General features: G+C 47.3%; 1 protein-coding gene, 1 long non-coding RNA gene and 1 pseudogene across 2 annotated transcripts; all 3 read right to left on the bottom strand.

The window, feature by feature from the left end:
- Nucleotides 1-5,401: 5,401 nt before the first annotated feature.
- Nucleotides 5,402-6,780, bottom strand: LOC126523382 (uncharacterized; annotated as a pseudogene).
- A 24,285-nt stretch (nucleotides 6,781-31,065) lies between these two features.
- LOC129382666 (uncharacterized) lies at nucleotides 31,066-35,819 on the bottom strand. Its single transcript, XR_008610705.1, has 2 exons — nucleotides 35,787-35,819; nucleotides 31,066-31,228 (listed from the first exon to the last, which is right to left on the bottom strand). It is a non-coding gene; the product is annotated as an uncharacterized lncRNA (long non-coding RNA).
- Nucleotides 35,820-39,533: 3,714 nt separating this feature from the next.
- Nucleotides 39,534-109,274, bottom strand: LOC126523602 (uncharacterized). The gene is made up of 11 exons (XM_050172197.2): nucleotides 109,159-109,274; nucleotides 105,246-105,477; nucleotides 83,121-83,231; nucleotides 74,359-74,439; nucleotides 69,590-69,708; nucleotides 61,212-61,264; nucleotides 59,373-59,424; nucleotides 52,142-52,209; nucleotides 45,507-45,616; nucleotides 41,200-41,259; nucleotides 39,534-39,860 (listed from the first exon to the last, which is right to left on the bottom strand). The coding sequence occupies exons 1-11, from the start codon at nucleotides 109,269-109,271 to the stop codon at nucleotides 39,552-39,554; spliced, it is 1,308 nt and encodes a 435-aa protein (XP_050028154.2). The 5' UTR covers nucleotides 109,272-109,274; the 3' UTR covers nucleotides 39,534-39,551.
- Nucleotides 109,275-144,179: the final 34,905 nt, after the last annotated feature.

Below are 144,179 nucleotides of genomic sequence, written 5' to 3'. Positions count from 1 at the left end.
AATCATCAGCAAATAATCTGATTCAGACATCCTTTGGTATTACCCCCGTTACATAATTTATATAAACGAAGAACAACAAGGGCCCTAACACACTCCCCTGTGGAACCCCCGAGGTAACTGGCAGCACACTGGAAGAAAAATCCTGCACTTGTACAAACTGTTGCCTATGATTAAGGTACGCGGAAATCCACCTAACAACAATGAGTGGAAGTCCAATGCTCTCCAACCTAAACAATAATTTATCATGCAGTACCTTGTCAAACGCCTTGCAAAAGTCTATAAATAATACATCTACTTGGCCAGTCATGTCAAGAACACTAAACAAATTATGCAATGTCGATACCAGCTGTGTAACTGTAGACATACCTCTTCTAAACCCGTGCTGATGAACCGACAAAACTTTATGTTCGGAGAGGAAGCCTTGTATGTGCTTAGCAATCACATGCTCTAACATCTTACAGCACTGATTGGTCATTGAGACAGGGCGGTAGTTAGAAGGCAGAAGACGGCTGCCCTTTTTGTGCATGGGAACTACTCGCGCCAGACGCCAATCATCAGGTATTTCGCCCATTTCCAGTGAAAAGTTAAAGAGCTCTGTTAGATACCAACAAATTTGGTCGGCATATCGCCTCAAAAATAGGTTCGGGATACCGTCCGGCCCAGTAGCTTTACGCGTATCCACATTTAAAATCAACGCCAAAACCCCTTCACGCGTTACCCGAGTGTCCTGCGGGAGGTGCGATGCGGTGGTTCGTGACTCATATTCTTCATACTCAGAAAATACACTTTGAAAGTACTTGTTAATGCCTCCGCTATGCTAGAAGGATCTGTCTGAATGACACCATCGACATTCAATTTGGACATTTCGACTTTTGTGCTGCCTAAGTAGCGCCAGAACTTAGGATCGTTTTTAATGAACTCCGCAAGGCTGTTGTTGAAAAAGATATTCCTAGCTTGCCTAACTTTCCATAACAAATCGTCTTTAAGGTGTCTTAATTGCTCGGATTCTGTTTTACGTTTCTTCCTCCATCGTTTTATTTTTCTTTTACTCTGAATTATTTCTCTTTTGATCCATTGATTTAATCTACGCTGACGGAACGCTTTTAGTGGCACAAATGTTTCTATACAGTGTTGAATAACATTACGAATTCGCTTCCATGCTGCCTCTGTATTACTTATAGGACCGCATAGATGAGTATCCAAATAGTCTATTATGACCACATCATCCGCCCGAGCAAAGTCCTTGATAACTTTTATCACAGAAGCATTTTTTTTGCCTATCAGTGTCTTTAACCCATGAGTAGAAAATTAATAGGGGTCTCAAATACCCTCCTCAACTAGCAGAGTACCTCCGCCGAAAATGTCACTCAGAAATAAAAGATCTAGGACTGCATTTCCTCTTGTATTTGCTTTCACGACTTGCTCGAGGCTAAGGGAAATCATACTGTCCAATATGATTGCTCCAGGGGTGGAGCAACCATAATGAAGCTCTTGCCAATTAATGAAGGGCAAATTAATATCACCGATTATTATGAAACTTTTTCCATGAAATTGTAGCGCGTGATCGTACAATTGGGCGAAATACAAGTCATCAGTATCGGGAGGGCGATAAACAGCGACAAGAACAAACGTAATATCAAAAAACTCGACTCTGAAAAACAGGCTTTCGTGGTTATCAATCTGATCAAGTACTTGTACATTGACCCCTTTTCGAGGAATGACGGCTATGCCGCCACCACGTGAGCCTCTATCCCGTCTGAACAGCTGATAGGCCGGCGAAACAAATTCATCATCTCGAATAAACTCATTTAGCCAAATTTCTGTTATCCCGCAGACATGTGGATTATACAGCAGCAACAAATCGTCAAGTTTATCCAATTTATTCACAACACTTCGAGAATTCAGAGAAAGCAAGCGTAGCTGGCAAGGCTGTAGTCGCTAGCTATGTGCAATCGCCGGAAGGTTTCGGCAAACACTTCTGGGTTTCGGTACTGCTTTGCTTGAATGGGCGCCATCGTTCCATGTGTAAGGGCAGTCGTCAACGCAAAGCCTATCGTGTACTAGAGACACCTTTGTAGAGCCGTGGTAAACGAGACGGACACACGTCTTTTCGGTAACAAGGTCTAGTTTATTCTGTCTAAAGAGAGAATTGAGCGGGCGCGCGCAGCGCGCCGGAAGTGGCGAGGGCTTTAGAGAGAGAGAGGAGAAAAGAAGGAAAAGGAGCATAGAGAAGTGCGGTGCGCGGACCTAGTGCGAAAGGAAAGCAGTAAACAAAGTAATAAGAAAAGGGAGCTCGCGCACGACCTTCGGCACAGTGAGTCGGATCATGTGTCCGTGTGCCTGGTGTCCAACACTCGCGAAGCTCCGCTTACGGGAGGCCCGCGGGACGGCCCGCGGGACGCCCCGCGGAGTTGTTTATGGCTGCGGGGGTGGTGCGCAGCCGCGCCGCTACAGATTGCTCCCCCCTTAGAGAGGAAGCGGAAGCGACGAACGATGCTCACAATGCACAAGTGGCAGCCCAGTGCACGCGACGAAGAGGTGACGAACCGCGCACTTGCAAGGCGGAGTCCGCATGTCCCGGGAAGGCGAGATAATTAAGCGCGGGTGCCTCGCTGAATGCTGGCTTGAGTCGCTCAAGCGCGATCGTATCCCGTTTCCCATTTACGTCGACGACGAAGTTGGAGGGAAAACGTTCTAAAACGGGGAATGGCCCGAGGTAGTGGGGCTGAAGCGAGCCGCGCACGGGGCCGTAACGCACAAAAACATGTGTGGCTGTCTGCAAGTCTGAAGTGATGTACACTGCACGGGGTTTGTTAAAACGTGTAGGCTGCGGACGGAGGTTTCGGAACACATCGCGAAGCTGGTCGACGTACTCGCTTGCTGTTACAGAGGAGGTGAGGGTCTTTTCTTCGAAGAAGTCGGCTGGCAGGCGAAGCGAGGTGCCGTAAACAAGCTCCGCAGTAGCGCAGGAGAGGTCCTCTTTGAAGGCAGATCGAATTCCGAGAAGCGTGAGCGGAAGTCTGTCAACCCACTTGTTTGGGCAGCCGTGCGCTGTGAGTGCTGCCTTGAGATGGCGATGAAATCTCTCGACGAGGCCATTTGTTTGAGGGTGGTAGGAGGCAGTTCGCAAGCGTGCTGTTCCGAGAAGTTGAAGCAGCTCCGTGAAAAGGGATGACTCGAATTGCCGGCCTCGATCAGTGACAACTTTCGTTGGACAGCCAAATCGGGATACCCAAATGGACACAAAAGCTGCGGCGACAGTAGCTGCAGACATGTCGGGGATAGGTGTCGCTTCGGGCCAGCGGGTAAAGCGGTCGACACATGTCAGAAGATAGCGATAGCCTTGGCATGGAGGCAGCGGGCCGACAATGTCGACGTGCACAACGGAGAAACGTTCGTCGGGTTGCAAGAAAGGCTTTGTAGGGGGGACAGGGTACCGCTGAACTTTCGCGCGCTGACAAGGTGCGCACGAGCGGACCCAGTCCCTGATATTTGCGTTCATGCCCGGCCAGACGAAGCGTGATGAGACAAGCTTTTGAGATGTGCGAATGCCTGGGTGTGCAAGAGTGTGATATGAGTCAAATATTTGCTTGCGGAAAGAGGTGGTTAGGTAAGGCCGAGGTGTGCCCGTGGAGGTGTCGCAAACAATTGGCACATCTTCAAAGGTAACTAATTCAAGCTGAAGAGATGTTGACGCGTCACGTAGGTGACGGAGCTCAGAATCACTAGCTTGTTCTGTAGCCAATTCTTGGAGGTTGAAAGGAAATGATGTAGAGATAGAGCTCTTGGAGTGACTGCGTGTGATAGCATCCACGCGACTGAGAGCGTCAGCTGGTGAGTTGTCAACGCCGCTGACGTGGCGTATGTCAGTTAAAAACTCTGAGATGAAGGTGAGCTGGCGCACCTCACGTGGAGTGTATAATGATTCAGAGCGGCCGATTGAGTAGGTGAGAGGCTTGTGGTCAGTGAAGATTGTGAACGAGCGGCCTTCAAGTAGGTGCCGGAAATGCTTCACGGCTAGAAATATGGCGAGCAACTCACGACCGAAAACACTGTAACGTGTTTGTGCGGGGGTCATGCGTTTTGAGAAAAAGGCAAGGGGCTGCCACCCACCGTTTACTTTTTGTTGCAGTACCGCTCCGACCGCAGAGCTGGAGGCATCCGTCATGAGCGACAGCGGATAGCTGGGGTTGGGATGAGCTAGCAGTGTGGCATCGGCCAAAGCGTGCTTGATAGAATTGAAAGCTTCATCTGTGGTGCTGTCCCAGGGCAGTGCAGTTGACGATTGTTTGCCGCAGAGCAAGCGCTCGAGGGGTTCCAGCAGCATAGCACAGTTTCTAATGAATCGGCGGTAAAAGTTTACCAGGCCTAGAAACTGGCGCAGCTTAGTGATTGAAGCTGGCTTGGGGAACTCCATGATGGCTTGCACTTTGTGAGGAAGAGGGCGGATGCCGTTGTTATCCAAGCGATGGCCGAGAAAATCAAGTGATGGTACTCCGAACTCGCTCTTGGCAGTGTTGACGACGATACCATTTGCTGATAGGCGCTCAAAAAGCTGATGGAGATGTTGGAGGTGCTCTTCGTGGGATGAGCTTGCCACAAGCAAGTCGTCAACGTAGGCGAAAACGAACGGCAGACCACGTGTGACTGTGTCGATGAACCGCTGTGATGTCTATGCAGCATTTCGGAGACCGAATGGCATTCTCAAAAATTCAAAGAGGCCAAATGGAGTGGTAATTGCTGTTTTTGGAATGTCTTCTTGTGCGACAGGAATTTGGTGAAAGGCTCGCACCAAGTCAATTTTGGAAAATACTGTAGTGCCATCCAGTGCCGACGTGAAATCTTGGATGTTAGGCAGTGGGTACCGGTCCGGAATGGTTTTTGCATTCAGGGATCGGGAGTCCCCACATGGCCTCCAGTCACCTGATTTCTTGGGGACCAGATGGAGCGGAGACGCCCAGCTGCTGGACGATGGTCGTATAATTCCAAGTTCCAACATGTGTTCGAACTCTGCTCGGGCAATTTTGAGTTTGTCTGGGGCGAGTCGTCGTGGGCGAGCAAATACAGGTGGACCAGTTGTTAGGATGTGATGACGTACATCATGTTGTACGGGCTTTGTCCAGTCGGGTGGTCGCGTGAGGTTGGGGAACTTTTGAAGGAGGCAAGCAAAAGGATCACCAGCAATTGTCGTGGTTGGGGCGACTATAGGCGAGTCACAGGAAACGACGCCATGAACAGAGAGCAACGTAGCAGTGTCCAGCAGGCGGTGGCGTTTCACATCGACCAGCAGTCCATGGTGGTCCAGGAAATCAGCGCCAATAAGAGCACGGCGAACGTCAGCGACGAGGAAAACCCAACGGAACACGCGGCGCAGGCCAAGGTTCTGGGTGAGGGACCGCGACTTGTAAACAGGTATTCGGCTACCGTTGACAGCTTGAAGATAGGAGGTCGGCGGTGTAGTTCGGTCGGAACGTTGCGCGGGAATAATGCTGACCTCCGCCCCGGTGTCCACCAGGTATGGCTGGCCTGTGGTTCTGTCCATGACATGAAATAGGCGACTTTTGCTTTGGCCCTGACCGGTTGTCGCCATTAAAGGTCGGCCGGCTGGTTTCCCTGCCATGCACAAGGACGGAGGCAGTGGCGCGCCTCCTGCCCGAAGCGGCGGTGATAAAAGCATACCCGTGGTGGCGTTTGAGACCGGGAGCGTTCTTCTCTTGGACGCCGTGATCGACTCGAGCTGCGGTACCTTCCGTGACGGGGTGAAGTGCGATGACGCTCCGCAGCACAAACTAATTGTTCAAGGCGATTGCAGAGCACGTCGATGGGAGAAGCGGCGGAGGATGATGTTTGCGGCACTGAACTCGCAGTGGTGCTTGATGGTGTTACGTTGCACACCGCTGGCGTCACCACCTCCATGACTTTGTCCGCCAGGCTGGCCAGGCTGTTGAGGTCCATTGCCGTGGCTGTAGCGAGTATCATCTGAACGTTTACTGGAAGGCGCTGCATGAACAATTCCCGAAGGAGGCGGTCGTCGTTTACTGTTGTGTTGCCGCTAATGAGCTGTCGCATACGGCGAAGGAGCTGGCTTGGCCGACGGTCTCCCAAAGTCCTCTGCGGAGAGCAACTGTTGCATGCGGGCTCGCTGCGATGTTGTTGTGCGCTCGAGAAGTGCAGCCTTAAGATCGCTGTATGGAGTGGCGGAAGCCGGTCCAGAAAGCAGGTCAGCAACTTCTTCTGCAGCAGTAGGCGACAGTGCCGAAACAACTAAGTGGTACTTGCGTTGTTCCGCGCGAACGCCAGAGAGAATAAATTGCGATTCCGCTTGAAGAAACCAAACTGCAGGGTTGCGGTCCCAGTATGGTGGGAGTCGGATGGAAACCGCAGAGACGTCTTGTTGCTCGGTCGTGCCCGTAAGTTCAGTGTCTGGTTGCATCTCGTTGCTGCGCATGGCTCCACAATAACTTCGGCAGTGCCGCGAAGAAAACTACGGGTCACCACTTTGTAGAGCCGTGGTAAACGAGACGGACACACGTCTTTTCGGTAACAAGGTCTAGTTTATTCTGTCTAAAGAGAGAATTGAGCGGGCGCGCGCAGCGCGCCGGAAGTGGCGAGGGCTTTAGAGAGAGAGAGGAGAAAAGAAGGAAAAGGAGCATAGAGAAGTGCGGTGCGCGGACCTAGTGCGAAAGGAAAGCAGTAAACAAAGTAATAAGAAAAGGGAGCTCGCGCACGACCTTCGGCACAGTGAGTCGGATCATGTGTCCGTGTGCCTGGTGTCCAACACTCGCGAAGCTCCGCTTACGGGAGGCCCGCGGGACGGCCCGCGGGACGCCCCGCGGAGTTGTTTATGGCTGCGGGGGTACGGGGCTACACCTTCTTTCCGGCTTCCTTATCAGTCTTGGCACTGGCCCAAAGTAGCTTACGCCTTCCGAGTGTGTCTGCGCAGTAGTCATTTTGAATAGAAGTTTGCGTTCCTTTTAGTTTTTTTATGTTGTTCCAGACTGCTTGGTTTTCCCTGTAATCTTGGAAATAAAGAATAATCGGACGATTGCGCTTTGGCCGGCCAAGCTTGCGAATACGGGCGACCGACAAGCAGGTGACGCCCATTTTATCTTGAAATAGTTTCTTTATAATGGTAGTCCGCAGTGTTGTTTCGGATTCTGCAAGTGTATCAGGAACGCCGAATAAAATCAGGTTTGACCGGAGGCTTCTATCCTCTAAAACAACTAATTTTTCCTGCTGCATGTGAAACTTCTTTTCTATTTCCGCTAAGCCAATACCTTCGTTCAGGGAAGTCTTGTTTTTTATTTCTTTTACTTCGTCTTCTAGTTTTGTCAAACTGTAACCAAAGCTATATATCAATTTTTCCGTAGTCTCGAGGCGGTCTTTCAAGTGGGATATGGCAGCTTTAATCGACCTCTGGGCCGCTATTTTGTAGCGATGCCTTATGCCTTATTCTATGCTATTCTTATCATCCACCACCCACGGCCGTCCGATCCCATTGATAATGTGGGCAGACCGTCGCTCTGACCACTGGCCAAGCGCGAAAAGCGTGAAAAAGCATAGAATCGGAAAAGGCATCGCTACAAAATACCGGCCCTGACCTTCCACAAGCATTGATAACATCTCTTCTAGCGTAGGTCTAGGATTTTCTTCTACATCGCCACAAATTAACAGTTTGCAAACACAAAAACAGTCGTACGCAATGCATACGCAAGTGTGTGGGCACGGCACGACAACCAGGAATCTGTTATCACTTCTCAAGGAACTGCAACTAACCTGTAAGATGACAACGAAACGCGTGGTGAGTGACCTGTTTCCAGCGCTTTCGCCGTGCCCACTGAAGTTCATCAGGAACGGTGCAGTCTTTAGAGGGTAACTTTCTGGTGACGTCACAAGGCCACGGGTTGAAGTTAGGGGCGGGGCATCCTCGATGACTCCGCAGATTTCATTGCCCAGCGCGTCGGCGTCTTTAGCTGCACACACGGGTACCGCCGAAGCAGAGGCAGGGAGCAGGGCACTGTCTATCGACAGCAACAACTGCTGTAAGACGACAACGAAACGCATGGCGAGTGACCTGCGCCCAGCGCTTTCGCCGTGCCCACTGAAGTTCATCAGGAACGATGCAGTTTTTCTAGGGTAACTTGCTGGTGACGTCACAAGGCCAGGGACTGAAGTAAGGGGCGGGGCATCCTCAATGACTCTGCAGATTTCATTGCCCAGCGCGTCGGCGTCTTTTGCTGCACACACGGGTACCGGCTAAGCAGAGGCAGGGAGCAAGGCGCTATCGACAGCAACAACGCCTGTAAGATGACAACGAAACGCATGGTGAGTGACCTGCGCCCAGCGCTTTCGCTATGCCCAACACTCTGGCAACACGCAACTTCTCTGGCAACACGTCGCCACAACGAAATGCATAAAGTTCCTGCACATCTTAATTAACTCTCCACGCTGTACCCGCTTAGATATATAGCTTAAGTTTGCTGAAGCTTCTCGCACGCGTAGCTCTCGCAACCTGTCATTGCATTGTCATTGCAGTCCATAACTGGCATGTACAAACATAGCTTTCTTGCCCCTCAACAAATAAAAGTTGGCACGCATTGCCCGGAAATATTCGTTCTTTGCCCCTTACGGACTTTTTTGTCTGCAATCGACATGTAATGTTATCGCCACTCCTGCCATAGCCAAAGATGGGCGGCAGTATGTAAAAATAAATAAATAGATAAATAAATAAATAAATAAATAAATAAATAAATAAATAAATAAATAAATACTGCCATATTCTAGCTGGCCTTGGAACCGAATTGTCATTATTCATAAATACGAACATTTTTTTTACATAATTTACGGATATTTGAAACAGCCAACTGTGTACAACCAAACATAAAAGTGGCGAAACGTGCAATAATGTTCATCCTGGTGTTAGCACGCTACAACCTGTAGCACGTCAAAATTCCAACGCTATGATCATAACACGTAGAAGGTATTAGGCCTGCAATCTACGTCGCTCAGAGAGCAAAGCCTATCTGGCTAAGCCGCTGTCATTTGTACCAGCCAATCAGCCCTCAGTATACAAACGCCCCATTTACTCGTACACTTTCATTTGTGACTTTAAAAAACAAAACGTCCATCGCAGTCATAGCAACTTGATAATAGTGTGAACCGGCGGTCCTGTCAAGAAGACTGCGAGCTAGTGCAGTGACTGTCTCCTTACTCCGTGCATGAGCCAGTTGATGACCTGCATACGGGTAGTATTCGTCCAGTGCTCCAAAACTACCATCAGCATCAGTGCATTCACGTGTTTCTCGCGGCTGATCGTACAAAGCCACATCAGTTCAAGCATGGCGTGATACATGATTGCGGCGGACTTCGAACTTATGAAAACAACTACCAAGATTCTTGTCATTAGCGCGTGTATCGCCTGTCTGCGTGTATTGCTTGCGCGAGCGCCGGCAGTCGCCCGTCGGCGCTGTTTGTACTCGGGTAGATCGTCACTGCCTACGATAATCTAAGGATGGCGAAGCACACCACAGCAAAGCGAGCTTATTATAAACGAGCAGGTGCGTCCACTTTTATTTGTGCAATTTTCTTTACTTTCATGCAGCTAGTTGCGCTATGGAAAATAAGAAATGTACTGTAATTTTGCGCGGATCGTGTGCAGTTGGTAGAATTTAGTCATAACCAATAATTACGTAATCCTTGCTTCAAAACGTTCAGTTTAATTCGCTTATCATCACTATGAAGATCCGAGGAAGTCACCAACCGTGAAATGGCATTCAGAATTATACCTGCATGTATACACAGGTGAATGTAATGTTTTGTTTGTTTAATAGAGACATAATAAAAACACAACAGACTGGAGCTCTTGTACGTCACATTATATTTTATTGCGATAAAAAAAGGTGTAGCAGTATAGTGACAGCTCCTAATACAGACATTGCCAGCAAGCGGTAGCAGATATATCTCGCACATCTTTATTGCGAATATCCCAGCTTTCTATAGGGTTCATTATGTAAGTGTTAAATCGCTCTATATCGGTCTGGCTGCGCAAGCGGCAGACCAGCTGAAAAATGTTTCTTTGCAAATAAAATAAATAAAAACAATATGAGCTTATTAATGTAAAGAATATCGCGCTCTAGAAGACAAAAGTGTCAAACGAATCTATTAGTACGACATGTAAACTAAACAAAACGAATACAGTACCTGAGGTAGTTTTCTAGGACCTTGTTAACATCATTGTATGTTTATTTGTCATGTGTAAGAGGCGTGGCGCACAAAAAGAAAAGGAAAGGACGATGTGCGCCGATCAGTCCGAACGGAACGAGCCCTCGAGGCGCGTGACCCGAGCTGTGATCGGGAGAGAAGCGGCGCTGAGCTGGCATTAATGACGTGGCTCTGGGCCAAGAAGGTTTGAGCGTCAGCTTCGAACTGGTGACTGGAGTCATGGAGGTTCGGGCAAGCCCGTGACGCTGGCGATCCAGGGTGCGGCCGTCGACCTCGGCGACGTTCGATGGAGGCTCCTTGGACCTGCTGCAGCCTCTCACGGCGGTGCCGTGCACTCCAGGAATTGGATCCCCCTTCAGAGGCAGACCAGCATGGACGATAGTCCCCGGGGCTTCTCGTCGGCACTCGGAGAAGTAGCGGCGGAACCCGGCGTTAGGCCTAGCCAGGGAGGCCGGAGTGTAACGTCACCGACAGAGTTCGGGACGCCGACATCCGAGACGGACGAGCTGGCCGGCTGATACCAAGGCAGCAAAGTTTGCGGAGCCGGCGGGAGCACCGACTACGATGAAGCGCTGACACGCATCGGAGATACAGGCGACGACAAGAGACTGTAAGGACGCTCCTTTTTTGGTAGCGTGCAGCCATAGGCCAGGGTTGCCGGACTTTCGCGCGGAACATGCTAAGGACGAACGTAGGTGAGGATAAGGTCATATTTACGCCGCGCAAGTGTGGAGTTATATCTTTTCCAATTGAGTTTTGAGTTCCATTTTGAGTGTGTTTTATTTTGAGTTTGACCCGAGTAAAATATGTTTGCTGTGCTGCCCTGCGTCTCCCGACTCTATCTCTGCCAACATCCGGACGGCCCCGAGATCAGTGACATTATTACCAACCCCTTCTCTTATGCAGGAATCAGGTTGCCGACACACACGCGAACGGCAACTGCCTTTCCAACTGTGCTGTGTGCTGCGCTTGCAGTGGTGTGCAAGTGGAGGAGAGCTCCAGTTGGTGTCCTGATGCACTGTAATAGCTGTCGGACTATTCTGCTTAAGACATCTATCACCTTTCTGACATTCTACCAGCACAAACATCGCCACTAAAAGCAGTTTGACTGCATGGATTTGCCTTCATAGACACGTTGTAGCTGAATTAAGTCATTGTATTTTTGATCCAGATGGCTTTTCTTCAGTCATATTTATTCAGACAGTACGTACCCCTTAATAAATTCTGGTGAATCCAAGTGCTAATTTTTTCTAAAACAATTAATTAACATTATTCTCGTTTTTTTTTGTACTTTGATAGTATGCAACTAAAGCGTGAACTCTTTTCCTACAAACAAGCAGTAATGAAGGAGAAGAAAGGGGTTAACCGAGGACCGCGACTTTTAATAATCATATTGTGAGAAGCCAACAAGTAACTAAAGACAACATAGGGGTAATACTTGTATTTCCTAATCGAATTAAAGAAATTTAATTTAATGGCAATGAAAGTGGATGAAAAAACAACTTTCCGCTTGTGGGGAACGACCTAGTTCAAGTAGTAGCAGTAGTAGTAGTTAGTTCTAGTAGTAAAATATAAATACACAAAAAAGTGAATGGGAGAACGGCGCCGCGGTAGCTGAATTGGTTAGAGCATCGTACCCGTAATGCGAACACGTGGGATCGTTCCCCACCTACGGCAACTTGTTTTTTTTATCCACTTTCATTGCCATTAATTTGTCATTTCTTTAATTCAATTAGTACGTTAAAGTAATTTCTCCTATGTTGTCTGGTGATTTTGCTTGTTTGCTTTGCAGTATAGAAACAGGCGCAGTAGTACTATTGACAAATATATTCTATAATAAAACACTATCTCTGTTCAAGACAGTAACATGTCGGATGTAGCCACCCGACGGCATGCAGTGGTAAATGCCTGTAGAATATATACTGTTTCTAGCCTGGTTCTAACTTCATCTTAAGACGAATTATGAAGGCCGGAACAATGAGTTTCTTCCATTGGATGCGGATGGCAGTTGGCTTCCATGGGGCTCGCAGAACTTAAGCAATTGACCGATAAAAAAAAAACCCCAGGGCAGCAGCGTGTCTTGTGGGATCTCAAAATAGGCTAAATGGTGATGCAGACTGTCACAATGACAATGCTAATAATACAATATGCAGTATTACCACCGTTATTTCAGAAAAGCTGAGATCAACCATCAAAACTATGGCATATTTCTTAATCTGCAGTTGCTCATGCTAAAGTAGCTTCAGCATGCAACTAAATACTGAAGTGCTGGCTACAAACGCTACGATAGTGTTCCATCACAAATTGTGGGCAGCAAAAAGCTCCCGTCGCAACTGCGACGCGCCATGGGCAACTGATGACTTCGCCAATTATATTCATGCTATTACAAACGAAAATTCTATGACAGTTGAAGAGGAATAAAATATTCATTTGATTTCATTATGACATGGCTGTTTCATGTTTGTTGTTAAATAACAAGGTGTCCATTTCGCCATGTTGTGAATGTGGGGACACGTAACATTAATATTTTTAGAAAATTTATGAAAATAAGCAATGAAATATGAACCCTATGAAATATGAAATATAAACCCTAGCGCAGAGTTCTCGCATGTATGGTCATATTGCTTAGCGAATAGCGGATTTCAACTGCTTTTTGGAATCTACACTGTTCAAATTTGTAAGTTCATCATGCATGTACCGATGTCCCATTGTTGGCGTACGCGTGTGCTGTGAGTGGAACAGAGTGCTAACACATGAGGGAAGACGTAGAAAAAAAAAGGACTTACGACGAAATGTAGCGTTGGGATCTCGGCACTTAGACCACGTGTGCTCGTGACGTTGTCAAATAAGCATTGGCCTCAGGATTCTCATAAGGTGTGCGTGCTGTGCTTTGGTCACGTGTGTAGAGTGGGTGCTCGGTAGGTATGGCTTGAGAAGATAGACGTGAAAAAGAGAGCGCGGCCACCATCCGATATCGAGATCATGTACAACTGAAACCACTCAGGTCCCCCTCTCCCCCCCGTTCTGGATATAGCAACCAAAGCAGCACCGGGCATCGCTGAGCAGGAGTGAGATACGAGGTCGTCTAGCATTCGGGAGCTACCAGGAACCAGCAACCGAGATCCAAGGTAGCCATGCGAGCGACAACTGTAACGCGCCACACGTGAGCATGTACGGGAGCCTGGGACGGCCGTTAAGCAGCCCTGATCCGCGGCCGAAGTACACGTCAACGCCGCCACGGTCTCCGCCACCTGCCAACCACATTACCTTAAGCCCTCCCTGGCACCACCATCGACAGCCAACAGCATAGGCCACACAGCACCTGCTCATCTTAATCTACGTGAGCCGATCCATCGTGGGTGTGTTGAGCCTTTCGACTCGTAGGCCACATGTCTAGCAGTCACGTAAGAACTCGTAGAAATGCGCATTATGGCACTGTCCGTGTCGTTAGATCGTTGTACTAGGTTCATCGATATGTTTTATTCGTGCCATTGTATTGTGTTACACTGTCTGACAATGAGTGCCCTCTTTTGCGTCCTTCCCTCCACGCACCGCACCTCAGTAAAAGAACCTGGCCTAAACAAACCTATACATTATTACGCCCTGCTACTTTTTCAACTGGTTGATTCTCTCACTTACTGCATCCACGTGCTAGGCCTACTGGCAGGTTGTGACCACCAGCTACCGCAACATCACAGCGCATTGCAACCGTTGCATTGTGAATGGTAGCTGTATAGCTGGGAGCATATTTTCCCAATTGAGCCTAGGTTCGACACAAATTCTCTAAAAGCACACCACTCATCTTTAGAAGCATGGCCTTGTGCACGACTTCTGCGTTTTCTTTCTTTATTGAATAAAGCGCAGAAAACAAAGCAAACACGGGACCGCAGCATTATTTCTGATTTCTTTAAAAGCGGTAAATATTGCCTGCCGATGAGAATTGCCAAGCTATGCTACGAGGACATCGACAAGATAAAAAAGCTGGAAGTCGCACTGGCTTTCGATGCAGTGGTGGCGGCGCATGCCCTTAGTCTATTCGGGTTTAATGGCTCAAAACCGAGTAAGGCCATGCTGTGCCAGCCACAAGATATTAAGAAATCAAACTTTAAAGGAGCGAAAGCTCCGTTACTTTAGTCTGTGCAAAAAACCGGCTTCTTCTAAAAACCTCAACAAGTCAGTGAAGGTGACTTTTATTTATTGATGAGAAGGCCAAAAGTAAAAACCAATTAAAAAGCAGCGTTGTGGGGGGCCTTCGGGCTGCCGGTTGTGGCTCCAGGCCATGCCTAGTCGCGACGTTCTACGCCCAGTTCACCAGCTGGAGTTCGATATCCGGCTCGGTGCTGGACAAAGCAGCCTCCCACTGCTGCGGATTGGTTAGGCGCCAAGAGGCAGGGGGCAAGTGCGCCGGGCAGGAGAATGGCACGTGAGCGCAATCGGCGCGGGAGCCGTCACATAAGCGGCAAGCCGGCGAGTGCGTCCCGGGGTGGAAGAGGGCAAGACTTGCGTGAGTAAGATAGGTATGGGCCTGAAGGTGGCGCCATAAGTGTTGGTGGGGCTGGGAAAGGGATTGGTGCGGAGGGGGAAAGGTAAGACGAGAGAGGCGATAGTGCAGCGTGATATCGCGGTACTGTACGTGAGGAGCGCGTCGCGCGTATTTATTCCCGGCGGAGGCGGGCTTGCTCGGTCAGTCGAATCGAGCGATGGAATCGGCCGCCTCGTTACCAGGATGGGCCGCGTGAGCGGGCACCCAGATGATTTGGATGGGGCGAGAGGGAACGGTATCCGAACGCAAGATTCCGATGGCCGGGTGTGCCACCCGTCCAACCGCTATGTTGTAGACTGCAGGTTTGGAGTCGCTGAAGATGTACTTCGCGGAGGTTTGTGTTGTGGCAAGGGCAATAGCTGCCTCCTAGGCCTCGTCAGAGGTATAAGTGTAGAGCGAGGCAGTAAGAGTGGGTCGGAGAGAATTGTCAGTGACGGCAAGGGCATGTGCTGGGCAGCGGCGGTACGGGGCAGCATCTATGTAAGCCACGGCGGCCTGCCGTTCCTACTGACACCAGAGCGCCGACGGTGCTCTACGGGAGAGGTGGTGTTCTGGATGCATATGTTTAGGGAGGGGATTAATGGTTAGGAGGGGGGAGACATGGGAAGGGATGGGCAGTGATGTGGGAAGAGGAATAAGAGGGGAGAGGTTAAGGGTGGAGAAAAGTGCGCGACCCGGGCGGGTGCGGGAGAGACGGAGGAGCTGGGCCGTGCGATGGGCCTCCGTCAGCTCCGTAAGGGAGTTGTCGACGCCCATCGACAGTAACCGAGCCGTCGACGTAAATGTGGGAAGGGAAAGGGCTGACTTATACGCCTGGCGAATGAGGCTGTTGACTGTCTTCCTCGGTACGTGAAAGGCAGAGATACGGAAGAAAATAAATGAAGCGGCTGAGAACAAAGGCCTGGATCAGGCGGCGGAGGTCGTGTTCGCGCATGCCGTGGTGGCTGTTTGCAAAGCGGCGTATGAGGCGGACAGTGTCGTGTACAGTGTTTGTCAGTCGAGTGATAAGGGTGATGTGCTTGCCATTGGACTGAAGAAAGAGTCCGAGGATGCGGAGCGTAGAGACGATAGGAATGGGTGTGCCGTCAAGGTAGACGGTGAGTGGAGAAGGCGACAGGGTCGCCCAGGTCGAAGGAGCAAAAGCTCCGATTTGGTCGGGGAGCAGCTCAACCCGATGGCCCGGGCGTGAGTCGTACCGCGTCCACACCTGAGTGTAGAGTGGTCTCCATGTCGCCAAGATTGCCGGTGGTCACCCAGAGGGTGATGTCATCGGCGTAGAAAGCATGAGACAGAGCTAGGATAGCTCGTAAAGCACGTGCCAGCGGGAAGAGGGTGATGTTGAACAGAAGAGGGAACAAGACAGAGCCTTGGAGGGTACCCTTGTTGCCAAGGGAGAAGGAAGAAGAAAGTGGGCCGTGTGAGATTGCGGCTGTGCGGTGGGCGAGGAACGCGGTGACGTAAACATAGACACGAGGTCCGACATGGAGGGAGGAGAGAGCGTCCAGGATGGCGGTGTGGTGTACATTGTCGAATGCTTTAGTAAGGTCCAGAGCCAGGATAGCTCGAGTGCGTTTGTGGTGGGAGGGGTGCAAGACATCCTCGGAAAATTGGAGCATAACATCCTGTGCGGACATCTGGGGACGAAAACCGAACATGGAGTCCAGATTTACGTCATGATCATCCAGATAGGTCTGCAGGCGGGCCAGGATGACATGCTCGAACAGCTTGCCTAGACAGGAGGTGAGAGAGTTAGGGCGGAGGCGTTCAAGGACAATGGGTTTGCCGGGTTTGGGGATGATTGAGAAACGTGCATGGGTCCAGGAGCATGGAAGAGTGCCAGCCTGCCAATGTGTATTGAGGAGATCAGTAAGGGCTTCGAGGGAGGGGGTATCTAGGTTGCGGAGTGCCTTGTTAGTGATGAGGTCCACCCCCGGGGCCGAGGTGGTGCGGAGTGAGTAGCGTTGTACGAACCTCGCCCACTGAGACGTCCGCCTCAATCTCAGGGTTTGGGGAGCCGGAGTAGGTAGGGAGCGGAGTAGGTAGGTCGGTGCAGAGGTAGTGGACCCGGAGGGCCGCCAGGAAGTCAGTATCGGTGAGTGGGGAGGAATGAAGGAGGTGGGAGATATCCTTGCGCTGGGAAGATTTAGTGTGTGTAGGGTCTAGCAGCACCCTGAGAAGCGACCACGTGTCGCGGAGGCCCAGGTTGCCTGCCATGCGGTCGCAGGTCTGGCCCCACTGTTGGCTAAGGAGATTGGCGCAGTGCTCCTCCATGTCCAATGCGAGTCGGCAGAAACGGAGGCGCAGGCGGCGATTGTATTTCTGAGCCTGCCACCGGCGGTAGACAGCGCGATAGGCCTCCCAAATGTGCAGCAGACGGCTATCTGCCGTAGTGGAGTGGGGTGCTGCAGGGAGTGTGGATGTGGCAGTGTGGACGACCGCCAAAAGGGCCTCGGTCGAGGCAGAGAGATTAGTGATAGGAGCAGAGGAGGAAGTAGAGAGACGAGTGGAGCGAAAGCAGTCCCAGTCAACTATCTGGGTCAGACGAGTGGAAAAGTTGTGCAGAGGACGTAGTGATGGCTACCGAGGAAGACCCCTATATTAGTCCAGGTCGGATTGGCGACATTTTTGGTGAGGGTAAGGTCCGGATTGGCGTCTCGTTGAACACTAGATCCGATCCTGGTGGGGCAAGCGAAGTCATTAAGGACCGAAAGGCACTCGTTGTGGATGAAAGTCCAGAGTGAGTGACCTTTGCGAGTGTTCTGGGGGTAGCCCCAGCTGATATGTGGGGCATTGAAGTCGCCAATAACGACCAGGGCGTTGCGGCCAGCGCAGGAGAGCGCTCTGCGGAGTACGAGGAGGAGAGGAGCTGAAGGGCCTTTGGGAGGGCTGTACACATTGAGAACAAAGAGGCTTGTCTCAGTGCGACGCCGAGGAAGAATTTTAAGGAGGAGATGTGCACAGTCCGAAACGTCCAACTGGTGCTGCACGACAGCAAGGTTTCCCTGCACCGGTGTGGCAACGTTTGGGTGGACCCCAGAAGATGGATGGAAGGAGGTGTAGTCGCGCAGTTTCATGGGAGTTAGGGCCTCCTGGAGTGCTAGGACGGAGGGGAGAGTGTCGGGACGGTTGTTCTGGAGGTGGAGCTGCAGGGTGTTCCGCTTCCTGCGGAATCCCCGACAGTTCCACTGCCAGAAATTAAGGCGCGTGGGGTGTCTGGCCATGATAGATGGCGGAGTCCCCAGACAGAGTTGGGGTAGGTGCCGGGGTGAGTGGGGCAGGGAGCGCCAGGTGTGCGACGGTGGCCTCAGTCGCACTTTAGCTGGCCTCTAAGGCCGCGACCCTGGTGTCTAGAGCGGTAACGTGTGATTCGATGGCGGCCACACGGGTGTCGATACTGGCGACGCGCTCCTCAAGTCGCCCAAAGCGGGCCATGACGCGCTGCTAAAACGCCTCCAAGAAGGAGCTTGTTTGGCGAACCACATCACGCTCGTGCGCGACGGGGTCGAAGGAAGGTGATCGGCGTTTGAGCGGGGGCTGCGGTTGGGAGAGGAGGTGCGCGATGATGCAGCCGAAGATGCCGTATTCATCGGCTCCACAGCTAGCGCCGGCGGCTGTGGAGGTGCGGGAGCTGGGGAAGTAGGAGGAGGAGCGGGGGAGGACAGACGCACTAGCGCGGCCTGCAGCTGGCGCGACAGCTCCTGAATTCGGAGCTGCTGGGCAGCGATAGTGGTCTCGAGGGCCGCGGTTCGGCGGTCCGACGTGTGAGGTTGCGGTTTCCAGCTTACCGGTGATATGGTGGTGGTGGCAGGGGCGGTGGACGCCTCGGACCTCGGCAGAGGCGGCAAGGAGACGGAGCGGTGGCGGCTGGCAGACTCGGCACCACGGGAGACTGAGTGGGGGCGGGGGCGGGAAGGCCGGGAGGTCTTCAGGATGGGCACGGTGGGTGGCGCTGGTGGGGGAGGCTGGTGCTTGGAGGTGGCCGGTGGCGATGACGGAGCGTGACGACGGAGACTGTTAGTGCAGGGAGTCTTGGGTGTTGGCCAGGCAGGCGGTGGCGAGATGATGGGCTGGTGGGCCGCCGCTGCACGGTGTGCTTTCACGGCACGGACCCAGCTTGAGTCAGCTTCAAGCTCGGCAAAGCTGATGGAGGTGTCTGCGACTTGATATTCCATGTCGACGTGCGAGCTGTATCGACGTAGGCGGCGAAATCGGGCGGCGTCGACAGCAGGCGTTGCGCGGAACGCAGCTCCCGCGTAGGCAGAGTCCGATTCAAAAAGGCGGTCGGTGGGAAACGGCGAGAAGGCCGCTTCCCAAATCCATAGAGCCCAGGTGCCCAATTGACTGCAGCGCACGAAGCCGCCGGCGTTAATACCTCAACCACACTTCCGGTTTCGGTTTTGTGTGGCCGCTTCCCATATGACTCCCGACGATAGTGGCCCGGGCAAGGGCGGTCGGTGAAGGTCGCGTCTTCTCGGTGGTTGTGGAGCGCGCCGACGACACGTCCGTTCACTTCGGCTGACTGATTGGAACTCCGCCACTAGCGGATCATGTCCCAGTATTGAGGCGGGGTGTAAAGGTATGTGTAAGTTAGAGATTCTGTAAAAGCTTCCATCTCTGTGTTTCAGTATGTGGACATGTCATAATAATGTGCGTTACTGTAAGTGGTTCATGGCACTTCTCGCAAGTTGGCGGGTATTTGGTTTGAAGTAGAAAATTGAGTGTCAGGTGGGTGTGCCCAATTTAGAGTCTACATAGGCTCACCTCGTAGAAGCGTTGCTGGTGACTGCACGACTTCCACTCGCCAAGCAGGGGTTTTATTGTGTGTAACTTGTTATTTATGCAAGACTTTAATGCCAGGGCCTTATGAATCACTCGGATACAGTCTTTTTGTGGAAGTGTTGTTTGCGTTATGCATTCGTGAGCTGCCATGAACGCGCATCTATCTGCTGCTTCATTCCCTGGTATCCAAACATAGCTTGGGGCCCAGCAGAATATTATGGTCCTTCCGCATTTATTATAGGCTAGCACGTTTAGGATATCGCCAAGCAGGGGTTCAGACGCGGAGTTAAGGTTTAGAGCTCTGGGTGCGCTCAACGAATCGGTATATATAATAGCATTCATTTGCTTGTCGGTGGTAATTTTATTACTGCCGTCCATGTCGCATAAGCTTCGGCGGTAAAGACTGAGGAAAAATTAGTTATCCGAATGGTATTTTCTAAATTTTTCGCTATGATTCCGACACCTACATATTCTTGTGTTTTAGAGCCGTCAGTGTAAAATTCCGTGTAGTTTTTATATTTTTCTTGATTAGCTCAGAACTCTTGTATTATGTGTTCTTGTGGAATGCCGTTCTTTAGATGTGTTATTGTCCAGTCACATAGCTGTGGAAAGTTGTACCATGGGGGCAATCTTGGTGGCCTTTCAGCAACCTTCAGGCTCTCATGAGGAACATCATAAGTCTGACAATATTCTTCGTGTCGTAAGATAAGTGACCGAAGCGTGTTCGGTTTGTGTAGTGCAACCGTGATTTGCACTGTGTAACGATGCTGTACCATATATGTTGTGGCGAAGACGGAATTCGCAGTACATAGGAAAGTGTAAGTAGTGCTCTGCGGTGCTGTAAGGAAGGCTCAATGCAGTCAACATATAAACTTTGTACAAGCGATGTTCTGTAGGCACCGCTCGCCAGTCATATGCCGAGATTATGAAAACTGGATCAAGTCGTTTGATGTATGACTGCCTAGGTGCACCATAAACTACGCTACCGTAGTCGCGGATGCTACGTACAAGGGACGGTATATATGTAGTAGACAAGTTCGGTCAGATCCCCAGTGCTTGTGCGATAACACCTTGAGGATATTGAAAGTTTTATTTGCTTTAATTTTAGTTTTGTTATGTGGGCCAGAAAGTTCAGCTTTGGGTCAAAAGATACGCCTAAAAATTTGTGGTCTTTGAGAGACAACGTTGTACCATCTAATGTGAGAACTAGATTGGAGTGTAACCCTCACTTCTGGGAGAAGAGAACTATAACAGTTTTGTATGTTGAAAAACGGACTTAATTTTTGTCAGTCCATTGTGTCAGATTATTTATCGTTATTTGTAGTTGTCTTTCGCAAGTGGGTAGATTTGAGGCCCGGCAAGCCACTTGCAAGTCGTCGACATATATTGAGTGCATAACAGAGTGTGGGATGATCTTATTAAGAGTTCATTTTGACTATGAAGAGTGTCCTGCTCAGAATGCAACCCTGTGGAACACCTTGACTTGGCCAGTGACCGCAATTTCTTTATTATCTTGTTACCTGACCAGACAAACTTTCGTTGAACTCTTGACTTCATCGCCAGTTTCCTGTGTAAATGTGCGTGAAAGTATTGTGCCGAGAGCACCTGAAATGCTCTCTTTGCCATAGAATCAGATAGACAGTTTAGCATTCTACCACGAACTCCCAAGTCAGCCAGGTCTCTTAAAATTCCATACCGCCACGTGGTATCCTACGCTTTTTCTAAATAGAAGAAAACCTCGATACAGTGTTGTTTGTGTAGAAACGTGTTACGTATTTCATGTTCTAGTCATACGAGGTGATCAGTTGTCGAGCAGCCCTTTCTGTATCCGCACTGGTGCATGTCTATCAGGCTTCTTGATTCAAGGATGACTGTGAGCCTTATGTTTATGATACTCTCGTAGGATTTGGCTAGACAACTCATTAGTGCAATGAGTCTGTAGCTGCTTGGGGATGTTGCTGGCTTACCTTATTTCGAGAAAGGCACTACTACTGCATTTTTCCAATTTGTAGGCATTACTCCAGATTCCCATATCTTGTTGGAAATTTTAAGAAGTGTTTCTACTGAGGCTTGAGACAGGTGTGCCAGCATCGTGTAGTGGACAGGGTCAAGACCTGTTGCCGTTTTTTTACCGACAGAGAGAACTCTGTTCAATTCTTGCATTATGAGGACGTTATTATTAGGTTCATTTGAAGTGCCAGTAATGGACAGTCTCTTTCTCTGCCGACTCTTTATATTTTAAGAATGCATTTGAGTAGTTTGCTGTGCTGGAGACGTTGTAAAAGTGCTCGCCTTATAAATTGACCTGGTCCTGCCGTGTTGTTTGTATGCCTGAACATATAAGTAAGTTTATGATGCGTGCTCTCCTGCTAGTTCCCTCACCTGGTGCCACATTCGTTTTCATTTGACTGTACTATTGATTGAAGATATGCATTTTTGCCAGGATGATTTCTCCGCCTTCGTATAAATCGTGCTTTTGCTTTGGTCTGTTCGAAATTTAAAAGGTTGCTATAATTCGAGGAACTCCATAGGATTCCGCAGGCCTTATTTTGTTTTTTTGGCTTCGGTACACTCGTTTGTGTACCAGGGATTTAGCTTTTTGCGCACAATACCGGATAACTGGGGTATTGCCTTTTCTGCCGTTGAGATTATGACCTCAGTTATTCTTTTTTAAGTTCGTCAATGCTTAGTTCAGGCGAGAAGGGAACTTCCAGTTTCGCGTTCTCCATAAAAACCGGCCAGTCAGCGAGCTGTAATTTCCCCCATCGTGGCCTAGTGACTAAAGTTGGTGGTGATGATAAAAGTTTGATGACTGCGGACAAGGGATCACTAGCATATGACCTGTTGAGGGCTTCCAAATTAAGATCATTAAAAAGAGATGGTGAGCGAAAAGCTAAATCTAAACAACTAAAAGTGCGGGAAATCGGTGCACCTGAATTTAAAAGGCAGAAATCATTTGACAGAATAAAATCTTCTACCAACTGCCCTCTTTAGTCAATTTTGACACTGCCCCAAAGAGTACAGTGACCATTAAAATCCCATACTAAAACAAATGGCTCCCGTAATTAGCCTGGTAAATTTTTTATGTGTTCAGTAGTAAAATGGGTGTGGGGTGGAATATACAGTGAACAAATGTTGATGGTTTTGTGAGCCAGGCCTTGGCAGTTGCGCTCCGGTCAAAGCAAAATGCAGAAACGCTTGTGGACCGTGCATTCTGTAGAAGGTAAGCACCCCTAGCTGGTAAAAATTAGTCCGGAGTATCTCTGCAAGGCGTGCTTCGCCACCAGATCCTGGTTTCTGCCACGCAAGAACCCCAGAATTTAATATCGACAGTGACATGCTTAGGCTGAAGCATACGTCCAGACTTAAGTAAACAGCAGTTTTCAACAGCGGGATACAGGAGACACCATAACCTTATATACTAGCCCAAATCAACGCGCTGTTAACGCTTGCGTACTTCATCGGTTGCACCGGGTTACATGGCTTTGCACTAAATACGGTGCTAGTATTGGCAGTGTTTCCGGCGCGGAACAATTCTGCAGGGTAGCAGCCCTCAGTGAGCACCAATATAGTGGGAAGAGGACAGAAAGAAAGCTTGGATTTGAAAGCGGTTTGTCTGAAAATAATTGGCACGTGACATAGGCTTCACTCTCTTGTAACTGCATGCAAGACAGTGAACGCGCTGCTGTTTACCCTCTTGCTATTAGTACAACGCATGAATTGGAGAACTCGCCTTGGAATATTCATGCCATTTGGTTGCCACTAATTGAATTAGTGGACAGGATATGACTGTTTTATGTATATGACTGTTTTATGTGTTAAGTTGAGCGCCTACAAGTGCATTGATTTTTTGTACTCAAGTTATGACGTGTCTGGTGTTTAACAACTGCTTTGAAAAGTCTCTTGGCTGTGTCGGCAGCTATTCGCTTCATATGACGTTCACTGGCGGCCTTGTATTGCTGACGTACTTTTTTTTTGCAGAACCACCACTCCACGATTTAAATGACGTTGGCGCTAGTGGACGTTGTCGGAGTTGTCGGACGATCTCGCCGCTGCCACCAGCTGTAAGGGTTGTAGGTCGTAGGGAGCAACTTGGGAGGACAGGACTAGGCGAGCAGGATTTATTTACATGTTTTAACATTAGAACAAGAGATACATTCGACAGTCCAGCATGGCTCCCAAATGGAGCATGAAAGACGAGGCATACAGCATGCGAGCACGAAGCTGCAAACACGCTGCTTCTCGAGCGCGAGCACACAGCTCACCAGCACACTGACGAGCACACCCTAACAGCGACAAACAGCTGCTTATAAACACTCCGTGCTCCCTAGATCCCTAGGTGAGGGAAACGTTCGACCAGTCAACGTAGACGAGCCGCCTTCTTGCGGGAGGGCTTACACACACACACACACTTCCGCACAGGTCCACGGTCCCCACCAAGGCCAGACGTGGTCTTCGCAGAACTCGGGGCTTACGTCAGGAAAGGCGCATATTATTCCCCGAGCTGACCCCCGCAGCGTGGCCGCCGGTTCTCCATTGTCTTGCGTCTTCAAAGGCGCGTGGCACGTTGCCGCCAAATACGTTCCCTTGGGAACTCCCCCGCTCGCGGCAGACCAGATCGGCGGTGGCGTGTTCAATCCCAAAGGCTGGTTCGTCGTACTCATCTCGGCAATCCGGCGACGCAAAGTTGCGGACGGGGTGCATTGTCCTTCCTACACAGTAGAATTAGTGACGCCGTTTGGCTAGAGGATGACGGTGGCTTTCCAGTAAATCTCCACGCCGCTGTCGCACCTGGTCGAGAAACCATGCATGTTGCCACCTCTGCAGGCCATTCCTAACAGCTCCTCCATGGCCCGGAAAAATCTCGACTGGCCAGTGCTGACAACCGCTCGGCAGGAAGAGAACAGCTGGCGAGCAAGAAGTTGGCTTTGCTCTCTGCAATCCCTGCGCACTTGGAATGCCTTAAACCATCTTACAACAACCGGTACAGAAGAGTCGATCCCGGCTACTCAATACCACTCAGCGTGCAAACGCCCGGAATCAGCTGTTAACCCACCAGGCTTCCTATCAAAATTTCAATGCAAGCCACTCAACTCGGAATCCCAAATTTTGCCCCAAAATTTCGTGTCGCCAGAGGGACCGTTCACGTTCCCCCTGAGTTCGACCAAACCTGACCGCCGCGCTGCACAAAAGTAAAGGTTTGCGCAGAACTAAACCGAAGGCTCTCAACCACCAATACCCAAACATAACTTAATCAGCATAAATTCACGAACAGCCTGTTCTTATCTTATCGCAGTGGCGTACTTATCGCACGTACTGTTGCCATTGAACTCTCTGGCCAACTCCACAGCTACGTAATCACAATCGCGCTAGCTTTGTGGTCTCTATTCAGAACGCGCACTTGCGTCGTACGTAAGCATTTCATTACGCTAACTTTTGTTTCTTTCTCTAGTCTATACAGGACACGTAACTTAACCGAGCAACTGAACTTGCGTAACTCACGCACACCGCAGAACCCTTAAAAATGCGTATGCTAATAACTCTTTCCACGCACGCTTATTAGAGAGGTCAGAATACGGCCGCCCTCAACACACTCGAGCAACCCAGTCATAAACCTTCTCCTCTCTTCCGTTCGCACATGACACAATGGACCTAAGAGCTTTTCTCAGTGCAAATAATGCACTAACTGAAAATCTACGCGCTTAACCTTAGAAAATTCAAAAACACTTATAAAAAAACAAGGTTAACTAATACACACGCGCGTTACCATAGGCCTCTCAGCGATAACCTTGACCTTCAGGTTACTCACACACACACAACAAGAAAGAAAGCCTATCTACTCATTATTGAACACCTCGCCAAACTAAAGCTTTACCTAAAACGCATCTTTCAAATCTCGTATCTTCTCAAACAAAACATAAACAAAGCTCATACTTTATATATTGAAAGAAACTCTAATCTTAAATCGCGAAATATTGAAATGCTCAAAAATAAAACAAGACATCACGTTTCATTTCTACGGAAGCTCTCTTGGCCTCCCGTTTCGAACGTTTACGACTGACTTGTACTTTTGAGCCGTACTCGAGGTGGTCACGGTTCGAAGGCTATTCTGGCTACGCAGGAACAGCAAAAGGGCTGACACACTGTCAGTTCCTTCAAGACGTTACAGTCTCCTGCCAATTTGCTTCCTGGTGTCAGGCTTTCACCACGAACTCGATTGACCACGTCGCGACTCCCTACCACCTCGTCTCGTCGTGCCACCTTGCGCTCCTTCGCACTACATGCTGCACTTCGAAAAGGACGACGGAACGACGAGGAACACAACTGCCACGTGCCCTTTGTCCGCGTCCGTGCAGAACATGCTTCTCGGTCTCTTTTTGACCTGTGACTCGAATGTGTTTGATGCGCCCACGTCGACAACGACGACCACATCTTTCTTTTCCTCATGCCCGGCTTTCTTGCGTCTATCACTTTCTTTGGCAGCGCTGCATTATTTATCTCTTTCCGAACTTTACGGCGTTTCTTTCTACTGTGATTTCTCTTTGAATTCCCTTTCATGCCACCTTCTCGTGCCTTGTGCTTGCCGCTACGCATCTCGTCGGCCCGGATAGGCCTCCTACCCGCACAGTCTGAGTGATTATCATTTAAATTAACTCTCTCTCTGCCTCGACTGGCGGACAGCTTAACTGACTCTGGAACAATGCAGCAGTCTTTACTCGAGCTATGCAACTCGCGCTCTTGCGAACTGCCCTCTACTGCATTGCCCAGCTCACACTGTGCATCGGCACACAGCTCGTCGGTCTCGATCGCTGTCTCATCCCCACAGTGCGAATGATTTTTAACTAAATCATCCCTTTCTTGGCTACCTAGAGTGGTGGAGAGCTGCACCGATCCCTGAACAATGCAGCTGTCTTCCCTTGAGCTACGGAGCTCGCAATCCTGCGAACTGCCTTCAACTGCATCGTGCATCTGGCACTTCACTTCGGCACGCAGATTTGACTTGACATGGGTGCTCGTGTCTGCTGGTTCAGCAGTACTCTGTACCTCGCTAACGACCTCGCTAACATTACCTGCGATGCACACGCGCGGTGACTACCAATTCATTCACAGCTGGCCTAGCTCTCCCTACAGTGCTCTGTTGGCACAGCACATCGTCGCTCTCATTACGGCCTTTAAGGCCTCTGTTGCCACTAAGGCATCGTTAGCTGCTTGCACTTTGAGTTCACCTATGAACGTGCTGCTAATCTCGCAGGTGCTACTACTTCTCTCGGCTTTCGACCAAAATCTGCTATCTACTTCCTGCCACTTTCGCTGCGTCCTGCCTACAGATTTCTCAAGCGGCTATTGACTTCGTTGATTGACTGCTCCAAACCTCGAACCTCTTTGTTCAATGCAGCAACGTACTGCCCCGTTACTTCTGTTAGGCCTTCTTCCTACGAAATTCTTTTTAGTTCCTGCCTAGCTTTTTCCTGTTGTTGCTTCATTTCTTCCTGTTCTTGCCTAATTGCTTCCTGTTCCCGTTTTTTGCTTTGAATTCAGTTACCTAGATGTTCGAATAATTTCATATCATTGTCACTTCGAAGAACGGTCTTACGAATTTCTGATTCCGCAAAGTCCTCCTCTACGTCTACCTGGACCTCTTCACACAACCACAACAGGTAAGCTCCCGTCAAACACAATAGGACCATGGTCACTACTTTAAGTTTTGGCTCTGCTGTCACACAATGCTTGCTGCGATACACACGCAAATCAGAATACAAGTAAAAGATCCCAGCGAATCATATCTACACACACCGAGAAATTAAAGCCTGGTAAATTTTACAGGCAAAAGCAAACGCTTAGCCACTCAAGCAGCACCATATCACCAGTCCTTCTCCGCCGTATCCAGTCAGTTGCAAGAGGTGGTCAATCCCACGCCGCCTCTAACTTGATCGGGATACCGGTCGGTCACCATGTGCCAATGTCCGTGAGCTGCCGTTGCTGTCTACGAGCCGTAGGCCGATCTCACCGCTGCCATTCAGTTGTCAGGGTTAGAGTCGGCTCGTAAGGACGAACTTGGGAGGACAGGACTAGGCGAGCAGGACTTATTTACATAATTACATTAGAACAAGCGGTACATTCGACAGTCCAGCGTGACTCCCAAATGGAGCACGCAAGACGAAGCATACAGCATGCGAGCACAAAGCTGCAAACACGCTGCTCCTCGAGCACGATCACACAGCTCACGAGCACGATCACAGAACACACTGACGAGCACGCTGACGAGCACACCCTAAGAGTGACAAACAGCTGCTTATAAACACTCCGTGCTCCATAGGTCCCTAAGTGAGAAAAACGTTCGACCAGTCATCGTAGACGAGCCGGCTTTTTGCGGGAGGGCTTACACACGCACACTTCCGCACAGGTTCACGGTCCCCACCGAGGTCAGACGTGTTCTTCGCAGAATTCGGGGCTTACGTCAGGAAAGGCGCATATTATTCCCCAAGCTGACCCCCGCAGCGTGGCCGCCGGTTCTCCATTGTCTTGCGTCTTGAAAGGCGCGTGGGTCGTTACCGCCAAATACGTTCCCGCGGGAACTCCCCCGCTCGCGGCAGACCACGTAGGCGGTGGCGTGTTCAGTCACAAAGCCCGGTTCGTCGAGCTCATCTCGGCAATCCCGCTACGCAAAGTCGCGGACGCGGTGCATTGTCCTCCCTACACAGTAGAAATAGCGATGCCGATTGGCTAGAGGATGACGGTGGCTTTCCGGGAAATGTCGACGCCGCTGTCGCACCTGGCTGAGAAACCTTGCATGTTGCCACTGCGACAGGCCATTCCTAAGAAGGTAAGAAATGACTTCTGTGGTCCACGAGCCATGCGTTTACTTTTTATATCAATCTTAACATATTTTTATATGGTCGATATAAGTAGAACTGCGGCGAAAAGGATGAGGAGATGTTTTGCTCGTGATGCTATTCATTTTGACTGCATTCAGAGGAAATATGTAGATAGGCAGCTTGGAGGACTAGCGGTCGTCTTTGAAGCGGCGAGGATGGTCGTCGAAGAAAAAAATATTGCCGCCATCGCCCGGAAGACGTTGAAGTAACGCGCGTTAAGTGTTTGATTTACTAGAATTGATATGAATGAAATTAAAGTTACAGCGGCGCGTTCTTCTTCGGTTTCTTCCGCAATGCGAGCTCGCTTGCGTTCTCGGTCGCTCTGCTGTCTCGTCTTTCGTTCCTCTTGGGTTTCGGCTTTCCGGCGTTGTCAGAAGTATCCCATTATGTTTGATCTCGGACATATTTCCCGGATCTCCTTCGGCCATGGCGTAAGACGTCGGTGGTTTAGTTTCATCCATGTGCTTCTTCAAACGCACTCTGGTAGTGAACGTAACGGCGAAACGAGCGCATCTGAGCGGAGATCCCCAGACAGACGGCTATATACATAGGCCTGCACGCATGCTTCTTAGCGAGCGGTCGACGCCTGGTACCATCTATCGGAGAAAATACGCTCACGTGATTAGCTTAATCCACCCGTCTTTGCCGATAGATCTTGTCAAGACAAATCGTTTGGTACCGGTCCCATTTGTAAACGTCTACCCCTTGTCGAGTTACAAACCCCTCAAGATACTTCCCAAATCAGAATTCGCTTCGTTTGGGTGGTCAAAGTGGGCCTAGAATTCGGCTTGCCATGCGATCTGTGTATGTTTCAATTAGTAATTCCATGTATTACAGGTATGTACAATGTTTATGTACTATTAGTCGTGACTTTGTTTATATACCGCCACCTATAGGGTTTTACTGGCATACCAAATTCGGTACACAACTGTCCCCGAGAGGGTACCCATTGTCGGAGTTTATAAAGCGGTGCAGCATGTATGTATAGCGGTCGCGTAATGGGATGGTTTTACTGCCCCGTTGTAGCATGTATGCCTGGGGGGGGGGGGTTAGGGGGGTGTAGGGGCGCAACAAATTTTAGTGGCCGCCATTTAGGCTATGACGTCACAGCTTCGCTGCCCTATTAGATTAGGGAAACCAAAACTATGGCGCTATTTCGTCCCATGGCATCATAACCACGTGATCCCACCTCTATCCGCCATATTGCAGCGTTACGTCATCATTGGCATCTGTTTTTGGCCGCCATCTTCGATTTCAGGTTTCGAAACTATACCGCAATCTTTGACTATAACGTCGTAATCATGTGTTTTCACTTCTAGCCGCCCTATTGGTTTATGACGCCATCATTCGCACCCGAATTTGGCCGCCATCTTGGATATGAGATTCCTAAACCATACAGTTTCTCACTATATTACCAGAGGGAAATCTGGCGATGCTACATTGTGGTAAGCATAGGAATGCCAGTATATTGTGACTTCGGATTAGCATCGTTCTCGGAGAGCCAGGACACCTTGAAGACCCGCCTGGGAAGCACCGTTCCATCTGTCACAATGATTCATTTTCCACTAAAGTGGCGAGGATGGTCGTCGAAGAAAAAAAGATTCACGCTACCGTCTGGAAGATGTTCAAGTAACGAGCATTAAGTCTTTGGTAAAATGCACATAAAAAGCTGTTTTAGCTTTATTATTATAAAAATATTTTGTTTACTATGAGAACTTATTGTTGCATTTACAAACGTAAAAAGTAGCAGTGCGCTGCTAAAACTGGAGGACAGACAACAGTAGCACTCGCTTTGCAACAGTTTGTCGTCTGTTCTTGCTTTTCTTCTCTTGGTTATGCCTTGTAGATGAGTAAAGATGTAATGTGCGTGAATGTAAACATATAATGAAGATTTTACTTTAAGAACGCGTTATTGGTGTAGCCATATCCATGTTTTACACGAAGCCTCTTACAACACCAGCCAACACAAGCCTCGCGGACCCATTTACCGTCATTGCCATGACGCCACATCGCCCCTTAGCAAACTCCCATAGACGTTGGCACCAGATTTCCCTCTAGGAATTATAGTGAGAAATTCTATGTCCTAAACTATGCCGCCATCTTTGGTTATGACGTCATAATCACGTGGATTCACTTCTATCCATCCTATTGGATTACGACGTCACTATTGGCACCAGAATTTGGCCGCCATCTTGGATTATGATGTCACAGTCACGTGACGTCACCAATCGCCAATTAGGTTGCTACAGATTTACTATGTGGGCTGCCATCTTTGATTTATTGGTGACGTTATCAATTGGCGGCCATCTTTGATGTATCAGTGACGGCTCCAATCAATCACTCATTCGATATACTAATGACGTCACCAATCAATCACAATTGGGTTGCTATATCGATTTACATTGGGGGCCGCCATCTTGAATTCCTCAAAATTTCACGCCGAAGGCAGGTGCTAGCACACCCCAAGAAATCGAGAAACATGATGAGTAAGAGCTAACGCTCTTAAAGAAGGAATACCAATGTAACCAACAGAATATTTGTTTTTAGACAATCCCAGGTGATCAAAACTTACCCGGAACGGCGTCTTCCATAGTTCTTCGTTTGCTTTGGGCAGTGGACCTATTTGATTGATCGAAGGACGGCGAATAATGTAGAAAAAGATAGGTTTTATTTTCAAATGTAGTAAGCTCAGTAGTGTCTCCGAGTTGTATTCCAGAGAAAGCAGGGATCCAGCTTGCTCATTTTGCTGCCTTTCTCGCATCCGAAGCTCTCGGCGAAGTAGGGGGTGTTCCTCGCAGCTATGTCTATCCTGCGAGTACGGACAACGTGGAAAGGATAATTTCGGAGCACTTTCCTAAGTAGCCCCTCCCCTTACCGAAAAGTCCATGAACAGTATGAATAAAGCTATTTTAATCTTTTTCTGATCCATTTCTGCGATTAACATTAGACAACTAGCAAAAAAAATTTCGCGTCACACCCACTTCGCCGCTCTCTAACGTGGCGTTAAGAAAACTGCGTAATTTCCCTTTTGACATGACGTGAACATATTGAATGTGCATGATTAAGCCGTACAAAAAAAAAAAGAACATTTCCCATGCAACGTATTATTCGTCATTATTCTTGCGCTTCAGTAAAAATTCTGGGGCTGTGACCACTTCGACCTTTCCGCGACGTCGCAAAACCTCAAAAACTCACTTCGTCCAATGACGTGTATGCACTAAAGATGTATTAATATGCCGTACAAAAATGAAAAAAAAAAACGATTTCCTGTTCGGCATATCCGGAAACTCGCCCGATTCCTAAACCAATATCCGCCGATCGCTCTGGCACAGCCTACGAGGAGTTGCCGGTAAGCATAAATATCTTTGCGAGGTAAGAAAAGTTGCCTGACAGTGTGACGTTGTCGGGCGCTTTTGACAAGTATTCGGCATCCCTCTGTCAACTCTTCTTGAGTGAGGACAGGTGTTAACCGCACTGGTAACTCCCTGTTTTACGCTGGCGCGATTTTAGGCCAACCAGCGCAAGTTAAGCAAGGGGAATCGGACCAATCGCAGACTCTGGCACTACTCTACTCACTTGGTTATTTACTTTCACTACGCTGGTTTGGCCCCACCGGAGTCATATTTTTTTATGCACATTCCTCACTTATTGTCAGCCAGTTAGGCAAGAAAAAACCTTTGAGGGTAGGCAACGAAATTCGCTTTGACAGCACACAAAGGTAACCTACTGTAAACGAAGAGAACATTGATTGGGCTGTTCCAACAATGCTGCGGGTCAGTGTCCATTACTTTTGTCGGCGGTTTCATAAATTTGACGTCAGGAGATTGAAATGAAGGGCTCCACATTTCCACTCACGTTGTTCGCGGACTGCACTTCGCGGCGGAGAGAAACGCACCAACAAGGCAAGGAAAACTATCCGAAAACTAAACGCTTCCAGCAACATGTCGAATAATGGCTAACCCCAGAGAACTTGCGCTTTCGCTAAATTGGTTACAAATTAGTAGTGCTTACGTTTGAAGTAATTTTGAGAAAGCAAAAAGGCTGGCAACAGCATATGTTTATTCGCCTCTTTTTAAGAGTGGGAATTTAGACGACGCGTGCAGCTTTTTGGCGTAGTGGTTGGGAGGTATGACGTGAACCCCAACATGTAGCCTCAGAGATCTTGCAGTGCGCAGCGGGTGCTGCGCAATCACGGAGGTCATGCCGAGAAGCTGCACGTTCTGGGTCATGCGTCATTTCCGCCATAATCGCAGCGTTCTCTTCATTAGGAAGCAACACGTATAGCGGTTTATGGAATGAAAAAGGATTTCAAGAAGCTGGACTGCAGCCATCACTCCCCACAATGCATACACAAGTGAAAGAGATGATAGTATTATTATTCATGCTATAAGAGAAAGTAATAAAGCATCCCTCAAATGAACAGCCACAGAACCGGGAACCTAAATAAAGGAAAACTATCAGAGCGTCCAAAATAATGAATTTGGCTTTCGCGAAATGTTGTGCATGCACTCACCGAGCCTGATATAAGGCAACATGAGTGCAGCGGTGCACTCATGCAAAGGTGCAGCGGTGGCGTAGAGGTAGAACACCCGCCTCGCGTGCAAGAGGTCCGTGGTTCGAATCCCGGTGCCGCGCAATTTTCCACCGGATTAAAAAAAAATCCGCGTGTTGATAAAATTACATAAACAGGCCTGGAGTGTGGCCTGATCCCGGTGACCAGAACCGGTAACGCACTCCCTCACCAGAGCAGGATTGGCCACCCTGATGCAGTACTAGGCCACAACCTCCTATATGAACACAACAATCAAACCCCGGCCCTCAGTCGCCAGCAGCTGCGAAGCAACTGACCACGGCGGCGGTCAGACCTGCGACGCTGCAGAGGGTGCTAAGAATCCCTGGCTCCGGAAAGGCGGCCATTGGAATATGAACTTGGCAACGTTTAACGCTAGAACGTTATCTAGTGAGGCGAGTGTAGCAGTGCTATTGGAAGAATTAGAGGGCAATAAATGGGATATAATAGGGCTCAGTGAAGTTAGGAGGCCAAAAGAAGTATATACAGTGCTCAGAAGCGGGCACGTCCTGTGCTACCGGGGCTTAGCGGAGAGACGAGAACTAGGAGTCGGTCGGATTCCTGATTAATAAGAATATAGCTGGTAACATAAAAGAACTCTATAGCATTAATGAGAGGGTGGCATGTCTTGTTCTGAAACTTAATAAGAGGTACAAAATGAAGGTTGTACAGGTCTACGCTCCTACATCCAGTCATGATGACCTGGAAGTCGAAAGCTTCTATGAAGACGTGGAATCGGCGATGGGTAGAGTGAAAACAAAATACACTATACTGATGGGTGATTTCAATACCAAGGTAGGCAAGAAGCAGGCTGGAGACAAGGCAGTGGGGGAATACGGCATAGGCACTATAAATAGCAGGGGAGAGTTATTAGTAGAGTTTGCGGAACAGCATAATATGCGGATAATGAATACCTTCTTCCGCAAGCGCGATAGCCGAAAGTGGACGTGGAGGAGCCCGAACGGCGAGACTAGAAATGAAATAGACTTGATACTCTGCGCTAACCCTGGCATCATACAAGATGTGGACGTGCTCGGTAAGGTGCGCTGCAGTGACCACAGGATGGTAAGAACTCGAATTAGCCTAGACTTGAGGAGGGAACGGAAGAAACTGGTACACAAGAACCGGATCAATGAGTTAGCGGTAAGAGGGAAAATAGAGGAATTCCAGATCAAGCTACAGAACAGGTATTCGGCTTTAACTCAGGAAGAGGACCTTAGTGTTGAAGCAATGAACGACAATCTTGTGGGCATCATTAAGGAGTGTGCAATATAAGTCGGCGGTAACTCTGTTAGACAGGATACCAGTAAGCTATCGCAGGAGACGAAAGATCTGATCAAGAAACGCCAATGTATGAAAGCCTCTAACCCTACAGCTAGAATAGAACTGGCAGAACTTTCGAAGTTAATCAACAAGCGTAAGACAGCTGACATAAGGAAGTATAATATGGATAGAATTGAACAAGCTCTCAGGAACGGAGGAAGCCTAAAAGCAGAAAAGAAGAAACTAGGAATTGGCAAGAATCAGATGTATGCGTTAAGAGACAAAGCCGGCAATATCATTACTAATATGGATGAGATAGTTCAAGTGGCTGAGGAGTTCTATAGAGATTTATACAGTACGAGTGGAACCCACGATGATAATGGAAGAGAGAATAGTCTAGAGGAAGTTAGGTGGGCAGATGAGATTAGGAAGTTTGGAGGGTCAACATGGCCGCAATTAGTACATGACCGGGGCAGTTGGAGAAGTATGGGAGAGGCCTTTGCCCTGCAGTTCGCGTACCAAGGCTGATGATGATGATGAGGATGATGAGTAGTTAAAACATAACACCCTAAGTATACACTAGTTTCATGAAGCACCGGTCAGGCTCTGATCGAAGCGGCGGCACAAGAAATGTCCCCTGAATTACGCACTTCCAACGCACGCATTATCGCGATAACTGAAAATATTTGATTTACCAAAAATATGTATGAACGAACCATAACACGTCTACGAATCTCTGCGAATGTGAACAATTATAAAGAAAGAGAGAAACAAAATTATCGTGTAAATTTCAGCAACCTACAGATGAGTACGTGGCATCGCGTACCGCGTGAATTTGGTCATCCCACTTCAGATTTCAAAAGCGTACGCTTATATTACCCAGAATTTAGTGAAGCGTCCATGCATACTTCCACCGTACAAATTTGCACGAATGCTGCTGTACATCTAGCTATCAGGAACTAGATATTTTGTTCAGTGCAATACTTTATTATGGTAGGCATTGCAAGGGTAAAAACAAAGCCTCACTGGAAATCGCACCTCTAACGTCAGCTCAAAATAAGCACGCAAAAGCATTGATGTCTAACCTCCTATTTGACACGTCTTGAAGAACAGCGGTAGAGATAAAACTGGGCTCGTTACACAGTTTCCTCAGCTGTGTTACGCAAGTTAGCTTTCGCATTTAGAAAAAAAAATATCAAGCAAGAAATTGCAAAAGAGTGTTCTCCAATTGTGAATAGCTTCTTTGGAGCTGTGTCGCTCTTTCGTCCTTATAGATCTGAATATGGAAGTAAAACTACGTTGGAAATAATGTAAAACGATTACGTTGCGCTAACTGACCGATTATGTTTTAAACTTAGTCAGAGAAGGGGCATGTGTAAGGCGTATAACAATCACACCAGCCTATAAGAAGCACGTCAGCATGTCATTATGAGATATCTACAAGGCATTCTTCAAGCGGTCAATCTTCAAAAGAACTGCCTATTTTTTCACATGAATTACATTCACGCATAAAACGCCTAGCATGTCCACTTACAGTTCTTGGCCTGCCGGGGAACCACAGTGCAGCTGAAATAGGAAGCGCCTGATTGAGACATGTGGCAAATAGCGAATGAAACGAAAAAGTGTGAAGTGATTAGCAAAACGCATCCTTAGGTGATGATTTTCAATGGTAATCGATTAGCATTCAAGGGTGGGGCTACTGTAATTTCATGAATGGAAATTTGATATTCGTAAAGGTTTTTGAAGATTGTTTACCCTACGTAATTATGGTGCTGAGGTTTTCTTTTCGGGTACCTACCTACCCAGAGACCCATGCTGGCTGCTTGGTCGCACAACACCCAGCAGCAAATTGTTCATTAGGGCACGTACTAAGTGTCCCATGTTCTCTGCTGACAAGGCAGCAGCCAGCAAATACTTACCTAGTGGCCCAAGCTAGTAAGACAATTGTGTAACTGGGAAGAGCAGCGTAAAGTGCATGCATGCATGCAGGAATAGATAGATAGATAGATAGATAGATAGATAGATAGATAGATAGATAGATAGATAGATAGATAGATAGATAGATAGATAGATAGATAGATAGATAGATAGATAGATAGATAGATAGATAGATAGATAGATAGATAGATAGACAGATAGATAGATAGATAGATAGATAGATAGATAGATAGATAGATAGATAGATAGATAGATAGATAGATAGATAGATAGATAGATAGATAGATAGATAGATAGAGCTTTGCTGAAGTCAGCCAAGAATGCTAATCAACAATAAATGCTCGAATGGCCATTCTGGAACACTGAACATGGCTATGCTAACATGTTTGGGCGAACACTCTGAGGCAGAAGATAATCAGTCGTCGTAGAACAATAGATACCCCTAGTTAAACTGAACGTTTTGACTACGAGGACTTGTTTTCCTCGCGGAAGAAGACAAGGTCCCTTGCCCATCAGATCACTCCGTCGACATAATCAAGCCCTAATCGAGGATGGTAGGATCGTCTTCGCAACACTCATTCCCCGCGGAGTGACGCACACGCATTAGGGCGGAGAGTACGCTTGCGGTGTTGGATTCTGGTCGTTATCGAAAGTAGGCAGTACGACGCCTCAAGGTGAATCGCAATCCCGTTTGCTCTGTAGCCATTGGCGACCTAAGGAAAATCAGTACAAGCTCTACTCACAAAAACGCAGTGTACCTGCCCGTCTCTTCTGAAAGAGAGCCGATACATCTAGAGACCGCTCACAGTTGGAAGACATTGCTCTGCTAATGCAATCGCTAGCTTAAGTGAAAAATAAAATATTGTTCTTTAATGTATAACATAATTTTTCGCTGAGCAGTGGCATCACGACAAGCCATACCATTTCCCAAGACGTTCAGGTTTCGATACTAAAACCAGTGACGCAAACACAGTTCTGTACTAAAAAAAGCAGCCATTGTAAACTGTCGAAACATCTTAATGCCGGGAAAAACTAGAGAACGTAGTTCGCTTGCGTATCTATGCAGATTGGGCTTGAGTTGGGCAGCGCACATTTACCCTTTTTATTCTTATGTTCCCACCTACAATAGGCCACCTTATAAGTTCATCGTTCGGTTTACGCAAACCAGGAGTTTACTTGTTCGTAAACCTAGACACCCTTCACACTGCTGACTAGCAGAGGTCGCGCGTCCTATGCGGTCGCGATTCGCCTGTTCATACGAAAAGCGCCTGTTTTGCGTAAGATGCTCGCTGCTAGATTTTTTAGGTTGCACGACTGCAGTCGCAACGTTGCTGAACCAATCAGTGGCGCAGCCGCAGGACGTCTGTATATGCTGACGCTCATTTTACTTGACTATGGTAGTGCGAGGAGACGCGAATGGCATTAGCCTCTATAAGTTTCGGTGTGACAACGGGCATGTCAAGCTAGGTGGAGTCGCTCTTGAGTCGTTCCTTGGTCGCCGGTCGCGGTCGGTCACGCAACCTCTGCCATTTGCCGGTGTGAATGCACCGTTACTGCTTGTCGTTGTCGTTTCAGATATTGCATAACACCCCTCTGTTTGCTTACACATTGCTAATTAGAGAACCATTGATCACGTCGGGTCTCAATGTTCGACTGAACCTGTGTTCTCTGAGCCACAATAGGACGAAACCTTAAGCTTATACGCGATATTAAAATCATCTGGAACCGGCTTTAATTTCCTTTATATGCGGTCATATTTGCCGTTATCGTCGGGTATAAAATTTGGAGGACGCTTAAGCTTCGCCTTTAAGAGTGGAACACGACAGATGTAAAATATCCTGATTGCTTGTAACGCTTCCCAGCAACGGCAACGCTCTTGCGGTTGCGCGGAGGCGAGCGTGATAGTCTTGTTTGCATGGAACCGAGCGGCCCGTGCCGCTCGAAAACTGGTTTGTGTTTGAGTTTCTGCTTAACAGTATCGTGTTTTCTTGTACTTTAAAATTAAATTCCGATGCTATCATGTCTGTAGGTTATGTTTAGGTCGCACTACGATGATATTTCGCCAAGCGACGTCCGATGCAGCCATCAGATTTTTTGCGACGCGGGGCCCTTAACGCTGTTGTGTTATAAGTGTCTTAGGTTGTCCTCCGCTGTGATTACTTCCTTAGTAATGCTGCTACGGGGGTCATAGTCATGAGTGTAGCCATGAACACTTTCTTGATGCGCGCGTTCTGCCGCATACCAGTAGGGCGGCCTCCTGAACGACAGGCAAAAGCCGCAGCTTTGATGCCGAAAGAGGTCGTCCGTTTTTGTACGACGTATAGGTGAGGTGGTGCATGACACTACAATGCGCCGTTGAAAGATAGCGCCTTCACATATAAAAACGTTCTCTATAGTGGTCTGCGCAAGCCCAGTGTCCTACGGACTACATTTCAAAGACAGTGTGGCAGTTGCCAACGCAATGCTGAGTTTCAGCACGATGTTTTTGCATGGTCTTAAGCATGTAGTTCATGATAGAAGCGTTCCTGTCTCGCTTACAAGTCGTAGAGATGGTCTCCTATATTAGGAAAGAACGATCGTCATTTATTCAACACAGCGCTCTCTCTTTTTGTCTACCGGATGCATTCATTGTCATTTCATGGAAGCAGATAATAATAAAGTAACTTATACGAGCACATGATGAAAGATAAGTGAGTTTCTGTTTAGCTCATCTGCACTAATAAATCCTGCCATAGATTGTCTTAATTACAGTACCCGTAATGTAAGCATAACACGCTGTGGTAATGAAGCTCGTTTCAATGTCGTTTAATATAAAGCACAGTAAATGGAAGGCCAGGCCTGCAAATCACGACACTTCCATAAACTTCACGTGGCCGGCTTGCGCTTTCCGAAATGCATGGGCAAACCAAAGTTTTCCCTGTTTCTTCTTTTGAATAACATAAAAACCTCGCTGAAAAATATTCGTGCTTTTTTAAACATTCGTGATTTTTTCCCCGTGTCTATAAGTGGAAGCTTGACCTAACTTGAAGCAAGTAAATTGCAAGATATGGTGCTTAGGTTAGCCTTAATGGTTTCTTTCAGATGAAGACCTTGCGTAGTAACTATACGCAGAGAAATTGCAGCTCAGCTACTGGAGCCGGTTCTAGAGGAGATAATTGCTTTATCACACAGATGGGACATAAGGTCTGAAGTAAAAGTCCTCTGCAGGCTCCGTAGTGTGGAAGAAGAAATTATGGACATCCTAGAGAAGTAATGAAAAATATATTCTCTTTTAGAAAAAGATATGACAACGCGCGTAAATTTACGAAGCACAATGTGGCGATACCTAGGAGCTCCACTGTGGAATCACAAAACGTAGTCACTAATATACGCCAACGCCGCCACGGCGGCAACAACAAATCACTTTAAAGGTTCCCCTGCGAGAGAAGTACTTTGCGGCTTGCACTAGTCCTATTATAACGCAGATGTTCGAGATTGAACTAAGATGCACATCTATGGTGCTGAATGAGTAAGTCAAAGTCATCCTTATAGTTTTTTTTATGAGAAGACGCATTCTGCTTACCAGGGCCCAGTTGTAGAAGAAAAGTTGTGTGGAGCTGAGGTCACTGACCCAGTCGATGCGGAACTCAGGACGCGGGAAGGCCTTGTGTAATACCAGCTTCTTGAAGTACTAGGAAAGGAGAGAATCGGAGGGACAGACCGTTATGTTGCACGAAGGCAGCAACGAAGTGCCCCCTATTTAAACTAACAAAACGGGAACGCTTTTGGCAGAACTGTCTCAGAGCTCCGCATTCATGCCACCTAAAGGAAAAAAGATACAACAGCAGCCGCAGCACTTGAAAGATAGTGGAAGTGCGAACACATTGTCGATTGCCCTATTCATGAAAAGAAGCATGACATAAATGATGTTGGTAAGCAGCCATTTGACCTATTGAAACAAAGATACTGCCTCTAAGTGCAAAATAAATTGTCGCTGCTTTTGCAGCAGGATTATTTATCACTCCAGCTTTTGTATACAGGAAATTAAGGTACGTCAATTATTTAAAAAAAATAAAGCAGAATACTTGTAATCCTGTAACAGCGCGCCCAGAACACTCACTGCAATTACAGATTGCTTATTGCAATACATTTGCTTACGGCATCACAGATGACTCCATTCATGGTGGCGTAGTTAAATGCAGACAAATGTTGTTATAAAAACTTTAAATTATGAAATAACCATTTATTGTACGTGATATCTGGAAACTTCGTATCGAAACGTTAATTTGCATTCGAGGGGTCACACAAAGTAAAAATTTCGCCCGTGTTAAACGTCGCAATACATGCAGCTAAACTGATTCTGCTATACGTCTTTACGGTAGATTTAAAGCAATGCATCTGTGTCTTCATGTTTTACAACTACCGGTATCTTGTCGTAAAAAAAAGTTATTGACAGCAGTGTTACAGAAGTCAACACTTTTAATGCAACAAGAGTTAGGCGATTGCCAAATGAAAGCATATCTCCATTCCACAGACATGCTGTTATACGAAGCCAGAGTTACGACTCCACCTTACGGAAATTCCACTAGCAAGTGGTGCTGTCGCCCACACCGGTGCTAAGAAGACCGGCACGCAAATACTTGTAACAGTGAGTATTGAGTCCGCAAAAATGCGCCTGTTCGGTAGGTCTACGTCATTGTTACGCCACATTCTACCGAGACGTCCTGTCAACATGCAGGTGAAGGGAGTGTCGTAAAAAAAAAAAAAAAAGGAGGGACAAAATTTATTTTTTAGCCAGTTCGCCAGAATGAAAAGAAAAAAAAAAACACTCTGGAACGCTCTCCAATAATTCACCGTTATGAGACCAGTCGTAGGCGGTTGTTTATTCCGGTAAATCTAGAATAAAGTGTGCCTTCTGCGTCACGGAGGTCGGAGTCTGGCTGTTTTCAGCACAAATTAGTCTAGCGCCAAGCAAGGGCAAAACATGACACCCTCCCGAACACTCGGAGCAGATTCGTTGTATGGCTCACCCGTAGCGCCGGTGTAACAGCCGCGACCATGTACACGTCCGCGGTGGTCTCGATGGTATCCTGGGAAAAACGAAGGGGACCATTGCTGATTAACAAATACCAAGCGTCCTTGTTGCAGTACTGATGCATTACAGATACGGAATATTACATGGGGTCTTGAAAAACAATTCTGAGGCTGCCTGAAACCACACGATTCTGAGGCACGCGCGCATTAGTTGGACAGTGGATTAATTTAGACCACCTAGAGCTCTTTAATGAGCCCCCAAAGCACGCTACGTGGGCGTTTCCGCATTTTGTCCCCATCCAAATGCGGCCCCCGTGGGCCAAATTTGATTCTGCAGCTCGGACTTAAACGCTAATGCCACTATGCCAACATGGGTTGTCCGTGCGTTTTGTTTTAGAGTATTATATACATTATAGTATATATTATTACATATATCTGATATGTGTATATGTACTTGGCATATTTATTTATTTATTTATTTATTTATTTATTTATTTATTCACATTACCTTAAAGACCCATTGAAGGGCATTGAGTAAGGGGGGCAACAGTAATTACATGACAAAAATAGCAAAGTGCAACATTTTTATACACTATTAAGACGCAGCAAATTCAGTTTATCACTGATGTTTCACGACTGGAGATGGACGCAATGTGATCCGGGAGACTGTTGCAATGTGAATTAGCTATTGGTATCTGTGATGAATTAAATGCCTGCGTTTCACCATGAATGCTCATGAAACTAAGTGTGCTGTGAATGCGACGAGATGTGCGCACACGAGCATGAAGCGGCAAGCAGTGAGAGTCATTACTGTAAATGTACTTGTGAAACAGACATGACACAGACATATATATATATATATATATATATATATACATATATATATATATATATATATATATATATATATATATATATATATATATATATATAATGTACTTATTCGATACAATGACGCGTCGGTAGCACAAAAGGTGCTTTTTGGACTATTCAATATTGCTTGTTTTTAAATTTCATACATGTGTGTCAAGTGGTGTGCCTGAAGAGGCGGACATCGTATGCAAGAGAAGAAAAAATGTGTCATCAAGCACTTCACGTAGTGCTTTTAACTAATCACTTTATGGCACATAGTCTAATTTACGGATTGTATTAGGCGAGTTCGCACGCTTGTCCAGTTGCAAGGAACGCGCAATATGACGCCAGTTCCGAGATGGTAATTTACTATGCGGTCAACGAAAGGCAATAACGTTGCAGTTATTTTCTTGTTTAAATGCATGAAACGGCATTTCACTAAAAAACGAAAAAAGTAAGTTGAAGAAAAGATAACTTTTTCAAGTTTGACGTTCATATTTTGAAACTGATGTTATAGAAAATTTATTTCCAAGTGCATGTCTTGCACACTGCCCGGCTGCAAATCGTAAGTTGCAATGTGCCGTTCAAAGTGATCAGTTAGAAACCGAATTAGTGAAAGCTTGTTACTTATTGAATCATGCATGTCAATTTGTTGTGCATGCAATGTCCGCCTCTGCGAACAGTCCAGATCTATTAATAGTATTCTGCGATCTGTCACATGTAAATTAAAAGAAAACTCTGAATAATCTAATTTAACATCTGCTATTTTATGGAGGCTTCAATATATGAAACGATGGCAACATATGTGATTTCTTCCTTATTTGGAACAGATGAGACAATTTAGCGGATTCCACCAAATTTCGAACGTTGCTGTAAAAAGTGGGCTGCAAACAAACACTGAAAAAAAATAACACTGTCCATAACCATACGGAAAACGACAATAATCACAATAAGAAGAAACGGCACCGGTCACCAGACTCTCGGGCGGGGCCGTATATTTGCCAACCTAGCAGTCTGGTAAAAATGCTTATTGAAGAAGCAACCAAAGCAAATAATTATATATGATCTACCCGAAACAGTAGTACAAGTTTAACAAAAAGCGTTCTATGTAATACAATATGAAAAAAAAATCATATAAAATATGGCATGAAAGTATCGGTGCATGCCTGACATGAGAGAATGTAAAGACAGCGAAAGTAAGGGGAGTACGGTCGAGCCACTGCCCCAATTGTTTCGAACCGAATATGTTTCTACCGTGCTAGCCAGGCAAACGGAGGAAAGGTGAAATAACATGCAATGCGAATGAGCATCCTTACCCAGGGGCATCGTTGCGTATAGAATTCGCGTAACGTGGTGGATTTCATTATATCTGCGACAATATCAACCTTTAGGTTTCGGTGACAGTTGGCCCGTTACCACGGTACGTGATACTTTGGGCCGTCTGCACGTTATGCCGCTGATTACTGCGCAGGTTACCGCGACTGTGTAACAACATGGCGGTGGCGATGCCCGCAAAAGCTCGCTCCGATCTGAACTTGCACTTGCCACTTGCTATCCGTCGCAACCGAAACGATTTCTTGGTGAAATTAGCCTTCGCTTTGTCCTACAATACGTTGAGGACTAAGTACTAGTGGCACTTCATAGTTACCGTTGAGATGAGATGCTTGTATTGACGCCACTAGGCCTTCAGAGATGGCACTGAGACGGTAAAGTGGCATCTTTTTGAACTAGCAGACGGCGTCACAGAATCAGTGTTGTCTGGGCATTGGCGACGCGCAACGATTTAAAAGTAGAATATGCTAAATATGCTAAAGAACTGATCTCTCGGCATGTCTGCCAGTGTTTAGCGGAAAGTCGGCGCACGTGAAAACGGCCGAACCTATCTAACGTGTCACGTTCCAGATCACACAAAAGTTTTCGAATACATCCCACATTGCGACATTGGGTCTTGAAGCTCCAAATTGCATGTCACTGACAGCCAGTGGAGTCTGAGACACTACCTTCAGAACAGCCAGATAGAGAAAACCGAGGGGACAAGCATACACGCTCACAACTACACAACAGGAAGCACCGAGCGAAAGAAACACGCGAAAACACTTGCACCTATACGAGCGCTTAGACAGCTGTCAGTTTTTGGTCTGCATACAAGTGCAGCTACTCTTGTGAGCTAACGATATTTGGGAGGCGCATGCGGTTGTTCCATTCTGTTGCCTTCCTGTATTTTCGGCGCCAAGCCCCCACCATGCAGTGGCACCGCTGTAGCCCTCCAGTGCTTGAAACCCAGTGCAAGCACGTGATACAGTTTCTCAATACGTGAAGCGGCGGAACGCATGCTTTCGCAACCAGTTGAGACTTTGATACTGAATGACTGTCATGAGAGGACAAAGTAAGGATGGCCTGGTAAAGCTGATTCTTAAATAATATGGCAGAGTTGCAGATCTTGGCGCATATGGCCGTTGGAAAGAAGCGATGTTCGACAATGTTTATTAGGGAAGAGGTAGCACAATTTACATAGCGCAACTGTGCCTGATTACGTACTCATTACAAACAACGGCAGGGAAATCACCGCTCCCTAAAGAGATTTCTGAAGAAGTCTAATGCGGCAAGTGCATAGCTCCGAATGTCCTCTGAGGTATGTAATGAGCCATGTGTGCTAGAATGCTGTGAACGTCGTAGGACGATATTGAATGGATTTAAGTTCAAACTACCACTGGATTTATTTGGTTATGTCTCATTTCTGTGTAACAGCGGTACACTGCGTAAATGCACGCAACCAATAGTCACCAGAAAGCAGATTCATCAATGTACATTATCAAACAGCTCCACCAATGATTGACCACGTGCGGGTCATTGTAACACACCGGAATAAGTTCGCAGTTCCGACGTACAATGGAAGTAAAAGAACGCTTACAGCTCTGTAATGACACCGCAATAGCAGTTCGTGCGGTGATTTGCACGGCACAAAATAGTCTACAAAAGAAATGGATGAGTTCAAGTGAATTTACTTCTTGGCAATATGATGACGTAGAGCTTGAGTTAGGGTTCTTTCGAACGTGAAATGACGGGCAAAAGTAGCGGTCGTAGCGCCGACATATAAACCTCATCACTGTTTTCTTTCGCTAGACGTAATTTCGTTTACCTATCACTTTCAATACACTGAATACATCGATCCACTACCAATAAAAATGATTGAATAAGCATTACTACACATGAATACGATGTTTGTGGTACTCGGTAACAAATCGTAAACGGTGCGTCCCATTCGGGCGGTATGATTGCAGTTGTGTGCAGTGTCTACGAGTGAATGCGACTGTGTCGACTGCGTCATTATTGCACCAGAAAAATAGCACGTGCAGCAAAGCCAATAGCCGCGGCATGTGTCACGTAACACCCGTTTGAAGGCGATTAGTGCGTTGAGCACGGTAGTGCGGGCGATAGTTTTGATACTCACGTTGTCCTTGCGGTCAGCCTGTAGACAGTCAGTGTACTTCTCCATTTTCCTCGTCCACGAGTAGCCGACCCAGTTCTCGGGACTTAGCTGGTTCTTGACTACCATGGATCCTGCGAATGGCCTCGATGCTCATTGTTACTGGCAATACAGAGTCCGAACCAAAGCCTATGTTAGCGCGCCCTTCTTGAACGAGCACTAAGCCGAACAACACACCAGGACCGGCTAATGCTTTTATCTGGAATCGCTTTTCTTTCGCAAAGAAAATGTACATACATCTTACGGCATGCAACACACCCGAGCTGCACTTGCTTATTTCTTCTTTGTTTGCACTTCGCCAAATGTGCGTATCTCTCGTTTGCAATAAAGATTCCCAGATAAAAACCAGAGCTTGTACTTATCTGATCTTCGGTTCTGTTCACGTTCGAGTAGTCGCACTATTATGCTTTGAATCAAGCAGAATTAAGCAGCCCAATCGTGGACATTACAGTTTGAACACATCGCATAATGCAAAAACAGACTAAAATTGCTGTAACAGCAAGAAAATTTACGAGACAAAAATCATACTCTCTATGTTCTGCATCCACAGACATCCCAGTGTGTTTTTATAGCGTATTAATATCTGGTTTTATGCGTACACAACTTTTATTCGTACACAGAAGTGGGTGCGTTCTCTCTCCGCGGCTGCACCGAAGGAACACCGGGAAGGCCAGGAAAGGCGCCGAGCAACAGCGAGCGTGATCTCAGTGAACCGAGATGCGGGGATGAGCGGCAAGCATGAAAGCGGGGAGGGGGCAGGCTGCCGTTCGCTTGTTGGTTCTGGCTATTCGCTTAAATTCGCAATGATAGCACGTAGCTTCCGCGTAATCTGTTATACGTGAATCAACGCACATTCTTACTCAGTTGGCTGTGCCTGGCTACATCTCAATATGCACTGGACTGCTCGGCGAATGCGCGTGTGCAGTTCCATAGACAGGCTTGTTGTGTTACACAGGATGTCTGTCACGATGTGCGCGTAGTGAATAAACGGAAGACGAAGGCGACGACATGCGAAGAAGAGCGGCGACAGCACATCGGCATCAGGCTCGCGTGGCCAAATGAGTGAGAAAAAAATGGGAGGACGCTTAAGCTTCGCCTTCAAGAGTGGAATGCGATAGCGTTATCGCACCCCGTTCGCACCGCCCACTTATTCGCTCGGCATGTTCCTGAGCAAGCGGAACGAACCAACGAAATCGGTGTCTCGGAGGGAGAAACGATCTACGCGAGCCAAACGTCGTGATCGGCATGGACAGCCGGGCCGCGACGCGCTGTAAAGGAGGACTCGAGCATGGGGTTGACGTCTCGATGGGATCCTCCTCTATCTCGCTTGGGAGCACCACGTGCACGCATGACTCCTCGCCAGCAGCACGGCACACATCGCAGAGGACGCTTTCCCACCAGACGAGCTACGGTGCAGCGATCACGTCAGAGGCGTCCCGCATCGGACGCTGCACCTAGGAATCGCGCAGTGAGCGGAAAGAGGAGCCGCGTCCCCTGATCACGAGGGTTCGATTGACGCAGGCTGGAAGTTGGAAGGGGAGAGAATGAAAAAGCTTATTAAACGCAAGGGTATTGGGGCATCTTCGCACCGGTCCCCGCACGACCCCAATGCGCTCAAACGAGACGAAGGGGAGAAGCGGGCGAGTGGCGCGCCACCTGTCGGGGCAGCGCTATACATCGCGAGGAGGGGGTCTTCTGTGTTTGCCACAAGATGGCTCTGCGTGTGCGCCAAGCTTAGAAGAAATGTAGCTGAAACGTACTTCATTACTCGTTTAACGGCGACTTCTGTAAATTACATGCTCATAAGTGGCGATATATACCGCAGTGTAACTTTCTACGGCACGTTTCTAAGGCAACACCACATTCACTAGAGGCGCTTTCGTCGCGCTTTGAACCATCGAACTTATGGCTGAGTGGCTGAGTCTCCGTCTCACACTCCGGAGACCCTGGTTCGATTCCCACCCAGTCCATCTTGTAAGTTTTTATTAATGAATTGCCTTACGGGATTTTTTGCTCATGGCCAACGACGCCAACGACACCGGCTTTTCTGCGACACGAGCTGCTTAACGCTGTCGTGTTAAAAAGAAGCAGGCGGAAGGGCGCGTTCGAGGGTTCGGAGGGAGACGGCAAGCGTGTCAGCTGACGTGGCGGCACCGAGAAGATGGGTGTCCAGGGCGCGGGAGTAGCGGCCTGCCGAGTTCCTGACCAAAGGAACTCGCACGATGTTCGATGGAATGAACTCGCAAACGTTCGATGTTAGAAAACCCCGCAGCCCGCGGGTTGGCGAACATCGCAAGGGCGTCCAACCCGTGCACACAGCCAGCGTCTCTGTCGCCGTGCTCAAGCACCGTGCCCAAGCTCCGACTGGCGAACGCCGAAAGGGTGTCCGGCCGTTGCCCCCTTCACATCCAAGGATGGATGTTATAAGTGTCGCCTTTGGAACGGGGTGGAGGGTTGCGCCACCAAGCTCTTGTTATTTTATTGCCTAATGCCCTACTTATGCTAAAAAAGAAAAATAAAGAAAAAAATACCAATGATGAATTCCAAAGCTTCTGAGCCCCTATTGTGAAGTTTGTTTCTGTACGCCTCCGTTGTTTCTGTTTTCACTTGTTTTCTTCCACCAATCTTCCAATCGCCTCTTACTAATCTCTATTCGGAACATGTTTACATTGCCCGGCTCTCGATAAACCAGAGTGCTTAAACGAGACCAATGCGTACTCAATCGACCACTGGGCAGATATCTGCACATTCCAATACAACATGCTCGAAGGTTTCTTTAGCTTTACCGCAGCAAGCACATGCTTCTTCTTTCTTCTGATACCTCGCTTTATAAGTGCGTGTTTAAGGCGCCCTGATCTCGCTTCGAAAAGTAATGAGCTTCTCTTGGAGTTATCATAAATTGTTTCTTTCCTCTTAAGTATTTACTCATGACAGGTTTCTTTTCCATTGCCGTCTCCGATGAGAATATCTCAGCCTCTCTGCCTTTCTGCTTGACGTTTTTCATTTCATTTATTCATTTATTTTACCCTCAAGGTACATAGTACATTATAGTGGGTAGGCTAAGAGAATACAAAGTAAACATCGGTAAAAATAACTAAAACAAAATAAATAACGGCATTTATAATTACAAATTTGAGTTGACATCCGATGATAACAAACAGAGGTACAAAAGATACAAATACAAATGTGATGTATACAATGGTAAAGAGGTTCGAAAAACATATTATGTACAGTAGATTTACAAAATGCATTGTTAACTTTTTGATCATGGTGCTGATGAAAACGCTGCAATAGAAAAAGGTACATGCACATAGGCAAGACAAATAGTAAATATATTAGAAAAGTTCGTTTTCAAGTGCGTTTCTAAACATAAGTGGATTAATTATACCTGTTAATGAAGGCGATAAGTTGTTCCAGTCTTTGCTAGTCTTTGGTAAGAATGAATTCGTGCCCATGATAGTATGGAAATGCGATATGCTAACTTTCTTATTATGATCATGACGAGAAGAAATGAAAGGTGCTGGCCTGATCCAAAGAGTGTGTAAAAAAGGTGTTATGATAATAGAGTTTGTGAAAAAGAGAAATGCGTGAGTGTTTTCGGTGGTCGGATAAGAGAGGCAGGTTTAATAAACATTTCATGCGTGTTACGCTTGCTGTCCGATTGAAGTTATTTAAAATGAAACGGGCTGAGCGGTCTTGTATAGCTTTCAGCGTATGTATTAGTGTTGAATGCCAGGGATCCCATATTGATGAAGCATACTCAAGTTGCGAGCGAACGTAAGTGGTATACATTAATTGTTTTAAAGATGATGGTGCATGAGAAAAATTTCGGCGCAGGTACCCTAAAGTGCGGTTTGCTTGGACACTATAGTATCGATATGCGATTTCCAAGACAAATTGTTAGTTATGGTCACTCCTAAAGAACGATACGAGGTCACGCAATCGAGTGATATATTAGTGAGAGAGTAATTAGGAGAACTAGAGTTAGTACGGGAAACCCTCATAGCTTTGCACTTCTTAATGTTAAGTTGCATTTTCCACGTGCTGCACCAATCAGTTATTTTATTTAAGTCAGTTCGCAGAGCTGTTACATCACAGACATTGGAAATTTTGCGGTATATCACACAATCGCCTGCGAATAAACATATATTTGATGAAATATTAGTAGGTAAGTCATTAATGTATATAAGAAACAAAAGTTTCTGTGTTGCTCACCATACAGGCCGTATACTTGCTGGTAAGCTTCCTAGTTCTTTTCCTTCAATGTGAATCAATGTTATTCCTCTACAAATGTCTGAACAATATCCCAGCCCATTTAATTTCTTCCGTATCCCTGAATCGTTCTTCATAATTAATTTTACTGTGAGCTTCTCTAACTTCAAAACTTGTGCAGCCCATCTCACCCTGCACAGCTTCATTTATAGTCTTCCCGTGAGCACCCAATGCGAGGCGCCCGACTCAGCTATGGTAGCCATCAAATCCTGATTGTACCCCTGATTTCAAGCAAACAACGGCATTTCAAAATGTAAGTCCTGAACCATTAAACGTTCCACATATCCCGAAGCACCTCGTACCTATTGTATCCCCAAAGCGCTCTGTGTCTCATTATGGCCACTTTCTCTTCCAGTTTACTGTTGCGTTTTCTTTCCAAGCCCGATGCTACAGCGCCATCAACTGCCGCTGCTTCGCCAGGCCTGCAAAAGCGTCGAACCTCGCTGCCAGCATCTCCGCAAGGCCCACATGTGCCCACCGTCTGGTGATACAACTTTAGCGTTGCCCACTCGGTGAGTTTTTTATTACCCGATACAGTAATGTCTGAACATTGGTGTTAAGTGGAAGCTTTAGCTCGGGTGCTCCTATCTAAATATTTATAGAAGGAGAATTAGTTTTTCTCGGGGATTACTGCACTAAATATGACAAAGTCTGCTGCATTTAAAGAAAAACTTATAATTTTGTGACGGTTGGTTGCGAATTTTCAATTTAGGTCGTAAATATTTCATTAAAAATTGACAAAAATCGAACATTTTCAGCCAACAAATTTTTCAAGTTTACACCTCTGTAACACAGCAGTGAAAAATCATATCAGGATATTTTGTGAATTGCATATAATAGTACATCTAAAGCGGACAAAATCTGTATGTTACACATGAATCTAAAAAAAATTTTGTAACATGGAAATACAGCCTTTGCGAAACCCATGTACACAACGTAACAAACATACGTAACATATAAATTTACATAGCAAATTCGTCCGCTTTCAATGATACAATGGATGTTGTTTACAGAAACGTGATCTCTTCTTGATGCAGAGCTATTAATTTGTAAACTTCGTGCTTCTATTTTTTTTCGAACTTTCGTATTTTGGAAAACTTTTCACAAAATTCAGGCTCTAAATAGAAATTCCGCTTGCAACATTCACTAGAATTTACCTTGCTCTCTCAAATGCAGCAAATTTCATTAAAATCACTCCAGGAGGTTATCTCAGAAAAGCGTTTTGGATTTTACCTGTATTTGAATTGGCCGCGTCGCAGTTGGGCACGAGCTAAAGCTTCATCTTGACGCCAACTTTGTTTTCTATACCTTGTATTCAGCTGTCCCGAAAATATAATTTTTATGTTTGTTGTAGACGTGTACGAAGGGCTGCTTTAATCGTTTTCAAATGCTTTGTTTTAAAATGCATTCTAAACACGACACGCATAGCCTCTTGACAGTATCCCAACTTTCATGCACCAAGATTTAAAGATATGCCACTATCACGTAGCTCGACATAACCAAAGCAATGCCGTTTAACGTCCCTTGGAGATACTCATTACTTTTTCCAGTTCCGCCTAATTGCGTAATTAGCTTTAATTATTTACTGAACTTCTCAAATATTATATTTAGATTAAAAATACCAATCACAAAGTTGTAGAACAGCATTAAGATCACCCCATACAGCTTCCTGTTGCCCAATACGCGCTGCATGAAACTGTTTTTCCGATTGTGAAAGAAGCCCACAGATACATGCAAAATTGCTGAGACACTTTGCATATATTCGCGAGCTTCTTACAAGCTCGGAATAAAACTTTTATGCAGCATGTATCGAGCCACAGAAAGCTGTGTCGGTAGGTTTGCATGTTGCTCTACAACTTTCTGATTTGCACTTTTCCTCTAACCATCATTATTTGAGATGTTGGTTAATTCATACTAATTACATAATTCGGAGGAATGCACAAGATAATCGGAATATCTCCAAGCGACGGCAAACAACATTACTTTGGTTCTGTCCAGCTAGGTGGCATGAGCCGTAGTTGGCAGTTTTCGGCAGTTGCCACAGACGCTCAGACGACGTGGCAGCGTTGCGTTTAGCCTCTGCCTTACACATGCAGTGCAGACCACTGCTACTAGTCATTTATTATTTATTTTTATCAATATAGTTAGCTTTATTTGAGGTCCACCTTCTGTAATCTTGACTAACACTCCGCCAGAATTAAAGCCCGCAAGAAATTATCTAGTTTACACAGTTGCGCTATCTTATGACTCGCGGAGCTTCGGACCGACCGGTTAATTATACCCTCAAGCTGGATTCACTAGCCCGATCTTGTGAGAGCCATACTTACCGGTCATTGTCAAAGCTCTCATAACTCCGGTCATCACCAGGTAGCCTGACGTCGCAGCGAATATCCGACTGCGGTGTGGTAAGAGTAATGCGAATTTCAGGTTTAAAAGCAACACATTGTAAAGGCGCGGTCCTGCCAATCAAAAAATGCATTGCACACTAACGAATCGCAATTTGCAACAGTAAAAATGCATGGATGAAATCAGACAGTGAAGACGCTGACCCACAAGCTGCACTTTCTATCTATTACTTATTACTTTATTTAGCTGTCCCGTAAATAAAATTTTTATGTTTGTTGTACATGTGTATGAAGGGCTTCTCTAATCTTTGTTTTCAACAGTGGAAATCGTAGCGCACGATTTGATAAATTGAAGAGCCGAACTTTCAGATTCAAGTACCCGAAGCTACTCCTAAGGACATCAATATATATAGACAAAAGTTAGGGGCAGTGGCGTAGTTAGATCGTCTGTCACCCAGGGCCCTTAGCTCTTCTGTCACCCCCCCCCCCCCCCCCCCCCCGGGTGCAGTCGATGAAGGCGAGGGTATCGACAATTTTCGGGTGTCTTCAGACGTATATGACCCCCCCCCCCCCTCTCTACTGGCCCCGTGCACTCGGGGCCCACTGCCCCCCGGCCCCCCCTGTTGCTACGCCACTGGTTAGGGGCCGTGCAAAGTCTCTTTAAAATATACGGCCATAAGTTAGCATTTGACCAGACACTTAAAAAAAAAACAGCACCCAAATCAACAAAAAAGTTTTCTTTTTGTAGTTTAACGACGAAATATTCCAGAATTCTTGATGCATATTGTGAGCGCGTCATTAGGTATAATTGCTACGAAGCTACATCACCGAGGAAACGCTGTTTCTTCTACGTTACAATACAAATGTGTGGCCCACGTATGGGGAGTGCTTAACGAATGCTTCACCTGCGCCGCGGGTCGGCCCGGTATTGCACTATGTTCGGGATCGGCCCAGGTATGGGGAGTGCTTAAGAGGAAGCTTTAGCTCGCGTGCTCCTATCTAAATACATGTAAAAGGAGAATTCGTTTTTCTCAGCAACCTCCGCACGAAATTTGACGAGGTTTGTTGCATTTAAAAGAAAAACTTAAAATCTAGTGACTGTTGGTTTCGAATTTTTGAGTTCAGTCGTGAATTTTTTATGAAAAATCAGCAAAGATCGAACATTTTCAAAAAACGGGACTATCAAGTTTACAACTCTGTAGCTCAACAACAAAAAAGGATAATACAATTGTGTGAATCGCATCTAATAGTACATCTAAAGCGGACAAAATTGATATGTTACACATGAGTATAAAAAATTGAGTAATATGGAAATACAGCTTTTGCAGAGCCCTTGTAACCAACGTAACAAGTTCACGTAAGATGGAAAATTACAAATAAAATTTGTCCGCTTTGAAAGGTCTAATGGATACCGTTTACACAACCGCGATATCTGTTCTTGATGCAGAGCTATGCATTTGTAAACTTCGTGCTTCTACATTTTTCAAACGGTCGAGAATTTGAAAATCGTTTTAAGAAAATTCAAGCCCTAAATAGAAATTCCGCTCCCATGAATCCCTAGAATTTAACTTTCTCTTTCAAATGCAACAAATTTCATCAAAATTGGTCCAGGGGTTATCTCATAAAAACGTTTTTGCGTTTTACATGTATTTGAATAGGCCGCGTCGGAGTTGTGCCCGAGCTAAAGCTTCCTCTTAACGCCTGCTTCACCTCCGCCGTGGGTCGGCCAGACATGGCACCATCTTCAGAATTGGCCCACGTATGGGGAGTGCTTAACGAATGCTTCACCTGCGCCGCGGGTCGGCCCGGTATTGCACTATGTTCGGGATCAGCCCACGTATGGGGAGTGCTTAACGCTTGCTTCACCTCCGCCGTGGGCCGGCCAGAAATTGCACCATCTTCGGGATCGGCCCACGTATGGGGAGCGCGTAACGAATGCTTCACCTACGCCGCGGGTCGGCCCGGTATTGCACTGTGTTCAAGAAAGGCCCACGTATGGGGAGTGCTTAACGCTTGCTTCACCTCCGCCGTGGGTCGGCCAGGCATTGCACTGTCTTTGGAATCGGCCCACGCACGGGAAGTGCTTGACGCCTGCTTCACTTCTGCAGCGGGTCGGCAAAACATTACACTATCTTCGGGATCGACACACGTATAGGGGGTGTTGAACGCCTGCTTCACCTCTGCCACGGGTCGGCCCGGCATTGCACTATCTTCAGCATTGACCCACTTATGGGGAGTGCTTAACGCCTGCTTCACCTCCGCCGTGGGTAGGCCAGACATTGCACCATCTTCAGAATTGGCCCACGTATGGGGAGTGCTTAACGCCTGCTTCACCTGCGCCGCGTGTCGGGCCGGTATTTCACTGTCTCCAGGATCGGCCCACGTATAGGGAGTTCTTTTCTTACGAGAGGAAAATTTCCTTGGGCGGTAGAGGTATGCAGCTTCGCTGTAAAAATCAATGTGAGGGAGCGTTTGCGCCGTGCTGTTGTTCCGCTCTCAAGGGTGCGTTCGCTGAACAAGGTCAGCTGCATCGTGACTGGCGACGAGGAAGCGGCAGGGCGTTCTATCACATCAGCAGTGTTCGGCCAGCAGCACGCATTTCCGCCATCATCTCGCGGGAGCCAACCTTGTTCACCGAACGCATGCTTGAGAGAAAGCAGCATGGTAGCACTGCGCAAGCGCTCCGTCACGTGGCTTTTTTTCATATTTCCTGGCTTTCTTTGCAACGCGGGAAGAAAGGACTACGTGAACGTAGCGTAAACGAAACAAGTCGATCGGTGGTTCCGGAAATCTCTACAGATCTGCCTATCATACTTGGGGTCCTCAGCTAATGTTCAAAAAGTTTAACAATTAAATTTAATGAATTAGTGTGCTATGGGGAAAACAAAAAAAAAAAAAATGTCTGAGTTACTATGTTCAATGCGCAGCCGACGCGCATTTCATGTTTATATTGTTGGCTCACGTTATGTGGGACACCATGTATGCATATATATGCATACATGGTGCGCATAATTGTGCTACCGACGCGTCATTGTATCCAATAAGTACATTGTATATATATATATATATATATATATATATATATATATATATATATATACAATGTACTTATTGGATACAATGACGCGTCGGTAGCACGTGTATATATATATATATATATATATATATATATATATATATATATATATATATATATATATATATATATATAAACGAAAAGTAAAGTGATGGGCCCTTATTTTAGTAGTCATATCAGAAGAAGTCAACAAACACTGACACCAAGGACAATACAGGGGAAATTACTTGTGCCTAATAACTGAAATAAGACTTTTCGCAGGTAGGGAGCGATCACACAACCTTCGCATTACGCGTGTGATACTCTACCGATTGAGCTACCTCGGCGCCGTTTCCCCATCGACATTCTTGTGTATTTATGTTCCCTACTAGCACCCTGGGAGTCGTAGCCAGCCCCACCACCCACAAGCCATTGTGGCGGTTGTGGAACATCCTTTCTGCCGCAGGCGCCACGAGAACGTGATCTGTTTGGGTAAAGGCAACTGGTCAATATACCCACACATGCTACCTGAAGGCATCAATTGGTAGAGCATCGCACGCGTAATGCGAAGCTTGTGGGATCGTTTCTTACCTGCAGCAAGTGGTTTTTTCATCCACTTTCATTTGTATTAATTCATCGTTTCTTTCTTTCATTTATTAAGAGCAAGTAATTTCCCATACGTTGTCCTTGATGTCAGTGTTTGTTGGCTTCTAATGAGAAGAATATATATATATATATATATATATATATATATATATATATATATATAGGGCGTCCCAGCACACGTAACATTAACCAGAGTTAAAAAATATGCGAATAACATCTAGCTGGACAGAACAAAAGTAATGTTGTTTACCTATTTACGTCTAATAAGATAATTAGTCTTAATTATTCAACTTCTCAAATATCTTAGCGGTATGAAAAGTGTAAATGAGAAAATTGCAGAGCTACATGAAAAACTCCCGATGTAGCATGCTCAATACATGCTACATAAGAAGAAGGACGCCTAAGCATCGCCTTGAAGAGTGCAAAGCGATAGCTTTGAAAGATCCCTGACTGCTTCTCACGCTTCCCGGCAGCGGGAGCGCAGGTAACCCTAATGTGTCTCGGGAAACGCTGATCGCGAACGCTATGCAGGAAGGCAGGCTTTCCGGCAGAAATGAAGCCTCTTGCGTGGGCCGCGATGCGGCGGAGGCGAGCGCCATCTGGAGGTACTGCAAAGAACCCGGCGAGCCACTCTGTGGCCTGCAAGAAGCACACGCGCCGGCGCGCGCAAGCTGCGGATACCATGGCCGGTCTGGAATGGCGGAAACGCTGGAAAATGGGTTTCCTGAAGTTTTCGCATAACGTAATCATGTTTTCTCGTATAGTCAAATTACAATCAGACGCTATCACTTCTGAAGGTTTTGTGCTAGTCGTACTTTACGATTTTTCTGTGGACTTTAGCTCGAGAAATTGAATTAGTTCGCTAGCTTCCTTGCACAACATGGACGGCCTGGCTACGGGCGGTTCGAAAATCGTTTTGCCGAAGCGACGTCCGACACGGGATTTTTTTTTGCGACATGGGGACCTTAACACTATCGCGTTAAAAGTGTTTTCAGAACGTGCAAGAAGCCCGCCAATACACGCAATGTGTCTCAAGATGCCAGTCCCGCGGCAATTTTGCGTGCACTTGCGGGCCTCTTTCCATAACATGCTCGTTCGTTTCCCTAGGTTTACTGTAGCAAACACATCCTTCTTCTTCCTTCTTATATCTCGCTTTATAAATGCGTGTTCTAAGGCATTCCTGATCTGGCTGCGAAAGGTAATGAGCTTCCCTTTGATTTATCATAGATTGTTTTTTTCCTGCTTTAGTTTCTTCCTCTTAAGCAGTTACTCATAAGCGGTTTCTTGTCCACTGCCGCCGCCTATGAGATTATCTCCGCTTCTCTCATTTTCCGCTAGATGTTGTTTGTTGCCACGTTGCTCACCACACCGGTCGCATACTTGCTGGTAAGCCTTCTAGTTCTTTTCCTCCACCGTGAATGTTTTTCCTGTACAAATATCTAAACATTCTCCCAGCCCATTTAGTTTTTTAACATATTTCTCGAACCATTACATCTTTTCAGATACCCAGGAGCACCTCGTACCTATCGTATCCCCATAGCGCTCTGTTTCATTATGGTCGCATTTCCCTTCCCATTTGATGGCATTGTTTCACAGCAAAGCTGTTAAGAGCTACTTTCATCAGGATCGTGTCAGTGTGTTAACAGAAAACTATCATCATCAAAATTGGCTTCAGCCTCGGCGTCTTCTTCGACTGCGGGCTCGTTGGGGCCCCTCGGCGCTACCACGCGAACGCGCTCGTGCCCGTTCTCCCGTGTTGGTCATAATTAATTAATTAATTATGAAACACAAAGACGTAACCATTTTTACAGCGAAGCTGGTAAGGGCTAGTTCTCCCAGGATCGGGTCCGTATGTAGACACAAAAATGCCCATACGTGGGCCGATCCCGAAGATTGCGAAATGCAGGGGCCGACCCGCGGCTGAGATGAAGCAGGCGTTAAGCACTCCCCATATGTAGGCCGATCCCGAAGCTAGTGAAATGCCAGACTGACGCGCGGCGTAAGTGAAGCAGGCGTGAAGCACTTCCCATAAGTGGGCCGATCTTCAAGATAGTGAAATGCCGGGCCGACTCGCGGTGGAGGTGAAGCTGACTTGAGCACTCCCCATACGTGGGCCGATCCCAAAGACTGTGCAATACCGGACCGACCCGCGGCGGAGGTACAGTTCGCCATTAAGGGGCCCACATACAAAGCTTGGCTGGTCATCCTTTTTCCCGGAGTGGAAGGGCGCTGAATTTTTTCCTGTATTTCCACATATCTATGTCCATTGTTTATCCGTATACCAATATATTTATGTTCTTTTACCCGAAGTATTTCCTGACCCTGTATTGACACTGCCTGTTCCCCGGGATTCGCCGAGGCGTTGCGCCCTCCGGAGGTGTGTAAGACCGGAGCAGCAGCGCCCGGAAAGTTGGGAGAGGAGGCACAGAAAGCTCTAATTTAAAAAGTTCCACGACCGCCATATTCTCCGACTACTGGTAAGCGCAGCAAACGCCCTACTACCGAAACGATCCTGCGCGCGACAACGCATTTCTGGTAGCAACGCCTGCGCCCGGCTCAGCTAGTGGTGCAACTGCATCCAGCAAGACATAGTGCAAATCAATGGCGTTGCCCGTACCGAGCGGCCGTTCTGTCACTGTTTTCAGTGACAGAAACTTGAACGTCCAGGGCAAATATTATGGGAGATCTTTCTATCACTGCTCAGCCATAGCTGACGTCTTAGTTTGAAATAGGTTCTTCTTACTTTTCAATAAGCCTACGAATTACATTAGCAGAACAAAGTCCTTAAAGTGCAAGCATACTCCAAGTGGTTGAAGTGAGGGGCAGGTGCATTGTGTGTTTTTTTTTTTCTTTTCTTTTTCTGAGGAGCTTTGTTGTAATTCTCAGGTTGTCACCGATTACGGGCCCACCTTTAGCGTCCGAGCTGCGCTTCTGGGTGGATGCGCTGGTCGGGGCTGAACGTACAGCAAAACGTCATGCTAACGTTATCTAATAGTTCGCTGGGTGCTGACTATATAAAGGAGAGGTCTTCCTGTTGGTATCATCTCCTTCGTCATGGAGGTGCGATCCCTGGAACGCCACTTGGCGGCGCTACTCATCTCGACAGCATCGTGAGATGCCTGGTAGCTGCCAGGTATCTGCCAGTTCCTTCTGCTCAGCATCAATTGCACCTCGCCAACATGTCGCACTCGCACATAGTTAGAACACCTTCCGAAGACTTCAAGTCCAACGCTAAGCCTTGCTATCACTTTCAATGCTTCACAATTTGGACGGAAGGGAAATTTTTTTCTCTGCACTTCTGGAATGCACATATTTTCGGGAGCAAGGAGTCCTCATGACGCACTACTTTTCAGCATGAACACAAGGCGTTGCGGTGCAAATGCTGGCTTCAGGCATATGCCGGTATTGGAGAGCCCGACGCGCGTGCACTGCCGACCTGCAGCGTATCGCGGTTGTGGTTATTTATATTCGGGCCGACATCTATCGTGGTCGTGTCGCGTGTCTTGGAATGGAACAAACCGATGCGGCGAACGAGGGGAGAGAAATACTCACTTCTTCTGGCTGTTGCGGAATACAGGCTTCGTAAACACGCCCATGGGAACATCTGAAAGGATAACGCCAGCGGTTGCGAAACGTGTAGTGGCACCCAAGTAACTCATACTTCTTAGACATTAGTGAACACACGTAAGATGTCCTTAAATAATGTTAAAAATCCTAAAGCACCAGTGCGTGCATGGAGAGAAACTGTAGACTTATGTTGAGATGTTGGCACGGACACTTAGTTGGTAGCAGCAAGTACAAAAGTGCTGAACGAGAGTAAATAACGCAAGAGCGCAGGAAGATATCAGCGACATTTGGGGAAGCAGACGGAATGACAGGTGTTCTTAAATAAAATGTGAAAATTCAGTGCGCTGACCTTTTCTTCGTCTAGTGCTTGATTTCGGTTTTTTTTTTCGATCACTCTTTAACACCTTGCGAAAGTAACCTAACATCGTAGTGCATATATTTCATAGCTGGGAGAGTTGATACGGATGCGCTGGTACAAGCTGCCTCATAAAAGGGGTGACAAGATGATAAAGATAGCAGACGATTGCAGACTCACAACTAAGTTTATTGAACAACGAAAATGCCTTCTTCAGTACGCAGCCGTGCTATCGTACGTGTTACTATCACGGATACAAAGATGAAAGCATACGTTATTAAAATCATGATTGATGATGTCGCGTTGCAACAAATGATGGGAATCGAACCCGGGCCTCGAGGGTGCGAGACGAGCACGCTACTGCGACGCCTCTGCGTCTCTATAAAAATGGTTAGTTTAGACCCAGCGCTAACAAAAGCCTCCTAAATTATCATACTTTAAAGAGTTCGAATATTAAAGAGTTTATTTCACAAAAATTTATTATGATGTTTCAGCCTCAGCGTGTTAACTTTTAGTAAAGAGTGCATCTGCACGGGCTTTCAACAAAAGGCTCATACGAAATTAGGAGCAGCCATATTGCGATAATTTACCCTCGATGCCTGTTGATGCAGTCTGGATTTCAAATAAGGTGCTCCCATCTTCCTATTTCGGCTTCCTCACGCTTGGCATGTGGACAATATAAAGAAAAGAACTGCTGATACTATTCTTATATTTCACGTCCTCAAGCTTGCTGGGTGGACGATATAGGATTGGGCTATGGGATTTGCCCCGCCTGCCGCATGCCGTGTCGTCGTGTAATTATTTAATCAGCTCTAGGACCAGTGCGCAAAAATACAGAAGCTCAAGTGGCAGTGCAAGACGAACAGTGCACAAGAAATCCGACCGTTGGACCCGGCTCACTGTAGCTGTGCATTGCTGAACAGGCTGTTTACTTTTTCAGTAAACCCTCGAATTGGCTTTCTCGAAAGTCGCCAAGATGACTTTAAATCTACAGAGGCAATAGTAGTGACTCTCGAAGCTTAGCCTCATCGTTGAGTGTTAGGTTAGGTTATTCATCCACTAAGTTCTCTCAGTTACTTTTACTAAAAAAGAAAAAGAAAGAAACGTCGACCTTCATGTCGGAAGGAACCAAATAAAGCCGTTATAGAATTGGTTTCACCTGGGGGACTCGGCATTTTTTTCTAGTGCTTTTCTTGTAGCTTTCACGGGATGATGATGATGATAGCTATAAATAATAATATTATAACGAATAATAATAATTAAAACAATAATAATTAACGCTGAGTCGAACAGTGTTTGTAGGATTACTAACAAGAAAAGGGTGCTGGGTAAGCAGAAATAAGTTCCCTATCTAAAAGTACAGCGTGAAAGAGACGTACGAGTAATAGCGATTATGAAATATATGGCAGCTCTCATTATAGCAGAAATTAATATTAGCCTTTCTGGGTATTACTGCTCGGAGTACTTACAGAGGAAATTTTCACTTGCAAGATAGGTGGCGTACAGAGGGTCGAACGGGTTCCTGGACAAAGCAAGTAATGCTTATCAGTGAGCGATGTACACAGGATTCACACGCCTCTTTATATGCGTTATTAGCACGTATCTTTTTTGACATTTAATTTCATTGAAGCTCTGTTTTGAAATGCTGCCAACAGGGTACACACATAGATGAAGGACCAGGATTGCGAATGGGAATTAGATGGTACAGTTTATTGATTTATTTAAATTCCTTTTTAGAGAATGCGGACGTACGGGTCCTCTGCCGGGATGAATGCGGCGTTGAAAGACTACAATGTCATTCAGATGGTCAGGGTTTCCAGTCATTCGAGTGACAGTTACTTGTGCTGAGGCTGTGCGTGGTCAGGACCATGGTATATTAGTCACCCTAAACCACTTTGATCAGACTACTCTGACTACCGTTTGGCCAATATTACCTGCGTATTAGGATCAGGGACCAGCACTTAACTGTAGTTCCCGCACTCTAAAGCCTGTATGGTCATCCTTCTTGCATGGAATGAAGAACATTGCCATGCTAAATCACGAAGGTACACGTCACTGTCGCAATGCCGTGTTGTGGCCACTTTGCTACAGAGCATGGTGACTAGGCTGAATCTGCGAAAACCTTACTGGCGAAGACGCTTGAAAGCCGGAAAGGGGACTCGAAAAGTGGACAGGCGGGCTAGCCTGCTGAAGACGTTGTTTGCTTGAAGTACGCAGGGACGTACGCACGTAGTTCATGGTGGCTTCCGAGGGAGCGATTTGGCTTAGGAGCTTACACGGGTCCACTCTGAGGGGTGGGGGCAGAGAATGATTGGTCGATCCATCTAAGGAGGCGACAGCCCCTCGTGCAGCCATATTGGTCCCGGTCACACCCGCGTGCCCTAGCATTCAGATAATTTCTATCGGGCTGTTTGGTTTTTCATCCCTAAGAAGGATGCGTCGAATACCGGAAGCTGTAGCATCCTCCGACGCTGGGAGAAGTACTTCACAGTACGCTGTGTGCGAGTCAGTGAATACACGGACCAATTTCTGTATGCTATGTGGGAGGCTTGCTTACAGTCGCTCCCCAAATAAAAAGGAGTTGAGCATGCACTGGGGTACCGGACGGTAGGTGCCCGCTATAGGCCCCTGTGTAGGCGGTAGTCTGCGTGCAAACCTATGTCATATAGGCCTGGTCATCAGAGAGGGTTGCATCAGTGGAGATGTCAATTTATTTAAGCTCGCGGCCTTGAGTTGTCGTGTGGCAAGATGTTGGCGGCGAGGGCCGTTATTGCGAGGTTGGGACGATGGAATCGTCGAAAAGCAATCGGGGTATCTGAAGTATCGTCCAGAAACCGACGCACGCCACGACTACAAGTAAAGAATTGCTTTTATTCCAGAGACATCTGGTTGTCGTCTCCTTCACTAAGAGAGCTCAGGGATGTACGCACCCGCATGCACGCGTCATGCCGATAGTGTCCGTATGCAGAGTTCAGCAGTGGGCGTGATACAGCACTTCCTTATCCCAAAATCTGTAGAGGGATTTTTTTCCGAGTTGATCGTGTTAGTAGGCTCGAGCCTTCCTCGGAACTTGCAGCTTGACCTGTTCTCGACCAAGTCGGCTTGCTCGCAGACTTCATCCATCTATGGTGGACGAGGCTGCGAACCTCCACCGCTATTCCCCAATTCACTCTCCCTTTATTGTGTTACGGCGGTGTCCTGTTGAAATTCCTGAAGCCGCACTTGGTCCACACGTCGTCGCTGTTCTCCGCCTTCCGTATCAACCATGATCAAGCATCCACCACCGGTGGCAGTCACTTTGCCAGGCAGCCATCTCTGTCCTATTCGGTTATACTGTCGCGACCAGACTCGTGTTCCGGGATGAAACAATGGGGTAAGTGGTGCCGAGAACTGACTCCTGACTGGAACACTTGTGCCCTATTGATCTGGGAAGCGAGCACTTAGTGTCGTCCTTGGGTGGGCGCAAAGCAACATCTCTGCCAGCGATTTGCAGTACTTCGTCGGCGTTATTCTCTGGCGAATCAAGAATTTAGCAAGTCGACATTGCAGCGAGCCTGATGTATTTTTCTATAGTGCTTCTTTGGCTGTGCGCACAGCGCGCTCTGCTGCCCCCGTTCGACTGCAGATAATTAGCTGCAGTTGTAACGTGGCGCACATGGTAATCTCCGAAGAATATCGTTGTCCCCACGCTGGTAAATCGGGACACTTTTATCGGAGACGACTGCGTGAGGCAAGCCGAAATGGGCGAAAATGCTCCGAAGCACTTCCACTGTGGTATCAGCAGTCGCAGTTTTGAGCGCCCCCGCCTCTCTCGATTTCGTCCCTGCGTCCATCAAAGACAAAGATCATATGCTCTTCCACCGGACCAGCAAAGTTGACGTGCAGCCGAGACCAGAGCTTGTTAGTTTCCGAACAACTTTAAGGAACTAGAGCCGCAGGTAGTGGTCAACACTACAGACATTGCTGGCACCTTTTTACCGGGCTCTTTATATCGTGGTCCAGATCAGGATTCGAAAAGGATGTGCGAGCGACGCTCTTCATTGCTGTCATGCCCGGATGGGATACGTGGAATTCCTGCGGTATGAAGGAACGTGCCTTCTCAGCCAAATAACGCGGTGCTCCCAAGAAACTAATCTGTCAGTCACTGTCAGTTCGCGCTTACGAGTGAAAAAAAATGGTGAAAACACTGTTGTTCTGCACTCAGTGATCATGGCCAGCCATGCAGGATCCACGTGTTTACCTGATGAAGCCGTCTGTCCACGGCAGTGTTGGCTGCTAGCTTCTGGGGACACAGAGGAAAGGGGTTGAATCCTTGTGGGTGCTGCATATATTCCACGGACGTACATTCTCCTGCGTTTTCTAAATTAGGCAGTGGTAAGTAGCTCAAGGAAACGGCATTAGTGTTTAGGTGTCCTTTCCGATACTTCAGTTCATATTAGCAAGTTATAGCTCAGCGGGTTTACGGGCCAGCGAAGACGCCACTGCGCATGTGGGATACGCTGGGGCGGCCAGTGTGTTTATGGAGCGGGCGGCTCGCTCGCTGGTGTCGTCTCTCCAGCGCAGGGCGCGCAGCGGACCAGCGTTTTTACAAAGCAAACATGGCGACCACCCGCACGAACAGCGGCGTGTCGTCAGCGTCGTCTTCAAACGTGGCGCCGGCAGGCGAAAAAGCGTCGGAAGTGTTCCATCACTGAAGAGGATCTCTGTGTCCTGCGAGAAGTTCCAGCAACGGGGGCCTCTTGGCGATGATTTGTAGTGGATAATCACGATCGAGAACCTGAAGCGAGCGAACCAATCTTTTCAGAGCAAGTTCAGCGTTGTTTGGCGGAGGGAGCAGCAAAGCGTTCCGAGCTAAAACCCCTTAACCTTCGTGAAGTAGCGACACTCTCCTCCTCCTCCTTCACTCCTCCTCGTTTCTCTTCTTTTTCCCGCTCCCTCCTCGACCGTGGCGCCGCCTACACCGATCGAGCGTATCAACAGCGCCAACATGCGCTCCTCGCCACTCCGTAGACGCTTCTTGGGCGAAAATGGCGCTGAAGCACGGCGCGAGGGCCCACGTGATGCTATTAGGCCAATAGCGACGCGGCGTCGGCCTCGGCCAGAGCGCGCGAGGAGGACGCGGCATTCTTCAAAGTGTGGAGCTACCTTACGAAGTTTAAGGGGTGTTACTCCGAGCGAAGGATCGCTCAGCTGAAACTTTTCCATTCGTGCGGAGTTCCACTGTCGTCTGTGCTCGCCCGTTTGGCCTGCTGGCCCCATCAGGCAACAGTGATGTCGGCCGACGCCTGCGTACCGTCGGTATTAGGGCGCCCGCGTCTGGTGACTCGTCGGACGGGCTATCGCCATGTTGTGACAGTTAGAAAGCTTTGGTTCTTTAGCCTATTGCTAAGTGGGACACTATAGCTTGGCTGGATATGGGTTTAGCGGGGGTTTATAGAGTTATTAAGGCGAAACCCTTCATAGGCTCGTGGTGAAGTTTGTGTCAGCAACGGAGTGTCCGCCGGAGTGTCCGCTGAAGCGGCATGACGCCATATAAGAGATATTAAGGACAGATTAAAGAATGATAAATGATTGATAGTGACAGTTAGTGAATGATAATACTGTAATAGAGGTTGTTAGGGTTTAATCAAGACTACCAATGGCTAATAATCACTAATATTGACCTGTAATGACTGCTAATGACTCCGAAATGACCAATATATCTAACGACGGCTTGTAGAGACCACAATTGATTAGAAATGTCTAGCAATTAGTAGTAATGACTAAAATGACTACTAATGACTTGTAATGAGTACTAATGGCTACGAAATTACGAATATGTCCAACGACAACTTGTAATGACCACAATTGATTACAAATGACTCAAGATGCTTACTAGTGAGCAGTAATGAGCAATAATGACTGAAATGACTTATAGTGACTACTGATGACTAGGATTTGACCAACATGTCTAAGGAGGACCTGCAATGGCCACAATTGATTACAAATGACTAAATGCCTAGTAGTGATCAGTAAGGACTAATAATGACTGAAATGACTTCTAATGACTAGTTATGACTAGGAATGACCGATATGTCTAACGACAACGTGTGACGACTACAATTCATTAGAAATGTTTAAAATACTTAGTAATGACCAGTAATGATTACTAATGACTTAAATGACTTGCAATGACTACTAATGACTATGATATGACCAACATATCTAACGACGGCTTGTAATGACCCCAAATGGTTACAAATGACTAAACATGCTTAGTAGTGAGCAGTAATGACTAAAAGAAAGAAGAGAAAGGGAAGAGGAGAATGAGAAGAGGAGGAAGAGTAGGCTTTCGCCGTTCACTTCTAAAGGACCCCTCGCCAGGCCCCATAGCAAATTTTGGTTATACGCTGGAAGTTGTTACGCGTCCTCTAGGGAGTGTTGTGCCGTAAAAATTTTTCAACTCGGCTCATTAATAGCCGAGATATACATATTTCAGTGCCGCGAGCTTATGATTTCACAAAGCGAGCACCACTGCGTAGCTAGACACTCTCTCCACTCGCTCCGTCTGGTGTCCGCATGCGAAATTGCTTCCCTGTGTTTACCGACACCGGATCTTGAGGATCGCGTGACGCATACGTCACGGGCCCTGCGTTTTCTTTCGCTAAGCGTTCCCGTAGCCATGCCCAGGCAGAAAGGTTGCTGCCGTTCGCGTTCCTCACGCGTCGGAGCAGCACCGGCTGCTGCGCAGAGCTGGCGTCGGGGTTATCGACGCTGCCCCGTAGTCCGGGTTTGAAGGATTGCTGGGCTCCACGAGCTTCACCAAGGGCCACGTGGGTAGCACACCCGTGTTCCTTGTATCCTCACTAGTCGACTGGTATCTCGGTACCGTGGGTGGAAGCACTAGTCTACCAAAAATTACAGACGATTACGTTACTTCCTAATGCGAAATTTGAGCGCAGCAAATAAGCTGTTTCACCTTTTCGATAGATTGAGGCAAAGAAATCGAGCAACACATGTATGCGCTATCACAGAATTTTTTTTTTATTTTTCACGCGTATTCCTTTAACAACGACTCCACTAACAGTTCTTGACAGTCATGAAGGAAGCTTTGTGGTCGGAGAAATAGACTGATATATGTTCGACTTGGTACACCAATGCTTGATTCTCAAAGACGAGATCTATACAAGTGCCTCGCGAGGTTGTCACAGCCGTGGGACGCGTTACGAGCGAGAGGAACGGGATGTTCTCCCGCATAAGTGTTAGGAAATTGCTGTTTGTCTTTATGTCAACATTAAAGTCCCATCGGTCGTCTCGCTCATGGCTCAGAAAGAACTGGCAGATAATTTCGCAGTGGCGAACGCCAGCGGTAATTTCGGCTCGGGCGGTGCACATATACAGATCCGCCGCCACCGATCTGGCTCTCTGATTGCCACCGCACAGGGCGAACGGCAGCGGCAATTTCGGCTCGGGCGGTGCACATATACAGATCCGCCGCCACCGATCTGGCTCTCTGATTGCCACCGCACAGGGGTTGCATTGGAGGAGGAGCGAAGAAAGGAATTAAGTTCGAGCCGGCGCTTTGACAACCGGAGACTCGCAGGAAGAGGGGGGAGGGGGGCGGCGTGTACACCCAGCGGCAAACGATGGGGGCAGAAGCGCGCGCAGCAAGCGGACAACACGATAAAGGGAGGAGGGAAGAGATAGCAGCGACTGACTGATGCCGCTGACGCCGATAGTGAGTCAACCCCAGCTGCGGAGTTGGTTTCAGGGACAACGCCGCCGATGCCGACACAAACAATAAGATACCCTCGCTTCCGCAGCGCTAAGAACCAGGTCTAGCCGTGGGAAGGTGGTCACGTATTCGTCGACGTGCCGGGGCCTACGTGAAATAACCGGCGCGTCGGCAACTGAAGAGCACCCTATCCGCCACACAAGAACAGGGGGGGGGACCCTTTCCTCCTCTTTCTGCATGGCGGCGACGGTGTTCTATGCAGTCACGTTATCTTGACTCTCTAGCGGCGTCAGCGGCATCCAGCGGTATCAGTCGGTCGCTGCTAGCGCTGGGGGGATGAAAGGGGGCGGAGCTGGTTACGAGGCCGACGACAACGCCGACGACGACGCGAAACCCAGGAACGGACGCCAAAGAGCTGCGCTCTAAAACACATCGAAACGCAGAGCGCGATGCAAGCAGTACTGCGCTGCTCGGCGCCGCCTTGCGGCTCCCTCCTGTCATGTACTAGCGTGATAGCGGTAAGGGCCGAGTGTCGCAGAAAAGCTGGCGTCGACGCCGCGGGCGTCGTTGGCGAATAATCATTCTGGACCACGACCACGCATACATTGTCTTACGTTCTTTACAAGGTTATTACTGGGAATTTTGAGAATGATAACCGATAACCAAATGTCATGAAACAAAACACCGACAGCGCACGCATTTTATGTTTTCTTGACATGGTCACGTCTTGACCACATCCCGAGGCCACCCGCGTTAGTGGCGTTCCGGACAACAGCAGCAGCAGCAGCAGCAGTAGCAGAAGTGGGAAAGACGAAGGAAGAGGCAAAGAAAGCTTCTTTAAAAGCGTAGCACCGCGCAAGACAGACTATGGCGACGGTGGCTTCGAAATGGCACCAGAAGGGCGCGTGTTGTTAGGGGGCCTTTATGCGCTCGCTCGCCTCCGCTTCGTTCGCGGGGGCGGCGCGCGTATCGCGCCGCACTTCGCTCCGATTGGAACGTGCTGCATGAGACAGATTGCCTGCGCTAGCCAATATCGCGAAATGACATCAGATGTAGAGCTGAGCTCAAATTTCGCGTTAGGGAGTATCGTAATCGTCGGCAAATTTTGTTGCTCATAAGTGTTCTTTGGTATTCTCTGGCAGCTTTCGCTAATGAAATGTCCAGCTTCATAATTGGCTGGAATGTGCCTTCGCTAACAATTCTAGTGTGAGAGCTTCTAGCGAATATTTGCCTTTATTGATCGTAATCTAGTGCGTTAGGCGCGACTTTTTTTTTGTATTTGATCTGTTCTGTTTGTCTGCCATTTCGCATTGCGATGTTGTTTAAACGCGACAACAAGGCTTAGCGCACGTCTGTAAACTTTCCCGTGTATACCTGGATTTCTGGCCTTGATAAGCGCCACAAGCGCGACGATGTGAGTCACGAGTGTGTGTGACACTGTGAGTCATGCACCGCATGTCGAAGCAATGAAGCTGGCTCCTTGCAGAAGACCCCCCTCATATGAAGAGATAGATGATGATAGGAAGAGATGACGTGCTGCAGTAGAACGTCTTCGATGTTCCGCCTGAACTCTACCACCGTTGTGCCGCCAACAGCGACACAAGACGAGCGAGAGCCATAAAGCCGAGTGACAGAGAAAACTGCTCCAAAACGAGATTGCAGCTTGAATAAAGTGCGTGTGTTTGCGTCTCTGTGTGTAATGCTGTCGCGCCCGCCATGGTTGTTCAGTGGCTACGGTGTTGTGCTGCTGCGCACGAGGTCGTGGGATCGAATGCTGGCCACGGTGGCCGCATTTCTATGGGGGCGAAATGCTATAACACCCGTGAATATCCCGATTCCCTCAATACGTGCCTTATTATCAAATCGTCCTTTTGGGACGTAAAGCCCAATTTTTGCAATAGTGTCGTAATAACTTAGCGGAACGTCGTACATGGGTTCGACTCCTTTCTTTCTTCATCTAGCGGCTACGACAGGCCAGTTTGCGTTATTTCTCTGTTTAGTGGTTTGTCTATTTACTCGTTTGTTTCAGGCAGCCAGATGCATCGGGCAATATGGAAGTACGTCACTGTCCGCCTTTTGCCGTTATCAGCGGCGTACAATACTTACGACTGCACGCGGGGCATCATCACTCACCTGAAATTTATGGTGGGAAGGTTTTTCCCCAGAATCTTCCAGTAGAGTAACATAAAATCCTGCCTCGCTTTAGAGACGAAATCATATGTATCCACATTGTCCAGGTTTTCGGGCACTTTCTGCGTGGAGTAAAGCATTTGCTGCAACATACTCTAGGACATACATTGTCACGTTATCGTGATGGAGCAGAAGAAAAGTGTGGCGCAGCGGAGAGTCAGAAAACTAATTTTTTGTTGGGCTCACCTGTGCTCCATCCCCCCTCCCCCCCCCCCTTATCCCCAGGGAAAATAAGGAAGCCACATTCATCGGAGTCTGATGTGCGGCTATGACGCATTGCCTATTCCTAGATGGCGTAATAGGACTTCCTGCGTAAGCGGTGGTGCTCGCACAAGTTCTGGATTGTGAATTACTATTCGAGTCGCGTGTAGGTCCGTTTACACAACGTCTAACAACATATCTCACATATGTTCTTGTCTACATTGTTACCTAGCGATAACAGTCAAGAAATAACCAGTGATAACACTCGAGAAACAGACAGGCGCGTCTTGTGGTGAGCGATAACTTTAAGACTTGTTAGCCGGTGAAAGACGGTAACCGGTAAATAAAAATAAGTACGCGTGGCGATAACCTCCCCTACTGACAAACATCGTCCCGATGCTGTATACAGAATACGGAAGAACAAAAAGTAAAGGAAAAAGGTAGCAGTTACACCCGCAAAGGCGTACGGCTGATTACGATAGCAAATTAGACGGCAATGCTCAGAAAGGTTAGTGGATTAATCAGCTCTATAGACTGCTGTAAACATTCGATTATAACTAAAAGCTACCGCAGTGTCGCGCGCGTGCGCACAAACATGAATAGATCTCATTCGATGACCGCGAAAGTGGCTATTAGAACGCCCGCATGATGAAAAGTGGCAGCAGCGGTGAACGAATTCCTCTCACTTCAAGGCTAACTAGACGCGCGAGAGTACCGCGCACATGAAGCCACCAGCTTTATCAGTTTCTCTAGCCTTCGATCCCATCGCAGATTAACTTGAAGATAGGACACACAGTCGCAGTCGGAGTACAAGCTGCGACGCGCGCGTCCTACCCCCTCCTTCGCCCCCTCCTCCTAGCGCGCGCACATCCCTCCGCTCCGATACGCAGCCTCACTACCTTCCTCCCTCACGGGTACTAGAAGACCCCCCCACACCAAGCCACCGTCCTCTCGGTTCGCCCTCGCATACGGCGCGCAGCGGCATGCTCATCGCACTTGGGCTTTATGCGTACATCATGACGATGACGAAACCAAAAGGGAAGATCCGACAGCGTAAAATTATTTCCTACGCAACTAAACATATCAAAGTAGAGATAAGGTGCAATAGTTCACTAGCGCGTGTAGAATGGCCTAGGGCACTCTACGTGGACTGTTTCAGGCCGTGCACAGCCCGACTGTGATTGCGCAATGCCGTCCACCGGGACCTCATAGTCCAATGCGCCAATAGGACGGATGATCTTCTATGATCCGAAATAACGTCGTAGTACCTTTTCAGTGAGTCTACATCGGCGTATTGCGGTCCAAACCAAAACGCTATAGCCGCGCTGGTATTCCACACAGTGTCATTGAAGATTGCAGCGTCGGCTGTCAGTCCTCAGCTGGTTCTTGATGCGAAGGCGGTCGAGCTGCTGGGCTTCTTCGGCACGCTGGACATAGGCGGCGACGCCGAGGTTGTCTTCGTCGCTGAGGTTCAATAACAAGGCGTCAAGTGTTGTTGCCACGCTACTTCCGCAAACTAGCTTGAACGGCGACCTCTAGGTTGTTTCATGCATTGCCGTCTTGTACGTTATGTACGGAAGGACAGCATTCCACGTTCTTGTGCTCAGTGTCGCGATGCATTGCCAACATATCAGCGAGAGTCTTATTTGTGCGTTCCGCAAGGTCATTCGTCTGGGAATGGTAAGTGGTTGTCGTACTATGGCTTGCCAGGCTGTACTGCAGAATCGCTTGCATAAGCTGCGCTGCAAAAGCCGTACCTTTTTCGCTGATGGGTGCTTCCGGGGACATTCATAACAAACAACTTCGCCACTGCGGCCGCTATAACTTCTACGTCAATAACGTGAGTGACCAACACTTGCGCTGTCTCCATGCAATTTGCGAGCGGCCAGACGGTCGTCTTTAGGAGCTCCGATTTCTACCCCGCCCGGACATCTACGAGAACCTTCGGCACGTCCTTTTTTCACACTACAACATCACTGTGGCCGTGCCTCGCTCACAACCTACGCTGCCGATGCTGCCTAGTACATCTCTCTATGATTGTATGAACCCGACATTACCAAGGACGACAGCATATGATTCAACTGCGGAAAGCAGATATTTCCTTTACGCAGCCCCTCTGACAAAATCAAGGTCTCGCTCGTCGTGACAATACACCGCCCGCAACTGAAATGGCGACGCAGCATGAATCAGCAAGGGCAAGGCCCAGCGACACTCGCAATTCTCCCCTGCTGCCATTGTTGCACGCCGTTCGACGACACCGTCTTCAGTCTTGTTCCCCTCAACGGCCTAAACTATTGGCACGCACCAATAACCGGACAACATGCCTCAACTCTGCTTGCACCGCACTGGGCACTGGGTGCACAGACGTCGACAACGCAGGACGACGTCCTGTTTTCCTGGGTCTTGTTTCCGGACACTCCTAGCCACGACTACCAGAGAGCTATGTACCCTTCGCCGCAACACGGACTTTACCTGGAATTCTTAAGGGACGCTGCGAATGGCAACTCATGTATAGAGGATTGCAGTCTCTCTTCTTTCTGTACGCGCGCCGTTTCGCACATATTTAAATCGCGCCTAGCACTAGCAGGGGGCCCTGCAGCGGTGTATGTATCGCCTCCAGATCTAGTGAAGACGCTACCTCACGCTCATCTAGCGCGATAATTGAATAAGCTGGTGCGCTCGACCTTAGCGCCCGCGGTATCGGCCGCTCCCGAAACCCCGCAGCACCATGGCTGGCTGGCCTATAAATAAACGTGGACACGGCGGCTACTTCGCGCCGCCGCGCACGGTCCTGACTATATTCAAGTTTGCAACCAAGGATTCGTTGATGATATAAGAGTGGGCTCATGTGTCTACAACAGCGGTGGCATCGTGGCCCTTGAGGAGCGCGTCGAGGGCGGTATTTCATAGTATTGCATTGTAGTTAGGTCGTAGTGTCGACTCACGGCTGTGTCGCGCTGTCTCGCTGCTGCTTCGTCGCGTCGTCAGCTGTTCTTTATGCGCCGTTTTGTGGGTTTCGAGGCGTCGTCTGGATGGCGGCATTTTGCTCTGAGTCTGTCGCGCAGGAAGAACGTGACGGTGCTCGGTTCGTCACTGTGGTCGTTGACTTGTGCATAACCTTCTTGATCGTCTCAGATAGAAGTCTGAGCTCTGAGTACAGATTATTTAGCCTTCGGCTAACTCGATGGTCCGGGGCGCCGTTGGTGTTACCTACAGGATTCGGGCTTCGTTCCCGGCTTGACGGAGGCGGCCGGCACATTAACGCAAAAGCACCTCCACCAAGTGTCACATTATCGTGACGACGATGAAGTGGACTGGAACAACAATGAGTCACAAAACTAACTCTTTATTTGATGATCCTGCGCACTAGAAAACACGTGACACTCGCGCAGGACGATAGCGACGGGCACATGCGTTTGATCCTCAAAATCTAATCTGCTGATCAGACGCATCATCTGTTTGTATATGGCTCAGTGAACGTTGCGGCTTAATCGCAGGTGCTCGCGCAAGTTTCCCAATGTACACACACCACTATTCGCGGCATGCGCGCAGTCTGATACACAAGGCTCGGCAAAAACACTCAACAGGCAGAACCAGAGACGACACTCAAGAAACTTCTGATACAATAATGTTTAACGTCAGACCTCTGCCGGTCTACGTCACGATGATATGGACACGTGATCTGCTGGTAGATGTGGGAATCTTTCGTAGCGAAAGATCACACAGCACACGTGTTGGCACCCACTGACAGCTTCTTTTATCACAGATCCTCTTTCTTTTGTGAGCTTTTTGCTCATCTACCGAGTTGGCTCGTCATGCCGGCGAGTTGCTCGTGGGTTGGATTTGCAAACTACGTGAAAAATGATGAGATAAGCTTGACAGCAAACAGAGACACTTTGCGTTTGCCTCGTCAAGAGTCCACAAGCAGCATTTTCCCATCCTCCTCCAAAAACCGGAGTCAAAGAGCATCATCGCGTTTATGAAACGAAACCAGCCTACACTTTTTTGTGTTCTTTATTCCAGCGCGGTGCACTTCCAGTGGCGGTTTTTGCGCGTTCACCATTGAACGATTCACCGACGTCACGCACCACGATCGTTGACGTTGTAGGCAGTGCGTCTTGCGTAGCAGCGTTTATGCGTATGACCTTAATTCTTAGACAGGAAACGCGGATCCCTAAAGGGGAAGGGCACATGCACGGCGTTCTCGCTTGAAATTTAATCTCTTTTCCCACTGTGCAGAGATTTGATAAAATGCAGGCAAGATGTCATCGCGCGGTCTACGCACCGTAAGTTCCTGTTGAGCAGTGCCCAAAGCTGGTGAGGGACTCTTCAAGGGAAAACTTGCTATCCATGATAAAAGACCTAAAAGTGTTGTAATTTTTACAGTGTATCCAACGTTGTCGCGCATCTGGGGTCATTGCGTCAGCTTGCCCCATTTTCGCGACGAGACGCGATATTTATCACGTGTTGTATTGAAAACCTCTCTATTGGAGTGCGGGAAGACTACTTACTCCTGCGTATGATTTCATCGCATCGTCATAGAGCCCGTTGCTTGTGTTGAAGAAGCCAGGAGCCACCTTCATCTTTTGCACCTGCATAATGAAGCCAGGCATGTGAAAAAAAGGCTTTATTTTTTCAATCGCATTGACGCCTTGCAAACGTCTCGATAGCCGTACAAGAAAAACTCAACGGTTTCATAAAGTGCCATCAACATTAGAAACATGGACAGTGTTAACTTAGTCGCATCGTATTTTATCGTCCCTTTAGGGACAAAACAATTTCGGTGAGTTGTTTTCTGATTGCGCCTATGAATCTTCAGATACATGATTTAAACTTAAACCAGATCAGTACAAATTTGTTAAATCGCTGCTCAATTTCTAGTAAAGGTGTTTCTTTCGTATGGTTGCATTAACATTTTGAATAGAGGCCTTCAGAAATGTCACTGCCACTTGTGGAGCCGAAGACATTAGAGAAAATTTGAGGGCCACTGTCGGTCTGTTGACCATGTGCCGCGTAGCTAGATACCAGGGCAGTTTAGCGTGCGTCTCCTTTTATAGTCCGGCCGCGGCTGCGCATGGCGCAGCTGTGAGCGTGCGCCTTATACTGAAGGTAATCTGCGACGAGTGTGAAGGCTGGAGAGCCTAGATCTGTGGCGCTTTCCTTGGGGGGCGGCGTGTTAACGCGTGCTTAGTTCGCGTTGAAGCGAGAGGGAGTACGAAGGTAAATCCGCTCGCCGTAACGGCCGCTGTTTATCACGTCAGCGTTGTTACAGCGAGTGTTCGCCGCCATCGAGCAAGATCTGTCCATGATTGCCCGGGCGCGCGCGACGCCATGCTTGAAAATTTAATTAGGAAGCGAATGTTTGCTGCAATTGATGCAGCCGACAAAACCAGTAACCTTGCTTCCTATAGTGGTCTAATGCATTGCTATCGATATCAGGGCTTTGCCTTGCGGGCAAAACTCTATTCACATTCCTTCAGCACCTGCGATGCATGGTCAAAATTCTCACTTGACTTGCCAACACTTGGCGTTAGCTCAATACCAAACAAAATGCCGTTTCGCCAGCAAGACAATTAATGTCCTTGTCGAGGAGCAAAGATAGCATTCACCTTGACCGTGACAAGATTTCTGCACTCTTTCGCATATCCAGCTTTTCTGGACACGTGCCAACTAGCGCCCCAAGCGGCCCCGGCACGAAGCTAGCACGTTTTCAATGGGCCGAATGGGTTTTTCGCGAATAAGAAAAGCTGCAGGTCGATTATTGAAAAAGTGGACAGACATGTTCTGGGAGATAATCCACACGAGCCAAATGCAGTGATCACGCTGTGGCAAGCAAGAATTCTGTTCCCAGAGCGGTTAAAGATTCAGCAATGGAAGCCTATGGAAACTACGAAAACTTGTACTCGATTTTTGAGACATAAACGGAAGCTGTGAAAAAGCTAGGGCGTCTATCGTAAAAGCCGCTGCAGCGTATGTAGTCCGGAGACTCAGCTTTCGGTTGACGTTTATCACGACTCTCTACACGTGGGGTCACATTGTTCCCAAAAGCGATTTTTGTCGCGACAGTCGTTAAAGTTCACGTGGGATCTATAAAAACCAGAGCGTATCACTCGCGCCAACTTCGGAAGCCGTGGCAGAGTCGTCAAACCGCTAGCATATACCGTACCGCGTCATGCTGGCAGCGGTTCGATGCCGTGTTACGCATTCTTTTTTAACACCGCCTTGGACTGAGTTCGGCAGTCTTCCAACAGATGGCCAAAACACAATACTCACGATTTGCTCTCAGTTTTGGTTTCTTCAGGAGGGCTCTTCAAATACTATATTTTCTATTTTTACTTCCTAAAACGTAGGAATGGGTTGCTTATTTGTTAAGTCATTGCTTTCATAACCATATTTTATTCCTTGAACAACATAAAAAGCATGCGCATGTCTTTGTGTTACCTTAAAAAATATGCAGTCGTGCCTTGTAGCTTGGACCTACTCAGGAATTCTGGACATTGCACCTTGACCATTATGTGTGTAACTCACATGCGTAACCGAATGGGCAAAAATTTTAAAGTTTTATTTTAATAGCCGAGTATCAACAAGTGTCAACTGTCTGCGCCAAGAGGGTAGTCTTTTGTAACAACGTATGCATTTATGGCACATAGTCGGAACATAGGGAGTGCGCTAAAGCAGTGTTTTTGTCGGGGATGGGTGGTTATGTCACGACAGGAGCAAATGGTTTTGTACCCTATGGGCAGATGGTACATTGACTTGAAGAAGCGCCAAATTTAAACCGTAAAGCCCTTTATTATAGCTGGAGTTCGAACGGGGATTGCAGAACGAGTGCCATTCAGTCGTTTGCACGCCCATGTTTTTGCGAGGCAGGAGGGAAGGAGAGGGAATGTATATGCGTCTACAAGCCTTGAGCGTGCGTGCATGTATACTTGCATTTGCGTGTGCACGCGTGTTTGTGTCTCCGTGTTTGAATCTGCGTGCGCACGATTGCGTGTATGCGTGTACGAGCATACGCGCGTTTGTGTGTGCGTGCAGTTCCGTGTGCCTGCGTGCGTACATTTTTGTGCGTGTGTGCACGCGTGGACGCGTATAAATGTGAATGCGGACAAATAGGTGTGGTATCGCTCTCTCTCTGTGTGCGTGCGTGTGTGTGTGCGTGCGTGCGTGTGTGTGTGTGTGTGTGTGTGTGTGTGTGTGCGTGCGTGCGTGCGTGTGTGCGTGCGTGTGTGTGTGCGTGCGCGCGTGTGCGTGTGTGTGTGCGTGTGTGTGTGCGTGCGTGCGTGCGTGTGCGTGCGTGTGCGTGCGTGCGTGTGTGTGTGTGTGTGTGTGAGCCCTTCCCCGCTTACGCCTACTCTCCCGGTTGAATGATATAGAGTTTATTTAAACCCGTATTTAAATCTACGAGACAAGAACGAATGACTCTGCATTTATAGCACTATCTCTTTCTGAAAGCGAAATCAAGGCAAAAAAAAAAGAAAGGAAAGACGCCTCAGCCTTCAATATCGCCGCCCCAGATTTCCTCACGATGGCACCGTCACCATCGGCACGGCTCCGTGAGCCGCTACCGGCAGCTCACTATCTTCAAGCCAGCGACGCGGTAAACCTGCACCATCATTGCGTCATACGTCGCTTCTACGACCAAGCAAGCTTTCGGCGGCACACGTTCGCTGGTATATTGATATTAAAACTGTGAACTGCTTGCCTTCGAATAAACAGCGTTAAGAGGAAGCTTATATCTAAATTCATGTAAAAGGAGAATTCGTTTTTCTGGGAAACCACTACACCAAATTTGGAGACGTTTGTTGAATTTAAAAGAAAGATTTAAAATGTAGTGACTGTTGCTTTCGAATTTTCGGTTTCAGGCGTCAGTTTTTAACTAAAAATTAAAAAAATCGGAAATTTTCAGATAACGAAAATATCAAGTTTACAACGCTGTAACTCAGGATGGATAAATGATGTACCAAATGTGTGAATTGCATCTAATAGTACATCTAAAGCGAACAAAATTGATACGTTACACGTGAATCTAAGGAAATTTAGTATTATGCAAATACAGCTATTGCAGAACCCTTGTACACAACGTAAGAAATTCACGTAACATATCAAATGACATATCAAATTTGTCCGCTTTCAATGATCTAGTGGATGCCATTGACAGAAGCGCGATATGTGTTCTTGATTCAGAGCTAATAATTTGTAAATTTCGTGATTCTACTTTTTTTTCAAATTTTTGAATATCTTTTTAAGAAAATTGAGGCCCTAAATCGAGATTCTGCATCCAACAGTCACTAGAATTTAACTTTCTCTCTCAAATACGACAAGTATGATTCAAATCAGTCAGGGGTTAGTCAGGTCGTAAAACCCCATCATTTTTTAACCTATTGCCGCGGTTTCATATGAAAATTTGCCTCCAACGCTGCTTCACTGCGCGAGTTACATGCTTCCAGTGCTCCTTCTGTGTGGTCTCGGGAAAGGAAACCTTTGTTTGACCTTCGGAAGGGCGCCCTGAGATTCTAACCTATAATTTGACACTGATGAGCCCGTACCGACTGTCATGCACGCTGATGCTAATACCCATGGCGTTGGTGCTTACCTCCTGAAGCGCGAGAGCACTTCGCGAAAGAGAGTCGTTCCTTATGTCAGCCGCGTACTCATAAGTACCGAGAAGAATTACACTCTCACTCAGTAAGAGTTTCTGGCTCTAAAAGAAGTTCCTTGCCAATCTGCACGACCGCCAGTTTGGAATGTTTACAGCCTTGTAATGGTTTTCCACGCTCAGCAACTTGACTGAATTTCTGGATTATCAGATTCTTCGTCTGCAAGGGCATGGCTTATCAATGATCCACAAGATTGGTGCAAAAAGTCTGTTTCCCCTGAAAGACGAAGCATTCATTGCGATAACATATTAGTAGATAGCTGTACCAATTAAGCATAACAGGTTTCTCGGCCGTTTAAGCCTCTAAACATCCTCTAACTAAATTAACAAGCACGTTGTCACGCGCGCACAGGTAGACATGAACACATCTCACTCGGGGACCGCGGAAACTCGCTGTCAAAACGCTGGACTGAGGAAGCGCGGCACCCGCCGTGGTCGCTCAGTGGCTATGGTGTTAGGCTGCTGAGCACGAGGTCGCGGGATCGAATCCCGGCCACGGCGGCCGCATTTCGATGGGGGCGAAATGCGAAAACACCGGTGTACTTAGATTTAAGTGCACGTTAAAGAACCCCAGGTGGTCGAAATTTCCGGAGTCCTCCACTACGGCGTGCCTCATAAGCGGAAAGTGGTTTTGGCACGTAAAACCCCATAAATTAATTAATTAATTAATTAGGAAGCGCGGCAGAGCCAGCGAGCGAATTGACCTTCTTTCTGCCTCTCGCTTTAACGCGAACTAAGCGTCGAAAGGAAAGCGCATACGAATGTACCAGCGCTCGTTGAACTTTGTCCACGTCGCAGATCGCTTTGAAGATGAGGCCCGCGCGACCGCGCACTTTCCCTACATCGCAGATTACTTGCAAGATAAGGCGCCCACGCGTCCGCGACGTACGCAGCATCAGCCGGAGTAGAACTACTCAACTGGGAAAATAAATCGGTTCAAAACAGGCTAGGAGGGCATCTTTCGCTTGGTTACAGCTATAACATAAGTACAAAAACACGATTCCATTGAGGTTGTGGCTCGACAGGCAGACGAAGACTACATGAGCGCACCCCCGACAATCCTGCATCACAATGTCTAAGGTTACCCCGATGTGCACAGGTACTCATGCACCACGGTCAGACCGGACCTGCCTTACACAAGTCACCATCGCCAGCGGTAGGATGAACATCCGATGTAGTGCGCCGCAAGACCAGAAGTGCACTGACCATGATTTCGAGATCTCACCGCCGATACGCTCAACATAGAAAAACTAGGGCCAACTCGACTATGTGCCATCTATTGACAGGCGCACTCGTTTTTCTTTTTCCGGTGACTGCATTGCACTGGTTAGCAAATATTAATAGTTATCGCTCAGCGTAAGACGCACATTTCTGTATCTGAAGTTTCTCGAATTTTACCGCAGATTCTATCCATTGTCCCGATCACAGACACAAGAACGGCTTGTACAGTGGGCGATTACTCATACCATCCTGCAATAGAGCCAGAGAAGTAACCGCAGGCAATCGCCTACCACGCGCAGGCGAATGAAAGTACAGAGTGCCTAAATAAGGAGCGTCGCCGATATCTTAGCGATGTACGTCGACGTGGAACACAAGACCTGGGATGGGTTGCTGCCATGCGTGACCTTCGCTTACAACACTGCAGTGCAAGAAACAACGCATACCACGGCGTTCAAGTTATTCATGGAAGTAGCCCGGCTACGGCGCTTGACGCCATGCTGCCAAACGCCGGCGACGAACAGAACCTTGGCATCGCTGCCTATCTCCAGCGTGCCGAAAAAGCGCGACAGCTAGCTTTCCTGCGTATCAAGAACCAGCAGAGGACCGACAGATTGAGGCTATTGAAATTATTATTGGCAATTATTCTACGACTGAAAAGGAATGCCTCGCCATCATTTGGGCTACAGCAAAATTCCGCCCTCACCTATAGGGAAGACCATTCAAAGTGGTCAGCGACCATCACGCGTTGTGTTGGCTAGCTAACGTAAAGGACTCTTCAGGACGGCTGGCACGGTGGAGCCTCAGACTACAAGAATATGACATCCCTGTAACCTACAAGTCCGGACGAAAACACTCAGATGCCGATTGCCTATCACGCGCCCCCATTCACCTGCCGCCGCAAGATGACGAGGATAACGACGCCTTCCCTGGAATAATAAGCACGGAAGACTTCGCTGAACAGCAACGAGCAGACCCGGAGCTAAAAGGCCTCGTCGAGTATTTGGAAGGGAACACCGACGCTGTCCCTAGGGCATTTAAGCACAGATTGTCTTCGTTCACGCTTCAAAACAAGCTGCTCGTGAAGAAGTTCTGACCAGTCCACGCCAACTACCTTCTTGTTGTTCCATCGGCGCTGCGTGCAGAAGTACTGCGTGCCCTACATGACGATCCGACCGCTCGGCAGCTCGGTTTCTCCCGGACGCTATCGAGGATACAAGAAAGGTATTACTGGCCGCACCTAACCGCCGATGTCGCCCGTAACGTCAAGGCATGCCGAGACTGTCAGCGACGCAAGACACCACCGACAAGGCCAGCGGGATTATTATAGCCGATCAAGCCTCCTTGCCGGCTTTTTCAGTAGATCGGGATGGACTTGTTGGGACCGTCTCCGGCATCAACTTCCGATAATAAGTGGATAGTCGTAGCGACGGACTATCTCACCCGCTTCTCTGAAATTAAAGCTCTACCGAAAGGCAGCGCAGCCGAAGTGGCGAAATTTTTCGTCGAGAACACCCTGCTGCGACATGGTGCTCCAGAAGTCCTCATCACCAACAGAGGAACGGCTTTTACAGCAGAGCTCACCCAAGCCATTCTGCAAGACAGCCAGAGAAACCACAGGACAACTGCCTACCACCTGCAGACGAATAGTCTCACAGGGCGCCTGAACAAGGCCCTCGCCGACCTGCTAGCTATGTACGTCGACGTCGAGCACAAGACGTGGGATGCCGTGCTGCCGTACGTAACCTTCGCTTACAACACGGCGGTGCAAGAAACAACACAGAACACGCCGTTCAAGCTGGTTTACGGCAGGAACCCGACGACGACTCTCGACGCCATGCTACCGCACGGGACCGACGAAGAGAATCTTCACGTCGCTACCTATCTCCAGCTCGCCGAAGAAGCACGACAGCTCGCCCGCCTACGGATCAAGAACCAGCAGCGTACCGACAGCGGACACTACAACCTCCGATGACGCTACATCCAGTACCAGCCTGGCGACCGTGTTTGGGTTGGGACCCAAATACGTGAACGAGGACTCAGTGAGAAACTATTGCGACGCTATTTCAGCCCCTACAAGGTCATCCAACGTGTTGGCGAACTGGACTATGAGGTCGTGTCAGGCGGCATTTCGAATTCACAGCGGCGCCGTTCACGACCTGAAGTAGTTCATGTTGTGCGTCTTAAGCCGTTTCACCAGCGCTAATGAACTTTGAGGACGTCGCATAGCTGAACTTTCTATTTTTTTTCTGGACTGTGTCACCTTGGGGGGGAGGGGGACTTTGTTCCTTCGTTGTTACTTTGTTTAACAAGATAGGGTCCCTTTGTGTTTTACTCTCCTGTTATGTTTGCAGCATCGGGACGATGCCATTTGAGAGGGGGAATTGACACGTGAACTCGTTTATCTTTTACGGGTGAGCGCTTTTACCGTCCACGAAATGTTATCGCTCAGTGAAGGACGCGTCTACATGTATCCGAAGTTTATAGAATGTTATCAATGCTTCTATCCGCTGCCTGTTGTCGCCGAACCTTGTGTAAACTTTGCATGTATGCGCGACGCGAATGGCGTAGAACTTTGTGGAAGGCATGCGGGTCCCAGCGATTACTCTGGAACATTAGACGACTGATCTATAAAAGCCAACGCGCTTGACCCACTGATCAGATTTTCGACGATCACCGACTGTGTTCGCCGCTGTCGCCGATTTTTGAGTGTAGCCTGTTTTTGAGGGCACAAGTTCGCCCAATAAAACGCTAGTTTCGTCTTTCCCAGTTTGGCTGCTTTCTTCGCCGTCACTAATTAATTTATGGGGTTTTACGTGCCAAAACCCCTTTCTGATTATGAGGCACGCCGTAGTGGAGGACTCCGGAAATTTCGACCACCTGGGGTTCTTTAACGTGCACTTAAATCTAAGTACACCGGTGGTTTCGCATTTCGCCCCCATCGAAATGCGGCCGCTGTGGCCGGGATTCGATCCCGCGACCTCGTGCTCCGCAGCCTAACACCATAGCCACTGAGCAACCACGGCGGGTTCGCCGCCACTACCACGTGACAGTATATATATATATATATATATATATATATATATATATATATATATATATATACACGCACGCGTCATCGTCTGCTCTCACAGAATTTCAGCAACAAGTTTCCTGGGGCTGGTGCTTCAACCGGTTCGGAACGGTTCCTCCAAAACAGTTCAGGTTCGCGTTTGGTTCCGAGGTAGCGAAAAGAAAGATTGCTTTGGTTCGGCTACGCTTCAGCTGAAAACAACGGTTAAGCTCTGATTCTTGGTTCAATTCGCGTTCGGTTCCACCACCTGATTTAACGACGTGGTATATCTGATCGTTTTTGGTATACCATGAAGACATGCTGTAATTTTTGAAAATGCTTCTCACCTGACGATAGAAGCCAACCCTGTTCTCTTCGGTAGCGCTGGTGGACAGTGCATACGAAAAAGTCATTGAGTCGAGCATCTGGCGCACCTCAGAGTCCAAGAAAGCACTCATCTGCGAACGTCAGTGCAACAAAGGATAAGTTCCTCAATTCCATAAAGGGATCACTGGCACTGCGATTGTTCCGGTACCAAGCAACAAATTAAAGGTACACGTAATGAATCAGTGCTTTATTCTGCCCAGTGAGTCAATGGACTCCCCAAGAAAAGCTATAAAAAGGAAAATGAGGACATCTGGAGGCAAGAAAACGAGTACAAGCATATATCACGCGGAGGCGGCACGCAGGCAGTATGTCAGAATGCAAGTACGAAATTACATTTGAACTGTGAGGGACACAAGATGGGACATGAAAGATTCGGGAATAAAGAAAATATCTGCTACATAATGCCACGTAAGATTAAAAGTAAACAAATGACATACTAAGAAGGAGGTATTGCTGCTACATTTTAGTAGAATATAGCTTAAAAGAAGTGAGACGGAAATTATAGACATTATGGAAGGCGTAGTACTTATTTCGTGGGAGGCATTGGGCTTACTTTACATTCTTAAGAATTTTGGCGCTTGTGGTATGACACTTTGAGTCGTTTTTGATAACGCTTTAGCTTCCTTAATTTCGAAGCACTGGTATTTTTCGACAGGCATTTCGAATTCCTGCGCACGTGCAAAATCACTACTAATTATTCCAGTTATTCCGCGATACGTTGTAAAAGATAAAGGACTAGTAAAGCAAAAAATAGGTGAGTCCTTTGAAGCCACACTGACGATGCCTAGGCAAGTCGATGTGCGATCATCATTGACAAACTGGCCGAGCCGCCATACCTGGAGCTCCCGCGTAGACACTAACGCTACAGCTCCACCTAGTAATTGCAACGCGATAGGGTTAAGGACCACGTGTCGCAGAAAATCCGGCGTCGACTTGCAGCGTCGGACGTCGTTTCAGGCCCCGCACACTTTCAAGTTCCAGCGATGGCCACAGTGGGCAAAATATTAACCCTGCCGTGTCCCAACAGGAAGCGCGTAAGTGGAGCTACTGTAATTTGGTCGTCTACTTTAAAGCGCAGTTTTTCTGTTTGGGGCCCTCAACGCCGCAATATATTTGGTCTGTATATGTATATATAGTAACGGACTGACACAGTTAATACGTCATTGTTTTCCAAAATAGATAGACCATTGTTTTATTGGCGTCTGTGCTTCATACTTGAATAATGGTTTTCATTTGTGTTAAGCAGCGCCCCAGTGGTATCGATTGCAGTCCGTGCCGTTTATCGAGTCAAATTGTTTGGCGCTAATATTTGCGAACGGATTGGTCGTTTCCAGCCAGGAACATCACGCAGGTTCGTTTTAATTAGACAACAATAATATCTCAGCCTGTTTATGCGTCCAGCATTCCATTGCCGCCACCAAGCGAGAATGTTTAAAGACAGTAAATTTTACCAACTGCGGCGTTTCACTGGTACAACGGCTAGCAAGGCTTCTGTCGTTAGGGATCTGCCGCGTCTGGCCTTGCAATGACGTGTTCTCGTTGGTGGTGGTGGTGAAAAACCTTTATTGCTCTCACAAGAGAAGCACATGGAGGTTCGCATATGGACAGGTCCTTAAGGGCCCGACCCTTAAAATACTAGGTGAAATCCCTAGTACGGGACCCCAGCGGCGTCGGCCGCTGCCCGGGCGCGCTCGACCAAGGCCCTTTGGGCCTGCAGGTCATAGCAGCCGAGCAGGGTCACCTCCCAGTCCTCCCGAGTGGGATTGGGGTGAGGGGCAATAGCTGGGTTAGATGGGCAGGCCCACACCATGTGGTAGATGCCCGAAGGCTTCTCCGCACAGTGCGGACAACTGCCCGTAAAAGAACGATCAAAATGTTTGAGTGCTGCCGGGCACAGAAGCGTGTTGGTATACAGACGGAGTAGAAGCCGCTCCTCCGTCTTAGATTGTCCTTTACTCGGGCGAGGGTAAAGGCTATGACCAGATTCATAATGTAGGACAACGTCTTTAAAAAAATGCGCGGGATTGAATTCGAGATCCTGATCTAGTGGGTCGAGAAAGGAAGCCCGGAGTGAGAGCGCGCGGGTGGCGGCACCGGCTGCCTCATTCCCCTCGAGACCCATATGAGCAGGAGCCCATACTATGTTCCGGTGAGCGGGGTCCCCGGTGTAGGTGCAACATTGAAGTAGTCGGCAGGCTAAGTATGGAGCCCAGCCTTGCTCGACGTTCCGACAGGCCCCTCGCGAGTCGGAGATAATTGTTTTGGAATCAGAGTGGGTAGCAGCCAGTGAAATGGCGACCTCCTCCGCATGAGTTCTGCCGCGGGCGCGAAATGTAAGCCCGTTAATTGTCTTGGACCGGTGGACGACTGCGGCCGTGTACCATCCCCCATGGTGGGAGCCGGAGGTGTCCACGTAATAAGTGCCGGGTTTCGACCCATAATGGCGGCCCAGGGCTTCCGCCCGCGCCAGGCGCCGACAGTTATGGTACTCAGGTGCCATGTTGTTAGGAAGAGGGCGTACGTAGAGGGCGCATCTCCACTCGAAAGGGAGTCGTACGCGCTCTTCCATAAGGGTGGTGTGTTGGATGCGTACTCGGACAAGGAGGCGGCGACCCGACAGCGTCTTAGAGAGGCGTGTGTATTGGTTAGTTAAGTGAGCCTATCGGAGCTCCCGGAACGTGTTCACCATGCCTAGACCCAGGAGACGCTGGTTAGAGGTGGTCACGGGGAGATCGAGGGCTCTCTTATAAATTTTGCGGAGGATGACTTCGAGTGCGTCCTCGTCTTGTTTCAGAAGGTGGAGGTAAGGAGTCGAAAATAAGATTCGACTGTTGACGAATGCATGCGCCAGCCGCAAGGCGTCTTTGCACCGCAACCCCCCGCGTTTGTTGGAAACCCGGCGGACCATGCGGCCCACCTGGTCCTCCACCTTACGGAGCTTGGCCAGGGTAGTGTTCGACCGTCTATGTTGATCAATCAAAAGCCCCAGTACCCGGACTTCTGTGTGTTCAGGAATTGGTCCTGTTTCCAGAAAGAGCTCAATTTTGGCGGTACACTTTGGTGAGGGGCGTATGTGTACAATTTCAGATTTTTGAGGGGAGCATTGCAGGCCACAGTGGTGAGCATAACGGTGCACTATGGTCGCCGCTTGTTGCAGGTTGGCCCCAATGTCTCCGAGTGAGCCCTGCGTGGCCCACAGGGTGATGTCGTCGGCATACAGCGCATACTGCACACCAGTGACAGCACCCAATGGGGCCGGCAGGTGCATCATAGCCAGATTGAATAGGAGAAGAGACAGCACTGCACCCTGTGGTGTTCCTCTGGTTCCAAGTCGTAAGGGGCCGTGTTCGGTGTCCTGGATTTTAATGTAGGAGTCACGATCTGTCAAAAATTGCCGAATGTATCTGAACGCGTTGCGTCTGCAGCCGGTTTGTGAAAAATGAGTGAGTATTACCTCGTGAGTAACGTTGTCGAAGGCCCCCTTCAAGTCTAAGGTGAGTACGACCTTATCGTTGTGGGGGCATTCGACCGGGTCAAGGATGTCCCGATTGAGTTGGAGCAGAACAACCTGTGCGGACCTGTGCGGGCGAAATCCGAACATGGAGTCTGCGAAGATGTGTCGATTTTCCATTAACTCGGATAACCTGTCACGCACCATCGTCTCCATTAGTTTGCCTACACACGAGGTGAGAGGGATGGGGCGAAGGCTGTCCGTGTTGATGGCCTTGCCAGCTTTGGGAATGAAAGTGACGAGAAAAGTTTTCCAATCGTTGGGGAGTGGCGCGTCCCCGAGCCAGATTGAATTGATGTAATTCAATAAGGACTGGTAGGCCGGGTCGGGTAAGTTAGCGAGTAATTTGACTGTAATTTTGTCCCGACCCGGGGCTGTGCTACGTTTCATTTTCGCCAGGGCTGCCCGCAGATCGTGGAGCTGGAACGGCTGATCCAGCTCAACGTTCTCCGAACCTGCATAAGAGTACGCCAATCCGCAGGGGTCCTGGGTAGTGCACAAGTATTGGTCCCGCAACTTGTGCGCTAGCTGAGTTGTGTTGCCGTGAAAACTGTGTATGGCACGTTGTAGATGTTTATGAGTTTCTGTGCGTGTCTGCGTTGTGTCGATAAGGGCGCGGAAGAGCCGCCAGGTATTCCTGCTGGACATCTGCCGCGCCGCCGTGTTTCAACGATCCACCCAGCTGGCGTCTGCGAGCTCCGCATACTCGGCCGCCTGCTGGGTGGTGTTCACGTTGCGCGCGAGGCAGATAAAAGGGATTCCTGCAGTCATTTCTTAAAAGCAGAAAATAAGAATAATTTTAAAGTTATTGCTCTTCAAATGCAACTCAAACGAGGCTCCTGTTATTTTTCCACAAATTCTTAACACAGAGTACATCATAAATAATAAATAGTTATTTTTTCTGTTTCTGCATAATTGATGCACTGCGATAATATCACTGCACAATAGTGGCAAATGTAGTTGTGTGCTTGAGACACAATAACATGACTGTGTTATTGCCTAGTATCTGAGAGAGAAAATTGTCATCTAATCGAGGCTTCACTAAGCACACCACTGAAAGAAACGCACAGGCAGAACAGTGTGTGTGTGTGTGTGTGTGTGTGTGTGTGTGTGTGTGTGTGTGTGTGTGTGCGCGTGCGCGCGCATGCGTGCGTGTATGCGTGCGTGCGTGCTTCCCGCTCTTGGTTCTGCTCTCTTTTCTACTGTTTTTTTTATCTTCGACTCCAGCCAAGACTCTGCGCATGAATGTATCACCACTGGAAATAACATAAAGGGGACAAAAATCAACACAACGTATGTTTTTGAATACTTCACCTAGAACCGAGATTTGTCTATTTATTGTACTAATTTTTGCTTCACTATTTTTGTTGCGCGTTTGTCATGGCTTTATCATTTCTATTTCAAAGAAGACGGACAAGAGAGAGATTACTGGCCTGCAAGCTGCCCACGCCAAACCATAAGAAGCTCAGCGTTCACCATAATGACAACAGGTCCTCTTGCAAGTTTGCAAGTTTACCGCATTGAGGGGTGTGAGCCCTATCAGAAAAGCAAACTGTCTACAGTTTTTGTATCGTGCCAAGCGGGAGTACTAAAATTTTACTTACAAGCCTACTTGTATTTGAGGGCATTTCAAAACAAACGCAGAAGTATGGTGTTGAATGCCAAGTTCCTTTTCTAGCCGTTATAGCCATGACGACCAGAAGAGAAACAATGCAGCAAGCTCCTACCAATTCACAACCTACGTCATCTGCGCTTTGCACAACAGCTTGACGGGCATTACCACCAGCTACGACATGCTCCCTCACAACAATAATTTGTTACATGAAGATGCAAAAATTTAAAAGATCAAACACACTCAATGCAATGTTGAGGAAATTATATTTCATGCTGACTGAAACACTGGCAGTCACTGTCAACATTAATCATTAATTTTTTATTTAAAATACCCTCAGGGCGATATGGCATTAAAGTGGGGAGTGCTTACAAAGTAGTAAAGAAAACAAACAAACAAACAAGTGCAATTAATTCTGGTAATATGATAATTATTCTGATTACACAATTTTAGCTAATATATTGCGAAAAGTTTGTTATTGGTGACGGCTACGATACCTAAGCAAAGGTAGTTTCGTTACTGAGATATACAGGGAATGAAATATTGAAATAAAGACTCCATGTAACATGAATCAATTCCTATCTTTCTGCGAGGATTAACGCGATTCGAACTGTAATGAGGCCGCAATATGAGTCGTCGTGAAATTTCGTGTGATGGAAAATTTTTGTGAGATAGTGAAACACGGGTGACATTACGGAGGTTAGCTAGTGGTATAGGTGCCAGGCTAGTTTTCATGGAAGATATGCTCGCCGTACGGTTATAATTAGAAATAACGAAACGGGCGGATTTATTTTTTACTTGTTCAAGGTAAGTAATACGAGTAAAGCGACTCGGATCCCATATTGCAGGCGCAAATGCAAGTTTCTGCGTATGATAAGGATTGATTAGGCGCTAAAGAGCGACAACGGCTTATAATGATTGCAATTTCATCAGCACACCTGGCGCCGCCACTTGCAGCACTTTGCTTGCGTCATCAGTGCACTTTGCGCCGCCGTCCGCAGTTCGTGTCGTCGCAGCTCTTTCGTGTGTAGTGGCCGGATCAAGTTTCATAACATTGGTATTGACACCGGGCTACGTGGATATAGGGAAGTAGAACAATGCTTATAACCCACCAGAATCTTAATAAAGTTGTTACAACCACCAGAACAATGCTTACGCATACCGAGGCAACTCCCAGAAGGATTTCTTACATGACTTGTTTTTTAATTTTTGCGCTACCAGGCGGTTTATTCCCTAACCTGACATACCGAATTCATTGTACTCAGAGCGCGCCCCAAGGTAGACTACCCGCCTGTGATGAGCCTGACCCCTACGTGACTCTTCGACGTAGCTGAAATCCCGAAAGCGAACTGCATACGTATTTTCGGTCTCATCATACATAACGATGGGTCAGAAGCTGCGGCACTCCCCAGCTGCAAACATCGTTTAACCAAATGACGCCTCTCATAAGAGCACTGCCTATCAGCGACAATGTGGTCTCAAGGAAAAAAAAAACTACGAATTGTACATGCACTCACCACAAGTCGAATAGTCTCGGTAAGCGTATCAACGTGCACCAACAACGGCATCATACTAAGCGACTCCCAATCGGCATACCGCGACTATTACGAACGTCGCAAATCCACGATGGCGCTTGAAATACTGAAAAAACTGGTCAAGCCAGAAGCGCCTTCCCGAGACTTACGTCGTCTGAAGCCTGGGTCATGAACTCTGGGCGAAAGAAAAGGGGCACACACTCTAGCCCGAGATCACACGAGCCGGGCCTCCCTGCCATAGGGGACTCGTAAGGTGACGATGCTCGAGTACATCCCGATGAAATATATATTCATACATCCTACAGCATTCCCCACCCATCGGGAAATGAGTTTGGCAACGGCATATATACGTACACTCTAAAAAAAGTTTACGCAGTTTGGGGTGTATGTCTGCCACACAACCTGCCTTGCTTGAGTTTTGTTTCTTGAAAACGCCACGCCCGCTACTTTCCTGTCGGCAATGCTATGTCATGCTGATAACGCGCATGCCAGTCGTTACTGGGAAGTACCGGGTTCGCAGCGTTAAAGGAAATGCGGACAAGAAAGACGACGTTTATTGTTGTGTGGCAAGATACGACTCAAAGGGGGACTCGTCATACGACTCAAAGGACTCGTCAAATCGGCGCTGATCGCTTCTTTTGGTGACACAGTACGCGCGAAAAAATTGTTTATCTAAAAGCACTGATGCGAAGCTGAACTGGAGAGCGATTTTTCTTCGCTGGACTTGTTTATTCGGGAGCCCAGGAGGGCCGCTAGCGTGTAGATGGATTCGACCGCCAATCTAGGCCTAAACTTTGGTGGAAGGAAACGATCCCGGCGCGCGCTTACCACGCGAATGCTAAAATGTGCGTGTTTGAACCTCAGGACGATTTACTATTATATTTGATTACGCTAGGGAAACTGGAAGCGCACGAATTGCTTCTGCTTTGTTATCCATGCCATGATATCAATCAGCGGCAGGCTTGCTGGGGACGGTCTGCTATCGAACGCGTCGGAACGAATACAAATCATCGTACCCCTTGTTTTGCTTATTTCTTGTCGACTCCAAGACACTGCGACTACAACCAGTCATCGGTTGCGTCAACGCTTATAAACAAATATAAAGCTATTACACGAGCACGCCACTGGCACTGACATTAGAAGTGCGGTGAACGTGCACGAAATGTAAACATGCACTGCTACTGCGCAATTAGCCCTCGAATTGAGGCAATGCTATTAAAAGAATAAATATAAACCACTAAATAATGAATCCTGGTCTGCGTTCGCGTATTTTCGTTGATGAACGTAGCGAAACGCACAGGCAAAAGAGAAACGCAAAACAAAAGTAGTCTTCAGTGTGAAATAAGCATCCATAAACGGAGCAGCTCAGGCACTTTTATTGCAAGTTTCTATACGAAACACATATTTATGACCTAAAAATAAAGCGTTATATAGCACAGGAGACCAATATTTCCCAATAAACTTTTTATTGAACATTCAATAATCAACAACGCCTATACTCATAGCAGTCTCGAACCAGTGCGGCAAGAATGCAACCAGTCCTGTTTCCAGTAGGAGCCAGCCAACTCCAGTGAGAACCATCGCGTTTAAAGGCCATACCAGTGCACCCCAGCGTCATAGCAGTGAAACCAGCCTCCCGTGCAGTGTGATCCAGCTCTCATCTAGCGATCTCATCGGTGTCCTAGTGACTTCCAGCGAGGGCTAGCGTCCCTAGTGCCATCTAGTGTTACAAAAAGTAAACGCGCTGGAAGACGCCGGATTGTGCAACAGAGTAGGAATAAATAGCTTCGTAAATAGTGTTTTCGAAGTTAGTAATTGAGAAGCATCATTTAAGCAATTTTATCTCTTTTTTCTGATGCAGTATTTTTTCATGCACGGAAACTAATATAGCTTAAACATATTGCAGACTTTGTCCTTATTGCACCTGCATTAAGCCTCATTTTAAAAGATAAATGCACATTCCGCTTACTTAAGTGCACTGAGGTTTTTATTTATGCCTGCCGTAAAGTATCACAATATTCTCAAAAACTATACCGCGCCGTAAATATCCCTGCCTTTTCTTCTTTCTTTCTCTCTCTACCTCCTGTAAAACCCCTGCGACAACGTGGAAAGCAGGCAGGAACCTCATTTTAATAAACTGTCGTTAACACATTACGCCAAAGCGAATCAAGATCGTGTAGTGAAATCAGCCTGTTGTACTAATTCCCGCGAATAATAGTATGATTTCACAGTTGCTGTGCCTCCACAGCAAATCAAATGTGCAGACGTATCACAAGGCATAAGGCATGCTCAACAAAAGAGACGCAAGATAGCTCATTGGTTTGCAAATACATTTATTATTGCGTAAACCCATTAACCATATGATGTCATGCCTGCATAATTAAAATATCATGCCACTTAGAAAATAAAGAAAGACAGCGTGACATTTGTGCGTCTGAATGTTCTTTTTGTTAGATTTGGCGATGAAGCTGCTTACTGGTTTATTCCATGATGTTATTAATTGGCAGGTGCGTGCAGACTCCCCAAAATCCTACTCAGCCTAGCTGACACAGACTCAGAATAAGCCAAAATTTTACTGAGCAGATGTTGCTCCGACTGGTATCCACCTAAATTCTGCCCAGCCAGGCTCACACGAACTGAGTTTCACGGATTGGTCCAAGCCTTAGTAAGCTAACTCTTCAGGGAGCTCACCGACCTATGTATACATTGCATCACATTAAAGTTGTGACCTGTGCGGTGTATAAGTGAACATTGCATGGGTGTCCATGCTGCACCGGATGAAAATAACGGGAACTGTTCACATTGTAGTTAGTTTTATAGTACTTTCGTCCCCCCCCCCCCCCCCCCCCCAATGTCGATTCCAACAAGTTTATTGGATCTGCATCATACTATTTGCCAGTATTTCTGGCTACCTTGGGCATTGCACAGTGACCACATATTGTAAATTTTAACAGAGGTTGAATAAATGAATGTGGTGCAATATACCAAAAAATTCTTATACCACGCAAGTGCAACAGTCAGAACATCATACAAACACATATGCATAATAAGATGCACACGATTGTTAGATACACGTACAAACGGAACCGGACTTCGGCCGTGATACTTAAAACAAAAGTGCACCGGCCGATGCTGCATGAAATCACGCACGATCATGCCGCTTGCCGGGCCTACGGACTTTAAGAGAAATATATGCGGAAGCTAGCAGCTACGAATGCTGGTGCAATCCTCAGCCGGCCACTCAACCACTCTAGACAAGTGTGTTCAGTCTGTACTTGTATTTAGGCACACCCTTATTGTCTTTATTTTGAAATTTTATTGTGGTCTTTTCAAGAGTTTCGCAATGTTGTGATTCTGGAAACAACAAATGTGCCTTAAACGTCTGTTGTACCGCAGCACCACCCCGGGCGAAAAAGAGCCATCCCGGTACCGCAAGATATCTGTAGCAAAGCGAGAATTGTAGTACTTGAGGTTGGCGACATGGACAACGTCCCTGGTTGTCGTAGCGGAGTACGTTATGGAGTTGGCTAGAACAAGTTCGCAGGTGACATCACTGACTTGGCGAACCACGCAATATGGGCCTTGTAACAAGATAGGAGTTTCTCGCAAAGGCTTCCTGGACGGGAAGGGGACCAAGGCAGCACGAGGACTCACGACTAAAAGTGTGCTTCACGGTGACAAAGGCCCTAACAGTGCTCATGGGGCTTTCCTGACACAAGGTTAAGGAGAGTGCTTGAAAATCGTCGAGCGCGGCAAGCGCGAGCGATGGAATCACGGACATACTCACTTGTCGACGTCATAATCGATGGTAACAAGGCGTCTACCAGCAGCATGGGTTCACGACTAAGCAATAGGTAGATAGGGAAATAGGCGGCAGTGTCAAGGCGAGAATAATCATAGACGAACGTAATGTAAGGTACAGAGAGTTTCAGATCATGGAGAGCGTCTGAAACGCATTGAGCGACCACGCGAGTTCAATCGCGTGGTCAGGCCCTTGGTTTGTGGGCGGTAGGAGTTGGCAAGGTAATGCAGGATAGAGCAGACGTATATGACGCCAATAATGGCCTTGGGCAAGACGATACCGCTTCCATCTGTACTTTACGTGGAGCTCGACGCATAAAAATGATGTCGTGTAGTAGAAAGTCAGCCACATAAGTTGCGCAGCTGGTATGAAGAGCACGTGTATTGGTATCTCTGGTCGCGTAGACAGTTGCGATAGCAACCCACTTGTTCCTCGAGTAAGATACAGGAAAAGGAGCCAGGAGATCTAAGACGAAATGACCGAATGGCTACGCCGGCATTTCAAGTGACTGCGGATAACCAGCTCTAAGTAGAAATGACTCTTGCGGCGTTGACATGGCTCACAAGCTGGGACCTAAAGTCCTACGGAACGTGCGAGACTGGGCCAGAAAAAGCGGTGGCGTTCTCTTTCGTAAGTGCGAGACAGGCCGAGATGCCTAGTGGTGGGCGCGTCATGAAGTTTGTTTAGAACCGTCGAACAGAGTTGCTTTGGAAGGACGTGAAGGAGGTTGGGCCTTCGAGAGGAACATTACGATGATATAAAGTATAACCACAGAGAACGAACAGGCGTAAGGAAGCATTGTCGGGGTGGATTCAGAATTATTGACGAGCGCTTTGAGTCAGGCATCACAACGCTGCTTGTCCACAATGCGGAAAGCTATGAAACGGAGAAAACACAAGGGGTGTTCTCGATGTCACACAAGTCGGAATTGTCAACAGGGTCACGCGACAAACAGTGCGCGTCATGATGCAGGCGTCCGCACTTGGGAAACATATAGTATCAAAACTCTTGGGGCCTCAAAGTCCAGCGACCAAACCTGCCCGTGGTATCCTTAAGGGACGAAAGCCAGGAGAGAGCATGATGCTAAGTTATTACAGAAATAGGACGGCCGTAAAGCTAAGGACGGAGCTTGGCAACCGGCCGGACAAGACCGAGGCATTCCCGTTCCGTAAACAATGCGCTTTGATGGTGAGAGGAGGCGGCTGGCATACGCAATAGCGCAATCGTGGCCACGCTGACGCTACGCTAGAAGAGCGCATACACCATGACCGCTAGCCTGCGTAGGGAATTTTGCTCAAGTAAAACTCTTTCTTGGGCTAGTTGGTTCATGCTTGAAGTAGTAAAGGCAAGGCGCAGAAGAACAGGACTCAAGAAGAAGAACACAAACGACAGGACCGGCGCCGTTCCTGTCCTTTGTGTTCTTCTTCTTGAGTCCTGGTCTTCTGCGCCTTGCCTTTACTTCTTCAAGTGGGTAATTTTGCTGAGGCATTAGCGTCGAAATGGGCGAGGATAAGTGGTGAGGTAAGATGTCTAAGAGAAAGTGGTTGATTGCGGAGGTCTCTGTGAGGAAGGTACGCCTTTCTTCAAAAGGTGAGTGAGAGGTCGAGCAATGCCGGCAAAATCTCGGACAAAGCCGCGGAAGTTAGTGCATAGCCGAACACAATTGCGAAGGTTTGTGGCTGAGTTGGGAAATGAAAAGTCTCGGACAGCACGATTTTTGTTTATGTCACGTTGAACGCCAGAAGCCTCGAGGAGATGAACCACGACGACAATTTAGCAGGGCCCGAAAGAACATTTCGATGAGTTGATTAGCAGCTTGGTTTCACGCAAGACGTCATATATAGCTGACAGACATTCATCGTGAATGTCAAATGTTGGTGCAAAAAATATAACCATGTCGAGGTAGCACAGGCTTGTGCAACATTTTAAAACCATGAAGCAAGGAGTGCATCATGTGCTCAAAGGAGGCCGGCGTGTTAAATAATCAACAGGGCATATCTCTGAAGTAGAAAAGGCCAGTGGGTGCTATAATGCGGCCTTCTGTCTGTCCACATCGTCAACGGCGATCTGTCAGCATCCATATCGAAAGTCAGTGGAGTAGATATAGCTGGCGCCACGGAGGCAGTCAAGAGCATCTTCGATTCTAGCCAGTGGGTATATGTATTTTCTTAGACTCTTTGTTCAGATGGCGATAATCCACACAAGAGCACCACATTCCGTCAACCTTCTTAAACTACACGGCCGGCGACACTCCGGGACTCGAAGAGGGCTCAATGATATTTTTATTTCGCATTTTGTTAACCTCAGTTTGAATTAACTGGCATTTGAATACAGATGCTCAATATCATCATCAGCTGCAGCAGCAGCAGCAACCTGGTTGTGCCCACTGCAGGGCAAAGGCTTCTCCCATACTTCTCGAACTACCCCGGTCATGTACTAATTGTGGCCATGTTGTCCCTGCAAATTTCTTAATCTTATCCTCCCACCTAACTTTCTGCCGTACCTTGCTACGCTTCCCTACCCTTGGAATCCAGTCCGTAAGCCTTAATGAGCATCGGTTATCTTCCCTCCTCATTGCATGTCCTGCCCAGGCCCATTTCATTTTCCTGATTTCAACTGAGATGTCATTAACTCGCATTTCTTCCCTCGCCCAATATGCACTTTTGTTATCCCTTAACGTTACACCTATCATTCTTCTTTCCATACCTCGTTGCGTTTTCAATTTAAACAGAACCCTTTTCGTAAGCCTGGACGTTTCTGCCCCCTACGCGACTACTGGTAAGATACAGCTGTTATACACTTTTTTCTTGATGGATCATCGCAGCCTGCTGTTCATGATTTGAGGATGACTGCCAAACGCACCCCAGCCCATTCTTATTCTTCTGATTATTTCAGTCTCATGATCCGGATCTGCGGTCACTACCTGTCCTAACCAGATGTAATCCCTTACCACTTCCAGTGCCTCGCTACATACCGTGAACTGCTGTTCTCTTCCCGAGACTTAAACATTACTTTAGTTTCCTGCAGATTAATTTTTAGACCCACCCTTCTACTTTGCCTCTCCACGTCAGTGAGCATGCATTGCAATCGGTCCGCTGAGTTACTGAGCAAGGCAATATCATCAGCGAATCGCAAGTTACTAAGGTATTCTCCATTAACATTTATCCCCAATTCTTCCCAATCCAGGTCTCTGAATAGCTCCTGTAAACACGCTGTGAATAGCATTGGAGAGATCGTGTCTCCCTGCCTGACGCCTTCCTTTATTGGGATTTTGGTGCTGTCTTTATGGAGGACTACGGTAGCTGTGGAGTCGCTATAGATATATTTCAGTATTTTTACATACGGCTCGTCTACACCCTGATTCCGTAATGCATCCATGACTGCTGAGGTTTCGACGGAATCAAACGCTTTCTCGTAATCAATGAAGGCTATATGTAAGGGTTGGTTATATTCTGCACATTCCTCTACCACCTGATTGATAGTGTGAATATGGTCTATTGTTGAGTAGCGTTTACGGAATCCTTTGGTTGACAGAAGTGTAAGGTGTTCCTGATTCTATTTGCGATTACCTTAGTAAATACTTTGTAGGCAACGGACAGTATGTTGCTCTATCTATAATTTTTCAAGTCAATATCCTCAATATAATGCTGAAGAATGATGCTCAATAATGCTCAATATTGTCACAGACAAAGCCAAAAAAGACTTCGGTCGACGCTATAGATCTTTTATATATCGCTGTCCTGGCACCTTCGTCGGTGTCGTCTTCTGGGAGCCACCCAACATGCCTAGCATGTGGCACCGAATTGCACCGTGTGGCTGTCAGCTGTGTCGAGGTCGTGGCAATGTAATCCAGGGTAAACAGCAGCATCGCCAGGATTGTGACGACGCATGACAGCAAGCATCTGTTCAAAAGAGCGACTGCCAAAATATAAAATACCTGGTAGAAAAAGAAACTACGGTAGAGGTCTTCGACCTGAGGTCGACCACTATGATTTTGCAAATCTTGGAATCTGCACACGATGGAGACCTTGGAGAACTCGTAGGATGGGAATCGTCGGGTCAGAAAGCCGCCACGCGATGGTAATATAAAGACTCAAGTTGGCGCTAGTCAAATTTCTCGGGTTACATTTTGTTTGGTCTAATCAACGTTGAGGACAGGGATGCAAGTCCGGTCGGCCGCGATAGAAGTTCGTAACGTGCGGTCACGTCATACTGCCATCGAATGTCGGGCAGCGGAGTGATGAGGTGCTCTTATGAGGCGCTCTTCATCAAGAACGGGCGGGGTAGAAGAAAGTTCGTTATATGATAGTGATTTGGGTGGCGTTCGAACGAAGATGGTAGGGCCTAAGCGACTGGCAGTCGCATCACGAGCAGTGCTGTCACTAGGGTTAGCAGCACCTGGGACGGCAGGTCGAGACATTCCGCGCTCTCTCGCTTCAAGCAACGATGCACAAATGTACCATCATAGTTTGCTTTGTACCTGACATTTATTGAAATATTCTAAGTATTGAGTGCAGCACAAAAGTACCTATTCAGCATGACATCATATCTAACACGCATATTTGTGAGTTGATTTTGTAATAATAAGCAGAAAAGCAGGCGTGTACAATGTCTTTCTTTAAAAAACACTTCTAAAAAACTAAACGCAGTAAATAGTTTTCGCCAGATGAATCCCCAGAATAACACGGTAAAACAGACGTGCACAAAAACACAAGAAATGCAGACAATGAACAAACACAATATTGTTGGATGCGCATTAAAGTGCGTATAGATAGCTAGGTGCCGTGCACATTTCATGCGTATCCGCTTAAGTAAATATGCAAAATTAGATTATCCGCATTATTAGTGAAGTTCGAACAAGCACCTCCAAGTCAGCAAATTTGTAAGGAGAGGAAAATGATGACAAACCAGGAAAGGCAGGCCATTAGGCGAACAATACAGTCTCAGTAGAACGTGCGGTACTTTAAAGAAACTTTCATTGAAATAACATGGTGGGGTGGGCCTTTCTTTCTTTCTTTCTTTCTTTCTTTCTTTCTTTTTTTCTTTCTTTCTTTCTTTCTTTCTTTCTTTCTTTCTTTCTTTGTGTCGTTCTTTCTTTCTTACAAAAAATAAAGCCCAACTTTCTTCTAACCTCGCCCTTTCCTCTAGCGCTTTCGTCCCCAGTAGCGAAGTATTCCTTGAGCAGTTAGGGAGTGCGTTACGTTGGTGCATCTGCGAAATATTTTATGTACTTATCAGTGGGGGCATCCCTAAATCAAACGTCATTGTGAAGTTGATGTTCTAAAGCACCGTAAGTCCATAGGAATTGCTAAGGGCACCGTCCTCCAAATTTTCATTCTTTCTTTGTTTACTGCATTGAGCGCATAGCGCCACTGTTCCACTCAACGTAAGCGCCCGGCGCCTTTTCGCTGTTTCGACGAATAATTATTTGCCATTACAGCCCTCCCCTCCCTCTTTCCATTGGGCTCTTTCATGGTGTCTCATCTCTGGGAGGTATGGTACGAGCTCGACGTAGCGACTGCTGCGGCAGAGCTCCGTGGCCATGAGGGGGATCGTAAGCCTACTCCGCAAAGTCACGCAAGTTTTCTTGCCGTGCAAGTTTTCCTGCCACACAAAAGGAAATTCTTAGGCCGCATGTTTCATCACCACCCAACAGCTCTGCATGACTCACGGACACAGTCTGGATGTTTTGCTGACAACTGTGGCATGTTTCTACGGTGTCGACTGTTCGTTATGGTCGTTTCTTTTAACTCATTGAAGGTTAATATTGTATTTGTTCCTTTCAGAATATATTAGGAGACCCATGGAAGCACTTTGTCATATTCAAAATACGACTTTTAATATCGCTAGAGAAGCACGTAGTGTAAAGGTAAGGCTACACTCAGTTGCGCTAGCACCCCGGGCAGACCTGGAGGCTGCACTGGCGCAGCATCGGTCCCGCGTTAAGAGGAAGCATTAGCTCGGGGGCTCCTGCCTAAATACATGGGAAAGGATAACAGTTCTTCTCGGTAACAATTGTGCCAAATTTGATGAGGTTTATTGAATTTAAAATAAAAAGTTATTATAGTCTCACCTTGAAGCAAATTTCATATGTTGTCTGTTATTCTCTTAATAAAAATCGAGGAATATTGCTAATTTCCAGCAAACAACACTGTCAAGTTTAGTCTATAACTCAGCAAATAAAAACAACATTGCATATCTGTCAACTCCACCTAATAGTACACCTAAAGTGTACAAATCTGTGTTATACGTGGTTCTCAATTAAAACAAAAGTGTGTGAGTGAAACTTTTGGAAAATCCTTGTAAAGAATGTGACGAATTCACGTCAGATATAAATTGATAACTTACATTTGTCCACGCTGGATGCCATGACGGATGCAATTTACTGAACTAGAACATCTGTTCTTGGTGCAGCGCTACAGATTTGTTAACTTCGTGCTTCCATTTATAACTTGCAAATTTTTAAAAGTTCTTTTTTTAAAACGCTCAAGCCATAAATCAAAGTTGTGCTTTCAAAAGACACGACAATTTGGCTTTCTCTCTCGAATGCAGCGCATTTCATTAAAATAGACGCAGTGGTTATCTAAGACAAGCATTTCTGCTTTTGACATGTATTTAAATAGGCGGCATCAGAGTTTGGAGGTCGTTGATGCTTCCTCATAAGTCAGAATAGCTAATATATCCTTGTGTAAGCACTGCCGCTACTCATGAGTACTGTTATTACGTATTTCTCTTCATATTTCCGTTATTACATAATACTCCGAAAAAAAAATAACATTTGAGCCTGTGAACTACTCTTACAGTGCAGTAGCTCGAGGAGAACTTGCATTTATAGCAGCGCTTTAAGTTTAAATAAGAAAATATTTTGTTTAATATTACACACTTTATTACATTCGCTAGGACTTACCAGGTAGAGTAGTGAAAGCTTAAGTAGAGCGGGTCGTGCGGCTTCGCATTCGCAAATTTGATTGACAGTTAAAAACTAGTTTTTGACTTCCTTTTTATATGTGCCTAAGTATTTATGATTATATGAATAACTTGACTACATTTTATGCGACGGGTTTGAGCGCTTGCATGTTGAACACATGGCTCCCGATAAGCTGACAAAAACATATAGATACTGTCTTACTAAAGCTGAATAATGGACACAGCCTAAATGTGACATTGTGTTTAGTAAAAGTGGGCTAGTTGCTGAACTAGTGCTTCATAACACTAATGGCAAAATAACATTAGGACATAATGGCGTCACGCACAAAACAGGCATTCGTTAATTAACGTGCAAACATAAATACCGCGCATTTCTTTTCCTCGTATGTGTACTGCCTTATTGCACTTGTGCGATAATGTGCTTACACTGACGAGACAGTCAGAAATACTCAAACATTTACGCTCTTCCTGTCTCTGCCCTGTGCTCCTTGTTTGTTTAGCGCTTTATGTCCTTCCTTAAGCACATGGCGTGCTGCTGAGGCACATCTTACAAATCTTGAAATGGCGTTAATAAGAAGGGCAAGTGATGTCTGCTATTATGCGGTATTTATTGTGCTCCTTCCCCAAGAGTAGTGCTGCATTTGTCATTATGTCACTTCTGATCTTTGCACTAACAAGTGTACCTAAGCAAAGGAGGAGCTCTCATAGCTCCTGCTACATCGAAGCGTACGAGAACAGCTTCGGACTCAGTCCACAGCCTTTTCCATGCCTCCCTGACTCCTATAACTTGTTGCTGACAAGAGCCCATTAAAGATGTAAAATAATATATCTCCTTTTGTGTGCACTACCCCAAAGACGTGCTGCAGATCAAAGAATGTATCATTGTATCATTAACAACGGCCACTTGTTAATGGCATGCGATCACATGTTTTAAGGTCCTCAGCGGTCTTGAATAGGATGCTCTTTGCCAAAGTACCCGATTTAGGTGGACTGCACATAGGTATACTAAAAACTGAGTGCTAAGAACACGAGTATATTAGCTATTACTACCTGGACTGTTGGAAGTGTCCCATTATACAGGTGAAAAGTGAAGTAGCAATGTAATTCTCAATAACTTGCATTGTGCCCATTAGTTTTAAGAAGCACAGAGCGCCTTACCAAAACTTAGAAGGGTAAGTGCACATTAATGCGCATTCACACAAAAATACGTATGCCCTTGAGTGCATCTCGCACCGAATTAAATTTTTTTTCTCATCTTTCGCAGAACACAGCTTGGTAGTAGCAGACGACATTCTTTTCCCAGGTGTCTTCAAAACCACCAGAAAAATAATCTGTAGAGCATATACCTCAATGTACTGCAGCCGCAAGAAGCACAGACATAATTCATGATCTATGCGCAATGTAAATGTCGCCTACATGTGTGCTTTCTTATTCGGTCACGCATGCACTATCATCATATTAGCTGCCTTGATTTGTCACTAACCGAACAATTACATACGTGTGAAGCACCTGGGAGAAAAAAAATTATGTATTTCAAATTCAGCACAGAGAGAACGCTAATACGACCTCCTATTATTGGTTACTTATGTAAAAGGGTAAACAGCCTGGGCTGCGACAATACAGTTATTTGCTATTCGCAAGATGCTGTGCCCTGTGGAAACTCTGCCTGTGGATGTTTTCTTTGCTCTTGATCGACACGGGAACCTATGGGTCACTGTAAGCCTTGCGTGATAAAAAACTACCGTCTTCACGGCTAACGTCTTGTTCGGAAAACATACACTAGCGTATACCCAAAGGTCATCTGTCATTTGTTTGCGTCATACAGATGGCGTTGATTAGAAAATGTTGTGAGTGTAACATTAAAGCAAGCAAGTTTTCTACGCAGCGTACAAACCTGTTTTGGTCGGCCTTCTCAAGTAAGGCCGGATGTACAGGGTGCGGTAAAAGTTTCCGCAATCTCCAAAAATCCGTTGTAGTAAACCAAATAGCCCAAATCGAAGCAATTTGTGGACGTTATGTCCAAAGAATTGTGAAATTGAAGCTGCGCAAGTACAAAGTTCAGATAACTCATAGACTGACAGAGTTGTTCAAATGATTCGGCAGAGAGACACGCAAAAGCAGCATTCTCTTAACAGAAAAGGCAATGTTCAATATGAAGTAGTTTGCAAACCACCCAACAATAGCGTAATGACAGGACGCCTGAAAAGCACCCAAAGTCATTGAAAGGAATGCTTCATGAGTTTCTTACAGCTCAATCAGTGGTGGTTTTTCGGCAGTCATTTAGGATGGAAAGATTGGACTTCTTTTCTTGGAACAGTGAGCCAAAATGAACCGCGCACATCATCTTGTGTATAATCTGAAGAAGGAGGTCGTGCCTTGGGCCAATCGGATGCTCTCAGTGGACGCATCAGCAGGATTCGTCTCGGGCTCACAATGCGAAGGCCGTGGAACAATATGGTACGAAAAACATCCCTTATTTTATCTCGGCTTTAATAGGGCCCCAGACAGCCCGGATCAAACCTCACTTGCATATTCGTCAGGCCTGTGTTTAGAAGCACAGTCTACTTTACTCCTGACCACAATCTGGCTGCTGTTAATCAGGCATTAATAAAATGGAGTGGCTTAGATGAAGCCTACATGCACGCCGCTATCGATGCATTTCCGAAGTGATTCAAAGGTTGCATTCACGAAAACTGTGGGCTTCTCCAAAATTAGATTTCAGTTTATTTGTGTAGGACATTATACATTACGTTAACATAAAGGCGATTTTGTTACAGTGCCTCGGCACCATACTTTCATTTTTGATTTTCGTTTGAGTGCGAAATCTCTTGCCATACCATGCAAAAGTGTAGTTGGCGTCTTTGACCTCAATTAAGTCGCCATCCTAGCATAACCAAAGGAAAAGCCGAAGCTGACAAGTGCTCGTCACTCTTTTTAAACTATACTACATGACAGGGATTTGCCGGAAGTACAATCTGTTATCTTTTGTACGCCGGATTTCACTAAACGTGAATATGGAATGGCAGCATCGAAGTCATTCGTACATTTATATAGCCACATCGCACGCAGAGCGCTTACACTGCGGTGTCGTCTTGAAGCTCAACGAATAGCGGCTCGCGAACGTCAACTGGGCCGACTAGCGGGTATGCTGGCGGTGTCGATGCGAGCGGATATTCATATTCTTTATCATCAAATTTAGCGTTTTCACTGCTTGACAGCTCCAAATATCTTGCACAGCTCTCCGTTTAGTCAGCACACATAGCTCCGAGGTCCAGTTGAAACGTGCAGTAACGTAGGAACGCTTAGCGCCTACGGGGCCTGCGAAATGTAGACACCTGGGAAATAGCAGCACGACACAACACGGTGCCGGGGCCGAAACTTGTCTCTAAAAGCGATAAAGGCCTCCAAAACCTTGGCCACAGTTGATAGCTGTTGCAAAGAGGGGGCATTTTTTTCAACAGCGAAAGCTGTATATGACTAACCTACCGGTGTGTTCCGGCGTCCGGCAATACAAACGGACATAGCGATTTCTAACAAACCCATAGAGGTGCAGTACAGCGGCGGAGACGACAAAATGCGGAACAGATCACACCGCTCGCCGGGAAAAATAGCGTGACGTCAAGGTTATCGCAATACATAAGCAGGAGGGGTACCGGCGCTAAAGATCAGCTGCGTTATCGATGGGGATGACACGTATAGTTCGTACACCCGCAGAACAACATGCGTACGAGGAGCGTCGGAGGGAGCAGCAACGAGAAAGTGAACGGCGCCGGCGCGATACGACCACCGACGAAGAACGTTCCCACGATGCTGAACGAAAACGACAATCGCGAGCCCGGGCACCTCCGAACGAGCAATGACGCCAGACTCGCAAAGCAAAAAAACGGCAACCATTCCACTCTGTGAAGATGGATTGGCAGCGAAAGCACGTTGTTTTTCGTTGGAGAGCGATGACTGTCGTCAGCTTTCGCTGCCATTCCATCTTGACAGAGTGGAATGGCCATCTTTTACTCACACCGGTTTAAGTAACACAGCAATGGCCTGAGGAAAAGAATAATTTCAGCGTGCTTAGGCCAAGCTCCAAGCAAAGTGCGCAGCTAAGTGTAATATATCTAGGGGCCCTGGTACAACGCTGACATCTTCGAGAGTTCCATGTGATGTCATACTACAATAGCAGCCGTCCATCGGGAGATGTGTTGGACTTTCGTGCAGTCGGAAAAAGAAACAGCTAAATAAAAGTTTAGAAACCTCGATCTGGCTTTAAAAGAAGTCCCGGTCTGTTTCTAACATGCGCAAACGCATGACATAATGCTTGCAGTATTACCCGATTATCCCTTTAAAGAAATAAATTGGCGAGCGTTCTTGTTCAGCGATGATCCTTTTAATTCTTTTCAGGCCATTCCTGGGGCGGCTCTCACGAACATTAATTATCGAAAATAATCACTAATTTCAGAACACGTTCTTAAATGTTCCATAGGCAACGCATAGTCCGCACAAGAACGCGTTCTTAAATTTGTTATTATTTTTGTTATTAAATGTTCGTGCAAGCCGCCCCCGATCTCTTGCCCTCTGAGAGATTGCTCGCACGAGAGATTAGAATGTTCACCTCAAGTGCCTCTTTTTCGAAATTTGTTGTGTTAGCCACCACCGCAGCGGCACAGCGGCCCTTTCTTCGCGGAAATCGCAAATGTTGCGTACCGCCGGGATGCTGGTGCCTCCAGGATTGATGCCATTAGGCGCCCCAAATTGAGTGGCGCGCTGGTAGAGCAGTCCATGGCCGAGCGCTCCTGGAAACGTGCGTTCGGTCAGCATGACGCACGCAGCCTTCTTTTTGGCGGCCGGGAAACCGGGGATGGCCAGGTGACCGAAAATGGCAAGGTACACGTCTATTTGCTGCACCAAGTTCACCAGCGCTGGGGTGAGAGGCTCCCTGCGAGAGACAGCCTGTCGTCGCTACTGTGCTTTGTATTCATGATTGATTCTCAGGGATACATTAGCGAAAGGTATCCGTTGTCTATTCCTAATCTTTTGAAACGCTGTATGCACAATTGTGAACGCGAGAAGAGTTGTTTAAAAGCAAAACAAGCGGATGGAAACGTGTCACATACGAGTTCGAACACTTTTATTAAACATGTCCCGCTAACTTGAATAAATGTATGCAGAAACTGTACTAGAGTCGTCTAAGATTGCGCAAGCAAACCCCAACATTTCAAGTCGGCCCACCCTAAAACTTACCTTTGCCCACCCCCAGATTTCATGCTCGATCACCCTCAAATTTAAGTTGGCCCACTCCTAAATTTCAAGTTGGCCTGCATCCAAGTTTCAATGTTGGCCAGGCCCCGAATTTAGGCTCGTCCACCCTCACATTTCAAGTTGGCCCACCACCATTTTTAATTTAGCCCATGTCCCAATTTTAAGTTGGTCAACCCAGTAATTTAGGGTGGCCTACCCAAAAATTTGAATTGGCGAACCCCACATTTCAACTTGGCCCCCCTGCAAAGTTGAAGTTCGCCTACGCATAAATTTAACGTGGCCCACACCCAAACTTCAGTTGGCGCAACTCCATATTTCGGTTGGCATACCCCTGCCATAAGCTTCCCCATGCATTTTCTGAGGAGGCCTATGTATCTCATGGCCATTCCCTTTTTATTTATTTTGTGGTTGAACTTCTTCCTTATCACTCATAAATTCACCAACCATCGACATTTACACTATTATAACGATTAAATGTCTTCGCAAATTACTCAGCTTTTGTGAAGATGCAAGGCACTGACCTTTTCACCTGACGGCACTGGGGTGCTCGCCAAAGAATACGGACGCACCGACATGTGCAAAAGTAATAAAATGAGCCCTAATAAGACGGGTTACAGAGTATGAACAGCTACCAACTAGTCCCTTTCATCGAGCTTTCAAACTACCCAGGTAGTGTTTGCTTTGTTAGCGAACGAACAAACCTAGCTTGCAGGAATAAGTGTGTTCGTTCACGGCAGATATTCCAGGGGAAGCATCACTGAAAGCGACAACTCAAAGAGAATGTTTCATGTAAGGCGCACTAAGCGTTCAAAAATGTTTCCATTGCACACTATCGCATTGTTTCTTGCGCACATGGGAACCAATGTACTTCGCAGCAAACCCAACCCGAATGAGCTGGTTCATGACCAAGCGCGAAGTCTAACATTCCGCAATGGTCCTGATACGCTAAGCAGTGGGGATTGTGAGCATAACTCTGACCCGTTACTCTCTTTTCATGAAATAGTCAAACATCAGCTATCAGTCAAACATCAGTCAAACTATCAGCTTGGACACAGGCAATTCCCGCTCCCACACCCACAGCTAACTAGACCTCAATCTTCCAGATTGAGGATGTTACAAACGGGATCTTTCCCTTCCAGAGGAAAGTTCAGCCGCTTTGCTCCGGACATCGACCCACACTGCCCCGAGTGCAATGAAGAGTACTGCTCGTTAGCACACATGCTCTGGCAATGCTCTGCGTTACAAAACGCGTCTTTTAATAAACAAGAGAACTAGAAAAGGCCCTTAAAAGCGGCGATCACCAGGACCAACTAAGGGCTGTCCAAAGGGCCCGCGAATGGATGGAGGACCATGGCGTTCCGGCCCCAACGTGGGAGCGGCCCGCAACTATCACTTCGTAGTTCCTTAGGACCTTAATAGAGTTTATTGACTGACTGACTGATTACGCATTAAAGCAATATGCGTGTCCTGCTGCGTGGCTTTGCGTGCCATTGCCTGCTGCTTGTCGCAGTCTCAAGTTGGTGTGGATCGAGATCTTGTACGCGAAGCGCGACGTGATATATTATGCAGTTATTTATTCTTTTATCACTATATTATTGTAGCCGCCAAAGCAGGCATTATGATAATTAGAAACAGTAAGATTGAAAGGTGTTAATTGCACCGAACAAATTGTTCATTGACAGCCCGCCATTCAGAGCAGTAGTCAAAAATAGTTAGTTACAATTATATAAACAAATTGAATGACATCAAGAAAAAATTATTTGACGCTGCTGTATTCGGCTGCGAACAATATGCATTGGTTGTCTTCATGTATCTTGGTTATCTTGGTTATCCCGTCTTATTAAAGAACGTGATGCATGATGCCTGGGACACTCTGTACAAAGATGCTGGAAAAAGTAAAGGCACTAGAGAACTAGACGGTTACACATACATCCTGTGAAATTCTCCCGTAACATGTGAAAAGAGTGCAATGTGCAGGTTAAAATCTCGCGTTGTCTGCGTTCTACGGCCGCCTCCACGTGTGCCGGATGAATGGATGGATGCTATGAGCGCCCCAATGCACCGTTCGTCCAATGCACCGTTCGTCATGGCGGGTGAAATGGCTCTTTCTCTGGTTATTGTTATTCTTTACTAGTTTTTTAATTTGTTGTTTCAACTTTGTTTCTTTTTTATGTGTTCGCGCTGTGTGCGTTGTTTTGCGCGATTGATGCGTCGCTTTTTCTGTTACCGTGAACTGCGCTTTTCATTCCTTTCCTGACAACTCTTTGCATTACTTTACTACTTTTATTTATAACACTGTTTTGCAACCACGTAGCATTATAAACATTTGTAGGTCTCGAGATCCTATTAGCTCCCACATTTTTACCTCTCAAGTGTCGGTTTTCTGTTGCCATTTATTCAACGCCCCCCCCCCCCCCCCCCCTTACTCAATGCTCCCTTTGGAGCCTTTGGACACTTTGAAACAAAATAAACATCCATTGCCAACTATTAGAATGGGTCCCAGCATGAGAATACAGCAACGTAACACACCAGACAAGAAATAATTTTCTAAATGCAGGAATTTATAATGCATTCCGAGTGACGCTTCATGAAGCCTAATAATAAATACGTAAACCATTTCAACCTTCTTTAAAAACATCACAGCAGAACTGTCTAGCGTGAAAATTCCAGGCAGGCCTATCATGCAAACGCGCCTACTGAGTCACTATCAAAATTCTTCAGCCAGCTCCAGTCAGACATAACCTCTAATATTCTGTAATTCATGGCGGATGCACCTTACTTCTTTTGAATGACAGATTTCAATAACACAATTCAAACACTTCCTCATGAGGTCATTCTTGAAAGTTTGGACGTATCTGGCCTGTACACATTTGTACCTACTACTGAAGGAGTGAGAGGTGTAATGGAAACAATTTTATATAAAATCCGGCAAAGTTTAACGACCCGCACTCAAGTCTCCTATGAGGGTACTTCGAGGTCTCGCCTCGTCGCCGCCTCTCGGGCCCGCTGGACTGCCCAATCTTGTGTCTTGAGGTTGGAGCTGCGCAGAGCGGCGGCCCACTTCGACGTAAGAGCCTCCGGAGCTACTGCTATTTCAGCTGCTATAACAGGGCACTCCCACATGTGCAAGAGCGTCGCTCTAGTTGCCTGACATAACTAGCAAAGAGCACTCGGACTACCCAGTGATCTAGGTAGGGGGCAAAAGGTTGGATAAAAACATAAATAGATATATGAAAAAATACATAGCCACCGGAAAATACGCGCAATACCATAAGAATGCTAACACATAAAAGAACACTAATTTGGTACAAAACACGTTGTGACGAGATATGAATAAAAAGACGCATCCGTCATTTACTTTGTGGTTTCTTCCTCGATCCATGGGCCCAGTCCAAGAAGGTACTCGGGATGCATCAGACGGATCAACTTTTTTTCTTTGACAACCAATTTCAGCTGAAGGAGGTATTGCATCCAGCTCCACTGCCAATAAAGAGGTGGGAAAGAAGGCACAATGGTGAACATTCTTGATGCGAAATGGTGCGGCCTTCAACAATAAACAACGAAGTGCGGTGGCGTGCCTTTCTACGCGCCCTATAGGTAACTTGGACGTGACGTCGCCGGCGCCGTTTCTAACCGTGCTGGCCCTCTAGTATTGCGGCCACGATAGCGCAAGAATACCATATTCATTGCCATCACTTACAGAGGCGCGATTGCACTTCTGCTGGTCTTTGAACGCGAACCATGGCACAACCATCGTGCGAGAGGTCAAAACATGCACTCTCCCTCCGCTGAGCTTTTCATAGGTGACAGCAGCTCCAGAATACAGACACAATCAATCAAAGACATGAAAGCTGGAGGCACGCGAAGCGCATTTCATTCTCCTTGGCACCTCATGCCGCTTATCATGAGCCAATGGTGTCCGAGACCTAAATGCATTGAAGTCTTTCATCGTTTACCATGGTATTTTTAATGCGAAGCGTATTTCTTGCGCACTTATGCGCTTTGTTGCTATCTATCTATCTATCTATCTATCTATCTATCTATCTATCTATCTATCTATCTATCTATCTATCTATCTATCTATCTATCTATCTATCTATCTATCTATCTATCTGTCTGTCTGTCTGTCTGTCTGTGTCTGTCTGTCTGTCTGTCTGTCTGTCTGTCTGTCTGTCTGTCTGTCTGTCTGTCTGTCTATCTATCTATCTATCTATCTATCTATCTATCTATCTATCTATCTATCTATCTATCTATCTATCTATCTATCTATCTATCTATCTATCTATCTGTCTGTCTGTCTGTCTGTCTGTCTGTCTGTCTGTCTGTCTGTTTGTCGTCATATTCCCGGGAGGAGGGGAGGGAGGGGCACGATCAGCTTTCCAAACCCCGTATATATATATATATATATTGTTACGTGTAGCTGTAGCCTAATGCTATATACATTTATTCAGAGGAAGCTAACGGAAAGCCACAATGGCGACGCTATATCAAGCGGGTCCACGTCGTCTTCCTACACTTCAGTGCAGCCACACTGTGGTGGCTGCTTCGTAGCATCACCCCCGGCAGTAGAAGCACCGTCCCGGTGCTTAATCTACACATCTGCGGTGAAATGTGTATGGTATGGCTTTAGTCTCGCCACGTGCACGATGTCACTTGCAGCCGACGATGACGCTGAGGGGTCGGCCGGGACGACTTCATGCATGACATCGGTCACTTGTACCACACGGTATGGGCCAGTGTAGCGCGACAGCAGCTTTTCAGAAAGGCCCACACGTCGAATGGGTGACCAGAGAAGCACCAGAGAAACCGGAGTAAAGTGCACGTTGCGATGGTGGCAATCATAGAGGCGTCTCTGATGCTCCTGTGAGGCCTCGAGACGGGTGCGGGTGAGCTGGCGCGCGTGGTCGGCGTGTGCGATCACGTCGCGGGTGTATTGAGTGGCTGAACGTATGGCCGAGGGCAACAAAGTGTCTGAGGGCAACGCGGGTTCTCGGCCCTATAGGAGTTAGAATGGTGAATAGCCGGCGGTGTCGTGACGCGATGAATTATACGCGAACGTCACATATGGTAAGTGAGGATCCCAGTCGTGGTGGTCGGTCGCAACGTACTTCGAAAGCATGTCAGTGATGGTCCGGTTGAGGCGCTCCGTGAGGCCGTTCGTCTGTGGGTGGTAGGAAGTGCTGAACTTGTGCTTTGTCGAGCAGGAGCGGAGGATGTCCTCCACGACTGCCGACAGAAAGCTGCGGCCACGGTCAGTGAGTAATTGGCGCGGAGCACCGTGCAATAAAATGATTTCATAGAGCAGAAAGTCAGCAACGTCAGTAGCACAACTTGTTGGAAGGGCTCTGGTGATTGCGTACCGCGTAGCATACTCAGTAGCCACGGCGACCCATTTATTTCCGGAGCCCGAGAGAGGAAAGGGTCCAAGCAGGTCTAGACCAACACGGAAAAAGGGTTCCGGTGGGATGTCGATGGGCTGGAGACATCCAGCTGGAGGTGTGGAGGGCTTCTTCCGGCGCTGACAGGGCTCACAAGCGGCAACGTAGCGCCGCACGGAGCGGGCGAGACCCGACCAAAAGAATCGACGTCGTACACGGTCGTATGTGCGCGAGACGCCCAAGTGTCCAGCCAAGGGAGCGTCGTGAAGTTGTTGGAGGACAGTCGAACGCAGGTGCGATGGAATTACGAGCAGAAGGTCCAGGCCGTGTGGATCGAGATTGCGGCGGTATAATGTCCCCTCCTTAAGGAGAAACATCCGGAGAGAGGCGTCGCCAGGCGCTGACTCCAGATGGTCGATGAGGGCTCGTAATGAGGAATCGCGGCGTTGCTCGTTGCCGATTTCAAGCAACTGGGACACAGAGAAAACGCAAGCGATGGCGTCCTCATCAGCCGGTTCATCGACGGGGTAGCGGGACAAACAATCGGCATCCTGGTGCAAGCGTCCCGTCTTATATACCACGGAGAAGGTATATTCTTGCAGGCGCAATGCCCAGCGAGCGAGTCGTCCTGTGGGGTCCTTAAGCGAGGATAGCCAGCAGGGCGCGTGGTGATCAGTGATGACACAGAAGGGGCGTCCGTACAAGCATGGACGAAACTTCGCCACAGCCCACACAAGAGCGAGGCACTCGCGCTCTGTGATTGAATAATTGCGCTCGGCGGGTGATAGAAGTCGGCTGGCATAGGCTATAACACGATCATGTCCACGCTGGCGTTGTGCTCCTATGCCGTGACCACTGGCATCAGTTCGAACTTCCGTTGAGGCAGACGGGTCAAAGTGAGCCAATATTGTAGGTGTGGTAAGGAGAGTAGTGAGCTTCGAAAAAGATGCGGCATGGTCAGGTCCCCAAGAAAATGGGGCGTCTTTCTTCAAGAGGTAAGTAAGGGGACGTGCGATGGTCGCAAAATCCTTCACAAAGCGTCGGAAATAAGAGCACAGCCCTACGAAACTGCGAACGTCCTTGGTAGACTTCGGAACAGACTTCGGCGCGAATTTTGTCCGGATCAGGTCTCACGCCTCGGGCGTCCGCGAGGTGTCCAAGGACGGTGATTTGACGGCGAGCGAAATGACATTTTGACGAGTTCAGCTGGAGACCGGTGCGGCGGAACACGTCAAGAATCGCTGAAAGACCGTCTAGATGCGTGTCAAAAGTGGGCGAATAAACGATGACGTCGCCCAGATAGCACAAACAGGTGGACCACTTGAACCCCTGAAGCAAAGAGTCCATCATTCGTTCGAAGGTGGCGGGCGCGTTACAGAGACCGAAAGCCATCACCTTGAACTGATAAAGGCCATCACGGGTAACAAATGCAGTCTTCCCTCGGTCCATGTCGTCGACGAATATCTGCCAGTAGCCGGACCGTAAGTCGATAGAAGAAAAATAGGTGGCACCGTACAGGCAGTCTAGGGCGCCATCAATACGTGGCAAAGGGTACACGTCCTTTTTTGTGATTTTGTCGAGGTGGCGATAATCTACACAAAAACGCCACGTTCCATCCTTCTTTTTGACATGTACGACGGGAAAAGCCCAGGGACTACAGGAAGGCTCGATAATGTCCTTTACAAGCATCTTTTTGACTTCCTGTTAGATAACTGCTCGTTCGGACGCTGAAACACGATATGGACGTCGGTGAATAGGGTTGGCATCGCCAGTATTTATGCGATGGGTCACGACGGACGTTTGACCTAAGGGTCGATTGTCAAAGTAAAAAATGTCGCGATAGCCTTCAAGAAAGCGGCAAAGAGCTTCAGCTTGAGCAGCTGTAAGGTCAGAGGATACCATCTTCTCAATGTCGACGTCAGTACCGTGCGATGACGTCACGGTATGGGCTGAGCTGTGACGATCTTCCACTGTGAATGGCTCGATCTCATCATCCTGCAAAGCGCTAATTATAGCCAATGAAATCCCCTGAGGCAGAACTTGCGCGGTTAGCGCGAAATTGACAAGGGGAAGGCAGGTGCGGTTGCCAGTAATTGTCAGCACTGTGTGCGGCACTGTAACGCCACGTGTAAGTGTAATTGCCGGAATTGGTGCGACCACATAATTACCGTCAGGTACAGCTGGTGAGGACAACAATTCGACGTGTGTCACAGAGTGGGGCGGCAGGCGAATAAAATCCATGCAGCTCAAACGGCTTGGAGGAGGGTCCACAGGGTCGGCAAGAAGGGGCAAGTCAAGACGAAGTGAGCCGGCCGAACAGTCAATGAGGGCAGAATGATTGGCAAGGAAATCCAGACCGAGAATGAGTTCGTGAGGGCAATGCTCGATGACGGTGAAGGCAACGACGGTGTGTCTCTCAGCAATGGTGAGTCGGGCAGAGCACATGCCAACAATAGCGACAGTCCCTCCGTCGGCGACTTGTACAACTCGGTTCGGGGCGGGCGTCAGAACTTTCTTGAGCCGACAGCGAAGAGCAGCACTCATAATGGACACATGCGCCCCGGTGTCAATCAACGCGCACACAGGAACATTGTCGATGAGAACGTCCAAAAGATTTTTGTTCGTGGATAATGTGAAGCGAAGATTTCGTGCCAAAGTCGTCATCGCAGCTTCACCTCAAGAAGCTGCACTATCTAGTTTTCCGGTCGGGGGTGCGGCGAGTAGGTCGGAGAAGGAGCACGGCGTGACGGGGGCGAACGAGATTGACGACGGGAGGGAGAACGTGAGCGGGAGTAGCGGGGTCGTGTCAAAGGTGTCGCAGGGTCAGATGATTCAGCGGGCATAGAAGGGGCGAAGGAAAAGGATGCGCTAGAGGGGTGAGGGTGGTAATCAGAAGAATAGAGCGTCGGAGAAGTCCAGCGGCTGCGGCAATGGCGAGCGACATGTCCAATGCGTCGGCAGTAAAAACAGATCGGCTTGTCGTCCACGGTTCGCCATTCGGAGGGGTTGCGCTGTCCATAAGAGTAAGAAGAGCGCGGTGGGGACGTGCGTGGAGAGAGAGGTTCTGAGCGTACGGAACGAATGGATTGCAGGCCGACGTTAGACAACTCTTGACGGACGACGGCCTGTATCGAGTAGATTGTCACCGGAGAATGATCAGGTGATGCGAACTAAGGGGCGGCCGGTTGTGCCGCTTCGACCTCACGACGAATGATGCGGGTCAAGTAGTCACATCGCGACGGCTAGTGGAAGAGGTCCTCACAGGATGACGTAGCAGCTGTGTTGGGAAGTCGCGTGATGTGCTGGTATACTCGGAGGCTTTTAGCCTGCTCGAGACGGCGGCACTCCTTGAGGATCGTATCGATGCTGGTGACGTTCGTAAACACAAGTAAATTGAAGGCGTCGTCAGCAATGCCTTTGAGGACGTGATTAACGTTCTCGTCCTCAGAAATGGTCGGGTCAGCCTTGGCACAAAATGCCAAGACGTCGAGAATGTACGACACGTAGGACTCGGTCGACGTCTGTACACGTGTGGTAAGGGCGCTTTTTTGGCATTGACTTGGCGACCGAACGGATTGCCAAAAAGGTCGCGGAGCTTCTCTTTGAAGAGATCCCAGCTCGAGATCTCCTCTTCGTGAGTCTGGAACTATGCAAGTGGAGCTCCGTCGAGGTAGAAAAGAACGTTCGCAAGCATAATAGTGGGATCCCACCTGTGACTGGTGCTGACACGTTCGTATAAGTGGAGCCAGTCGTCAACATCAGGACTGCTGACTCCGTTGAAAACACCAGGATCCCGAGGGGGGGAAACGGCAACGTAGGTCGGGGCTGCAGGCGGAGACGGTTGTGTAGATGAAGTGCCGCCAGCAGGAGCCGAAGTTGCACTGTCGCCGTCGCGACCGCTGCGAAGCTCCATGACGGGTACGGGGAACGTCCACCTCCACCAAATTAACATTACGTGTAGCTGTAGCCCAATCCTATATACATTTATTCAGAGGAAGCTAACGGAAAGCCACAATGGCGACGCTACATCAAGCGAATCCACGTCGTCTTCCTCCTCGTCAGTGCAGCCACACTGTGGTGGCTGTTTCGTAGCAATATATATATATATATATATATATATATACATATATATATATATATATATATATATATATATATATATATATATATATATATATATATATATATATATATAGTATGGTACTGTGCATGTACTAGCTGTAAAAAGCACGTTGAAGCTACAGCGCCAGTTGACAAAACTTAGATGACTAGAACAGACTCCTTGGACAAGCAAGCTAATCGAACTCAATAATCAAGTTTAGGAGGCTGCTCGCAGTTTCGCCCTAAAGGCGAAGTATTGATTGCAATAGCAAATTATTAGACAGCTATATACACGGTGTGACACAAAAAAAAACGAGACTGGTCCAATAACGTATTGCACGTACTGAATACGTTCTCTGTGAGATTATCACCTTCAAAGTAGTCCCCTTCAGCATTCACACAGTTCTGCACTCGGTGCTGCCATTGCTGGTAACCGGTATGGAACGAGGTTTTTGGGAGGCCCTGCAGGAGATTCTCCGTTTTGGCCATAACCTCTTCAACTGAGGTAAAATGGGTTCGCTTTCAGCAAGATTTAACTTTAGGAAGTAAAACAAGGTCGTATGGAGCCAAATCAGGGGAATAAGAAGGATGCCCCACCACAGTAATGTTCTTCCTGGTCAGAAACTGCTTGACAGATAGGGCCGTGTGAGCGGGTGCATTCTCCTGGTGCAACAGCCATCCATCACTCCACAACTGTGACCTTTTTTTCCTATTTTCTTCACGAAGCCTTTTTAGTACTTCAATGTAGTAGTGTTGAATAACAGTCTGACCACTGGGAACCCACTCAATCATTACAATTCCAATAATGTTGAAGAAGACAATTAACATTGCTTCGAATTTTGATTTTGACATGCGTGCTTTTTTGGGTCTTGGGGATCCTGAAGAGTTGCACTGCATTGACTGGCGCTTACTTTCTCGGTCATAGGTAAAAATACATGTCTCACCACATGTTACAACAAATTCCAACAAATTTGGCTCGTTTGCAATGCGTTATAACATGCCCACACAACCGTCTTTACGGCACTGTTTTTGGTCAACGGACAGAACTTTTGGAACAACCTTCGCACAAATCTTCCTCATGTGTAATTCTTCCGTTAAAATGCGTCAAATAGCTTCTCTATGCACGTGAACCAACTCCGCCACTGCACGAACGCTTAATCTTCGGTCCCCTCTGATCACATCACGAACTTTGGCAATGTTTTGGACTGTAATCGCTGACCTTGGGCGCCCAGCACGTTCATCATCTTCCACACTGTCCCTTCCCCCTGAAAACCGCTTATTCCATTCAAAGAGACGTGCACGAGACAAAATTACATCTCCATAAGCCTCGGTTATTATTTGAAATGTTTACGTGGCTGATTTCTTAAGTTTCACAAGAAACTTGATGTTGATTCGCTGTTCGGATTTTACATCAGACATTTTTCCGGCATAATGCAGTTGCACATGTTCACTCAATGACGCAGCACTCCCAACTGGTGTGATCGATTCCGTCGAAACTGGACGCATGAATAAAGGAGGTGTGTGGGATGACGTCAGCAAAACAGTTGTTGCCAACTCCACTCTTTTTTCAAGCTACACACTTAGTCTCGTTTCTTTTGTGTCACACCTAAAGTAAGCATTGTGGTTTTATAAGCCGTATAAACTTGTGAGCATTCGCTTACTAACTAAAGTATTAAGCATGGTGTCACGCACGCAAAAGCAAACATGAACGCATCTCACTCGATGACCACGCACACTCGCTGTCGAAACGCTGGAGTGAGAAATGTAGCTGTGATCGAATTGCCTCTCGCGTCAACGCGAACGAAGCGGCAAGAGCACAGCGCACACGAAGCTATGAGCACGCCGCGCACTCTGTCCCCATCACAGATAGCTTTCTTTTAATGCGAGGGTAAATGCCTCAAGGCATACAGGGGTATGGGATGGGGGTGAGTAAGGATTACTAAACGAATAAAAAATTTGCTGATTTAATAAAGTCCAAGAGGGATTGATAATGTGGTCCCTGCGTCCACGCAGTGTAATCGCTCGGATTATGCGGCGGAAGTTCCGCTGCTGCGAAGTGTCGGAGCCTCCTCGGATTCAGTGCAGGGCGAACCCACAGCAGGTGTTGGATGTCAGCTTCAGCATATCACTTTCAATATAGAGCCCGCGTGACCACGCGAAACGCAGCCACCACTGTGTTGGCGTATCATGATATGTCTTGCTTGCTACCCTGTCACGACGACTCAATGCACAGAAGAAAGCAAGCACCAACTGCAGCAGGGGGCTCCTTCGTTCATAGCTTGAAAACCACCTCGCAAAATGAGAAGCGTACATGCAACCCGCAAATTGAAAATACTGCGTTTCCAGCACCCGGACTTTTGCACCTATATTCCACTTCTACATACCAACGGCAACGTAGTGGGGGTATGTTTACCAAAATGACATGGGAGTACTGGAGCGTCAGAAAGCCTCTCCGACGAATGAAAAGCCCTCGGTTGCGAGTTGCAACAATATTTGAGACCGGTATAGTTGATGTTCCATGTTACTGTTCATTGCGGCGCACACTTGGCAAGGAAAGGAGAGGCGAGAAAGAGCACTGGGGCTTTGTACTGCTGTTTTTTTAATGACTACCTGTGTGGTACTGCCTGCCGACTGTGAAACACTCCGCTTCGCTTTCCGCGCATCCTAAATATCACTACCTTTACCGAAATCATAGTGGAAGGCTTGCTGACAGCATCACCTTTAGTAATGGCCGTGGCTTCCGTAACGATTCTTGTTTGCTTGTCCGTGTGCCTTCCGATTAGAGCGGTGTCTTCAAACCGACGGGCTGAATTCTCAATCCGAAGAATGCAGCGCTAAAGAACCGTCCCTACCTTTCAACACTTTTCGTTTGTGTTCTTGGCGACACAAGTTAAGGCATCTGCTGGTTTCCCAATGTACTTGTTACCTCATCAGAAGGGAATTGGATATACAGCTTCTTTGCAACAATCTACTGACCGATTTTTGTGCTTAATATTGCAATTTGTGTCTTCTCTTTTCACCGTACATGTCATACTACAGGGATGCGTAAACTTGTTCGAAGCAGCAGAAACTACTTGACCGCCTGCTCATTTTTTCCATTGTTCTTCAAGCAGTGTGATACATTCCGTAAATAAGGAATGACAGCAAACTTAGGGTAGCAGAGTACCTGTGGGGCTAATTGCATAAACTGTTTGAATTTCCTTACAAGTGCTCCAGCTACCGAAATGAGCAACGACGTTGGGTACCCACCACCATATAACCTAGAAAGCTGTGAAACGAAACTTCGCAGAGCACAGTGTTTGCAAGACTAATTTATCACGTTCTAGCAACGAACGCCGCGATGCGACGAAGGAGCTGGCTACGCCCACCCCCGAACTTACGCTCTCTCTGTGCCGTCGAATAAGGCGCGGAACGAAACTTGCCAACGCGCAGAATCTCGCAGGCCACGTCTGTCGCGAAACGCTTGCAGTATTGGTGGAGCGGCGCAGTTTGGCCGTCTCCTATTCTGTTACCGTGCTTCTATGTGTGATGGGCTATCGCGGAGGCAACATTCATGTGATTTGCGACCACCATCATTAGTGCAGGGGCGCGTTGATAGGCTAGTTAGGAGTCTAAAATAACTATTGCGTAACATTATGATCATGATCATCGCGAGCCTAGTTTTAGGTTCACAACAGGAGGAAGGTAATGTTCTTCTATATGCTCCCGCAGGGCTCATATATAGGGACACTAGAGGAAGGCCGCTCCCAGCCATCTCCAATTTCTCCTGTCCTACGCTAGCTGATTCCTACTTGCGCCTGCAAATTTCCTAATTTCATCACCCCACCTAATTTTCTGCCATCCTTGACTGCGCTTTCCTTCCATTGGCACACATTCGGAAGCTCTAATGGTCCCTTTTCCCTTCCCCATGTGTTGGGTAGCCAACCGGGCACGTCCTTGGTTAACCTCCCTATCTTTCACTCTTCGTTTCTCTCTCTCTCTCTCTCTAATGGTTCCTTCACGGGTTATCTGCTCCACCCATTACAGGCTTATACGGACTCAAAACTAACGGACGTTTAATAGCTGGCTCCTATGTCGGCGATTACGTAAATATGCAAGCAGGCTTCAATACCCGATGCGGTTGGCTACTGCAGAAGACACTTTCCTTGTTAAGATGGCGAAGAAATCCGGCCAAGTAAAAGGAACAGCCCTCAGGCAATGGTGATCACTCGAGTTGTCCCAAAACAATATTTATTAATTTAAAGGTACATCACAGGCTCCGGTCGGAGCATTGAGTCATGGGGGTTTATACAATAAAATACGTGATGAGCATGAACAAGAACAAAGAAAAGTAACAGTAAGTATAACAAAAGAATGCATCATTACATAGTCTCAGTTCGTAAAATGTGCATATAAGCGTTCACAGAAATGTTCGCGGTTAGTGATTGAAACAATATCGCCGTTTCCCACATAAGGCGAAGCACCGACTGGGATAGCAAATCAGTAGATAGCTACAGGATGTAAGAATAGCTTTACCGGCCGTATAAACTTGTAAAAATTCGCTTACTTACTAGATTACCAATGATAAAATGTGTAAGCGCGACTGAAAGAGGACGCAGTAAGAAAGAGGCACACAGAAACATCGCTGTCTCTGTGTGTCTGTTTCTTTCAACGTCCTCGTTCAGTCGCGCTTACACATTCTATAATGGATCGAAAGCAACTTACCCGCCAACGTGTTTTAACTAAATTAACAAGCACGGTGTACCGAGCGCGCAGGAAAACAAGAACACATCTCGCTCGATGAGCGCGGAAACTCGCTGCCAATATGCTGGAGTGACGAATCGCGGCAGCATCAGCCACCGAATTGGCCTTCGTGTATCTCTCGCTTCGATGCAAACGAAACGTCGAGAGCACGGCGCATACGAAGCTACCGGCACTACGCGCGCTCTGCAAACATTGCAGATCGCTTTGAAGGTTAGGTCCCCGCGGGCGGGTACTTTGGCCACGTCGCGGATCGCTTTCGAGATACTGCGCCCGCACTGCAGCGCACTAATGGTGGATCCACCCGACGGACTAAATCCATCTTTTTCGCGACGGACGGTGTATCACGTGACTACGCGTCACGGATTCATGCCGTCCGCGCGTGGTCCGCGACCCCCACGGACGGAGTATGCCGAGCGATTTTTCGCATCCGGATTCTGGGGATTGAATGCGGCGGACATGCTCTACAGTCTGGCAGCTAGCGCGGCTTTGGGATCTTTCTGAAACAGCTTCATGGGCGTCTTGCGCTAGAGTTTGAGGTATAGTAGTGGCGCCTGGTGGCGGCGCGCGAAACGTTATCTGGGTAGTACTAGCTTGGGTAGTATTGAGCCCTGGCTGTGGCGAAGCACTTTTCTAGCCCGAGTTTTGCATCGATTCACACTTTTTTCTGCCCTGTTGCGAGTGCGAAAAGGCTAGTCACTTCTCACCGACCACGCCGACCACGCTGCGAGCTAGCCGCAGCCTATATAGTTTAAAGAAAACGGACTCTCCGTAAGACGTAATGCTGGAAGCAGAAGGAATCGGCGACTCCGATCCGGAGATACCTAGCTCAGCCTCGAAAAAGCGTCACCGTCGTTACTTCTGCATCGTGGGCTGCCATGAACAAGAAGGCCTGAATCCCAACATCACATTCTACCGTTTTCCTTCAAGGCATCACGAAGCGGAGCGTCGGGCGCGCTGGATAGCTGCAGTTCGTCGCGCTGGGTAAGGGAAACTTCGCACCATGCTGACTGCTTCGCCTGTCTTGAAGCTTGCTTGATTATCTGCGTTCTAAAATTCGGTCTTTTGCACCTACAGTCCCAGCGGCAGACCGACATAGCAGCAGGCATGGCTGGTGATTCACGAATCGAGGCCCGGCCACAGCGACAATTAACAATTCGACCGGTGCGAAGTGGTGAAGTGACCAGGTGTGTGCAAATGAGCACAAATGGTCTGGCTGATTCGGTGACAATTCACTATCCCACTATGAGCTGCACAGTTTAGAAAGTTAAATGTGACCATCCTTGACCTCAAGCCAGCACGTTGAGAGCGCGCAGCAAGATAGTGTTGATTGCAGCATATCAATGTTCGAGCGCTGTCATTAAAAGGTACATCAAGCGAGCAGCGCACGAGCTCGCGCTGCAAGCGCGATTCGCACGTACGTTACTGCGAGCTCATATACGCATTGCATCAGTTATTTAACAGTTGCTAAAGGGACAGATGGCCGCTACTACAGTGCAGGCATAACTACTTGTCTAGCGGCATGCAGTCAACAAAGATTGCAGGAGGCCCGCCTTTTAGCGGCATGTAGAAAGACCTCTACCGTCGCGGCGCGTACCGTCGTGCGCTCAAGCAGTTCCGTACACATGATGTCTGTTTATCGCTGCTGTGAATTCATTTATAGCAAGTATTTCCTCGCGTTTGTGCGCCTGAATCTAGCAGCGTGCAAACCTTAACTGAAGTTCAACTTCGTACGCGACTCGCTTCACTTGCGATTGACACCGCGCTAAAACTTCGCCGCTTATTTCTTGAACGGCGTACACGTATTGGGCGTGGCCTAATTTATTGCCTTTACGCCGCGTGCCACCGCTGAAAAATTTTCCGCACCCGATATTCGCTGCAAGCCGTGGTACAACAAAACCGAAAGTGGCGGGTCCATATTGTAAACGTGCTTTCCGAAGCAGACGACCGAGCTTGGTACTACCCAGTTCAGGACAAAGGGCGCTTTTTAGCATCATTTTTGCAGCGCCCCCTGGGCAATGTAAGGGCCCCATCGCTGTTGACAGCATTCGTGCCTGTTTGCGCGCGCCACTCGCACAAGAGCTACTGCAATGAACTTGAGCGACGAGGCAACTTTCTTCTTCTTGCATCACGTGGAGCTGTTCCCAGCGTTGTGGGACATGACTTTCACCGATTACGCCGATTACGCGGACACGAGAGCGCAAAAGACGATTCGGCAGTAATTGAAGAAACTGCTCTCTTGTCACTCGAAGCAGCCTCCGGTATTCCTCAATGTAATTGACCAACAGTTCTCGGTACAAGTGGTTGTGCATACCGAGATGCTTGTTGGCGCCAACAATATCTCTTTAGATGAAACAAACACTCGTCATTATCCAATTCGGACAAAACAGTCATTGCGGCCAACCGTCGTTTCCTTTCGAACTCTATCTTCAATCAGAGTGAAAAAAAAAGTATGACAAAGTCGCTATTGCACCGGTCGCGCCATCTAGAGCGAGTAGAAACAAGCAAACATTTGTAACTTACGGCCACTGAGATCCGCTCGGGCCGCCGCAATATCTTCGAGGCCATGCTCAGCCAATACAGCCATTCTAAGCCTACACGCCGAGAATTTGAGTATGGCTTTCGGAAACGGTGCCCACTCATCACGAATACTGTGCTGTCGAAGCTTCTGGACACAAATTTAAACCAATACAAGCCTTAGTTTGAAAGTTACGGGCCACACAGGGGATGACGACGACTTGACAGGTTCCAGGCGGACGGCAGTCGCGTCGGGCCGTGGAGGAAGGGAACTCAGGAGAGGCCCTACCCCCTACGCGCGCTAGGAGAAAAGTGTGGAGGAAATGACGTAGTAGGTTTTCCTTTGTTTTACTGTTTTTTTATTTCTTTGCTATAGCGGCCATGCCTTTCGGGACACAATGGCGGCTTCGTTATGGTTCTATGCGCTCACAGGTGTTGCTGCGTAGGTTTCATACCGTGGCAAATGAGCCGTGAGGGCAGGTTTGAGTTGGTCTGCGTATTTTGTTGCGCAGTGTTATCTGGACCATGCTGTCCTGGATGTTGCTGTGACCAGGTGGGACAGAAGGAACTAAAGTTGGTAAAATGAACGCGCATGCAACGCTGTACGCAATGTACCACGCCACGGCAATGGCAATGGACGAAGGAATACCCGCGGGAAATTTGGCCTCTTTGGCGGAGTCATTCAAACGTGCCATTGCAGGCCGAACCGATGCGTTTCAGGATCCGTACAATGAATGCCTTGCAGGTCAGTGATTCCTGTTTTCGACAGCGCATGGTGCATTTGAATCACGTAGAACACACGTTATGAATGCATAGTTCATGTTCAGTAACAACTTGCTTTTGTGCATATTAAAACACATGTTGCTAAACTGTTGCTTGTTCCTCTCGGTACTCGCGAGAGCAGGAAGTCTTTTAAGCAGAGCGCGTTCGAGGTTCATGCACACCTGCACAGGTGTACCTCAATGCACGTGCTGATAGAGCGCTACGCAGAATATGTGCATTTTGCTGCCCGCGGCACCGTGCGCCTGCCAGCCGACGCTTCATCCTGAAAGCTGGGAAAGAAGCGGCTGCTTTGACTTAACGAACGAACCCTCCCTACCACAGGCGTATCTTATATGTGCGCGCGAGAAGCGCAGGGCAGTGAAGGTTAGCGGATGCGCTGCAAGAGTGAGCAAGGCTCCACATAATGTACGCCCGCGAACACATCAAACGGCTGCTCCACGGTCGCACGTAGGCCGGTTCTAAGCGCATGCGGTTCTGCACCGTGCGCCGGCTATCGCAAAACTATGGTTCCGTGAAGCTTCATTTACCGTGGGAAGAAGGCACCCACGGTAAATGGGTGCCACTGCTGCGGTCTCACCTTAAGCATCGCGTGGTTCGAGGCTAGTCGAGTGTTCAAAACTAGTCGAAATTAGTGAAACCCGAAAGCTACGACAATGAAAAGTTTAATTTCTATGCAGGCGGCTGCGTCTGAGAGTGAGCGGGCAATAATCGCCTTCTTCCGGAATTACGTAGTTCTTATCGAAATTCGATACAGAAAACTAAAGTAATGTTTAACAGCCTCGGAAGAGAACAGCAGTTTACGATAGGCAGCGAGGCACTGGAAGTGGTAAGGGAATACATCTACTTAGGGCAGGTAGTGACCACGGATCCGGATCATGAGACTGAAATAACCAGAAGAATAAGAATGGGCTGGGGTGCGTTTGGCAGGCATTCTCAAATCATGAACAGCAGGTTGCCACTATCCCTCAAAAGGAAAGTGTACAACAGCTGTGTGTTACCAGTACTCACATATGGGGCAGAAACCTGGAGGCTTACGAAAAGGGTTCTGCTGAAATTGAGGACGACGCAACGAGCCATGGAAAGAAGAATGATAGGTGTAACGTTAAGGGATAAGAAAAGAGCAGATTGGGTGAGAGAACAAACGCGGGTAAATGACATCTTAGTTGAAATCAAGAAAAAGAAATGGGCATGGGCCGGACATGTAATGAGGAGGGAAGATAACCGATGGTCATTAAAGGTTACGGACTGGATTCCAAGGGAAGGGAAGCGTAGTAGGGGGCGGCAGAAAGTTAGGTGGGCGGATGACATTAAGACGTTTGCAGGGACAACATGGCCACAATTAGTACATGACCGGGGTAGTTGGAGAAGTATGGGAGAGGCCTTTGCCCTGCAGTGGGCGTAACTAGGCTGATGATGATGATGATATCGAAATTCGAACGCTGCACTCTGTCACCTTTTACATTACCGCAAGACATTCTCGCCTCTTCAAAATGGAAATGGTTCAAAGGTAAGTGGACCTAATAAATATGGTCCGTCGGTAGAATTTTCGATATCGCAGTCAATGAATCTAGACGCAGAGTCAGAAATAACATTTTGCCTCCTCGCCGGCGCGCTGTCGTAGTGATGCGCGGCCGCCCGAAGTTTCTTCAATAAAGCACGACGATTCCTCAAGCCACAGCGAGAATATGTTTTTGTGCTCACAAACTCCAAATGGATCGCAAATGGGTCGGTGTGTCGTACGTGTTTCCAGTGCGTTCTTGCAGTGCAGTGAGAATGCGTACATTTTTTTCCTATCGCCAGAGGTTTAACTCGCGAGACCGTCTAAAGTCCCAGGAAGCCCAAGTAGAGAAAAGCAAGTAGAAGGCAGTGATAAAGGTGACCTGTTTTTAAATACACGCAAGAACTGGGCAGCGGCCGGTACCTGAGGCTGTTGAGAACAGTTCAGTTCGCTGCACCTTATAAGGCATGTTTACTTTCATAAAAGCCGGTAAAAGCAGCCGCTTTCACCTCACGGCCCAATTTGCGAAGTTCATTATGAAGTTCCTTCAGCATGACTTCGGCAACGGTAATGCAATGACACATCGCGATTGTTTACTATTGCTGCGGAGCGCGTGCGTCCGAGCAGACCGGTTGCGCGCAGCGCGGCGTGGTTTCGCGAGAAACGTAAACAAGAGAGGAGAACTGGCCCGAGAAGCGGAGCAACGCCATGAGTAACGCCAATTTCCGGCTTCACCTAGCTTCACGAAGAGGAACGTCTGGGCCCCTCCTGACTTTCCTTCATCCATGCTTCGGGCGGTGGGGCCATCTTTATTTTTCCGGCGCAGTCGTCTACTCACTCCGTCCGTCGTCCGGATGCGCTTCGCAGCCGGACGGGCGGCGGAATAAGTGTCCGCGGGACAGATTTTCGCGGAGCCGTTCGTCGTGTGGATCCACTACAAGCAGCAGCCGCCGGAGAAGAACGTCCCTCTCCTCACCCCTGTGCCCCGCGCGCGACAGGAGCGGGCATGCTTCTGAAACGCGTTGCTCGCACACGCGAGATTTAGCCGCGTTCGCCAGCTCACCCTCACACGCCTTCACTCGCCCATAAGCATACGGCGCGCGGCGACGATTTTATGGCCCTTGGACTTTATGCGGAACCTCACGGCGACGGCACACTGTAAACGGAAATGACTCCCAGGCGGGAGTATAATGCTTGCCCTCTAGCAACCCCACGGCTGGGAGTTTATTATGATCCGTATGATCGGAGTAGAATGTTTACTCCGTGCGAGCGGAATTTTTGCGTGGAACTATGGGAGTTTTTTTTTCTGCCGTTCCATTATTTTTTGCTTTGCAAAGGACGGAGTTATTTCGAGGTGCAACGGGAGTATAAAAAGAGGCATCGCGTGAGTTTGCGCGAAGATCATTACATGCAGAGGCTGCTGGTCAAGGTTCGAAATATACACACAAGACCGCGTCAAATTCAACGAAATAAGACAATGAAACCACATATATCATGACATCCATACATATTTCAGAAACGCCCAATGCAGAACTTTGAAAGACGTTCCACGTATACGCGATGCTGAAGAAGCAACGCTGCCAGTATATATAGCCACGATACTGTGCTACTCGAAACCGCCTAGGGAGCAGCTGTGCTATTATCAGAGTTACGACTCACATGCTCGTTTATACGAGATCTACCTCTCTGAAATTAACAGAATACCTTAACACAAAACTGTTAATTCAGAATAGTGAGAGAAAAAGTCAATGGCGCAATTTTTCAAAATTAGCGTGCCATTCTGTGAGTGCTGAAGCGACTTCGCAGACTGCCGGCGTTCGCGGCCAAAGAGTAGTGCGTTAGTTACAGTAAGCAAGAAAAATGTAAGTGCATGTTCTTCGTAGCAAAATCAAATTTTTGCGATATAGTGGTAGCGTAGCAAGAAATTATTACGTGTGAGCATGACCCGAAGCAGCCGACGTAACACCGAAAAGTGCGCAGTCATACATTTTCTACACCGCACTACTTGCTCAGCGTCTAAGCAATCTCTCTCGGTTGCAATCCTTCAACTCGGAGCCAGCAGGCATGCTTCTAAATCAGTGTCTGGGACAGAGCATAATGTTAATACAATATCGGAAGCAACGACGCGACCGAAGCCTATATGCGCGATAGCAATTCGATTCACATTGCTCAGTAAGAAGCTTTATTTGCACATACTTATATCCTACCGTTTTTCTTCGGGCGAGGATATCCGTACACAAATACGTAAAAACAGTTGCTTGCACTATGGCCTTTCTCACTGGCAACACAGCACAGCAATGAACTTGGGGTACGCCATTCATGTGCGACTAGCAGGGACGTCGTCGCTCGAACAGTGGCTGCTGTTGCCATTGCTACGGGGTCCTTTCAAACATTACACCGGACGTTGTCACCATGTACCCAAAAGGACATAAAAGTCGCATTTCACGTACTGAAGAACGCAAGCCATGATCACGCAGCACGAAAACACAGTGAGGACCTGAGCCGATATCACGAGCTAGTGAGCAGCTTCGAGGTATACCTAAGCCTTTTTCCGCACTTGAAAACGTTGCTCTTGCATTCATCGTTGCCAGCAAAGTGATCAAAGCTAACGTACTTGAAGCTGAGATATGGTGAGCTTCAGTCACGCCTATAACACTTTCTGGAAGTAAATTCGGGAAACAAATTGACGAAACGCTATCACGGAACGACATTTCACAGATGCAAACAAACTGTCAGCCATGAACACTGCCGACTCCGCAGAATGCGCCCGATCGGTGACGAGGCGCACAGCCTCATGTGAAGCGCCACGTGACCAACCCGTTCCGGCGGAGGGGAGTTTTTTAGAACTCCCTGTCAGAGTTTTCACGGGAGAACAAGATTATAAAGCAGAGTAAAATCGCGTCATGTCGCCTTAATACTCCCGCAGCTAGCCAACGGAGTGAAACGAGGGAATGGCGCTGTTTTGCTCCCATACATCGCAGTAAATATTTGAGGAGGAGAGGTTTTAGGGCACATCACCTGTTGAAAACTCCCAGGTGGGTTTGTTTTTGTTTACAGCGTTGCAACGATGGCTACGGCATAAATGCACTTCGAGCGTCCATATAATTGCTATCGTAATAGAAAACAAATAAGAAAAGCGAGTATGCTGTCAAAACAGCTGTTGTTTACCTTACGTTGAGCGGAGCAGTGAAAAATTGTATATACATAGAGTAAATAGTCTAATCGTGAAGAAGATTGCGGTAATGCTGCCAGAAAAAGCACTTACGGTTCGGCCAATCAAGTTATCCAGATAATCCACATTGATCACGGTTGGCGTGTTCTGCTTCGCTGTCCTGGTCTTGGACAGAATGAACTGTGGAGTAGAAAAAATAATACATTTCGGTATAGCGAACGCGTGCGCGAAGTCTTCTTTACTTACATAAAGAAGCGCTTGTAAGAAGTACAAGCCCACGGCCATCATAGTAATCTCACTGTTCAACATTTTTTTTTTTTTTCGGGAGATCGTATACAATCTCACTGCGGGCGCTACTGCCGCTCTGCTTTCTTGCGGGCACAAACGATCGATGACTCACGAGCCGTACATAATTGTTTTCTATATGGCTTATATGTAAGCAGTACAACAATTGCCGAGGTGAGCGGACCTGTGGCACTGCTGGCTTCGAAAGACTGAAACAACCATACGAGTCATCTCTGCTCAGCGCCTACATTGTGCAGTGAAACTAATCCGTTACGCAGTTATTCCGCGTAAAACAACAACCGCACGGTCACGAGAAACAATAGAACAGATAGACGCGGACAGAGTTTCCTTTACGGGCTATCGCTGAATCACAGGAGTTGGTTTTACCTGCACCAAAGTAAAAAAGAATTGCCGGTGGCAAATAGCCCAATTGATCTAATTGATCTAGCACAATTGTAACCCATGATCTAAATTACTCGACGAGGTGACAATTACGTTTATGAGAAATCAGTATGCTTAATTGTATAGTTACATATTTACGGTAATTACATCTTTAATTAATTACTTTGCCGCATATATCTCAATTTTCCAATTGCAGTTGATGAGCTTGCAAGGCATATCAAGTGGGAAGAAATTCTTAGGATGGCACTGGTTTCGAGATATGCACCGTCAAAGCTGCGCTAAACTGCACTGTTGTTCTATTTACATGTTTAAGTATTCGCTTTTTTTCATGCCTTGAAACACAAAATTGACTGAACCGCCAATGCATTTCGTCTGACATTGAGAAATTATGTCTCAAAACTAGTGGAGTGCTGAGATTTTGTTCCCATTGTATACAGCTTGCGGTGTCGCCTGGCTACAACTCAGATTGAGATATGTACCGCAAAGTAGGCGAATTCCAAAGTTCGTGTAGTTATGTTAAATAAATATTAAAACATTGATTGTATGTGGAAGTAATGGCCACCCCGTCGAGTAATTTAGATGAGGGATTAGAATTGTTCTAACTGCGGCGGGCAATTTTGAAAATTTGGTGCAGCTAATAAAAAAATTCTCCGACGATTACCAAACTCGCTAAAGTGAAATTTGAGCACAGCTCGATACATGTTTTCATATCGCGATATATTGGCTGGCGCGGACAATATGTCTCGTGCAGTACGTTGCGTACGGAGCGAAGTGTGGCACGACTGCCTCGCTCATCGTAAGATCGCGAGAAGCAGCGCGCGAATGACGCGTGCGCGCGATTCACAGCAGTCGCCGCAAGACAGACTTCCCAGATGACGCGCCCTACTCTGGCGCCATCTCTTAGCCATCGTCGCCGCACTACGTTTTTCTACTCAGACTTTCGCCATGCCCTCCTCCTTGGCTTTCCTCGTCGCGTCTTTCATCCGCCGCTGCCCTCCGCGTTCGCTCTTTCATTCTTCGCTGTGCTTGTTCGCTCGGTTAAGCCGACGCAGATGCTAGCCGCAGGAACGGGTGCCTAAAAGCTGCACTCTTGGAACACCTGTAGAAAGCAAGCTAGCTTCTACAGAAGCCGAATTGTTAAGTTATGGTGGCAAAGCTTCAGACACGGACATATATGTACGAAATAACAAGTTCCATTCACAAATGTGAGATAGTCGAGGCGAGATATACATAAGTAATGACACCGGTCATGCTCCTGGCACAACGACATATCTCGTAAATTTCAAGCGTTTAATTAGCTTGACCATATAGAGTGAATCATGCCTTAGATGCTGGGGATTTATTAATTCATTTTGTTTTTTTGCTTTCTTGAGGAGAACGTGCGTACACACCTGTATCGCATCGTTCGGTTCAGTCACGTTTTTATCTTTGGGCATCTACGTACAGTAAAGTACGACTATAATATTTGCGTAAGATTTCACTGCAAGTACCTTCCTCAGTTAACTGGTAGCGTAGATAGGGGCGAGGCAGAGACGAGCCGTACCGACGTTCACTGGAAGCTTTTTTATTAGACAGGTTTAGTACAGCGTAAAACGCTTGCGTTAGCCTTAGCGTGCGACGCTAACGCAAAGAAAGGCTGCACTGCGTGGCACAAGGTAGTGTTTTAGAATAGCGCAACGGAGAAAAGCGCTAGCGTTAGCGCAAACATATATGGCGACATCTAGATGTAAAAACACAAAGTACTGGAAAGCCAAATCCACACAAAATGTCGAGCTGATCCAATGCCGAATCCGCAAGTGTGTCGCTAAGTCAAGCTTCTCCAAAGCCACAGTCGCTGCGTTAATTACGCATGTAGGTGTTTGGTTTCAGGGTTGTTTTGTCGAGAGTCGCGAAACGCACCGATTATTCTTAGCATGCCGCGATCGATTGTTCTGTGGGACCCATATAACCTGTCCTTATTAGGGTGGGATGACATAGACGCCCTCCTGCTTCGGGAACGAGAGCGACCGCGCAGGTTGTACGTGTCCTCAAGAAGCGGCCTGTTCAACAACGAGGCTATTCCGGAGGGGACGTTTCGCCGGCAATTTCGCTTCAAGAAAGCGGATTTCCCACTTATTTCCACTTTCTTTTTTGCAACGGACGCCCATCTTGACGTCTGTCCGAATGGGTTCAAGGCGAAAACCTCCTTCAGGAGGTTCATGACGTCGTCGTTAGTAAAGCGCACACGCATTGTCACCACAGCACCGACCGCACTACTTTGTTTTGCCGCGGAAAACGAGACATGGATCGGCTTGACATGCGGCTTCACACCAAGCGAACGAGCGAAATACACTTCGGCGCCATCTCGAGGCGGATACAGCAAAAATGAGCGAACATAAGCAAACCTTCTCGTTAAGCCTGCTGCGCCGCTAAAACGCCCATTTGTCACCTGTGCGCCACTCTCGAAGCATCATCACACAAATCTAAAACAAACAGGAGCATTAGTGGGGAACGAATGAGCCAAACAGTGCAGGCCGACGACTCGACAGATCCGAAGGGGGCAGCTCTCACTTGGACTGGCGCCGCCATGTTGCCGTACGTAAGGCTCCCGTTGCGTGCGTTAGCGTTCGCCGCTAAATCTCGAAATAGCGTATACGTACGTAAGAGCTCCAGCACCGTTTACGTACAGCGCATGCGCAGTGTATTGCACGCAACGCTAACGCTAACTCTTTGCGTTTGCTGCTTTACGCTATACTAAAGCTGTCTATTATTCCGCTCTTCGATCGCTCTCTCGCCTATATATCGTCTTTATCATGCGCGCTCCCATATTGCGGCCCATCTCGTTGCGGTGCACTGCACATGTTCCCCACGACTAGTAACGCACATTTGGTGGTTGAAGCGCTGTGCTAACGCACGCGCCCAGTGGACACGCTGAGGCGTACAACGGGCACCCCAGGGTACGCTATGAACATTCGCGGTAGTATAGGCCCAGGAAGGTGACGTGACTGATGGCTAACGACGGACGGTAGCAATGTGAGCGGATTTGACATAGTATAAGGCAATCGCTTCTGCCCCACCGTTCAGGTCAACCGTGATGCACTGTGGTTTGCGCCGGAGGACTTTGTAAAGACCTACACAGAGCTGCTCGAGTGCCTTGCGAACGCAGTCACATCTTGAGGGCATAGTACAACGAGTGTCAAGCATTGAATTAGGTTTTGATTTGTCTTCAATCTATAATAGGCAAATGTGCAACAGAAGGTCCCCCAATCGATGTATGCTGATGACATAGAGGTACAAGCGGACAACGAAAGGTTTACAGAGACTTGCGAATGTGTGTGGCAACGCAGCGACAAATCTCGGACTTAAGTTTAGCTCAGAGAAACCAGGATTTACGATCGCTAATGAAGAGTTGTGTAACGACGTGGTGGCAGTTCAGCAGAGAGTCATATCCCCGGTCAAGAAATGTAAATACCTAGGTGTATACATCAACAATGAAAACACCTACTCAAGCATGCACGCAGATAGTCTAACACTCAAGGGGAATCGGAAGGCAGCAATATTGAAGCAGAGCACTTTGACGCTGCGATAAATATTAGATGGTGCGAGGAGTCTGGCAGGGAGAATGGTGCCATTGCTCAGGTGCCCTAATGCAACTCTGTGCCAAGAATCGAGGAATATTTTTGCGATTTTACAAAATAACATCTCCAAATAAGATCTCAGCTCAAAGGTGGTCATTTTACTCGACAGCTTCAAGCAATGTCGATTCACAGCAGGGAAAAATTCTGAGAAAAGGAATTTTAGGACATATTCGCAAAGGAGCAAGAACGCTGGGAGCCCAGTAGTGCTGTGCATGGGGATCACTTAAAACGTGACAGAGTATGAATTTACGTAAATACTTTCTTGAATACAGAAGCAGTCTTGAAACGTTTGACACCACGCTAGGCAGTTTTCAAAAACACACGAAATTATATATATATATATATATATATATATATATATATATATATATATATATATATATATATATATATATATATATATATATATATATATATATATAATTATATTTGTTCAGGTGGATCATTAGAAGCGGCGGACATTACTAGCAAGAGAAATAGATGCACATATACTACTAATGAACTGAAATTCGCTAACTTCCTTCCTAGTTATTTACTTTATGGCACCATATTGGCATTTATTACTTGCAGCAGGTGAGTTTGCAAGACATATCCACTCAAAACTACTTCGAACGAACGCAGGGTTCCCACATATGCGCCTCAGTGAGACTTACGCTAATAATGCGCAATAGTTCTACTTATTTTATTTACCAAAGCACCGTTTTGTGCATTAGAGTACAAAACTAACCGGAACGCTCATGTATTTCGAAGCTCACATTGCGAATGAATATCTCGAGACTGGCGTCAATGTTAAGATTCGTTGCACGTATACGCGCCTCGCAAAGTCACAGGCTGCAGCTCGTAAATGAGGGTATGTGCCGTGAATAAATAGAAGGTTAATTAGTATACATTTTATTCAACAAGATTTGTCAAATTTGAATATCGCTTTATCGTGCAATATCACGTGTTCCTCTTTGTGTAATGCTATCTGTCACGGGCATCTCTAAAAATTGTTCTTGGTCTTTCGGCAGAACTCACTGCCGACCGTAACACGTTTAGCATTCAAGCAATATAGTGACACAACGTATTGCCGCCTTCGAAATGCCTTATGTATGAGGCGTGTACTGCAGCGGGATTCCTCCCTCGCCTTTCCCCCATGAAGATTCCGCGCCATCTAGTGGCACTGGCACGAGGCCTGTGCCGGCGCCTACGTAAGGCACGGCGCTGAGAACGCGGAGAAACGCATCGTCCGGCAGCCGCGATCCTCTTTCGCGCTTTTACAGCGTTAGTGTTCTTAGGGCACTTTACGTACTTGCTGCGCCTACGTATTGTTACGTCTCAGGACGACAGGAGCCGTCGTTGTGTGTTTACAGTGGGTGGGCGACGTTGCTCTCTTCCTTCGCGGGCTGTCTTTCCGCGCTCCTGCTGATGCACCTAACGTAGTCTAAGTTCAGAGAGGTCTGACAGAGGCCGTCCTGTAGTGAACATAAAAATAGGCAGATTATGAGAAATCTGATCTGCGGAGTCGCGGTCAATATCGTTGCTGTACGAACCCTCCGGCCCCGCTGCCGGCGTCCATCGTCATGCCAGCATTGTGGCAGCGAGTGCTTGTAGTCATCCAGTGAGATATATACAGGTTTAGATGGTCAGTGCATCCCATCATGTCCGTTATTTTAATTAGCAAGGGAATGTTTACAATTTATGTGGCTAATATAACTAACGTACAGACTCGTGTAAGGGCCACACTTTCTTGTCATGATTTCTTGTCAATCTACGCTACACGTGGGAGATGCTGTCCCGTAACCTCACCTATATTTCGCTGGCCCATACGTGATTCCCAATCATACTGAGGGGGATATAAAACGATCGGACTTCGAACAAGGTCTGCGATGGCACGCACTTCGCGTACGTAATACCATGTGAAAAAGAATGATGTGCCATCACGTAACTTTATCCGGACCATGGGTAATCACCAACCGTGCCGATATGGATATCGAATGAATGGGAATCGCAAGAGCCATGTCATGGTACCCACGTAGCCAAAGTCAAATCACGTAGGAAATGGTGTCACCTGACCTCACGTATCTTTCGCTGGCCCATGCGTGATTTCCAGCCATACTGATATGTACATCAAACGATCGGTCTTCTAACAAGGTGTGCGATAGCATGCACTTCGCGTACTTGAGACCACGTTTAAAAGAGTCACGTAACATCACGTAACTTTAGGCAGACCATGGGTCATTTACAACTACTGCAACATGGATATCAAGCGAACTGCAATCGAGAAAGCTATGCGGTGGTGCCCACGTAGTGAACCTCAGAGCAGGTGGTGAAGGGTAGCACGTGACCTCACGTAAGTTTCACAGGCCAATAGATGCTGCTCAACCATATTGACATGGATAGCATAGAAACTGGCTTCCAAGAGGCTCTGCGATGGTGCCCACGAAGGGAACGTCAGACTACGTCAAAAAGAGTGTTATGTGCTATCACGGGGCTTTCTCAAGCCATTGGGTGATTCACAAACGTACTGGCGTGTATACTAAACCAATGGCAATCGAACAGCCAGTGTGACTTTCGCCACGCAACACCACGAAAACGGAGGTGAAACGCGCGTCATGTGACTTTACGTAAATCTGCATTCAACGTATCGAACGGTTGCCTGCATTCTGCAGACCACCGTTCGATACGTTGTCTGCATCACGTAAATCTGCATTCAACGAATCGATTGCCGTGCATATCACGGCGAGCGGAGTTTACCTTGTAGATGATCTGGTACCGATAGAAGACATGAATTGGTAATGCTTGCCATAATTTTTTTTCTTTTCTCGCACACGCACAGAATGGTTTGAAATATTTGCAAATTCTGGTTTCGTTAGTTCCTGTTCACACACTAACGATGCTATCGAATTGTTGTAATGGTCTCGTTCATCTGGATGCTGTGCTACATGGTGCGTAATTACTCGGCACTGAGTCAGGTTCTTCAGCGGAAATGTTTGCAAACATCGCGAATGCATTGCGTGCTAATAAAGGTTATTAATTTTTTCGTTTTCTTCCTTCTGAAAAAGTCACCCTCACTCCGGAAATAGGTTCTCGTTGTTGGGAAATAAAGATGTTAGGAAGCTCAGGTAGACGTGGTAAGCGATAATAATTTTATATAGACATGTTAGGTAAACATGTTTGCTAAAGCTCGATGGTGCCTGCCAGGTTGATCATTGCATAACCGGCACTCTGTCTATTTTTTCGTTTTTTGCGCGCACGTTGGTTAACTGTGCGAGTTGCCCCAAATGATCCGCATGTGCGGTGGAGAAATCGCGAAAAAGTTGTCACGAGAAAGCGCAGCGATGCAGATGAGAAGATTCTCTGACTTGTATCCTTTTCCTGTGCATAGTGTACTATGATATGACACTCGCTTGTTATTTGCGCACCTCAATGCATCGCGAAGCGCGCATATAGATAAAAATCGTGAACTGAACAATTAGCAAAAATTAGGAACGATATAGTACAACGCTACACGAGTTCAAGCATTGAGTTGTTTGTAGTAGAGAAATAATACGAAGATAATTCTCGCCGATTTCATTCTGTTCACATATTCCGTTCCGTCGAGTGATGAATTCCGGTGAAAACTGGCACTAAACTTGTTCGAGCCAAAGCCAAATGGCGAATATTTAAGAAAAATATATAGAAATGATCGTTATTATCTATTACGCCTAGTCGTGCTTCTGCTCACCCAAGGTTCGGAAAGGCGTGTACCTCTATTCACACAGTAAGGAATATTGTGCAGTGATAAGGCACAAAGAAGCCCAGCGTTCCCAGAAACGAGTCCATAAGAATAATTCTATAGCATCGTTAATGTGTGGAGAGGAACCTTCGGAGCAAGAATTTGCAAGTATTTCAAGCTTCCTGTGTGTGTGTGCGAGGAAAAAAATATGCCAAGCTTTACCAATTCGTTTCTTCGATCAGTGCCACATGGCTTTCAAGTTAAATTCCTGTCGCCGTGAAATCGACGTCAACAGGCTCAGCTCTCAGTTCAATGCAGAGTTACGTGAAGTCACGTTACGTTAAACAGAGGTGAAAACCTTTGTTTCCGTGGTGTTGCGTAACAAAAGACGCACTGGCTGTTTAATTTCCGTGTGTTTGGTACGCATGTTGCGGTTAAGTGTGTGCGGCTATGAATGGAATGGATGTCAAGCGCCTGAGACGACGTGCCTAATCGTCACGCTCCTCGATATGTAAATACTTGCCCGTTGGGTTTGTACGACGGGAATATGCACCATCGCAAATCCCACTCTCGTTTGTCCTATGTTCTCTCCCTCTACGCCAGAGAGCGGTATCGCTTCGAATTCCTCTATGCGGGTTGGCCAGTGGGTTGGCCAGCGTGTCGACGAGACGTGACCCACGCTCTGATTCTCCCTTTATTAATTAGCTCTCCATTACTACGCCAGTGAGTGGTATTTCTCCGTATTACTCTGTGTGGATTGCTAGTGAGTGGTTTTTCTCCGCATTCCTCTGTATTTTCCGCGTCTCTGCCGTGTGTTTATTTCGTATTTTCTTTTATTTATTTCTTCATTTCCTATCTTCTCCTCTTCTCTTTTCATTCCCTCCTCCAGAAAGAGTAGGCAGGCGTTGTGCCCCTCTCGGTCGCAGTTATTAGCTTTGTCGCCCTGTTTCTTTTATGTGTTTGTATGTTTCCATACGTAATAATACTTATATTACTAATGTGTGTGCTGGCCAGTATGCTGACAAGGGCCTCTTACAGAAAGTGGTAGAGAGTAGAGAGTGAAGTTGCCGGGATGGTGTAGCGTATAAGAAGGTAAGCGAGACACCATGAACAAATCTTCTCTGTGCATGCGTGCAGGAGTATGCACGCAGAACGTTCACCCACCCGTAATTATGCATTAAACTTGTGATATTTGCTTTCACATCATATCGTCTTTCCTGATAGACCCTCTCCGATGATCAACCTGGTTCGAACTCCAAGTAGACGCTGTTGAAGGTCGCCGAAACCCTGTCCACGTGACGTCTTTATGTTTGTAAATCACCAGTCCCGTGAAGGAACGTGACACTGTTTATCTCGCGTGGTCTGCCGTGCCCTTCGTGGGTACCACTGCAGAGCGTCTTCGAAGCCAGTTCGTGTAATATCCATGTCCCAGAAGGTTAAAATAAATGAAAAAATATGATTGGGAGGCATCCATGGGCCCGCGAAAGTTATATGGGGTCACGTGATACCCTTCGCCCGCTGGTCGGAGGTTCGCTACGTGGGTGCCCCCACATAGATTTTAATTTTCCCTTTCGCCTGATATTCATGCCGGCATGGTTCCAAATTAACCATGAGCTTGCGAAAGTTACGTCATGTTACAGATCTCTTTTTCACGTGGTCTGAAGTACGCGACGTGCGTACCGTTGCACAGGTTCTTCGAAGCCGGTTGGTTTGATTTCCATGTCAGTATACTTGGGAATGCCCCGTGATCCTGTTGAAAGATACGTAAGGTCCCGTGACACCCGTTCCGACAAGGTGTGACGTTGACTACGTGTTTACCATCGCATAGCTTTTCATTTTCCGGTTCGTTTGATATCCATGTCGGCATGATTGGTAATTACCCATGATCTTGCTAAAGTTACATGATGTCAAGTGACTCTTCACGTGGTCTGAAGTATGCGAAGCGCGTACCATTCCAGACCTTGTTAGAATCCCGATCGTTCGATATCGCTGTCAGTATGGTGGGAATCATACATGGGCTAGCGAAATATACGAGAGGTCACGTGACACCCTTTTCCACGTGGTTTAACGTTGACGACTTGTGTACCATCGCATAGCGTTTGATTTTCCCGTTCGTTTGATATCCATGTCCGCATGGTTGGTGATTACCCATGGTCTAGCTAAAGTTACATTATGTCACGTGACTCTTTTTCACGTGATAATAAGTACGTGAAGTGCGTGGCATTGCAGACATTGTTCGCAGATCGATCGTTTTATATCCACGTCAGTATGATTGGGAATCACGCATGGGCCAGCGAAATATACGTGAGGTCACGGGACAGCGTCTGCCACGTCATATGATGTTCGCTACGTGTGCGCCGTCGCATAGCTCTTGCGCTTACCGTTCGTTTGACATCCATCTCACTGTGTTCGCGAATCACATGTGGGCTTCCCAATGTTACGCAAGGTCACGTGAAATCCTTCACCACGTGGTCTAGCGTACCTTTCGTGGGTACTATTCACAGATCTCACGAATCAACAGTTTGTTGCTGCATGCCCCTTTGTTTCAATGCATGTAAGCAAATCCATCAAATAGCTGCGTTTTGCATGACCTCTTCACCGCAGTGATATAATCTCCATATCAATGCAATATTTCGATGATAAATTGCGCGAGAAAGGCCTTTCTGTAGTCCCATAACAATGGTCTTCAAGAAAGCTCTTCAGTTATGTTTGGTCTGCGAAAAATTATAACATTTCGTCATTGTTTTGAACTGCTATAACACCTCCGCAAACTCATCTTTGGATTAAATTTACGGGCGTTAGGAATGAAATACGTGGCGTGTAGAATAAGTTAATTGGCTCTCGGATTAAACTGACTAGCTATTCGAATAAAATAACTGGTGCTTGGAATAATTTCAGGGGGAAAGCCTGTAGTACTATTTTAGAGAGCACAGCAACTCGGAAAGATAAATTGAAAGAACCAAAGGTATGGAGGTTACGAGGCAGTAGATATGGCTCGCACGAGTGGTTGCAAAAGTAACTACAAATGTAATAGAAGAGAGAGGGAAAGGTAATTTGGGCACACGCACAGATGAAGAAATACCAAGGTATCCGAATATCCGGTTGTTAATAACCTAATAGCCGATCACTCCGGTTATCCGGTTTTCAAAGTCGAATAACCTGTAAATTGAATAAGCGGATAACCGGTTCTTCCGCAAAACCGGTTTGATGTTGCTGCACTAGTAGCCACTGCTATTTGAAGAAACTGTGACTTAGAGCATTGGGAATATGCCAATAGGTCTGTGCTTCAATGAACCTCTTTAATGCCAGTAGGTGTGTGCCGCTCTTCAATAAAGAGTTTTAGCAGCGCCAAGTTACCGTACGGCAAGTGCGGTAATACCATACCGGCCATGGAATGCGAATGCACGCACTTCACCGTATGGAAGGGCTTTTGCGTACGGCATACTATACTCCGTTTCATATATCAGGTGCAACGCTGTGGAAGCTACGCAAGAAGTCCGGTCACCAAAATTTATCACTCCGCGCGATCCCCTCTATGCTTCGCTGCGCGCCAGGGGGCGTTTGCTCACGCGAGCATGCACGTGAGGCTGCCGCGACGGCTAGTGAAAAGAAAGAACGAAGCGCAAATTGATGTAAAACAACTTGTTATCAGCCGTATGAGTACATGGTTTGCTTGTTTTAAGAGAAAATTTTCTTTTTTTTAATTCAAAAGTAGCTCACATAAAGAAAATTTTCATGAAATTCGGATCAAGGAACACCGAGCTATTTCTAAGTGCGAACACAGCCACTGCAGAAAGTTATCTCTAGCTTCCACAGCGTTGCACCTGATGTATGGTAAGCAGTCGGTCGAGTCCAGCCGCATCAAGCCAAAACATAGGGACAAAGTGGCGTCTGCTACTGAGTCCACGCCGTGCATGTCCGCGTCTCGCGTTTGTTTTTCGCCATGGTAGGACCAAGGCAACGGTTAACTTTAATTCACCTTCTGTAACGCGACGATGTGGCATCAAGTATGACAGGCCTCCTGACCGGAAGGCACCCTTTAGCTTAATTGAGCTGAACTTGTGGCCACATCCTTCATAACAGACGAGTAATATACTCACGCCGAATGAAAAAGAAAAGAAAATTAAAAAAGCGACAATCATCAATAAGGCAAACAAAAAATAAAACGTGGCTCTGAACGGAAAAAAAAAGACATTTTGGTTGGTGGCGCTATCTAGTGACGCAGAGTTTACTTAGAGGAGACGAATAGTTTTTATTGCAGTAACTAACTATATTATGCCTATCTACATGTGTACAATGTCGGCGGCGGTGAAGTTGACAACAGCCCTATTTTTACATATTTTGTTGACAAAAACACATATTTAACAAAACACTGTTTCACGTGCTGTAGGACAAAGTGCTGCAAGGTGTCGCTACCAGCCTTGTGACTGGCGTCTGCGTTTACCGAATAATATGCGTATGAAGAATAATATGTGTATGAACAAGCTGAAGTTTTCTAGTATTCGCCACAGCAAATATTTCGCGTTCAGCACATAGTTGTTGTATTCCGCAAGGCCTGAATGTTAGCCACAATCATCATTAACAAATTACCGTATGCATCGAGGCCACACGCGCAGCCAGAACGTCTTCAGTCATCGCGGCAGGTTAGTGCGGAACGGTAATCCCGTACCGCACACCGCACTTAGCGTTCGGTAATACGGCACTGCTAAAACTTTCTAATGACTTTCTTTGACGCCAACTTGGGTAACTAGGTGTGCACCACTTGGCACGTGCCGCTCTAGAATGACGAAATATATCGCTTAAATTTCTCCGATGCTGATCGGATTCAAACACGCGTTATAGGGGTTCTTCAAGGACAGCGACACTGCGCCACAAATGCCCAGGGTATGCGCAGCTCTTCAATGAACCTATCGCCAATTTGGGTCACTGAGTGTCACTGAGTTTCCGGTGGGCGAGGGAACAATTCTCAGCGTACGCAGGCAATGGCGCGCCATGCTCCTTGCCTCTGAGGTCACGCGTGAAGTTCTAGGCAGTGCCTCTAGATGGCGCAGCTTGTCCAAAAAGAAGCGCGACAGAGGAGCTCGGTTGCCGCATGCTGCGTTCCTGAGCATTCGCACGCTTCGGTGCGCCATGCATTATGGAGGACACGTGCAGGATTCGAGGCGTGGCGTTAGATGCCACCGAGTCTTATTAGGGAACGTCTTCCTTTCTTGTCGCTTATGACATAGCGAGGGTCTCCAATATCGCAGCTTTGATGCCTTGAGTAGCATGTGTGGATTTATTGACAAGTTACCTTCACCCAAAAGAAGTCCAAGTAACATGACGCTTGCGGCAGAAAGGTTGTTACACAACCGCCGCCAAAGCCGTGAGTGGTGGCTCTGGCTATCACTCCCCATTGTTAGTTGTAGTAAACATCAATACCACAGAAAGTGGATGGAAAAGCGGTGCCGCGGTAGCTCAATTGGAAAGAGCATCGCACGCGTAATGCGAAGACGAGGGTACATATCCCAACTGTGGCCAGTGTTTCTTCTTTTTCATAATTTTTCATTTATTTGCCATTACTTCAATTCAGTTGAGAGCTGTAGATAATTTCCCCTATGCTGTAGTTCGTTTCATTTTGCGTAGGCTTGCGAGACAATTGCGGTACAAAAATAGGTCCTAATTATGCTAATATATTTATGGGCATGCAAGAAAAGAATTTCCTCGCTACTCGTGACATTTGGCACCATGGTGAAGCTGCAGTGCTTTCATTCATTCCTGACTTTAACAGCGCCGCACCGTCTATTTCCTTTTCCCATTCCTATTCATCACTCAGCATAAACTTCCTTGACGTCTCGGTATCTCTGTGCAATGGTAACTTAAGACAAATCTTTACAGAAAGCCCACTGACCGACAGCGATATCTGCATTTCAAAAGCAGCCATGTCAAACATTGCAAAACGAGCATTCCCTACAGCCAAGCTGTCCGGTTCAAAAGAATTTGTTCGGAGGACAGTGAATTCACTCGCAACTGTAACAAGCTTCGTAACGCACTAACCGTACAGAAATACTCTTCCCAAATAATTGACGATGCCCTTAAACGGGCTGACTCTCTCGACCGGAAAGAACTGATCTGCACGGACAAGCGATCGGCGCCAATTTCACGAACTAATCTTATCCTAACACACTCTGCATCTATTGCTAACGTGTCGCACATTCTTAGGAAGCACTATGACTTACTGACACAGAGCGACCGTCTTAAAAGTATATTCACGGAATCACCAAGAGTGGTCTATCGTCGCTCTAGGAACCTGCGTGACCTAGTAACCTCTTCCAAGACCAAAGCGATTGCTCTTGCTGGTTGTCATCCCTAAAATAAGCCCCGTTGTAAATTTTGTACACATATGACCACGTCAAAGACTGCTATCAGCACAGCATCCAATTTTTCTGTTAAAATCAACGGCGACTTCACTTGCGACAGCATCTATCTTCTTGAATGTTCAGAATGTCAGATGCAGTATATCGGTCAGACCGGAACATCTTTTTGTATCAGATTCAACAACCACAAAGCACACGTTAACAGCTTGCCGCACCTTCCATTACTAAACATGTTCACCTGCCAGGACATACGTTTGACAACATCAAAATAACAGTAATACAATCAGGTTTCAAATCACACGATGATCGAGAAATACGGGAATCCTTTCTCATTCATAAATTTAACACTTTCATCTGGTATCAACGAGAGCGTGGGAAAGATGTCGTGCCTTTCTGCCATATCTTGATGTGTTTGTTCTTGTACAGCATTGACAAATCATGCCAAATCAATTTGTTGCTAGTCGCACTTGATATCATTCTGTAACTTCATGTATAATCTTCGCGATACCATAATGATATTGCCTACATATCATTTATCGTGCTTCAGTTATACATACTGCTGTACTTTTTCTGTTATTATTTGCAAGTGTACACGTGCATGCACTGCTGATTATGTCCACGTGCGCATGCCCATAAAACCGGGTGCACACTTGTATCCGTTTTTATTCTGACGAAGGCGATGCCACAGCCGAAACGTTAAAACTATGAAAAATGCAATTTTCGTAAGTGTGCTCCTTCGGTTCTTCAACTACCTATGCACCGGACCTACAGAACTTTTTCTTGTATTATATATATATTACAATCTCTCTCTTTCTTTAATATATATATATATATATATATATATATGAGAGAGAGAGGCTGATAACCCGTGATCTGGCACATGAATTGTGATAGCAGCAGAACGTGCGATAATAATCATGAGCGAACGACTTACTCAATGAATGCTGCTTATCGAAAACAACGCTTACCGCATCTAGCTTTTTTCGAAATGGGTCTATTTTGGGAAGGATGTCTTCATCCTCGGGCTGCTGGAGAAACTTGGCGACATCCATGTAGGTCTTGCCGGCCATGTTCAATAACATGCGGGGGTAGAAGTCTTGAGTAGGAGCACTCAACTGAAAGACGGGATCGAAGAAATGTTTAGGTGCATAAAGACACCTTTGAATGACGGGTACACATCTAAGTACTTATTGTTTCCTCGCGGTTTAATTTTTTAGCCGTGTTATCAGTGCACAATGACAACATTTTTCAAACTAATATTTATTTAGTAATTTTTTATTTCAACATGAACACAAATGAATACTGTTGCCTTGATGTAGCGTTCGCCACAGGAATAGCTCTTTACAAGTTGAAACGCAAAAAGCAAAATATGCAAACTGAGCAGATACAAGAAATCGTAGTTATCCAGATTACACTAGTTTCCAGCTGGAATTACTGCAGCGAACCACTACGATCGCTCAGCTGCCATAGCAATGATGGGTAATACGAGATCAGCCTATGCGTCGTGCTTCTATGTTCGTACGCTCTTGTGGGCTCATTCGTTATGTTTTAGCTGCCGCCGTTTCCAAACATTTATATGTTTTACAAACACTACGGCGATAAGGCTGGGAGACCCTGAACCATAATTGATAACCTCTGTATTTGTTGGGCAATATGATGTCGTGAATGACCAATTTTAAAGGAAAAGTCCGTGTGCTGTCGGCAGGTCGAATTCTAGGATAATTTGTGCGCTAGCCTTCATTCTCATGCTGGCTCAGCTGCCACACATTTAGCTGCCGAACGCACCAGCGCCCGGGTTCCTTCAAGTACTTTCATAGCGAAGTTGTTTTTTTT

This window comes from Dermacentor andersoni, chromosome 6 (genome assembly GCF_023375885.2).
Source record: "Dermacentor andersoni chromosome 6, qqDerAnde1_hic_scaffold, whole genome shotgun sequence".
Lineage (NCBI taxonomy): Eukaryota > Metazoa > Arthropoda > Arachnida > Ixodida > Ixodidae > Dermacentor > Dermacentor andersoni.
Note: the sequence above shows the minus strand (reverse complement) of the source record. Positions and strands in the feature narration are given on the sequence as shown.

Bases quoted from the DNA above. Each gene is read 5' to 3' on its own strand.
- LOC126523602 (XM_050172197.2), bottom strand. From the start codon at position 109,271: ATGCAATACCTCCTTCAGCTGAAATTGGTTGTCAAAGAAAAAAAGTTG. The intron at 61,265-69,589 runs GTGAGTGATGAT...TGCTTTGTCCAG, and splicing joins CTTCCCACCATAAATTTCAG to GAACCCGTTCGACCCTCTGT. The intron at 41,260-45,506 runs GTGAGTATCAAA...CGTTTTTCCCAG, and splicing joins AGGCTGACCGCAAGGACAAC to GATACCATCGAGACCACCGC.